This window comes from Bactrocera tryoni, chromosome 2 (genome assembly GCF_016617805.1).
Source record: "Bactrocera tryoni isolate S06 chromosome 2, CSIRO_BtryS06_freeze2, whole genome shotgun sequence".
Taxonomy (NCBI): Eukaryota; Metazoa; Arthropoda; class Insecta; order Diptera; family Tephritidae; genus Bactrocera; species Bactrocera tryoni.
The window spans coordinates 19,744,167-19,879,626 of record NC_052500.1 but is presented as its reverse complement, the minus strand read 5'-3'; the positions used below and the strand labels follow the sequence as shown (position 1 = coordinate 19,879,626).

The window sequence follows — 135,460 nt, the reverse complement described above, 5'->3', positions numbered from 1 at the left end:
TTGATGACTCATGCCCAGCTCTTGACCGATGCTACGGCTGCTACTATGCCGGTCTCTTTCGATCAATTCAGCGATTTTATCGCAATTTTTCGACGACAGGCCTTCCGGAGCGTGGCGCATCTTCGACCACCTCTACACCAGAACGAAAACGTTGAAACCATCATCGTGCGGTGGAAATGGAAACTGTATCGGGTCCATAAATTGCACAAATTTTATTGGCGGCTCGAGATGCATTTTTGCCTTTATCGTAGTAGTACTGTAAAATATGCCGTATTTTCTCTTTATTTTGCTCCATGTTTGCGACGCTATAACTCACGAACGACTTAAAAGAAACGACAATCAATCAAACACGTGTTAGCGCGTGAAATGAGCTTTCCAAAAAGGTATAGCATGACCCGATGCGACGAATAAAACTAGAACTACGCGCTTTCAATGCCAACTAGCGAAAATACCGCAAGACTTTTTTACAACCTAAAATTATAATAGCTATGCCCGTGACTTCAACCGGGTTTTACCAATTATTATAATAAATGGAAGTTCTAAAATTGGATGGATCACATGGTTTAAAAAAATCGATTTTTTTATTGTCTTATTAAATTTTACAACATCTCTAGAATATTGTTCAAAATGTCCGAGTAACAGTTTCGGAGATACAGCCTTAAGAACTAGGCTAAGTGCGCCGTCTTTAAACGTGATTTTTCAAAAAAAATTTGTTTTCAAAAAATTTCACGAAATTTTAATTTTTTTGTAAAAATATCTGTCAAAAATCCACTTTTCAGTTTTTTTCCTTCGTCCAAGTTCAGGTTTTAATTAAAACACGTATTTTTTCTCTTTAGATGATACTGTGAGGAGTTATCCTGCGAACGCGGGAGTTTCTTTTTTCCGAAGGGTCACCGGTAATGGCGTCGCCTTGGCCGTGTTTAAAATATATTTTTCCAAAAATTTCTGAATTTCTTTGTTTATAGTTTCTGTTTTTAATAATAAACAATTCTAAAAAAATGTCATTTTTTATATGAGAAATAGGAAAAATTTGGAAAAAATTATGTTTTTCACACGCGGAGGCTGATGTAACCCCTTAAAATCGGTGCAGCCGTTTTAGAAAAAAAACTGACCCTTCTCTCATGGATCTTTTTGCGTGCCCGTGACCTCTTCGCATCACTTCAGGGCAAGTTTTAGTTTCTATTCTGCATGCGTCCAATGAAGCCTACAAGTTTGTAGCCATCAACAAACTATTTAGCTCGCACTCTATTGACGCGAATTCCCCCGGCCGGAGAGTATGTATCCAAATATCTTTTTTAATGCGTGTTACATGTTCCACATATGAGGCGATTTACTGCCAGGTTTCGTCTCCGGTTATGATGTGCTGACTAAATTTTCCGCATTGAGTTGGTCAAGCCTGTTTTCTTAGGTTCTATGTTCGCCCTTCCATCTATGGCATTTAAAAAAGCTATAGTTTGCTTCGTTTAGTGGTTGATCTCTGTAAATACAAGCAGGATTTTCTTTTTTTCCTATATTGTGCAGATATTTTTGGAATTAAACGTTACCTTAGAGCATCTATGTTAAGTAGTAGTTCAAATCACATGTTTCATCATAGAAGTTGAATCTCTCAAGCATAGGAGCTAAGAAAGTTATAAAAACTTTCTGTGATTTTCCTTTAAAAAAGTAGATAACCTCGAATTTAACCACTTTTTGCTAAAAATTATATTTTAAGTTCCGGGAATACCAGACATCATCACATAGGCTGAATCTTTCTCTGAGCCTTTACAATTTCGAATATATCAATATTCTAAGCACAAATACTTTTTACACATTAAGGGACCAATAGTTTATAGATTTCTGATTAGAGTTATAATCTTACGCGATGAGTCACAGTTCAGCAATTTAAGAATTCAGTTAAAAATGGCAGAATATTGAGCAAATGTATTGACGCTTTAATCCTTACCGAAAAATTCGATCTGTATCAAAGCCATTTGTGAACTTTATGCACAGCTTTTTCATTATACAATGCAGTCAGAGCAGTGCTACATAGCAAGCCAAAGACCTATTAAAAGACGATTGAGGAAAATTGCATCTGTTTGTGAAGAAAAGCTGTCTACTTAGGGGGAAACTCAAATTGAATGCGTTTAATTGATACACTAATGTCTTCTCTCTTCTGCGATAATTGCACACGAATATGAGATATATGAGCCAAGGATGTATGACAATTGAATGACATTAAACAGAGACTAGTAATTTTAATTGAATATCCAAAAAACCCCTACTACATTTCATTTAGAGCAATACTTGGCTTTCTGTGGTAATGATACGACTCTTACCAGGCTATTATTCACCTATATCTATGGTTATTCCCCGGAATATTTGATAATTCCCATTACTAATGTACCTTTGTAGTACTCAAAAGGGTTATATAACTATTACAATAAATCAGATTTATTTCGAATTTATCTTAGGCGCCAAAACATATCATAAATCAACTTTACATCTAAACTGTGTGGGCAAAACAAAAGAAATATGAGAAGACCATTAATTTCATTCGCTAAGTAAACTTGCTCTAGATAAATTCGCACTGAGTTATATGTAAGTATGTGTTTGCATATGAAAATCGCTGCCACCCTCAGAGGGACTTTGTTGTTTAATTTTTTTTTTATTTTTATTTATTTTTTGTTATATTTTTCTGGTGTAGTATTTGGTTTCCGTAGTAAACACCTCTACATGTGCTTGACTCGGCCATTGTTGTTGTGGCTATTTCTATGACAATGGGTGTGTAAGCTTTAATGTTTATGAACACGCCGCTTTTACGCTCTAATTTAAATATGCCTTCGCCAATGAATAATTGCACCGTATCTCTAATGTGAACATTCGCACCTTATTTTCCGCCTTCTCCACCATATGCCATACACGTACACAGCGCTACATATTATTATTATTAAATTAAAAGTTATATTAGTTGCTGGCAGATTAGTTATTTCAATACATACATACATATTTCTGCACTGCAGTTTGAAGGTAACTGTAGCAGACGCCTGCTGACAGCATAAAGAATGTGCAATTCATTGAGGTTTGTCGCTTAAGTCTTTTGTACGCAGTGAATGCTTCATTTTATGCCGCAAAACACTGAAATTAACTGCATGTATGTGTGTGTGTGTGTAATATAACTGTTAAGCCACATATTTATTATTGAGTTTACAAAAATGCTTCACCTTGAATTAGGTACATCTCTTTTTGGGTTCACAAAAAGATATGCGCTTTAATCACATAATTTTTTGAAGCTCATCGCACAGCTCACATTTCATATCTCGGTATTATGCTTATTTATAATCAGCTGCTTATATTGTCAACTACAACAATACACACAATTAAATGCTGTCAACATAATTTTTTTCGACAATTTATTTAGTTTTTTTGGAATTTATTTTCATTTTTTTCTGACAATACCATCCCTAGCTAAGTAGACTACGGCCGCAAAAAATAAAATAAAGAAACAAATAAAAAATATTAAAACAAAAATTATTTATATATATAAGAAACTATATATATCGCCACGGCCTATCAATAAATTGCAATTAAGTAAATAAAAAGCAAAAGCGGTAGACGATCAGTCATTCTGTAAAGTAGCTGTGTCAAATTGAATGGAGCATAAATTCATAAATTTTCGCATTACTTGAAAAACACTGCGTACATATTAAAACATATATTTTCGTATACATATATGTATATGTATATATGAGAGATTTGCATAAACAAAACCATATATGTACTCTTGCCCAGCATTGCGCGCTCATATTTTGTCTCGGTAATCGCTTACCAGTTTCGGCACACTGTCACTCTGTCAATTTACACCGCAGTTTATGTGTTCACACAAATGTATGTATGTATGTATGAATGTATGTATGTACATATAAGTGTGCGCATGCGTATTTCATACATCAATTAATTGTTAATTATGCATGCTACCACATGCAGGCGTTTATTCGTTGAAGAACTGTGGCACAAATGTAAATATGCAAACAGACAAACAAACACTTACAGGAGTGAATTCTTAAGGCTGCAGAAACACATACTTATGTGTATATGTACTTAAATAAAATTATTTAAAATTCAGTTAAAGCCTTATCAGTAGTATATTGACAGCTTGATTAGACTGTGGCAGTGGATAGTTTAATATTATGTGTTAAAATAATTTTGCGCTTAATTATTATAGACCTAGTAAAATCTAACCTAGAAATATATTTTTTCTGTAATACTTATACCAAAAATATTTATATAGCCAGCTATGTTTAATACAAAAGGATTATTACAGATTATGATAAGCTAGAAATCTCTTCTTCAAATCCTAATTACAATACCAGAGGCAGCGCCCAAACCGAAAATCTGAAATTCTGTTTCTTAACATGAAATATCATTTATATACTTGCTACTAGCACCTTTTGGAGGATGAGTGTACCAGATTCACCAAGTCAGGAAAGTTCTTTGATCGCCATTCACTTGGGAGCGGCCAGAAACGGGCGTTGCTACTGGCTCAGCTCAATTTTTTGTTTTGTATCTCTGTAGCCTAAACATCCGTTCGAAGGCGAGCTAAATGAAGGGCGAACGTATGTGAAGGGTTGTGCGCTGGGTTTCGATCATGTCACGTAAAACATCTGAAGGAAACGTTAAGTAACGCGAGGGGCTAAGTTCAGGTTGTCGGACCGAGTAGGCATTTTAGCAACTCTCTCATGATAAAGTGACCAAACTCTATAAGTCACTTTCATTCCCGTCCAGCTGTATTTACATAGTCTTGGACGATGTCAACAACGGATGAGTCGACGTTGCGAGTTTTGTAAAGTTCTGCGAAAGATTTATGGTCCTTGCGCGTTATACATCATTGCATTCGATGGAACGATGATGCTGTACGAGATATATACATCGACATATTCAGCGAATTAAAGACAGAGTTACGCATCATGTTCTTCGGATGACGAAAACACTCAGCTCTGGAAAATATTCGACGCAGTACCGCCGGGAAAGCGAAGGTTGAAGAACCGATTTGGAGAAGGACCCATATTTCGATATACAATTGTCATCAGTAGCGTTAAGAAAATATTACTATACCGAATTTCATTAAAATCGGTCTTGTAGCTCCTGAGATATGGTTCTTGGTCCATAAGTGGGCGGCGCCACGCCCATTTTCAATTTTTAAAAAAAGCCTGGGTGCAGCTCCCTTCTGCAATTTCTTCCGTAAAATTTAGTGTTTCTGACGTTTTTTGTTATTGTTAGTCGGTTAACGCACTTTTAGTGATTTTCAACATAACCTTTGTATGGGAGGTGGGCGTGGTTATTATCCGATTTCTTCCATTTTTGAACTGTATATGGAAATGCCTGAAGGAAACGACTCTGTAGAGTTTGGTTGACATAGCTATAGTAGTTTCCGAGATATGTACAAAAAACTTAGTAGGGGGCGGGGCCACGCCCACTTTTCAAAAAAAGTTGCGTACAAATATGCCCCTCCCTAATGCGATCCTTTGTGCCAAGTTTCACTTTAATATCTTTATTTATGGCTTAGTTATGACATTTTATAAGTTTCCGATTTCCGCCATTTTTTGGGCGTGGCAGTGGGCCGATTTTGCCCATCTTCGAACTTAACCTTCTTATGGAGCCAAGGAAAACGTGTACCAAGTTTCATCATGATATCTCAATTTTTACTCAAGTTACAGCTTGCACGGACGGACAGACGGACAGACAGACATCCGGATTTCGACTCTACTCGTCACCCTGATCACTTTGGTATATATAACCCTATATCTGACTCTTTTAGTTTTAGGACTTACAAACAACCGTTATGTGAACAAAACTATAATACTCTCCTTAGCAACATTGTTGCGAGAGTATAAAAATTCGTCAAAAAGACCCGGTTTGCAGAAGAAAAAAACACTTTTTCATCAGGAAATTGCGCCGTGTCACAAGAGCATTTTGATATTGGCTATAATCCATGAATTAAAGTTCGAATTGTTGGAGCATCCATCGTATTCACTTCCTTTTGTTTACAGAACTTAAAAAAATGTATGCGTGACAAGTGTTTTTCATCAAATGAAGTGGTCATATCGGCTGTTGAAGCGCATTCTGCAGACCTTACGGATTCTCACTTCAGGGATGGGATCCACAGATTGGAGGATCGTTGGAACAAGCGTATTAATGTTCAGGGAGATTATACTGAATAATAAAGTGTATTTTGCATCATAAAATTGTGTTTTTCTTATCAAACGACAAAACTTATTGAACAACCTGGTATATATTTTACAAAGCAATCAAATATGTCGTATATCAATCTTCTTTTTATACTATTATATATAATACAGCCATCACTTTCTCCTTTAGTTTTTCTGCCGCAATATACTACATATCTTTTTCCACTTAGCCAGCGAATTCTTCATCACATGTTCTCTCTCACAAATAGATGTGTGAAAATTCATCATATGTTTTAAAATATTTGAATATGAGTTCGGCAGTTATGAGGCAGCAAAACAAAGTCTGTAGTATTCTTTTCCCTCTTGAGGAAACTTTTGGTCTTTCAAAGACTCGCACAAAAGAAATACAGTGTCAAAATATGCAAATAAGAATTGGTTATGCCTAAGTGCCACATTAAGAACAGGTTTCCTTCCCTTACCCTTTGATTCCAAATGAATTAAAAGCGAATTTTGAGGCTTTTAATGGTCAGTAGCCTTAAAACGGGGGTGTTGCTAAAGAACTGAGTTAAGGCACGGGAATATTTAAAGAATGAGTATATGATCAAGGCAAGGAAACAGGATCAAGGCTCAAGAAGAGTAGATTGGAAGTACATGTGTAGCTCAATACTTTAATTTCATATTTCTACTGAACAATTGGGAAAGAAGTTGGCTGTTGATGAGACCATTCCACATATATTGAGGTTTTCAAAAACACCTAAATGGGCTTCATTCACTTCTGTTGACTCTTATAGCCACCCAATATTTTAGAGTATATATATAAGTATAGAAAGACAATTTAAAGGCCTGTAATGGACAAATATGTGGACAATATTTGACTATCAACTGTTTCTGAACGGATCATTAAAAGTTTCCAAATTTGTTTAACGCAGAGATTCAAGGGGATGGAGTCATGTATAGAAGTTCAAGCAAATGAAGAAAGTTCTCTGAACGCCATTCACTTGGGAATAGCCAAAAACGATTCGAAAAAAGGCTTTTAGAAAAATACATAGAAAGCATGGCATGATTACTCATACGCATTGTTGTGCTAAGTGTCTGTTGCAAACAAAAATTGTACAAATTTGGCTAATAACATTTTCACGTGTCGTGTGGGACAACAAGTAATGCTACTAAGCTTCCCGCTTTTTGCGACAGAAAAACTACGAATCTAAAATATACAACAACATACATATGTATGTATGTACGTAAATATTAGTACAGTCATGTATGGTAATGAAGCTTATGGTTAAGAACTTTTAACACTATGCGCACAAATTATGCTTGGCAGCTGCCACAGCACTCGCAACAACAACAACAACAATGCATGCGATTACACAATCAACAAGGCTTATGGTGCTGCCATGCCACACATGGTGACAGGCCACAGCCGGTCACCACCGCCAACCACCCACACTTATCAGAACATGTCACAACGTCACTGCGCAGAGTAAATGTTAGCGTTGTTAGTGTTTTTATTTTTTATTTTTGTTTTTGTTAAAATCGACATCGTTTGTCACGTTTCATTTGGCGCGTCAAATACATTTTTGCTGCTGTCAAATTGTCAATTCAAATTCCATCTAAACGAAATAAATTTCAAGTGCTCGCTTGTGTGCCCGTGTGTGTGTGTATGTAAGTGTGTCTTGCAATTTATGAACATGCAAAATATACAAAAATGTAAAATTCAAATTTGAACAATTGAAATTGAAACTGTTATTGAAATGGCGCTATAACTGTAGCAAGCTGCCTTGTGGCCGTCACCACTGTCACTGCCATTGTCAGCGTTGGATACTGAGTAAGCGTTGGAGTTGCGAGCCAAAAACTATCGGAAACTAATTTACATATGCTGCGATTCTTGCGGGTGTGTATATTTAATGTACTTTTCATACTTTTTGTTTTCTGCATTGAAATCTACCAACAAACACACATACAACTGTGGGTGCCTTATGCGCTTGCCAACTATGGCATTGGCGCTCTAATTCACAGTTATTTAGTAGTTTTATTTGGTTTTTTAGATTTTTAGCTTAAGATTTAAGAAGTGTGTTTATCTGACTTGTAAGCATATGTACTTACATATACATACAAAGATATAGGTGTAATAAAAAACAATACAACCACAATGCAATTTCTGGCGCTTAGCGTCCAGCAGCAAACGCCGTTCTGCAAACCGTTTGCTCAATAATAAATTTTTGAGCAGCAGCTGTCATAAGCAGGCGATTTGTATGTACATATTTTTTTCTTAAATTTTGAATTATAGATTTCAATCAATATTCTAAGGGGTAAAGCTTGCTTTCAAAATCTAATAACTGGGTGTGGACTCATATTTATTATGTGATGTACACATACAAACAAACAAAATCAAACAATGAATATATTTGGTATATTATATACATACATATGTATAAGTAAGTATATATATGTATGCATATATGTATGTACATATATATCACCAGTAATATTTAATCACCTGAAAAATTCTCAAGCAGTAGCCACTCATGAGTCATATATCAAAATGTCAGCTGTTAATGCATTCAGTAGCACAAGTGGGCAGAACCGTAAAATTTGTAAAAAATAAAAAAAAAAAGTTACTGACAGAACTGCTTTGGTTCTTTCAATGAAGAAACAACAACAAATACAATAGAAGTTAACTTTGTCTCCAAACAGAAATTCCACTTTGGCTACTAAAATTGCACTAGATGATTCATTTGTATCGCATATCGGACACATTCAGCTGAAAATGCACAAAAAAATGTTGGCTTGTTTTGAGTGACTAAAGGAACACATGTGTTTAGCAAGTTTTCAATATTTTTACTTTTTCCGACTATATTATCGATTCCTGTTTATCAATTTTTTTTATTTGAATTTTCGATATCGATTTATTCTGATAATAAATGACAATTTTTTAATATATTTATATTTTTTCGATTATAATTATCGATTTAAGTTTATCGATATATATTTATTTTTATTTTTAATGTACATACTTGCATATACCGATTTATTCCAGGCATAAATGGTAAGTTTTTAATATTTTTTTCGACTATATTTATCGATATGTATTTTAAATTTTATTTACCGATATCGATTTACTCCGGATATAAATGATATATTTAATATTTTATTTTTTCCGACTACTTTATTTATTATATTTAACGATTAATATTTATCGATATTTTAGTAAATTTTAATTATCAACTTCGATAACGCTCTCGATTTATTTAGGGTATAAGTGGAGGATGAAGTTATATGTAGTAGTTCACGCAAGTGAGGAAAGTTCCACCGCAGTTCAAGAAATGCGATGGACGAGACAAGGACTGAGGCGAATAGGTCCTTGTGGCATTTACTACAATGGCCATATAAAGGAGCGAAAATTCGGTGTGGGATTCGTGGTGGGAGAGAGACTCCGTCGCCGAGTACTGTCATTCACCCCGGTGGATGAACGTCTAGCCACAATTCGCATCAAAGCGAAGTTCTTCAACGCTGATTTGCGTCCACGTCCCAACGGTCGGAGCGTTTGAAGCGCAAATATGAGAGCTACACTTGCTACGATGTCAAAATCGTGCTTGGTGACTTTAACGCTAGGGTGGGCAAAGAAGGCATAACAGTTGGTAAATTCAGCCTACATGATGATCGACTTCGTCGGGGCCCGAAATATGGTTATCCATAGTACTAGATTCCAGCATAGGAAAATTCATCAAGATACCTGGCTGTCTCCGTATCGAAAGGCCACCAACCAGACTATCATGTTGTGATAGACGAAAAACACGTTGTCAGTGTTTTAGATGTTCCTACGCTCAGAGGTCATAAAATTTACTCAGATCACTATCTTGTTACAGCCAAGATACGCACCCGTTTTACGCCAATAGAGAAGAAGGTAATTGAAAATTTTCATAAAGTAAATATAAGCTCTACGTTCGACTATATCCGCAATAATCTGGATACGTTTCGGGATAATTTAGGAAATTATAGTAAGAAACAGAGAGAAGGGTTCCACTAGATATAAAAGTGATGGGAGAAAGGTATGAAGAAATCATGGATCCCAAACACATTTGCCTTCTTTCATCCTTTCATACGCTGACCTAGTACCATTGCACATAACCAATAAATTTCTCAACCGGCCGTTTATCCATCCATCAAAATCATGTTTCTGCTACCGGACCTGCTACCGACAAAGCAAACGTTTCTGATTTTCCCCACTTCTTTGTCAATTGCTATTTTAGAGCTTAGAGCCAATAATCATGCATATGACACAACATACTTAGCCGAGCTCATGCCAGCTGAGTGGAGCTCAGCACAGCTCAGCTCGGCTTAGTGCAATATTGGCTAAATATGTACATTAATGTGGCTGGCGGAACCCTTTGCTTTGCCGCGATATGCCGATTAATTAAAAATCTTTATATTCCAATTAACAACGCATGCGGCCATAATTAATAAACATTCATAAGTGTCGCATTCATGCTTGAAGCATTAATCGCGAATATCACTCGTTCGAAGAACAACAAAGTATACAATGTGGCGACAATATGCAAATTAACGTGTGTGACCAAGCGGCTGAGCGATCGTCAAGTCAAATGAGCAAGCAGAACAAATGAACGCGAATTTTTAATTTCAACTTTAATTGTCAAGGTAAAAATCAAGCGTTTGAAATATATAGATCAAACCAGTTGATTAAAACCAAAATGACGATCAACAACGCCCACGAAAATAGTGCACAAAGAGGAAATAGCTAACTAGAATTTGTTGCGGTAGCGGGTTAGGGTTTTCCCTCACTAACGAGGCTAACGACGAATAAAGTAATGAATAATGTCGTTATAAGTTGTTGTGCTGTGGCAATTTGGTTGTGAACTGATAGTAAGAATATTTTTTTCGATTTCAAGCCACGCGGTTTATAATTTTGTGAAAAATTCAACCACCCTCAAAGCGCTTATAGCCTGTGAGGCTCCTCTATTAATAAGTTAAAATTATTTATTGGGTAGTGTTTTCGTATTTTGTCAACAGATGTCGTTGCAGTCGTATATCTTCAGTGCTACCAATCACATTGTGTCATAGCATATAGTGTTGGAAAGGTGAGATTTTAAGCTTCATTTAACCAAAAAATTAAATTCGGGGAAGTTAAAAAAAAGTTAAAGCTGTTCAAAAATGAGTGAAAATAATGAAGAAATTCGCTATATTTTGAAATTTTTGTATAAAAAGGGAAGAATACCACGCAAGCCACAAAGCTACAAAAATAAGCTCGATGTTTGTGTGCCACATGAATTGTCTGTGAATAATTTAATGGACCGAATAAACATCTGCGATTCTTTGCTGAAACGAAATGAAATCGAACCATTTCTGAAGCGAATGTGGATCAAATACGATAATTTGCGAAAAAGATCATGGCTTCACCATATAGCAAGTGGTGAAGCTCAACAGATGGTCGCAAAGCCAGGATTGACACCTCGAAAGGTTATGCTGAGAGTTTGGTGGGATTTGAAAGCAATCATCCACTATGAGCTGCTCCAGCATGGTCGAACGATTGATTCTACATTTTACTGTCAACAACTGATGAGATTGAAGAAAGCAATGGAAAAAAAAGAACAGATCAACAGAAAGGGCTTCGTCTTCCATCAGGACAACGTTAGACCACACACATCTTTGATGACTCGGTAGACGGATCCACCATATAGCAAGTCCAGGCACCATCAGACTACCATTTGTTTAGGTCAATGCAGAACTCCCTTAATGGTAAAAAGTTGGCTTCAAGAGAAGCCTGTGAATGCTGTTGACGCAGTTTTTCGCCGAGAAACCAGAACATTTTTATATTCATGGAATAATGTCTCTAGCGGAAAAAATGCCAAAAAGTGGTCGACCAAAATGGTACATATTTGGTTCATTAAGCTTCAAATAAGTTAAATACGAAAAGACTTTTTCGACCAATATATAGGGTAGTCGTATTCCTAATCAAACATCAACTTATTTTGTTTTGAAAAGTTTTTTTGAAGGTTATGGGCTGACTGAAAATCATATCGATTTAATACTGGCAGCGCCATATATGTATATCAAGCCGAGGTCATTTCAATTGAAACACAGTTTTTGATCATAATTTATATTAGGCACCACCTATCGGGATTTTATTTAAGCTACTCAAAAAATATTTATTAAATTGTAATCGAATTGCGATGAACGATATCTCAGTCTTATGGAGCAAATAAATTATAACCAATTTTAAAATCCTTAGTCAGATAAAATCTAGTTCCAATAAATATCAAAAGTAAATCGAATGGGAAGTTTAGAGCACTCAATTAAACTAACTACACTGCACCCAATGGATAAAGAAAAATGTCAAATCATTACAGCATAGAATAGACAAGAGACTAATTACATAAATGGGCGCTGTAGGAGTGTATCGAAGTGTTTACTTATATAATTGAATGTTGACTTATTGAAATCTAATTAAACTGTGAAATTCCAGTGAACGCCACAAGGTTGAATATTATTTTTCTGGACAGAAAGTTGCGTAAACCTTTGCGGCGATCGATACTATATACCAAGCACCAAACATAATAGCAAATTGCGATGAATAAAGGCGATCGAACTCGCACTTCGAACAATACACTTCACACAGCCAATTTGACTTCCTTAAAGTGTTTAGAACAGACACAACATTAAATTTTTCGTAAATGTAAGAAAATAGAGCAAAAAGCAGATAATGCTCATAAATAGTTTCTAATTGTTTGTTATCTTAGCAAATGGGCGTGACAGCGGCTTAGCGGCGATAAAAGCAAACAATTGGCGAAAAAGATCGTGCCAAATAATTTCCGAGTACTTTATGAGCAACAACATGACTATATTATATTCACATGCATATATAATTTCATAACATCTGAAGATAAATGATAAATAAAGAGTAGAATGGAGCGTGAATGAAAGCGTAAATGGTGTGAAACGAAATCAAGCAAAAGGGTTTGTTAATTAATTGAAATCAGCATCAGTTAAAAATATATCTATTATTTACGTAATAAAGTATGCATCTATGTATGTGTGTGCGTGCATGCTGGTTATTTTAGATTCGAATCCGCTTTGAATACAATTAAAACTAGTTCACTACTTATGCTTGGATTGTGGCGCGCAAGTTGACACTGCCGCAAACACAATGGCGCTCTTTTCATATGGGTGCTTTAAGACCATACTTATCGATGGACCATATATACATGAAATAATATACATAATCATACCATACATATGTACATACATGTGTTCTTATATAAAAGCAAAGGTGCATAGAATTTATGGTCATTGTTATTGAAATCATAATTGGAACTTAAATAAATACAGTAGGTCCTCCGTAATTTGAATATTTCTACGCTTGAACAATATGTGCTCGAATATGTATACTACCTATGTATATGTAACCGGTGGTCCAAGTAGAGTTACTTTTTCAATAGCTATTTTTGACAGATCACGCATGAGTCGTGTCAGCTGTCCTGAGTTTACAAATCGTTCAACTTTATTACGAAAATTCACGTTTTCGAGCAAAATTTTGTTCAGCGATGAGGTCCATTTCTGGCGCAATGCGAGTGTAAAGAAGCGAAATAACCGCATTTGGGACGAAGAGCAACCTGAAGAGATTCAAGAGCTGTCATTTCATCCATAAAAAGACGGTTTGGTGCGGTTGTGGGTTGTGGGTCGGTGGAATCATCAGTCCATATTTCTTCAAAAATGATGCCGGTGAGAACGTAACCGTCAATGACGACCGCCATCACGCCATGATAACCAACTATTTGAAGCCTTAAATTGAAGCTCGTGATCCCGGGCGACTCTTGGTTTCAACAAGACGCCGCCACTACCCACACATCGCATCAATTAATGGATTTATTGAGAGAACATTTCGGGGAGCGGATAATTTCATGTTTAAAGTCGGTCTATTGGCCACCAAGATCGTGTGATATCACACCGTTAGACTTTTTTCTGTACTGAAATATAAAGTCTACAGTCTATGCGGACAATTCCGCTTCGATTCAGTCTTGGAGTAAAACATTACGCGTGTCAAATCCCATTAAATTTGAAGTTTCTGCGTTTTTTCTTTAAAAAAGGTAGGGAACCTCGAAATGGGTCACCCTTTCTTTAGCTTTTTTGTGAAAAAGCAAAATAAAATGTATGACAAGATTCGCATTTGCGACCTCAGAATTAGAAAAGGTTATTTGTCAAATTTAGTCTATAGGATCTACTCAGAAAAGAACGTTGGCTTCCATGATATGTAATGACAGTGAGAGAAAACGTTCATCATCTCTCTTTCATAATAAAGGGAAATTTTGTGAACCCGTCAAATGATAAACATATCCAGAGTGAAACTTGAGGTAGAAAAGGATAGTAGAAGCAGATGAAAAGCTAAACTAAAAACGCAAATTTATTGTGTGGTGTAGAATGTGACAAGATATTTCCACCTCATTTCCGCATTGCAACTTTGAGAAGTTTTCCAAAATCTTAGCCTCACCGCATTAGTGTCAATGGGACAGAATCGCGTTTCATTCCAGCGATGTGAGCTTTGCTAAGCGGTAGCAGTTTCATGGATTTTTTATGCCCAGAAGCTTTCGCAAGCCCACAAGTGCTGGTTGAGGGCCAACGCTTGCTGAGCTCGCGCGAAGCCCATAAATCCAGTGACCGAATGCACGAAGATAGTCGAATCCCTACTCGTTCCCACATTGATGAATTTGTATAAGAGTGCTTTTACTTGCAAACTCATCGGCTTTACAATTCCGACGATTCCGCTGTGGTCGGGCACTAAGCCAAATTTAATATGGAAATAGCTTGCTGCTGGTGAGGTCATACACTTCTTGACTAGCTTTGAGCTCACTATAAGCGAGTAGATGTATGTATGTATACTTCCCTAAATGAAGGCATACATTGTGGAAATACATCTGCTGCTATCTTGATGACTGCCATTTCTGCTTGAACGACACTACAGTGTCGATTGAGTTGAGTAAGAGTTGAGCGTGAGCTCCCAACAGAAGACTCCTCCTCCAACCTTATCCTTAAGCTCGAGTCAGCCATGAAAAAGCTCACTGTGCCGCTTCTTCATCGACTTCGCACCACCTACATATATCTAGGATGTAAGTGTGTGGAGAAGATGCCGTTAGCAGTATATTCTGCGGTGCAGTCGTCCAAGTTCTCAGCGATGGAGTCGAAGTGAGAGAAGATTTCGGAATATCCGTCTCTGGGAATGTGTTCATTCCCCAGAGTCTAAGGCAACCTTCAAAACAATGAAAATTTTACTGACATTCATAATAACTCTATTACTTCTGCGTTGTGACTCATTTAGCAGCAGAAAAATGTTTCATTATGTAAAGTAGCTTGATAAATGAACACCATTTGCAGTTTACTCTCATTCAACTATCATGGCACAACTTCATTTTCTACTTGTTTTTTGTAGCAACCAATTCGAAATTGACCGCAAACTAAATTTGAAAAACCACTAAACAACTTCTCATTCTGAGCTCATTAATTATGCTAAATATTGTGCAAATGTTGGGCAGCGTTGGTGGTTTACAAATTAATTATTTTCCTAATTCTCAAATAAGTGGATTTTTATTGGTTTCAATTAAAAATTTAAGCGATCAAATGGATATACATACATATATGTACATGATTATATGTATGATACAATATACTGTTATTTAAATATAATTAAACAGTTGCAATTTCAGCAATTCATTTAAATATTTTTTGTTGTTTTTTTGCTTTTGTTCGCCAAACATACGCTGAACTTTGCGCTCCACACACTGATTCCTGCACCATGCAATATCCGTCACGACTATGTCTGGCTGCCCGAAGCGTGCTTAGCTATTAAGTATTCATGTTTGAACGCATATAAATTTTTTTATAAATATATGTATATATGAAAAAATAGGTATATGTACATAAGTATATATATAGTGCATATGTATGTGTGTGCCCCTTGCACGTGCTCTGATTTTGCCTCCTGCTTGTTTGTAAAAATGCCAAACGCTAATTTTGCCACACAATTCAGTTTGCGCTCCTCAGCTGGATACAGTAGTTAATATCTGTTTATACTATTTATATACATATCTATGCCATGTTTACTAGTAGCCAGCTCATAAAAGACAGCAGCTGTTCTCTGCCACTCGCAATTATGCTCCAGTTATACGAGTAATTATGTATTAGCTGTCAAAGCTGGTTAATGTGATGGTGAATAAAAATAATCGGCGAAATAGTCTTAAGACTCATTTTTTATGCAAAACATTCGCTAACTTATGTAGCGCATACCAGTAGTAAATCTTCAACCAGGATCTAAGACGCATTTCATAAAATAACTATAAAAAAATATTAAATGAATAGAATTGACCTTGATGTTATCTCACAAATGAAGGGATAGAAAAGAACACGGATTTTGCTGTTGCTACTTGAAAAAACATTATTGCGTTGATCTGAACAGAGGTCGTCCACTATCAAAGGATGAACCTCCGATTCTTTTTTGTATTAGAAACTTGCTTTTGTTGTGGCTCTTTTAGCTGGTATGACCTCCCCGAATAGTAGACTGGATCTTAACACCGATAATTACATTTTTATTCTCAAATCATCCTCAGCGATGCTATTTTTGGTTTAGCGATAAGTAAAAAAGCAAAATTGCCATAATTGAAATGTTAACAATCTTAAGGACTTCTTTTAGACCTTCTCTTACAAAAAAAAAAAAATGAAAATATTGAACTGGCAATTGGCCACCTAGGCCACGTTATACCATCTTTTGTAGGATTTATCAAATGTTGATAAATCAGATCCAGATTCCTCAGTGGCAAACCAACATAAGGTCCGTTGTTTTCAAAATAAAACCGGTCATGTTATACAAAGTTGTGCAAAATTAGATGATAATAAGGGACTTGATGCTATAAAATATGTGAATTACATCGTAATAAAGACAAGTTCTTTCATTAATCGGTGTTTCAAGTGATCAAAATGCCTCTAAAAAAGCACAGTTTATAAATATAAAACTACAAAAATTTAAATTGAAAAAATGTCTTACCAATTTAGACATTGCCGAAAAAATACCTGTACAAAATACTTATTTTTGAACCAATTAATCTGTGGTTTTTATTCTAGATTAAAAATCACCAATCATTCAATTATGAGTCAGAACTTGGTCACATCACTATTTAGCTTGGTAATTAAGCATTTAAAGAGGCCATTAAGCTTTTTAAAATTCAATTGTGTGGTCATTTGGATAAAGAAGACGTCATAGCTAAAAACTCAGCGTTTTTTCGTTGGAATAAAGATATAAACGTGAAGGACTTCCTGATTGTGTATGAGTAAGAGCATTTGCAGATATTAAAACTACAGAAAAAGTACTTTTGCAGTTCCCCATACACAAATATACCAACAAATATGCAAGTGTTGCAAATAAATGTGAACTGATTCAGTGATACATAAACTAGCCGTTAACATCTTTGCTCTTTGCTAGAAAACTCTGGCAAGAAAAAGAGCCAAGCCTCTTCGAAATGCTCCTAATTACTAATAGATTTTTTGATTAACTTTTGAAGATTCTAAAGTTTGTCATTGCCCGCCGAGTTCCGTATGGTTAGAACAAGAACTTTAATATTGGTCAGAACAAGGAAGTACATAGTTTAGTTCCGGCATGAATGACGAAATTGAAATTTTCACTATCTTGAAAAAGAAAACTTATAAAGACCTTATAATATTGTACTAATCAAATATAAGCTTTGAAAAAGATAAACTCACTATAAAAAATTTTTACAGAATTATTTAAAATTGAAGGAATTTTTCTAGTCAAGAATTTTCCATATTTTGCGTCATTTCATTATAGTGCTTTTCGAAAAGTAGTTACAAAAATAAGTATTTAATTCGATTTTTGTGTCCCTCTTTTTTCATTTTCTCTTCTCCTCGGTTATTAAAAGTCTTCGGTTAATTATCAGAAAATATTTTTAAGAAACTCCTGGTAAAATTTGAGACTAATTGGTTTAATACAAAAATATATATATTTTTTTGAAAATTCTAATTGTTTATAGCCATTAAGCGGTTACATAAGTAATCTCTCCAATGCTTAACTTCTGAAAATTAATCATTAGGACATTCTCAAGAGCTTCGGTGCTTTTCAGACGCCTATAGAATGAAATTAACTAACAAGGATACATCCAGGAAGAGCATCCCAATCGGTAGTCACTTCATTTTTTTTTTTTGCGCGCTAAGATTGTGACATCAATAGTTTAAATTTAATCAGGGCAATAATAAGGGCGATCCCTTGTACAAATGGCACTATGAATATATTATTTAAATCATTTTCCTATCAGTTTTACTTGAGAAAAAGAGTTAACCATCATAGGTTATACCAAATATGTTTGCTTCTTTTTAGCTACAATGCTGAACTCACCAACCCAGGAGGAGAATACATTGAGGGACAGTATCAGAATATATTTATATAGCGATTTTGACAGATAGAACCGATAAGACAGATGAAAGTGAACTCAATTATATCTAACAATATTCAAATATCAATTATTACCTGGTACATAGCTTTTTTTTTAATAACTTAGTCAAGGATTTTTCGAAACTGTATAGAAACTGGATGAATTTACAAGTTCGAATTTGCCACTGAACTATTTTTCATGACACTGAACACTGTGTGCGCTATTAGAAAGAAATTTTATAGAAATTATAGGCATATTATGTCTGAAACTACATATAATATATGGCACCCAAAATATTAATTGTTGCCTACATTTAGGATGATATTGAAATAGCAGCTAATCTACTATTTTTAGTTATTTCCATGGATTGGGACAAAAAAGCACCCGGAAATTGTAATTAAAATCCTCGGATAAATGATATTTCAAAAAAATGTATTTTTCTTAGTTGGTAGGAGTGTCCCTCATTACTATACCAAATATGAGTGCCAGTTTGTTTACCGCAGCTGCTTAAGTCGGTACACCTCAGTTGTGCTTTGCGACTTTTACAATGGATTAATATATCAAATTCTGCGAGTGGTAAAAAACTTATAAAGACGGTCGAGAGATCGTTGAAGAGATACCTCTATGTATGGTGCTTGAAAATAGGCAGAAAAGTATTAGAGAGACGACAAGAGAGATTTTGGTAAATATTTTGGGTATGAAACGCGTTCTTACTCGACTCGCCCTGATAAAGCTGAATTTTTTTTCAAAAAGAATACGATTGTGACTGAATTTATAGCCAAAAACACAATGAGTACTACCGGTCAACCACCGTATTCTACAGATTTGTCTCCGTGTGATTTTCTTTTGTTCCCCAAACTGAAATTGCCGTTTCGTTGAGACCGTTTTCAGTCGCTGAAGGAGCTGAAGGCAGTGCTTATGGAAAGTGTTTCGAGGGCTGATAAAATCGTTGGTATCGTGTATTGCATCTGGTGGGGATTTCTTTGAAGGCGACAAAATAAACATTTATGAATAATTAAATATTTTGCGTTTTATTTACAATTTCCGGGTACTCTTTTGTCACAATTTATTTAAATATCTAATCGTTTTGAACATATTTGTGCCACACTGTACTCATTTTGAAAGAAGTACCGTATTCACTCAAGCGATTTTGTATTGCGGTCCAACTCAGTGTGCATGCAGACAAATTCATTAAAAAATCAATTAACAAATTTTTCTTTGTATAAAAGCGAATCACATGAACTAAAAATTAAACAGCTGAATAGCTAAACCAAAAAATGCGGGTGTTGTACTATTAATAATTTGTGGCAAGCAGCTTAGCTTAAATGACTTCCATAAACCTGAATGGTTTGAAATCACAAAGTTGCTTTGTACACTAAGCTAGAATGGCATTTCCTTTCTTCTTAGCAGCATTTAGGGTTTGGGCACTCTAACTATTGAAATCTACGGATTTTAAAATAGCTTTTGCTTTTGTTACAGTTTTAAAATGTTTTTATTGTTTTTTTTTTTTTTGTATTTGTTACCGTCAGTTACCAAGAGCGCTGATAACCTTGTAAGCTAATTTTAATTTCAAACTAATAGTTTTATAGACACTTGCGGACACATCGGACTATAACATTATGATATATTATTTTTCTTGTTTCGTTTAGTGTTCAGTCGTAGTTATTTTATGTAGTTCATTTGCCTGTACGGCCCGTCCACCCGCTCAGCTCAGCACCTGCGCTACTTTGGGCCGCTGCCATTGCTGCTGTCAACGAACTGAACGCCATCCGCTTACCCTGCGCGTTCTGTGACATATCGATAATAGAGCTTTTGGCATTTGGAAATGTGTAATGGACTTGTCAATTCTTGTTGTGACTATTGTCACTGCCATTGACTTTTACTGCGAACCCCAACACGAAGTTGCTTGGTGTCAATTTGCTATGGCAATGAAAAGCCATTGCCTTAAAATACCGCCAATGAACGTTAATACCATTGCCGGTGTTAAAATATTTGTAGCATAAACAACAATAACAACGCCAATAGCAACAACAGAAACATGCACAAATAATATTTATTTGCTGGTGGGTATTGTAAACAAATTTGTCATAAAATCGCCTTACAATAGTTATATAAACAAATACAGAAGAAGCAATGTATGTTAAGGTGGTTCTAAAAAAATTAAATTAACGTTTTTTTAGTTCCATTGCTTAACATATGTATATGTATTGCACAATGGTCAAATTAAGCAAATATAAATTTTTATCGTCATATTAGGGTGGTTATTAACCAATGAAATTCATATTTTTTCAATTTCACTGCTTATATTGTTTATACAACGGCCAAATATAGCAAATGAATGTATATAAATTTTTTTCGTCATATTAGGGTGGTTCTTAATAAATTAGATGAATGGTTTTTTCCAGATTGGAAACCTTTAAAAATATATTCAGTGGTCAAAATCATTAACAATAAGTTTTTTTTATCATCTTATTAGGGTGATCCTTGAAAAATTATATATTATTATTTTTTTTTAATTTACTTCCCTAATTAATTATATAATGGTCAAATAAAACACATATAACGTTACCAATTGCGATCATTTATAACGTTTCAAAATGTGTTCAAAGTCCTAACATTATCTATGAAAATCCAAAATATATCTTTTGATTTCCCCTTATATAGAAATTTGATGATATTTTAAATATTTTCTAGAAACTTTTGTCTCGACTGTACATAAAGGGCTACTCTTTACTACTCTATAATCGAGTTTCGATATTAATTCCAAAGAGAGCCTACTTTATCCTTCTACTGATACCGCTTAACCATCATCAGTCGGGTTTAAAATTCGTTTATAATATTTCTGATTGTAATAGAAATTCCAGAGAAAATGTGTTCACAAATACAACTCTCTCTCTTACAGACCGCGCCAACTAAATTAGGGTGGCATTACTAAGAGCCAAAACTGATCCAGGGTGGCTCCCGGGCCTACCAGATTAACTTTACCTAACTCAGTATCAACTATAGTATTAGAAGTTTCAAAAAAATTAAACAAAAAAATTTTCAGTAATTTAAGTACAGCCCTAATGCCACATTAAATATCTATGAAAGTATATATAACATAACATACACACATGCAAATCGCCTGCAGCCATGAAATCGTTAGGCAAATGAACGCTTTAGTGGACAGCCAACACGAGTAGGGTCCAGCAGCAGTTGATTGGCCACTCAGCTTCGGTTGCTGGGCTAAATATTTTACACCGCTGTATGTACATATTAATATATTATTATAACAATTATGTATTTATCTTAAGAATGCTTGAGGTAAAACCAAACGCCATTGCTGCCTTCATTGAATCTTTCCCCTTTTTGCCACGCCACCTGCTCGACCATTGTTCTCTTTCTGCGACCGTGTTTGTAGGTGGGCATTTCCAGTGCGGATTGCAGCCACTCCCTGTCGTAAAATGGTCACTTTTTATGCGCATACTGTTATTATTACTATTTTAATTTGTTGTATTCTGACGATTGTTTTTATTGCTTACACATTTCGGCATGCAAACGCGTCACATATGTACACACTTTATTGCCATTCCAAAGGTGTAACATAAACATTGGCTACCGTTGGCGCGACTAACCAGTGGAATTTCATCTGACAGCCTCGTAAAAATGCTGCACAAATCGTGGCTTTACTATCGTTACTTCGGGTGTCCACTTAATTACTGGTTAATATTGCTCAAAGTCATGCAATTCTCTGCCGCACTTTGCTGCCGCCATGCCCACGGCAATAAATAGGTGTTTAATAACTTAATTTTTACTGTGAAAATGTTACAGAATGACGCATTTTATTTTAGTTAAAATTTATGGTTTTCTGAAACTAGACTTTCGGTTACTCATAGGCTGAAGTAGGAATAAGAAACGTAAATTATGAAAATCAAAAAAATAATAAAATGTTATGATATGATATGAGGTATGATATAATGTGCAATGTTGTAGCGAATTTTGGTGGGATGAACTTGGTTGGACTATAAATTCAATAGTTTTGATAGACTGCAAAACAGTTTTTATCTTAATTACAGATCACAACTTCCTGGCATCGCATGCGAGTCAGATGTGCATTAGTGACGATAACATATACAGGAAGTGTAGGATGGGAGACATGAGCGAAACACTGGAGTATCTCATCTCATCTCATACTTATAACTCGATTTCAAAGCTGTTTTCGACAGCACGAAAAGGAGCTGCCTTTATGCCGCGATATATGAGTTTGGTGTCCCCGCAAAACTAATACGGCTGTGTAAACTGACGTTGAGCAACACGAAAAGCTCCGTCAGGATCGGGAAGGACCTCTCCGAGCCGTTCGATACCAAACGAGGTGCAAGGCGACTCCATGTCGTGCGACTTCTTTAACCTGCTGCTGGAGAAATCAATTCGAGCTGCAGAACTTAATCGAGCAGGTACAATCTTTTATAAGAGTGTACAGCTGCTGGCGTATGCCGATGATATTGATATCATCGGCCTCAACACCCGGGCCGTTAGTTCTGCTTTCTCTAGACTGGAGAAGGAATCAAAGCATATGAGACTGGCAGTGAACGAGGGCAAGACGAAATATCTCCTGTCATTAAACAAACAGTCGTCGCACTCGCAACTTGGCTCTCATGTCACTGTTGACAGTCATAACTTCGAAGTTGTAGATAATTTCGTCTATTTAGGAACCAGCATTAACATCACTAATAATGTCAGCCTGGAAATCCAACGCAGGATTGCTCTTGCCAACAGGTGCTACTTCGGACTGAGTAGGCAATTGAAAAGTAAAGTCCTCTCTCGACGAACAAAAGCCAAACTCTATAAGTCGCTCATAATTCCCGTCCTATATGGTGCAGAGGCTTGGGCGATGTCAACAACGGATGAGTCGACGTTGCGAGTTTTCGAGAGAAAAGTTCTGCGAAAGATTTATGGTCCTTTGCGCGTCGGCCACGGCGAATACCGCATTCGATGGAACGATGAGCTGTACGAGATATACGACGAAATCGACATAGTTCAGCGAATTAAAAGACAGCGGCTACGCTGGCTGAGTCATGTTGTCCGAATGGACGGAAACACGTCAACTCTGAAAGTATTCGACGCTGTACCCGCCGGGGGAAGCAGAGGAAGAGGAAGACCTCCACTTCGTTGGAAGGACCAGGTGGAGAAGGACCTGGCTACGCTTGGAATATCCAATTGGCGCCACGTAGCGAAAAGAAGAAACGACTGGCGCGCTGTTGCTAACTCGACTATAATCGCGTAAGCGGTGTCTACGCCAATTAAGAAGAAAAAGTATAACAATATATTTGTATAACATTTAACAAACTAATTTTGAATAACTGAAGATTTTCATCCTTTTTTTAAATAAATGACTTGTTCTAAATTTTATATGAAACACCCATAAATCATTTCATGTCACTTAATTAAAATTTCTATGAAAACATTTTTAGTCACAAACTGGTATAATAGGAGCAAATCATAAATGATTTGAGCAGGATTTGGGTTTTTACTCTACTCTCTTTCTCTTAAAAACGATTATAGAGGAAAGAAAAAATATGATCCGTGATGCACCAAATCACTTTTAGCACAGATGACAAATTCCAAGTCTTCACTATGCATTGTATAAATATATTTAGCATGTGGGACACATATGAATTTCCCTATAATTTCCCCATCAAATTGTTATGATCAAGCACTTCAAGGGAAGTCCATGCGGAATTTAATGGATCACTAACAAACGAGAGCAAAACGACAACACAAAGCAATTAACACGTACAACAACAAATATTTACGGAATATAAATGCATATACAATATAATACTATAGGAATGAAAAATCATAACAATGTAATTAGCAATTCAAATGGGTACTGTTCAATAAATCAAATAATCAAGCAAGTGTAATGAAAGAAGACGGAAAAAAAATAAATAAGCGAAGAAAGCATTTATTTCTGGCTATGTGTAAGCTATTTATTTGCAAATTGCTCAAACTGGGGATTCCGATTAAACGACACACTCGAAAAACTGTGTTAAATAATCAAAGAACAACAACAATAACAACATTAGTAATGGCTCTGTGAAATTACTCAATCAAAATAGTGACGTATTTCCATACCAACACTGTGTAGTGTTGCCATAGTGACGCTTGTCACCTGAAGTAGGCACATGGTTGACGAACAACAGTTATATTTATTTGTTTAGCCGCTTGTGCAAATAGTGGCGCACAGATGCCTACAACATTGCCGCATTATCTAAAGATAGATGCGCTGACAAATATCGCACAATGTTGAGTGGTGAGGTGTGACGAGGTGAGATGAGCGCACCAATACAACAGCTAATGCAACAACACGCTTGGTATTAGTCAGACGGAGGGGAAATGCTAAAGACTGTCAGCTTGGTTGATGAGTTGGACTGGCTAGACTGAGAATCAGCTGTGCAAATGCCGGCAATGAAAGCAACAAAGTTGAGAGGGCACAATGCAATTTTATTATTTTTGTTGTAAATATTCGTTGTTATAATGTTGTTGTTGTTGTATAACTGTTGTTGCGCATATTTACTAGTAACTAGTTAGCATTTTGCCGCTGTTGACATCTCTTGACCACACAAGCGCGCCGCTTTTTTAGCTGCAAACCGTCGCTTGACATATTGCCGCGTCCCGCTGTTTCCTCGTAATGACAAATGTACTCTGTCTGTATTAAAGAGATAATTGTAAGTGGCTTGTTTTTCATATTGTTTACAATCAATTTCAACTTTTTTCGCTCGCAAATTGGTCTGGGACGTATTTGCAGACAGCTGTTTACGCACTCGTTGGCTGCTGTGAAGTTAAGCAAATTAAATTGTTGACAACAATTACAATCAATTCAAGTGGATATTACAATTTTTTGTTGTATTTGCAACAAGTTAGCTGGTGGGAAGCACTTGAATTCGTTAGTAATTGTTTAGTAGTGTCTCATAGTAATCATTGCTTAGTGCACACTGTGTGACTAGTGTCAAGTTTGTTGCTTAAGTCTTTTATAATTCGTCTCAAATCAAGATGGAAAGGAAATGGGCGCTTACTAATAAATGCATACATGTATTTTTATATTTAATTATATATTTATTATATTTTATTATACATGTAAATATAAATATTTGCCTCTCTGTGACTTCGAATTTCCGCTTGCGGCTTAAGCCTTTTCTATTTACTAATTGGTAGTGTAAATTCTTTGGAAATAAATATATTTTTTCACGCATAAATGGAACGAACCCGGAACCCTTTTTCACACGTAAGACTTAATTTAAAAATAATTGTGTAGTTCTAAGATTTCTATAAAATATTTTATATGACACTTCTGGAACGGAACTTAGCCAATGAAGTTGTTACCTGAGCTTTATTAAGGATAAGTACTATTATATAATACAAATTTATATTTCAAAAGAGAGAAAACATTTAATGCTGTTTATTAAACCTAAAGCTAACTGATATAATGGAAGATGGAGCCATGTGTGGAAGTTCACGTAAGTGAGGAAAGTTCTCTGAGTGCCATTTACTTGGGAATGGACAGAAACGATTATTTTACATATGCCTCAAGCAGCTCACGACTTTCGATCTTAGACCAAGTATCCTCTGGGCAGTCAAAGTAAGAAGGCGAAACATCCCATCCCATGGTTTGTGCGATGAGTTTGGTACCCGCCACGTAAAAAATAAAAAACTACCAAGAAAAAGAAGAAAACAGCTTTGGATGACAGATCCATCCCCTTTTAATGACGATCCCTGCAAACGTGTTAAGGATTACGATTTAAGCACATGCACCTGTAATGTCTATTCCCTTATTTGGGAAGGTGCGGCTGCCCAGCTGGTTGATGTCCTTGTTAGAGTAAAGGCTGACATCACCGCCGTCCAAGAAATGCGGTAGACGGGATAAGGACTGAGGCGAGTAGGTCCTTGCGAAATTTACTACAGTGATAAAGAAGCTCAAATTCGCTGTGGGATTCGTTGTGGGAGAAAAACTCCGTCGCCGAGTACTGGCATTCACCCCGGTGGATGTACGTCTAGCCACGATCTGCATCAAAGCGAAGTTCTTCAGCAAATCGCTGATTTGAGGCCACGCCCCGATGGAGGAGAAGGACTATGTGACCAAAGATGTCTTCTATGAGCGCTTGGAGCGTATCTATGAGAGGAGAACTCGTTTGAAAAGCGGCGTAATGTGTTTTTTCACGGATGAGTAAAAGCTAGTAGAGGAGGTTGAAAGGACCTCTACCTCAAGCATAGCATTAAGTTATCGGACTACTGTGGTGCTTTCAGGTAGAAGTGGCTGCATCTTTCGAGGTGGTGAGGTGCTACAGCAGAGCGACAATACTGCTCAAAGTGAGTCAAAGAGTGTCGGTCCCGACTATCAGTAGCATCAATATCATACTTGTTCGGGTACCTGGTCACAGCGGAATCGTTGGAAACTGCAATGCCGATAAGCTAATAAGTGGGGCAGCCTTATTCCACTTACATCAAATTAGGAACAAATTGGACCACCGTTGTTATCTTGTGTTCTAATACTTTCGCTTCAGCTAAACTGAATTTCATTCGTCGACGACTGCGAGATCCTTTTGACCTAGAAAAGCGATCCTTCTGGCCTCGAGTGAACTATTTTCCCTTAGTAAATACCATCTTTGCAGGAATTGTAGGATTTATTACTCGAAATACGTCTGTATGATAAGTTTTTTTGGAATTCTAGCTACCACAACGGACCGGCGTTATAAGCTGCCCACATGAGATCCTTATTCGATTTTCTTGCGGTTTAGCAACGATTTTTAAAAGGAAAAAATGATATTTTTTGCCTATAGGCTGCTGCCGCAAAGAAAGAAAAGACAAAAAGAAGGAGCCGGAGTCCGTGGACGACGACGATATGAATTTCAGTCTCTTCGATTGAACACCTCAACACTGCCTATCAAACTTGGTACCTACTAGAAAAGTATAGCATGCTTTCATATTGGTATATTTAAGTTTACGCGGTGAGGTCTGCCATCTAATTTAACTCACTGCTTTTATGGTACTATCGCCGCCATATTCATTTCTTTCCCTATTTAAGTCTCACCTACTGCCATAAATCAAGATCATCTTTTTAGATATTCAAAAAGTCAACATCCTCCTATTCGGATTCGAAAAAAGCAATAACACTTGCTCTATGACAATCCTTCTATACCATGGTCGACTTCATTTTTGACTGTTGTTGAGCGTACAAAGAGCTTTGAAAAGTAAACAAGCGGCCACTTGTCCGAAATCATTTTTAAAACATTATGGCAAGCCCTTATCTTTATAATAAAGCTAAAATCTTTGCTTTAACGTTGCCACCTAGACATACATTAAAAAAAACAAAAACAATTTTCCAAATTCGCAATAAACTAAGAGCACCTGCTGCATTAAAGAGCGTTTTACAAAGAGTAAGAAAACACAATAATATTATACACTCACAAAGACAAGCAGAAAATCACAGATCTTCAAGCGTGCAGTCGACCAACAGTCAAAGGCAGCAAATCGAAATTGAAATCAAAATCGAACTGTTGAAAAATCACTTTTGCTTTCAGTATGGCGTCTCCATGCTTGCTGTTGTTGTTGCATACGCTTGTAGTCTTTTTTCAATGTTAGTATTACGTGCGCTTGGCTTTGCTTGGCTTTGTGATTGTTTATTTGCAGAGATTGCTTTTTTATTGTTGTTATCGCATTGTTATGCGATTGGCTTGCGGGCGAAACGAGAGCGCGCTGATGGCGAGCGTCCCGCTATGTGAGCATGTGAGTGTCGCGCGCGCGCTTATGGAAATCGCTTTTCAGCTAAGCTGTAGCTTTGCTTTGACTCCGAAGTTGAGAGCATTACGCGCCTTATTATTCAGCTCAGTTAAATATTTTCCTCCTCACTGTTAAGTGATGTGTATATAAATATTTCTTGCAAGTATTCTTGTTCGTTTCATTACAGTTTTCTTGCAATGCCAATTGCTGTCGCTCGTGTGCGCCTTGAAGTTTTAACGGGTTGACGCAGTGGTGTCAGTCGCTTGCGATTACTCGCCGTGAACGGTCGGTCATTCGCTCGGTGCTAAACATAAGCAGTCGCTTCCACACAAACGATTCGGCATTGATTGATTTGCGTGCAGCTTAAAAATAAATTAACGAAAAATAAATTTCAAAAAAACAAAAACAACAAAAAACATATTCAAACACAATTTTTATTTCGCTGGAGCGCGTTTGTTTGTGCATATTTTTCCGTATTTTGCATAGCTTTGCGGTTCGAGGGCGCGCGAATTTTCGAATTTTGAGCGAGCGTGTGTGTGCTTAGCATTTATGTTATGTCGCGAATTGATTGTTTGTTAAAATAATTAGAATTTCTGTGTTCATGTGCGAATTGCCGAGAATACTGACTGGTTAGTCAATTTAATTGCGTATGTGAGAGAATGCAATAAAGAAGCAAATGATCGAAGTGAGTGGTGAATAAATGGAAATTGATGCTAAGATTTACAAAAACAATAAAAACAAATAATAATAATTAGTAAATGGTAGTACATATAATTTAATGCAAAAATGTTAACAGCAAGAGCAAGAGCGTCATAAATAATGAAATATAATTTATATAACGTAAAAAACGAATTGTCAAAAAAATCAATTAATAAACCAAATATCATAATTTCAAAGCAAAGACATACTAAATAATAAATAAATAAAAAAATATTTTTATAAAAAAAATTATAAAATATATATAATAAAAAAGTATTTAAAATATATATTATATATACATAATTAAAAAAATATTTAAAATACACATACATCCATATCTGAAAAAATATTTTTTAAAATAATTTTTGTTTTTTTTTTTGTATATAAATTTTTTTACCAAAACTAAATAAAATTTAGTGCACTAAACTTAATTGGTTTTAGTATAAATTTGCAAGTCTAAAAGTTTTGCGGGTTTTATTTTCAATAAATAAAAAACAAAAATTGTTTATGAGAAATAATTAAAATATTGTATATAATTAAAAAGTATTTAAAATATATGTAATATTAATGTTATAATTTAAAAAACATTTAGAGAATGCATTTTGAAAAATATATTTTTTAATTATTCTTTTATTTTTTGATTTAATTTATAATAAAATATATAAAATTTAAATACTACTAAATTTAAAAGTTAATTCGGTTTAATACAAACATGAATATCTAAAGACTTTTTTCGAGTTGTATTTTCAATAAATAGAAAAAAAGTATTATTTATGAAAATTTTTTTCATACAAACTATGCAAATTACACGCGCATTCATATTTTTAAAAGTAAAAAAGAATTACTTAATTATAATTTAAAAAATATTTAGAATATGCATATTTAAAAAAAAATATTTTTTAATTATATTTTTTTTATTTAATTTTTTTGTTACCAAAACTGAATGCACTGAATAAACTCCCGCTGTCAAATATAACCAATGTATAACCATTTTATAACCAAAACTCAAAAATTGTTTCAAATTTCTAAAAAAAATTGAATTTCCGTCGTAAAAATTTTGATGAGAAATTAGAAGCCTACATTTTCTGGTGCAAGTCTTTACAAAAAATATCAAACTAAAAGTTTTTAAATTAGAAAATAGAAAGAAATATTTAGTATGATAATGAAAAATATAAAAATATATACAAATTAAATCAAAAATTCAAAAGAAGTTTATTTTAGCTGAATGTTTTAGTGCGAATAAATGCACCTTTTTGTTGAAAAAACACACATTTTTATATAACTTCAATTTAATGGAAAATAAAAAAATAGCTCCAAAGATAAGTGAATGCAGGTTCGTTGCTTAAGTCTTTTGTACTGTGAAAAATTATTACCTTCAGATAAAATAAACTTCCTTAGAATTATTGATTTAGCTTTCAATTTATTATATAAATTTTTTTACAGAACCAAAATATATTTTTTTATAATTTTAAATTAAAAATTTTCATCTTCACATTTATTCTAAAGACTTACAACAGTAAATTAAAGGCTTCTAATTTTACATCAAAATTTTTAGGGGCAAATTCACTTATATTTTTTTTCGAAATTCGAAACACAGTGTACCTTAGCCGGAACACGCTGGGTAAATTGGACAAATGTAACTACATATATGCAATAATGATATTTTATAAAAAAGATTTGAAAACTTATTATGATGAAGTTATATCGAAAAATAAAATTGTTTTAATTCAGAAATAAACAAGAAAAAACCTTAACTTCACTTGCATCGAAGCTATAATACTCTTCACAAATACAAAACATTCCTCACCTAAATTTGATAGCACAGTTTGCATGGCGTCTTTATGCCACGCGAACAGAATTTTTTTCGCATATTGCACCACATCTTCACGCAACAACTCATGCCAAATTTTATTAACAGACAAACATGGTTAAATTGATTCTGATCATTAATATTTATATATTTTATAGGGTCTCCCTATCCCTGTTCAGGGTATAAAAATAGCAGAAGAGATAGGTAAATGCAAGTTTGTCGCTTAAGTCTTTTGCAAAAAGGAAAAATCATTAATACAAGGAAATAAACAAAAATTGAATTACTTTTATTTCTAAATAAATAAATTTATATTTAAACTCTAGCAAATGGTAAACAAATTAAAAATTTTTTGGTTACAATTATCACTAATATTTATTACTGAGCGGCTAAAAAAATTATTAAAAATAAATTTTTGATTGAAGCGAGTTTATAATTAAATACAAAAAAAGTATAAAATAATACAAAATATATATGTATTGATTGGAAATAAAAAAAAATGTTTTAATATAATTTACTAAACATTTTCTATTATTTGCGTTATATACATATAAAAGTGTATACGCACTGATTCGAAAAAAAAATTTAATACATTTTATTAAAAATAATTCATTTTTTACTTTTTATATATTTTTTATTAAAAACAATTCATTATTTACTTTTTATATATTTTTTAAAATAAATTATATTATTCCGGACAAATAATTTATTATTTTTGTTAAGATATTATAATATAATATATTACGATATCAAATTAAATATTTATCAAACAAATTTTTTTATAAATTTTTTTTAAGAATAGAGATAGCAAAAATTAACAATTAAAAAAGTACTTAAACTTCAAAATAATTCTCAAACAAAAAACCACATTCATATTAATGTTCCGAATTTTGAATTGGATGCAAAAATTTGTTATTTTCAGAAAAAAAAAGAAAATAAAATAAAAGAAAAAAAATCTTTTAAATAAAATGAACTAAAACGCTAATAAATAATTCAAAATTATGACAAATATGTGAGCACATTATTCTGCATAATAAAGAGTACGATTAAATAAAAAGTAAAAATTAGTGTGACACAGAATTATAAAAACATATAAAATATATCTTTATTATTAAAAATATAATATTTAAAGAAGAAAGAAAATAAACTAAAATTTAAAATTCTTTTTTCTTAAGACTAAAAGTTTTAAATAATAAAGACAATAAGAACTTAAGAAATAAGTAACTTTTTTAGTTTTATGTTTAATTTCTTCAAAAAAATTAAGCAAAAATAAAATTAAATAAACAAATAATATTTTAATTAAATGGTTGTGACCAGCTATTTAAAAAAATAACAAAATTACAATGAAGTAAATAAAAGTTAAACAAAATAAAATAAAATTCTCGTAAAATAATAAAAAAGGAAAAATTAAGGTGCTCAAAATTTTATTAAAATAAAATAGGCGCTAAAAAGACTTAATGTAAAAATAAAATTAAAACCATAATCTGGCTAAAATTGAAATAAGAAATAAAAATGTTCACAATTTTTTGCAGGTAATACAAAAAAGTAAATACAAACGCTGCCAAATTCATAACAAAGTTCGTTGCTTAAGTCTTTTATCTTGTGACAACCAATAATTACTAAACAAATACAGTAAAAGTGAACAAGATTGAAAATAATATTAAACGTGAATTAAATTGAAAATAATATTGATTGTGTGTGAAAATGTGCCGCCGCCAGCGTTGCTGACAAAGTCGACAAAACGAAAGCGCGCAAAAAATCCCGAGTGACTAACGAAACACAAAAATAAATGGCGCTGACAAATTTCTCGCTGCCCTTTGGCGCGCTGACGCAACAAGTGCCCACGTGGGGTGCAACCCTGCCGCCACTGCACCCTGCCCACCAGCTAGCTGCCAACACCAACAATTTACTCTACTCGCCGGCCGATCATCAGCAGCAGCAGGGCGACGACGCCGCACCGCCGCCGGAATCCGATTTCTACAAAAACAACCCGTATGCGCCGCCACAACTGCATCAGCAGCAACAACAACAACAGCAGCAGCCGATACGTCAATCATATCAATACAATAGCAACAACAACAATCACAATATACAAAATAATAATCGGCTGAAAAGCGGCAACACCTACTTGCCGCCCATACCGCCGCCCGGTGCGCGCAACACACAATTCAACAACCAAAAACAACAGCCGCAACAACAACAACAGCAGCCACAAAAGCCGCAACAACAGCACTATAGTCATTTCAGCATAAATCAGCAACAACAACAACAGCAACAACATCATCAATTACAACAACATCAGCAACAACAAATCAAGGGCAACAATGTCGCCTTCAAGGCCGCCACTTCCGTGTCCACCGTTGCTTCGGCCGCTGCAGCAGCCTCGGCTGGCGCCACTTCTACCAGAACCTACGGCGAAGGTTCGTACAATAATTTTGGCGCTGCAGCAACGCAACAGCTTCGCTCTCAGCCGCAACAACAACAGCAACAAAAGCAATTTTATAATTCCTATAGTCATAGCACTTCCTCATTTGTTGCACAATCACAGCAGAAGACTCAAACACAAACAAGCCAACAAAGCTATGGCACTGCGCCAGTGACCGAAGCACCACAACCGGCAGCGGTTTATGGTGCAGCACCAGTACCAACGTTGCGCACTGTAGATGACGTGAATGGTGGTGGCAATGATAGCGTCGGTGATATTGGTGGTGGTGATAACGGTGCCGGTGATGAGTCGTATCCACATCGCCCACCGGGTTTCACGCGTGTTCAAGCTGGCCAAGGCACACGCACACAGGTGCATGCTGTGCTCGATTACGATGTGGAGGAGGGCGAAGAGGAGGAATATTATGATGAGGGTGATAAAGGTAAGTGCTAGTTAATGTGATAATCTTAGAAATATTATATAAAATTGAGTGAGAAGATACTTTCGCTAGACTCTTTCGTTTTCTACGACTTTTCTACAATTGAGTCTTTCATGCAGAAATTTTTGATAAAACAGAAGGTGTTAAGTGGGCTTCTGCTCTAACCGACAAGTCCATTAACCTTCTATTAGGCAGGCAATAATATTCCCCTAAGCTGTGTCTTAAGTCTTGGAACACTGGCATCATTATTTTGTGGTAGTGTTGTTAGAAGATATACCAAAAATAATTTATACTTATTGGCAAAGGAACCTTAGTAATATTTTGAGAGTCAGCCCAGGGCATTTTTCATGGTAAAGATAAGAGACATTGGGTAGCTGGGGTGGAAAAAATTAGGTATATTACCAAATCTACAAAGTGGCTGGATATGTGTTTGGTTACCACGTGGGAGCACAATGGGCCTGATAGAGACTTCACTGCGAATTTACTAAGTCTAATGCTCTGTATTACTAAAAAGCGAATATATTCTGGACAATCCAAAAGGATTACACAATATATCATAATAACAGCCCTAAATTCTGATAGGTTTCGGCTTAGACTCATTTCTCCAACTTATCCTTATTACTAAACAATTATTATCCTTCACTTTTCAAACTGTTTTTTAACCAATTTGATGTCTTTTCTATTAGCTTCTCACATGATATGTATTTACTTTAGTTCTTAGCACATTAAATATATCTGAGAGATATAAAAGTTTATCTGCAGTCTCTGAAACTGAACTAAATAATTTAATATTTTATATTACAAGGTTTTATTAAAAAATTCTAGACCTATATAATTTCTACCATACATCACTTCAGCCATTTCATCGCCTAACTCTAATTATAACTATTAAATACCTGAAAAAATGCTAGTGTTCCACCAGTTCATATAAGAAATATTTACAAGGGTGAAATCAATACATATTCTTTCTGAAGGATAACTATTTTCTGTCAATAAGGTTGCTTTTAAAAGAGATATATTGATAAAGAAGGCAATTTTGAATAGAACATACTGGACTTACTTAAATCTATGGTATAAGTTAACCTGATACCACGAAAAAAAACAAAATTGGTTCAAAACTTCACCTGATAGAAGGAACTGTTTTCATATACAAAATTTATACCCTGAACTGGAAGGTATAAAGGAAGGTTATGAAGTTTGTACAAATGATCAGGGTGATGAACTGAGCCGTATTAGCCATGTCCGTCCATCCGTCTGTGTGCGTGAAGGAGCGACTGCAGGCAATCGTAGGCAAAAAGTGATTGTGGCCTCGATCGACGTTCTGTTCACACTTTATATTGGGGCTTGTGCCACTTAGGGAGTCGCAATATGGTGGAAAACAACGATGATAGGCTTGGATCGCAGCATTGCAGCGGAATTACTGCGTTTCCGATGATGATGTAGAGAGGACAGGATATCTAGGGGCGAAGAGGGTTCTAGATGATAGAAGTAAGTGACAAGAGTGTTGGACAATAGCCTACACGATCGGGTGACTTACGGGTACATCCAGGACGTTACGTTCTCTATGAGTCTGGTCATAGGCTTCTAAATGCATTCTTGCATCAGAGTCACCCATTTGTTAGGTAGAAGTGTATGTGTGTGGCGCGTGTTGAGCATTGGTTGCATGTGTGAATGTACTCGGACCTTAGGAATTTCAAAAGTATGGGGATTGGGCAGAACGGCGGTCGATTAGATGTTAACGATGTGATTTCCACTATGTCGAATAGTTAGGCTCGATTGGTATGTGGTGTTTAACTGGGAATTGCTTTCTGTGAGAATGGTGTGTGCAGATAATGAGCGTATGGCATTCAGTCTCTGATCACCAGTCCAGAGCAATATGGAAACTCAACTGATAGAAGTTTCGGCTATGAGGTCTGACCGAATACTTAATACTGGTACCACGGCAGCTGGAGCTCTTGAAGTTCGCTAACTTGGTTTAATAGTTTTAATGCTGAGGAAACTGAACTTTTGTCAGTTAAATATAGAGTTAAATAGCAACCGGATGCAGATCCAAAGTAAGGATCTCGAACCCTCACAAGCTGGTTAGAGTTTGCATTTCACACTACCAATTGGTACTGAAAAATACTTGGCATTTTCAGGGCACTGATCAATTGATTTTATCCGGAGTAAGGCTGTCGTCAGCAAGTACCCACGTTAAACACACCGGTTGTTGTCTTTCAGTATATAGTATATACGGGAACTAATCCCTAAGTTTTTGAGATATTGACTTAAAACTGGGCAATTGACTTTTTCTTTCCTATAAACTACTTCTTTGTCGGGAACGCCGATATCGGATCACTATACTCATCGGTCAAAATCAAACTTTGGTATTCAAACATATTTGATTTAACGAGATACTTTCACGAAATACTTTATAATGCTATTTTTTATTTGTGAAGCATATGCTAGCTTCGGTGCAACCCTATATACCGTTTTTTCTTATTTTTTTTATGAAAATATACGATTTAGTTCAAACAAATGTTCGGTATCCAATTTGTGGTTAGAACCGTACTTTGTTTTAATTTTCTTGTTACGAGTTATTGAACTACATAACCTCAAAAATTGTCACAAAAATCTTGGTAATTAATTAATATCTTAATACTTAATATATATAAACCATTATGCCATTATTTCTGGATTTTGTTATACATTTTATTATATTTGAAACATCTTAGTATTTATTCTTACGCTCTGAATGCCCATGAAGGTCAACGTTCCTTGGCTATTGAAAATCAAAACAAAAACAATATCACATTGTCAATTTTTAGTACAAAGCTTCCAGATGAATCTCATATCAAATACAAATTGAAGGCGCGCGACACATGGGAAGGCGTGATTCACGCCACAATACAAATTCACACAGCCATACATACATTTAAATAAATTAAATAAATTTGCCTAAAAACTCGGAAGTAAAGTCGTTTGACATCTAAACGAGTCGAACTTTGCATTCGCGACAAGCAAAAATATCCAACTTTTTAATGCTAAAATACTGCACAACCGATGGCAGACATCGGAATATTTATTGCCTTTGATTTTTGTTTCTTTCTTCTGCTTTTTTATTAATACTACTAAAAAAAGGCAACAAAAATGAAGACAAATATTTGTTGAAATGCGTGCTTTTGTTGGGTTTTGTTCAATATTTACTCCGAGGCGAGTGTTGAAGTTTGCTGAGCGTATTGAGTTACGCCGCTTTTGTTGTTGTGTTTGTTATTATTATTATTTTTAATTCAGTTTTGTTTTTGTTTTTACTTTTGTTGCTTTAATTTTTTTTCTTTGCTATTGCCTATGCTCATGCTATTGTTTTCTTATATACTTTAATACTTTGCCAATCGTGCGCTCTTTGTGATAAATGACAACGCGTAAACAGCTTTTGTTGTTATTTACTTGTCGAACTTAAGCGACTTAGATGAACAGCGCTGCATGAGCTGGTGGAAGTGATACTCGTTCTACACAAAAAAAAATAAAAGTGGTTTATGCTTAAGGTGGGAAAAAATACAACCCAGTAGGCAATTTTGGTAGTTAACAACGAATTGTAAGCCACCATGATCCTTTCACTACCCCGACAAAAAAAGGGGTTTTATAAAAGGGTCAGACTTCAGTAAAGCTTATTATATTTCATTATTAAAAACAAGCTTCTCAAAAGATCAATAAAATGTTTGGAGTCGCATAACCTTAAGAAGCACACCACAGATGCTCGGACAAGCACCAAAGCAAAGACGCAAACCTTCCATTATATAAGTATAGCGCATACAAATTAGATAGAAATCTTAACTTCGCTATTAGCTGGAACATCCTTCACAGATAAAAAAAATTCCATACTAGAATTTGATTCTGATCGATCAGCTCGTATGGCAGCTATATACTACTTATAATAACTCGATTTAAACGATTACTTTGGAGAATGAAAAGGACTTCCATTCAAGCACTTGATTTTAATGATTCAGTTTTGTCTTTTCTTGGGGAGAAAAAGACGTTTGCAAAATGTCTTGTCGATATCTCAAAAACTAAGAGACTAGCTCGCATATATACAGACGTTCAGACAGACAGACATGGCTAAATCGCCGCAGAACGACACGCTGATCATTTATGTATTATATAGTATATACTTTATAAACTCTCCAGTGTTTTCTTTTGGGTATCATAAAATATCGGGGCAAACTTAATATACCTTGTTCAGGGTATAAAAAAGAAATGGTATAATAGGACTGTTCTCAAATCCTGGCAAATAACTTCAAGCTTCAAAAGAAGTCAGGCGGGGCCAAATCTGGAGAGTAAAGTTTTTACTATAATTCATCCACTTTGGTCTTGGCGAAGGCGGCTGTGTGGGCCGATGCGGTTTATGGAAACAAACAAAGTTTTTCTTCGACAAATTGGCACATTTTTTGTGTAGTAGAACTTCGAACCGTTTTCTCATTCCCCAGCTAGTTTATGTAGGCCAAACCCAAAAGAACTGACAAGGTGGCTGAATCGAGAAGAACCTCTCCAAGTCGTTCGATACCAAAAGAGGTTTCAGACAAGGAGACTCTCTATCGTGTGACTTCTTCAATCTATTGCTGGAGAAAACAATAGGACCTGCAAAGCTAAATAGAGAAGCTACAATCTTATATAAGAGTTTACTGCTGCTGGCATTGGTACCAGTATAACACCAACAACAATTTCAGCATTGAAATCCAATGCAGAATTACTCTTGCCAACAGCTGCTACTTTGGACTGAATAAACAATGGAAAAGTAAAGTCCTCTCTCGACGAACAAAGCCTAAACTCCACAAGTCCCTCATCGTTCCCGTCCTGCTATATGGTGCAATGAGCTATACGAGATTTACGACGACATTGACATAGTTCAGCGAGTTAAAAGACATCGACTGCACTGGCTAGATCATATTATAGGACGGGAACAGTCCAGCTTTGAAGGTATTTGTTTCAGAACCCGTCGGTCCGTCGGTGTAAGCAGAGGAAGAGATTCATTTTCATTTCGTGAATGAGTCGCAAGTTCCTTTTAAATATACTACATATATGTATATTACTATGTAGTTGTATGTATATACACTTCTGTCATACAACCATTAGCGGCTGAAACTGTCAAACGACTTTATTCTTGCAGTCACAGTAGTGCTGGAGCATCACTCTTTTGGTATTTATATAATATGTTATAAATATCTTATATATGTATGCCGCTCACTCATACACGTACACGTACATATACATATCTACACACTTACATATATGTGGCTTGTTATTTAGTTTACCGCAAACGACCTTGCCATTTACTTTTATAGGCCTTTAACCTTGCACAGCTGTGTGGAAGATATCATCAACCTTTTGATTGGGAATGTTGATGTTATTGTTGTTATTGTGATCTTCTTCAGTTGCTTTTGTGAGCGATGCCGTTGGGATTTTTGTTGATGTTATTGCTGTTATTGGTATCGATTCGCATACTGCATTCTTCTGCCGTTTCAGCAGCTACATTGGTAGCTATTGTTGTTGTTTCTGTTGCTATCAGCCAGCTGCTTCTGACGTAATTAAATCTTCTTCCTATGCTATTTACAGACACGCGCTTACTTTTTTAAGCCATTTAAGTAGTCGCTTTGACTATGAGTTTTTTTGCTGTGGTTGCTAGGTTGATTAGTTGACTTTACCCTCTTTTTCGAGTCAAATTAAGTATTGGCAATATTGATTTTTTGAAGTATTTATATTTTCAATATCTCTTTATGAATTTTTATTGTTTTTTGTTACTTATTTTTTTATTATTTATTAATTTATTATTTTTATAATTATTATAATTTTTTTTTATTTTATAAAATTTCTGAAATAATTTTTAAAAATTCTCTTTTCAAGCTTGTCCATTAGTTTTCGAGCTATCGTTCTGAAAGTTTGCACACCTCCTTTTCTTGCCAAGGAACTACTCATTTGTCAGAATCGACGTTATCGGATCACTATAGCATATAGCTGCCATACAAACTGACCGATTTAAATCAGGATAAAGATTTTTTTACCCTTTCTGCTTAAGAAATGCACCTATGAAGGGTATTATTGCTTTAATGCAATCGAAGTTAGAAGTTACCTCTTTTTCTAATTTTTTTTTTCAACTTTTTTTTATTTTATTATATTTTTTATAACTAATTTATCGTTCGTTTTGTGCTAAACGTGCTCCACTTGTTCAACTCGCGTTATTTATTATAGTCTTTTGCAGATTTGTATATTTCAGACACGTGTATATATTATAAATATATATAAATATAATGGTATATATACCTACAAATAAATATCTGTTCATCTATATGTGTTTCCTATTCATTATGCTCACATGCATTGCATTAATTTTTGCTTTTAACATGTTTTAATTAAACCTGTGTGGCGGCGGCAAGTAGCAGCTCATGGCTACAAAGCGTAGTCTATATAATCACAGAATCTGTGAACTATTTTGAATTGGTTGCTATTTAAGTTTTCATAGATTTAAAACCGGTTTTTATGCTTCCCTATATTTCTAGGTGGGGTACCACTTATATACAAACTAAATATTATTGTATGTATAAAAACACCTAGCATTATTAAAAAAAAAACAGCATTTGCAGTTGTGTTTGTAGTATTACTGATCAATTTAGTATTTATTAGTAGTCGCAGCTACATACATTAGCAACTTATACTACTTGTATACGCAGAAGACAGATATGTCGATTAAGGCAACATGCCAGATTAGTTGAACTTTAAAAGCGAGATAGCAAAGCGTGAGTAAAAGATACAACAAAACAGTTTATAGCACGCTAGCGCAAGTAGTGTATGTGAATTATGGATTTTATTATTATAAATCGAAATTTCGGGATCGGTACCGAAAGTAAATATATTAAGTCACCGAAAATATAATATAGGATCGTTTTAATAGTAGAGGTATTTATTAAGAATAATACCAAAATTTCGGTTTTTGACCCGAAAATAAATGTTTTACTATAATTCAACGCAAATTTAATGAAGAAACAGTTCTTAATCAGAGGAGGGGAATTCGATTTTTTTAGAATACTAACGAACTTTTCTTTAAATTTTACTGAAAATTCAATGAGTAAAAAGTTTTTGGCATTTTCAGTTTTTTTTTTGATACCGAAAATTCGATATTGATCCCGAAATAACTCAAAAAGTTTTTAGCATTCTCATTTTTTTTTTTATGATACCGAAAATTCGGTATTGATCCCGAAATAACTCAAAAATTCACTGAAAATGGAAGAAGTGAAAATTTTTTAGAATTTTAAAGTATTTTAGAAACGATACCGAAATTTCGGAATTGAACCAAAAAAAAAAAAAACAAAATTGTTTAAATTAACCGTTAATGTAATAAATGCACAGTTTCTAGCATATAAAAATTCAAAAAGTGATACCGAAATTTCGGGATTGATGCCGAAAAACTTAAATAATTTTGTTTTTAGTTAGATTCAGTGGAAATTAAATGATTAAAAAGTTTTTTGCATTTTTAGTTTTTTATAAACAATACCAATTTCGGGATTAATTTCGAAATAATTCAAAAGTTTAGTGAAAATTGAAGAAGTGAACATAATGCTAAATATTTAAATATAATAAAGTTTTTAAAAATGCCATCAAAATTTCGGGACTGATCCCGAAAAATAAAATTATTTCAATTCACCGTAAATAAAATGAATACATGGTTTCAGATAAAGCTTTTTAAAATTGATATCGAAAATTCGGGATTGATCCCGAAAAACAAAGTTGTTTAAATTCATCGTGAATGGAATGAATACAAAGTTTCTAGCATTTAAAATATTTAAAATAGATACCGAAACTTCGGGATTGGAAGATTTAACTAAATTTATTAATCTTGAAAAAATTGTTTTTTGACAATACAACAATAGATTTATATATTTGATTTTCGGGATTAGTTATGTTAGTGTGACTGTAGATAAAAAATATTAAATACAAATAAAATCAATAACATTACATTGATTAATAAATGTAATCGAGTTAAAGAAAAATTATCCCTGAATTTCGGGACTGGTCACTAAATAAAATTTATAAGGTTTCAACACAAATTGAAAGCATAAAATATAGCAATCAGACGGGATAGTTATTCAAAGGTTTTTGAAATGTTTTCAGCATAATTATTCCATACTTTTCAAAACTGTTTTCGGCAATATTTTCGAGTTCATTCCAAGCTTGCGAACTCTTTTGAAATATCTGAGATCAAGAAAACTTTCCTTTAAACGATGAAATATATTATCCAGAAATGTGTTTTACACTTATATTAGTGGGTCGAGCTAATAATTGGAAGTAAGCTGAGTATTATATAAGCGACCATAAACTAGTTCTGACTATTTTATTGGCTTTCTAAAAGAGTCGTAGAAATGAAATACTCCAATTTCGAGGCAAAACAAATCTGAAAATATGAACGTAGTTGCAAAAATTTGTCAGTGATTTAAGAAGCATCATCCTTCAGCATTTGAAAAGTCATTGAAATATTTATAAAAAATATTTTTGTATTTTGTGAACATATTTTATTTACAATCTTTATCAAAAATAAATAACTATGAATTTTTTTGGAAAATCAAAACAATACCGGGCTTACCATATCTAACAAAAGCCATTAACTGTAATCCAATATATTTGCAATTTTTCACTTAACCTTTAGCTGTTTTTACTCAGCCCTCGGTGTCCCCTTACAGTTTATTGCTTTTTAAGATGAGATAAATTTCAATTAGTGAAATACACATATTTATATATACGTATATAGAAGATTTTTCAGAATTAGTGAGTTACTGTGTAAGTACACCACTTCATACCCAAATATGGCGCATTATTGTCGATTTTCGACATACCAATGCACATTTCAATTCATTCGAAATCTAAATGAATTTTATGCAAATTAAAGTAAAAATGGTATTTTGTGAGTTACTACTTTGTTATTTGTGGCTAGCCATGAAATAAAATGTTGTGTTTCAAATTTAAATTAATTGAATTAGCTAAAAAACATTTAACTTAACTTAAACGTTCAGTACCGAATAAACCGTGGAACTTAAGATTATTCGATTTACTATATGTGTTTAAAACACTTAATCGCCACTTAGCCTTGAAAATAATAAAATAAGAAAAGGAACAAAATGTTCCTATACGCTGCCGAAGATCGTTCAACTAAACCATGAAGTCATGGTAGGAGCCTTTGCCTTAGATTTTAACTTCAGATTCTTTATAAAATCGCTTGATTTGGAATCTTTGCCACTGTTTCCAATGTTCCAATTTGAAAGAGATTAGATTGCTGGATATAAACTGTCTACAATACTCATTTAGATTACTGGATAGAAAAAGCCTAGAATATTCATCAAATACAATAAATGGCGCTTGGCTGGATCTCACTTGGAAGCAGAATGCACCTAATGATGGCTTAAGCGGTTACATATATGTATACCTTTTTTAATTTCAAAAAATCGAAATTTTCATAGAGATCCGAGCAGTAAAAAAAAGTTACAGCACTTCTAACCGCGCGCCTTGTCTCGGCCACAAACCCGAGCGGCCAGCGTCACGTGCGAATTGTCACCGCAAGGCTCTGCCAAAAAAAGGCCTCTAAGGGAAACAGCCACCCCTTAAAAACTATTTGATATTTTTCCACCATAATTTCGCACAAACATTGTTAATAAAGTGTACTATCAAAAAATAGAAACATTCGTGTAATGAAATAATTGCTACATACCTAAAAAAAATCCAAACTTTCCTTTTTTCTTCGACAAAGAAGGTATATAACCCCATAAGTGTGGCTGCGTGCGGTCAGGCGACGGCAAAACTGTTTGCAATCAAACAATGTGGCATTCCTCAGAAGAAAAGTATCCAGATCTTTATATTGCTTTTTGTATACAAAACATTACGAAAAAGATGAAATGGTGAAGTTAGAAATGACTGACTTCTCCACCCGAAAGTTGAATTCTTTATGATGAATCGCCTCAAGTAGAGACCTTATAAGTCCTAATAGATTTCATTATATATCTTCTGATACACCGGAACAAGTTCATATCTAAACATCTCATATAATGATATTCGATTGAAGTGAAGAGAGGTTTTTTCTGATTCAGGTTATTTTAGGCACCCCTTTCTCTTTATTTTTGTCTGTTTTCGACAACATATTCATTAATATCTAGATAGTATCAGTAATAATGCGGTCGATGAATATTGGATCGAGCGTTCAGCTCCATTTATAAAGGATTTTCAAATATTTATATACCTCAACAGATCCCCAAAACTTCAGCTAGCGCCGCTTAAGCGCTGCTTCTACTTACAACAAATTTAATACGACTCTTCTACAACAAATTAATGACATGTGCGCTGCATTGCTTTGACTACACATTTAAGCCGGTTGTACAACAAAAACAAAGCCGTAATCACTCATATCGAAAGCGTTTGAAAGAAATACACCAAAAGTAATACATACGAACAAAATGAAAATCAAAAACAAAAAGCCATCAACAATTTGTACGAATATATGTATGTATGTATGTATGCGGATTGGAAATAGACTCGTAAATCGCCGATTTGGCAATAAGTGTTAAAAAATGGTGAAGTGTAAAAAGGTTACAAATTTCATAATTACAAACTGAAAACACTTGTCGGCACGTTTCTCGGAAATACGCAGACATCATGTATTTATAGGTCCATGCGTAGCGATGTCTGTATGTGTGTGTGCATAAAATGTAGAAAATGGTTTATGAGGTTAATTGCTTTGAAGAGCGTAAGCGCTCGAGACCCCTTGCAACAGCTTGTACACGCTTAACACACATACTCACATTTACATAGATGTGTAAGTACTTATAAATACCGCAAACCGACGTCAAAGGAACAATAAATTTCGAGTTAAGCAAAGATGAGGCCGCAACAATAACAATAGCAAAGGCGTTTGTTAATTTTTGTTGGCATTTGCTTATGGTTCGAGAGTTATGGACGCGTGTGCGTAGCATTAGCTGTTACATAACTGTTATTTAAGGACTTGGCCATAGCATTCAGTTTGCATATTATAAGATACATATGTACATAAATACACAAAAAAAAATTATATTTATATTTTTTTCTTTATTTTTGTTGTTTGTGGTTTTGACTTATCTTTAAATACGTTTTTCTCAAACGCGTGCAAACTTAGTCGTTTGTCATTAATATAAATCAGTTTTAATAGAACAAAAATATCTAAGTTATTCAAGTATTTGGGGGAAATCCCAGCCAGTTTGACCGAAAGGCATTTGAGTGGGCGTTGACTAATGCGAATTGGAGTAATTATTTTGCACTCTTCAAATGCGATTTCCGCATTTCGTTTACGTTGAAGTGGAGTGAGTATTTTATGTTGCACTTATTTAGATATTTATCTATGTAGATTGAAATATATTGCCTTAGCGATGTCAATGTCGAGCTTGGTTTTTTCTCAAGTTTGTCACAAGAAGTATTGCATATCTTAATTTATTGCTGTCTTACTTGATAGGCTTTAGGTATCATGATATTGTGCAATAATCTAGTGAATACTGTCTTATTAGGCTAAGGGATATATTATTTTGAAACGAATTTATTACAAAGCTGTCGCCATAAAGATACACTAAAGCCCTTAAAACATTAGTAAAAAAGAACTCATATCGGACTAGTCTCTTTAAACTGCATGCCTAAGGTCAGTAATCTTCTCGAAGAGTTTCTACTCCTTCAACATTTCCTTAAGTTTTCAGGTAGAAATGAAAGAGTTGTTTATTTGACAATAGATTTTTATTCAAAACTTTGCTCTGGAAAATTTGCTGGCTTTTATTTTTAATTTTATTAAAAATTTCATTGACTACGAGTTGCTGCGATAAGCCAAGTCGAAAGTTGTAAAAAATAATCGTGCGAAAATGATCGTGATTTATTTCAGTTCTTTTTTTTTTAGTGAAATGAACATTTGAAGTTACCGTACGTAACATAAATAGCGATTGTATGTCAAAATGGTATACACACTCCAACAAAAATGTCAAACTTTACGATGTGAGATTGCCAGATTGCAACATTAGGTTGCCAAATTCTGAAATATATATGGCAGCCTAGGTACAAATGAACCATATAAGTATGTACGTATAACAAACTACTTTAAATCTTTTAAACATTTTACTTAGGTAACGGTAAGGTCTGTAGTCGATAGCATGTCTGTTGTTTTTTTACTTTCAAGTTCTTGTTGTTTTCGATTTGTCTTGTACTTTGTGTTTTTTGCCCAGACTTCTTAGCGCAACTGTTTCCGTGGTGTAGTGGTTATCACATCCGCCTAACACGCGGAAGGCCCCCGGTTCGATCCCGGGCGGAAACAGATGTTAATTTTTTGGTGATAAAAATAAAAAAAGTTAGCTGAGAGAATAAAATACTAATAAAGAGATAATAAATATTCACTAAGAATCATTGTTGAATGGAAAAGACGAAAACTGCATATATCGATAGCTTGGCACAATCTTACTCTTAACTGTAGAAATCCTCTAAGTTTTTTTTTTAGAGATATCCAGCATAATTAAATGTATATGCTTTATAGTCAGACATAACTCTTAAATAAATATAAGCAATCACTAAATGGCACCTAATACCACATTCCGATCGACACTTAATCACTAGATTTAGGCTGTTGAGTGGATTATTACCGGTTTAGCAAGATTTCGCCTTACAAAAATCACACTTGTTAATCTCGTTACTGAAGAGATTTGATGCTAATCTACTTAAATTGTACTTTGGCGACTCTGATTTGATTTACCGCCATCTCTTTGTCAGTAGATAAGCTTATCACATTATCACAGCTGATTTAGACACTCTTGTCTCTTCTTACATAAACAACATATCTCTAACCACACTTTATATTCATGTTTTATATATATGTGTATATATTTAGCTATTCATATAAATATTTAAGTGACAGACACGCCATTTGTCGCACGTTTCAGTCGTTTTTAGTTCTTTCATCACCACACACATGCTTTTGTTATGACATTTATGCCCACAAGTCATTTGTTTTCTTTCTTGTTCGCGGTGTGCGCCTTGAAAAGTAGACAAACATAATTTTCCACAAATGTTTACAAAGTGTTAACAAAAGCGATTTGAACAAAAGTGAATTTAATATGCCTTTTTTTAAGAAAATATAATTTATGTCTAAGAAACCTGCGTGTGACAATTATGCAACATTATTGAAAAGTGAAAAAAATCGTTTGCTTTTAAAATTTTTGTGGTTTCTGATGGTTTAGGGGCATAATCAGCAATATATTTGCATAAATTATAAGTGAATACATATATAGAACATATATTAATTTAATTAAGAATTTTAAAGTACTTAAGCTCACACCACTTCATCTAGAAACCAGTGGGGTAGCAGTATGTGGCTTCAAACGAAAGCAGAAGGGTGTGGCAGAGGTAATGTACTCTCATTCCATGAATGCATCAAGTGGTGTAAAACCATTGCTCTTCTCCCAAAGGACAGCATTATTACAAAAAGGGTAAACTTCACCAAAAAATTGAAGGTTACCCTTAACAGAGAGGCTGAATGGAATGATTTCGAGCTACTGCTTAAGGATAGTACAATCAAATGATACACCGACGACAGGAAAACGTTGGAGGAAGTTAGTACAAGAGTCGCTGAACCACGCAACAAACTCTCCATATCTATGGGAAGTTTTCCGTGAATTTTTCAGGCAAAAATCTTTGCCATAAGTCGGCAAGTAGAGCTAAACTTCCAACGCAACCATCGCAAGACTAACGTATGTATAACCATACTTAGCGACAGTCAAGCGCCACTTAAAGTAATATCTGTCTATGAGATTAAATCGCTACTGGTGCAGGAGTGTAGAGACCAGTTGAATAGTCTAGCGGAACGTTACCAAGTACAACACATCTGGGTGCTCGGTCACAAAAGTATAGTCGGTAATGAACTGGCTGATGTGCTCGACCGCTCCGCAGCATCCACCAACATGGTGGGACCTGAACCCTTCATCGGTATTATCAACAACTGCAAGGCATGCGGCATGCCAACTTGCTAAAGTGGGTTATAACCTCAGCAGCCGCATTCTAGGCTGGCCACTGCAAGCTGAAGAAGCACTTATAGAGGATTTGTCCGGAAAGTAATAAGACTGATTTTCTTCCGCCGTGACTGTACTTCGAAGCGTGCACGCACCAGCTGGATTCGGTAGAGGGCGTTCCTATCTAACGAACGAGCGGCTGGAGAGTCAGGACAAATATTTTCCCGCGATGTGCTTCTGTAAGAGATACAAGCCGAAAATGCAGCGTTCGTTAGAGCTGAGGTACACGATTAAATTCTGTGCGAAACTGGGTGAATCTGCGACAGAGACATTTGATATGATCAAAGCAGGCCTGCCCAGATGTTGCTTTAGCAAGAAGTCGTGCGTTTCGGTGGCATCAGGCCCTTCTTGGAGAGCCGAGAGATTGCTAATGAATGAGTAAATTCAAAAGCATCGTCCACGATGAATTTGTTGCTCCTGGACAAACCGTCAACGCCAAGTTTTTCGTGGAAGTCCTCAAGAGACTCAAACAAAGGGTCAATCGGGTCCGACAAGACAACGCAGCCGATTGGAAGTTGCATCACGACAACGCCCCGGCTCACACCGCCTCTCTTGTGAAGAGCTACCTAACCAAAACCAGCATCCCAACACTTCCGCAGCCGCCCTACAGCCCAGATGTGGCCCTTCGGACGTTTTATGTTTTCATGCCTAAAAGGGCCGATCAGACGACAGAAGGGATCCAAGCAAGATTCACCTCGGCTCTCGAGGCTATTCAGGAGAATAGCACTGCATCTACGCAGAAGGAGCCTATTTTGACAGTTATTACTTTCCGGATATAACATGCGACTAGCTTCTTGCGCAAATTGATAATTCTGCGTCAGAGATTCTGAAACCCCAGAACATCTTCTAATTGACTACATAGTAGCAGACGCAGGATAAAGGCCCTGGTATTCATGTTTTCAAATATGGATCACATCGCCTTATTAGCACCTATCAGTTATCAAAAAGCTGTGACTAGGTGAGTCTTTGTGATTTAGGAGAAGGCACAATAGACCTAAAATCGCGTTGCAATCCTAGTCCTTTTATCTTATCTTATCTTACTTATGACCTCCAAAAGGTAACTGAGAAGACTTTTCTGCAGGCTTTAGACGTGTCGATGGGCGGGCTAAGCCTTAACACGAAACTAATTTGAAAAGCATTTAGTATATTGCTCTCGCATTCACTCATTAATTCAACTAGTCTCCCTCCAACTAAGGCAACATAGGCCGCAAAGCCTTAGCGCATCGAAAAAGCTGAAAAATATTACGACTTGTTCAATGGAATTATCGTCGTTTGCATTACAAATAAACATATTTTGTAATAGTGGCTCTTTGCTCAGGAGCTTGAGAAATCGATAACTGTCTCAAAATCCCTTCTTAATGACACTGTTATTGTTTGGCCTAGCAGAATAAATACCCGAAAACAATATAAATTTCAAAGATATAAAAAAATTTCGACAAGATAAATTACAAATATTATATAATATATAAGTATGTATGCACACATATTTTCGAAACTATATATAGATCACACTGTCTATACAATTTGGGGAATTCCCAAATGAAATCATTATTCCTGACGGAACTCTTTTATGTTACCTTTTACCAAAAATAAAAGATACAAAAAGTCATCCACCCGCAACACCATGTTACTACTCATTTGTATATATGAGCTACTATTTTTACCTTTACACAAATCCCACGATGCTTAAAGAAATACCGGAAAATCCCCACTGAGTCACGCTGGGTCTTTTAGCACTGCTGTTGAGCAAATTAAAGCAAGAAAGAAGTAATTTTCTCATTTCTATTTTAAAAGCATTTCATTTGCACCTAAAAGCGTGCGAGTTTGAGGGGTATAATTGATGGGAAGAGGTGCGCAGCTGTCAAGAAAGAAAAAATTGCTAAGAATATTGCGAGCACGCTCAGACAGACACTGTCAATAGTTCAATGATACAATGGACAGCTGGACGTTTGAGTGATTCGCCATTTAATCGCTTGCGAGTGCGGGCGGTTTGGGTTGCGTGGCGTTAAAAAACTGGACGCTGACAGATGTGGCGTCGGAACGCGTTGAGTGGTGCGAAGTGCTAAGTGGCGGCGCTCGCGAATGACTTTTTGATTTTAATTTAATTTTTTTTTGTGCTATTTGTGGTTAAAAACTAGAATATACGCAGCAAAGCGGGCGAGTACTTGACGCTTGTCGCTCAACAGTTTAAGTTCGAAATAAACAAGCTCATTACATATGCAGAAGAAGTGTAATTCTGACGAGTGAATTTTATATAGAAACTTGCCTGAAAGGTCTCTGATTGCCTATCGGTCCGCCGGTCCAACACTTGATTCAATTGCTGGCGCTGGATTCGCAAATGTCGATTATTGAAGTAATTGAATTTCGATTGATCTCAGTTGTGTATATAGTAGAGTATATTTTTGACTTTTTTATCCGAAATTAACATTTCGATGTTTCTAGCATTACTAATGAATCTGCTCACTTATTCCCACCTTTATGGCTTGAATTAATGATTCTTTGCAATGTTGTTGCTTTTTCGGTTTTCTTGATTTTTTGCAAAAACGTGATCGTTTGCTGTTGTGTTTAGTCAGCACTGGAGAAAATTATTGATGGTTGACAGTAGAAATGTTGGCATTAAACGATTTGAAATTAGTTGCTTATTAATGATTGATATAGTTATTTGCTTTCGAGTTATTCCTTTTTGGCTTAAATTGGCGGAATTTTGGCTATTTATTGAATATAATTTCTACACATTAACCTTAATTCCACTACAAACTGACAAAGTTAAACGTATTTAGAATATCTTCGCGAAGGTGGAACTTTTGAAAAGTTCCAAGAAGATCCGACGCTTTTTAGCCAAGAAGATCCGACGCTTTTTAGCCAAATTTTGGTCAGCGGTGAAGCCCATTTCTGGCTCAATGGATATGTAAACAAGCAAAATTGCCGCATTTGGGACGAAAAGACATCTGTAGGGTTTCAAGAGCTGCCATTTTATCCAAGAAAGCTACGGTTTGGTGTGGTTTGTGGGCCGGGTGGAAACATCGGTCCATATTTCCTTAAAAAATGATGCCAGTGAGAACGTAACCGTCAATGGCGAGCTTTTTAATGATTGAAATTGAAGCTCGCCTCTTCAGCTGCCGAAAAATGATGACCTTTTAGTTTTTTTCATGAACGAGAATAAAAAGAAGTTATTCGATGATTCATCACCTATCACGATGTCATAGACGTGTATCGAAACACTGTTAACCTATTTTTAAACGTTTCTATCGACCAATTGCTACGAGCCTTTTTTCAAGCGATTGACAAATTGTGTTGGATCCAATATGAAAGAATTCTTCTACAATCAAATGTTCATGCAATATTGAATAATACAATATATATTGGTCCCACTAAAGTCTGTAGTTATCTTAAACTCGGGATAGGTGGCATGACGATCTGGCAATGTCAGTTTGCGCACAGCATCAATATTTTCCGGAATATCAACGGATTTGGATCACCTTCATGAAATTCATCTTGGAGAGGTTTTGATGAAGCTTCATCGTCAAAAATTGAATTAAGTTCATCTATGCACCGTTGCTTAATTCAAGTCGATCGTTTTTCCCACGCAATCATATATGGACAGCTCCCTTAACCGGACAAAAACACTGCGACGATGGGTGTCCGGGTATGAAGAATTTCACTTATTTTACTTGACGCATTGAATAAAATATGTATAAAATGCGCCTAAAAGACAAGTTTATTTCAGAATTCAATCGTAACTATCAGATATCTGCGCATTATTTCCTCTTAAGTGAAAATCCTTCTTTTTCCTTTTTTAAACCAGCTTTTTATCTCACAACCCTAACTCCTAACCTGGGAAATCCGCCAACAAAGTTCTATGCTAGTCTTATCGTCCGATAGCTCTCCTCTCCTTCTGAGTGAAGACACTTGAGGCCTTGCTGTTCCCGACCTTTACGCACCACCTGATTCTAGCAAACCATCAGCATATCTTCCAAAAAGTGCACAGCACCACCATAGCGCTTGGCGTCATAATAGTTCATGGCCACAACCAAAAATCATTCAGCAAGAGGACGATCCTCGTAGCGTTGAACTTTTCAAAAGCTTTTGACACTATGCTACTTGAGGACATCGCAATAGCCACGCTCCCAGGGTTGAAGTGGTGGACTATGAACTACTTGAGCGGCCGACAATCATCCGTACTGTTTCGAGGTAAAAACTCTAAATTGAGAAGAACTATAAAACTGGAGATTCAACAGTGTGGTGTCCTCTCCCCGTCGCTGTTTAACTTCTACATCTCGTAACTCTCTAAACATCAAGAGGGAAGTTCTATCACCTCGTACACTGATGATTATACGATAATGACGGCGAGTAATGGAATCGATGGCATGTGTAAAGGGTTATCTCTTCGACATTTCTCGTTTGACAGAACCAAACACTGTCCCCACTAAATCCACAGCGACCATATTCACTAGCTGGACGCAGGAGTACAGACTTGATATTATTATTATATTAAATAGCAGTCGATGGTGTTTAAACTGCGACTGTCAATAACCCTTTTAGATGGGCCTCGAACCCGACCAAGGTGGTTAGTGTGTCCATTTCATACTGCCAATTGGTACTTAAAATACCTAGCATTTCCAGCGCACTGATCAACGCATTGATTTGATCCTCTATGCTTTTGAGCGCCGTGGGGTAAGTCTGTCGTCAGCAGGTACCCACGTTAAACACACCGGACGTTGTCAACAACCCTAAGATTTTAGGTGTGGCATTCGACAGCCTGTGCTCCTACACTCCTCACCAATACGGTCACCTGCACTCCGGACTGCAACGGGATGCCTCTTGATATCTCCGATCGAACATCTGCACAGTCAGGTCCGGATGCTTCCAGTTAGTAGCATAATGAACTCCTCTCCAAGCACTTTCCGCCGGGGTGCTTTTGTAGAAATAATCCCCTCAAGTCACTTACCACCTCTTTACATGTCCAGTTAACTCTACACTTCTGACACACCTTTCCCTGTGGTCCGATTCCATGCCTTCCTGGGCCTGAAGTTGGATGATCTCAATAACAACTTATCTGAATCTTATCATCCTAACAGTGACTAGATAACCGTTACAACAACAACAAAAGCTCATAACCGCTGAATATTACAGTAAAAAATATTAATGGAATTGTCATTGAAGGTGCTAAAAAATATTGCAAATGTCTACTACCATTTCACGAAACGTTTTATGGCGACAGTAGTGACGAAATTTACGATCAAAAGTAATTTTATTGAATGAAAAAAATGGAAACATTTAACGATTTTCACGTGCGACCCACTGCCTTTTCGGCGCCAAGCTGAAAATGGTAGTAGTTGGCAATAAAAACTCGCTAAAATGTCAATACCGGCGCGACAGCTGGCTGATTGGGCGTACGGCCGACTGGACGGGCGAGCGATTTGTGTTTCCGCTGTGATTTCAGTGCACCAATGCGGGAGCCGCAGCGACTTTTTAGGGCATAACAAGTGTTATGGGGGACGGTGAAAACCGTCAAAGCGCGAAGGGTAGTGAATGTGACGATGAAAATAATTAAAAGGAAAAAAAAAAACAATTAAAAAATAAAAAAAAAAACAAAAAAAGTTAAAAAAAAAAACTTAAGAAATAAAACAAGAACAACTACAACAACATCAATTAACACCACAGCGTAGCTTATTGTGTCAGCAACAACAACCCAGCGCTGAGCCAAGCAACACTGAAGCGCGTTTGAAAACTTTTGAGCGCATTTCGACGAAACTAGGCAAGCAAAAACAACAAAAACAGCAAAACGCCTACGTTGCGTGCGCGTTCGTGCTTAGCACGCCAGCCGCTGATGGCTCACTTGTATTGCGCACGCTCCTACTCTTCAACGCAGCCAAGAAGCCTCAACACTTCTAATGCCCACGGCTGCTTCTGCTTGTGGTTGTACAAGCTGGTACAAGCTTCATTGCGCTTTTGCGCGACGCGATTGATTCTATTTGCTCACTCGTGTTCATTATTTTCGTATTTTGTACTTAATTATGTTGAGCTTCAAACCAGTATTGGCGCATACCATTTCATTTAAGTATTCTTGCTATTATTATTGTTTTAATTTAAGCGTTGAGTGTTTGCCGATACGCCAGTCTATTGAGCGCTTTGACATTTTTCATTCATCAGTTGTGTGAGGCGCTCTTCAAATGTAGTCGGCGTTTAGTGGAAGCGAGCGTGTGAATTTTGCTAACGAAAAGCCGCGTGGCGAGTTCGATTAAATAATAGCGGGGACGTGTGTGGAAAGTGAGAGTGAAAATTGGATTAATATTAAAAAATAAAAATTTGAATTAATTAATTTTAATTAAAAATGTTAATTAATTTTTGAATTAAAAAAAATTTTAATTAACTTTTTTTAAATTAAATTTAATAAAATCTTTAATTAAATATGAAAAGTTGAAAAAATTAAAAATGTTAAAAATAAAAAAATTAAAAAAAAATATGTAAGCTGTATATAATCGCATAAAGTAAAAAAAAAAAAAATATTAGAAAAGAAAAATCTCATGTTTTCAAAATTATAAGAAATACACAAAAATTTAATGCATTTATTTATGCAAATATAAATCAAAGTGATTGCTGGCAATTTTTCAATGCTCCAACCAATATTTTGACGTGGATTTAGCCAACAATTTTCATTGCAAAGTCTATGTAAGTTCATTAATTCACCACTCAACTGCTAATTATTCAATTATCCAGCGCTTACATTAATTGTTTAATTGACAAACTAGCAGCGCAAACGCTTTGTCTTAAACTCAACACATATTTATTAAATGCTTGTGTTAATTTTTTGCCTGCAAAGTGCTTGTAAAATCATTGAGAGCGATTTTATTTATCGTACAATTAAACGCCCATCGCCGATTGATTCGATATAGTTTTTAAAATATGTGCTTTTCAACAAAACTTTGTGCTTATTAAGTGAGTGCTTACTCACTTATGCGCATTAGGGTGGTTCGACATTGTATTTGAGTTGGATTTTAAGGTATTAAGTGAAAATGAAGACTTCGAGCGGAAAAATATTTTTGTGTTCAAAATTTCTCACCCTCAAGGGGGGAGCCTGCTTTACAGGCTTCAAAAAATCAATTTTTTTCAGGATTTCTTTGGGAGGGAAAGAAATAATTGCTTAAAGCGAAATTTCTAGGGTTTATAGTTATATATTTAAACATCATTCACAAATTTTTTGGATACGAAATCTTTGATATTGTGCCTTTGGGAAGCAATTGCCCGAAACATCTCGCATGTGCATTTGTCGTACAGCGGGCAGGATGCAGGTCGCAATTTCTATCGGAAACAAAAAATTAAAAAAAAAATCATATTTTTCAGTAATTTGTCTTCTAGTGAAACTAAGAGAATTCCAAAAAAAATGTGTAAAATTTTACAAATTTTTAAAAAATCGTAAAAAAGTGGTTTTAGACCAAAAAAAATTTTACTTTATGTTGTTTAAAAATATGTTCACAGTTGACTTTTCATTGTTTTTTTTTTAGTTTAAATAAAATGTAATTTATTGCCAATGGTAATAAACTTATATATATGTATATATGTATATACATTTTCCGTAGTTCCTAGGTGGAACATACATGTTCACTACGAACGAGGCTCTGACGACCGAGTAAAGGCGGTATAACCTTAGCACCTGCGAGCAAGAAATTCCCACGCCATTGCCTGCCTAGAGGCGAAATCGACAGCCTCGGATGCAGAAGGCTAATCACCTACTCATCTTAAACCCTCTGATTACCAAAACCGAAATAAACAAAGCTAAGATTAAAAGATAATAAACTTTGCCCCAATTAAAAAAAATTGTAAAAATGAAAAATCGAGAAATCGCGCGTCAAAGTTTTCGCTTTCTGCCCAAGCGCTAATATATCTGCTAGACGCTCGGTCACTATTTCCCTTCTAGCTTCGAAAATACTTCGAGTTTCTATCTATAACTTTGTGGACAAATTCTTAGATAATTTTTAAAGAGATTTAAGTAAAAAAACCAAGTTTTTGAAGCTATTAAAGCAGGCTCCTCCTAAATTGCAATATTAGGGGTTATAAACCCCCGGGGTTTCAAAAAATCGATTTTTTTAATTGTCTTATTAAATTCTAAAACACCACTGAAATATTGTCCTAAATTTTCAAGTTAATCCGAGTAATCGTTTCGGAGATACAGCTTTGAGAACTTGTGCGCTCCAGGCTAGCTAGGCTAAATGCGCCGTCTTTAAACGCGTTTTCTCGAAACTGTGTTTTTGAAGTCGGTTGGCAAGATTTATCGAGAACTACCCAACCGATCTTCATGAAATTTTACACAGATCTGTGAGATACAATTCTTAAAGACTTGGACGAAGGATTGTTTTTCGATTACAAGTATTTGAAAAAAAAATGTTGCGAATTTTTCATTTCTTTGTGAAAATGTCTGCCAAAAATCCTATTTTCAGTTTTTTTTCTTCGTCGAAGATCTATGTTAAGGTTTTAACTAAAACACGTATTTTTTCACTTCAGATGATCCTCTAAGGTGTTATCCTGCCAATGCGGCGGCATATTTTTCCGCGTGGTTACCGGAAATGGCGTTGCAATGGCCGAATATTTTTTTACAGAAATTTCTGAATTTCTTTGCTAATAGTGTATGTTTATAACAATAAAAAAATTGTAATAAAATATTCCATTTTTATATTAGAAAAACGAAATTGTTGAAAAAAGGCTGTTTTTTACCCAAGGAAACCCATGTAACACGTTAAGAAATTACATCACTGAAGCCTTATAAAAGAGAAGTTATGCATCTAAAGGGTGTTAAATAGAGAGTAGTAGGGAGAGTCAAGTATCACATTAACGCCATCAACGCAGTATGCGACGGTGCATAATCTTGGTACAAAAACCAAGAGTTCTCTCCCATAATTCTGGCATATATTTACGAATAGCTTCGCGCAAACGACGCATAACACTCAAATAGTATTCCTCGTTGACAGTTTGGCCGATCGGAAGGAATTCGAGTGCACCATCCGATGATCGAAGAAAACTGTCAACATAACCTTGATTTTTGGTCTGTTTTGACGTCTTTCTTTCGGTTTCAGTTCATCTTTGCCACAATATTCGACCGATTGATGGTCTGTTTCCGGGTCGCAAGCATAGATCCAAAATTCATCGCCAGTAATAATAGATTTCAAGACATCCTGGTAGTCGGAAAGCATTATTTCATACATAGACGGTAATGCGACGCTATTTTTCACAAATTATCTTTCAAATCGGTTGTCATTGAACCTTCCAATATTTCAACGATCTCTAAGATCTCTAACTGTTCAACGTCGATTCTCAAGCACCGATTTCTTTATTTTATTGACGTGTTGATCATCACTTGATGTTGATGAGATCTCATATCTCAGCTACCATTCGACTTATTTGAATCAAGCTTATTTCGTAGTTTTAGTTTGATATCCCTATATTATCGACCAAAATAAGCGAATCGTACCACAATCGCGACCATTTCCGATATTAAACCATTTAAATTCCAACGAATCAAATATTTTTCCCACTGTTTTGACATTTCTCTTCAGTAAGGTTTGCCCTTTCATTATGAAAAGATATACGATCCAACAATGAGTCGAAATTATTAAAATTTCCTGCCGAAATTCGGAGTCAGTGGCCTCAACTTTAAGAGCACTACGTCCAATTTAAGGTCATCATAATCGTTCCGTCAAATCAACAATTGAGCGTTCAGTGAAAAAATTTGAATCCACAGGCACAGTGCAAAATGTTCACGTACCAGTGAGATAAAGAAATGCCCATAGTGTCGAGAATATTCCTGCCGCTAGCACATCAATTGAGGAAGACCCAAATCAGTCTCCCACGCGTCGTTCTCAAGCGTTGGTCAGCTCTGTGACGTCGTTGTGACGAACGAAAAGATCTTGGCCTACAACCTTACAAGATCAAATTGACGCAAGAACTCAAGCTTGACCACCACATCGTCGTTGGTTCGTGAATTGGGCTGAGCAACAACTTGAAAATGATATGGATTTTCATGAAAACATCATCTTCAACGATGAGGCTCATTTCTGGCTGAATGGCTTCGTCAATAAGCAAAATATGCGTTATTGGTCAGGCAGCAATACAGACGTATTACGTGAGTCACCATTGCACTCGAAAAAATTACGATTTGGTGCGGTTTATGGGCCGGCGGCGTTATTGGGCCGTATTTCTTACTTGATGATCAAGACCGGCATGTTACTGTGAATGGGATATGCTACCGCCCAATGATAATCGAATATTTTTGTCCCGTTTTGGATGATATGGACTTGGAAAATATGAACCAAACAGCGAATGTCACAATCGATTTATGAAAAACCAAGTTTAGTGAAAGTGTTATCTCAAGAAATGGCCCAGTCAATTGGCCGCCTCGGTCGTGCAATTTGAAGCCGTTAGACTATTTCCTGTGGGGCTACGTCAAGTCTATGCTTTATGCGAACATAAACTGAACTTTCACAGGACTTTTAAAGAGTTAAATTGATATCCCAAACCGTATTTAAAGCTTTTGTAGCACTCATATTGAAAACCCCTTTAGTTTACTGAACTTATTATCTTGCTTATACGAGGGTTGCCTTTTATTTGGCACGATTAGAGAACCCTGGAGTTGCAAACTATAACTTTTTGAAATCGATAAAAAATAGCAGTTTCATTTCTCATCAATATATACATAATTTCAGTAATAACTGTCTATTGTCGCACCCTGTATGCAAAAATTTACTGTTAATGAGAAAGAAGTGTGCTATTTGCACTTAACCGAAAGGTGCATGCAATTACACAACATGCAACACGCAATGAATTAAAATATAAAAATTAATAATAAATTAGCAAATAATACTAACTAACGACAATTATACAAATTAAATCGGCATAAAGTAAAACAACATCTTGTACTCACACTCCGCAACTACAAGTGCCCGCATTTCTGCAGCCGCCGTACATTGTAGACTCTCTCATTTACATATGCAAATGCAAGAAAATTTATGACTGCAGATTATATGCATATGTTGCCAAGTGCCAACGGTAGTACTTGAAAGCAACAACACTGGAGTTCAAAGCAACAACAATAATGTGGATAAGCAGATCGCGAGCCATATCGACACGGTGTCAAATGTCGGTGCTCTTCGCTGTCGCGCATGGAAACAGCAGGAGATTTATGATCGTGGTATTTAATAATACTGTTAGATATTTGTGGGAAAGTGCACTTCTACAAACAAATATAATATATGTACACACATATAACTATATAGTAAGGGTTCGGTACTGTCTAATGGTCAGTATAAAAATGTTATGCAAATTATTTGCCCATAAAACACTGAAGAAGTTGTGTGGTCTTGTTTTTAATTGGTTCTATAGTCGCCTATATGGTAGATAGTCGAGTTCACATCAAGTGTGCTCTATACGAATACAGATTTCTAATTTTCTTGAATGGTTTAAAATGCAATTAGATGCCGATAAAATTGCATAAATCAACTTGTGATTAAAAATTATCAACTTTTCGTTCTCATGCTTTGGCGATAAACTACATTTATCCCGTTATTAGAGGAGTAGAATGAACGTTAAATACGTTAAGTATTTTACTAGCTTACCACCAGACCCATTCTCCTTGCTTTTTATCTGTGCTTGGGAAAGCGGATATAAAAGTTAAAAAAAAATAAACTGAATTGTATCTGCAGTTATGTTATTGCTAAATATCGTTTCAAAAAATTATTTGTGATCTCTTTAGCAGCATCATCACTACTCTACAGGGATTATAAAATGTATAGACTATCTCCATTTTTGAATATAATAAATAATGCTAATATATTACTGAAGTGTAGCAATGTACGCAGATTAAATTGTTAATAAATCCAATCAGATCCGTAACTGAAAGTGCTAAATTTGAAGCAACGCGGCTTGATAGAGAACTTGAAATAGATACTGCATTCAGCTCCATCTGTGATATGTTCCTATTCCGATATTCCTCTGCTGGATACAATCAACGAAGATTTAAGAATGCGCTTTTCTAGACAAGTATTGGATGGATTTCAACTAAGTTTGTTGCTTCCAGAAAAAGTATGTGCTTTGAAAGCCATAGAAATGGAAAATTTTATTGACTGCTTGATAGATAGATTCAAAGGCCTTTTGGATAATGACAACGTCGTGTAATGTTCGAAGCTCAAAAGTGAACTTGAACACAGGTAGTGCCATGGGTGGGAAAGGCAAAAGTGAAAAGACAACAAGTTACCGACTACTGCATTGGAAACGTTGAAGAATTGCGATGTAGACCTATACACCATAATTCAGTTTTCTTTACATATTCTGCACACTTCCTGTGACGAATGCGAGCTCTGAACGCTCTTTTTGGACACTTTGACGCCTGAAAACGTGGCTGAAGACTAACATGCTTCAAGCTAAATTGATCGGCCTGGCATTGCTGCATACGCATCATGACATTGAAGTCACTGCTGAAATGATTTGATTTTCGATTTGATGCGCTTGGGTGGACAACGGTAACAAGAGCGTCCAACTGACGTGACTTCGTAAAGAATAGAGGCAATTTTTCGTTGTCGGCCCGGGCCGATCGATGATTGTGGTACCAAACAAGAAGAAGGAAAACTCAGCCAGAAAACCCCATCAATCACTTCGCTAGATTGTTGGAGAGTTTCGATGTCGTATTCATGAACTCGCATATCTCCATCAATCAGGGTACTCCGCATCTCTTTTGCGATCTCTACTCTACATGACTTTGGCATTATATTCAGGTCTTTTGGTGTGAGTCTAGCATTGGCATACTATTTACCATTGGTTACCACAATTGCGTTAAGCCGTTGCTTAATAGATGTTAAGATACTCTGCTATCTCTCTAAAGCCTATTCGATGATTTCCATTCGCTATTTCTTTAACTTTTTTGGTGTTATCGTCAGAAATACAGTTGCGTGAACGAGAAGCAAGTTTTCTATGACTTCACGACTTTCACTAAAGGCTTTGTGCTAATTAAATACTTGTGTTCTCGATAAAGAAGAATTTTCAAAACACTTTTGCAAATTTTTTTAACATAGCAATTGATCAAACTTCAATTCTCACGATCTAGCCAATCTTTTATCGATTCATTTAAGAAATTTTATCAGATCGTAAGTTGCCCTGTTCGGTTTGCCATTTCACTGCTCGCTAACTTAAAGCGCTGGTCTCTTCCACATGAAAGCAACAAAAAAGTTTGCAAATTGATTTCATAACTAGAGACTTTGTGGTTACCTCATTAAAATGATATAACAACTAGCTTCAGTTATGCCAAATTTTTTTATGCAGATTTAGGCAAGTTTTATTGTTTGACCAGAGCAGATAATTTATGAAAATCAAAAAAATCTCAAATCAATTTGAAAGTGTATTGTTTGTATGGATGGACATGTATATACATGCAAGTATTTGTAAGACTAACTTACCCTTTGCCATGTTGATTTTCCCATCATAATGAAGTTTTGACATTCGCCATTCCCACTGCCCTCCAACAGAAATATGATATTCCAACGCGCAGAAGCTTGAATTGAAACTAACACAACACTTTATTAGCAAACACTACAGAAATTAACTAATTTTAACACAACGCGCACTAACTAAGGACTTGGAATTTCACAAAAATATCCACTAAACACTTCAAAACACTTTACACAAACTTATTTTTCACTATAAAATAACGCGCACTGATTTCCACGTGGAATTATTCGTTCACTTCAATTCGTTGCACGTAAACTAAAGAGCTTATCCTTTATAGATGACACTAATGCTCATTTGCGTTATTCGAGAGCGCTTATCCTTCTCACCAGCGCTCAATCATAACTGACATTTCATGAGATAATTAAGTTGTGCTGTTGTTTGTGATAAATTATGAGAGTATGAACTCGCATGCGATATTTCTTATTATATATCAACAAACTCGCATGTCATAATCGCATAATCGTAGGTGAGGCAGGCAAAACTATCAAGTTGTATTTTCTTGCGACCCAATATTTGGAACCTAGAAGGATAAAAAGCAATTGCATTAAGCTTTTAATTTTAATTGTGACTAAAGTCAATTATTTTTAAGGTATGTGTGTGAATACTTCCTTTGTCCACTTTTCGCATGCAATAAAAGCGCTCTCAAAAAACTTATAAATAACTAGATATGCATTCACGCGTTAAAGTTTTTTTAACCATTTGAAATATGCAAATTATTGCAAAAATTTAAATTTGAATATAAAAATTTACCAAAGGTATTTAGCGAATGGAAAACAAAAGTAAATGTTTGTGTGAAAATAAATATTTTACTTCTGAAAAAGAATATAGAATAAGAAGAAGAAGAAGAAGAAGAAGAATAAAACTTCAACTTATTTTTTTATATTTATAAAGAACTTTAATGAACCAAATATGTATCATTTTGATCGATCACTTTTTGCCAATTTTCCGCTAGAGACATTATTCCATCAGTGTAAAACTTTTCTGGTTTCTCGGTGAAAAACTGCGACAAGTAATTTTCACAGGCTTCTCTTGAAGCCAACTTTACTTCATTAAGGGAGTTTTGCATTGACCGAAACAAATGGTAGTCCGATAGTGCATATGGTATATGGATGCATCAAAACTTCCCAGCCAAGCTCTCCCAGTTTTTGCCGAGGCATCAAAGTATGTGTGGTCTAGCGTTGTCCTGATGGAAGACGGAGCCCTTTCTGTTGATCAGTTCTGGCCGTTTTTTTCGATTGCTTGCTTCAATCTCATCAGTTGTTAACAGTAAAATGTAGAATCAATCGTTTAACCAGGCTGGTGCAGCTCACAGTGAATGATTCCTAACCAATCCCACCAAACACTCAGCATAACCTTTCGATACGTTAATCCTGGCTTTATGACCATCTGTTGAGCTTCACCACTCATGGACCATGATCTTTTTCGTACATTATTATCGTATTTGATCCACTTTTCGTCTCCTGTTACCATTCGTTTCAGAAATTGTTCGATTTCATTTCGTTTCAGCAAAGAATGGCAGATGTTAATTCATGTGGTACCCAAACATCGAGCTTCTTTTTGTAGACATCCTTTTTTAAATGGTTCAAAACCGTTTAATGATAAATATTAAGTTCCTTAGCAATGTCATGACTGCTTATGTGAAGGTCCTGGTCAATATTTCCATAATTTCATCGCCTTTTTCAACGAAAGGTCGACCAGAGCGAGTACATCTTTCACATCGAAATTTCCAGAACGGAAACGAGCGAATCATTGTTGTACTAAACAAACTGATACAGCATTGCCTCCGTAAACTTTACAAATGTCTTCGGTGGCTTGTGTGGCATTCTTCCCTTTTTTATAAAAAAAGTTTCTAAATATAGCGAATTTCTTCATTATTTTCACACATTTTTGAGCAGCTGTAACTTTTTTTCAACTTTCCCGGATTAAATTTTTTTTTGATTAAATGAACCTTAAAATCTCACCTTTCCAACGCTATATGGTAAGACACAATTTGATTGGTAGCACTGGAGATATACGACTGCAGCGACATCTATTGACAAAATACGAAAAGACTTTTTCGACTACCCAATATGTTAGTCATAGTTTGTTCGATTCGTTAAGTGAATTCCAATTTAGTAAATATCTGAATATATATACGTACAGTTATTTAATCAGGCACACTCTCGCGAGTAATTGCACTGAATATTTTTTATGGATCAGACATATTTTCAAATTTTAATCGCCTGGCAATAAATGTCATTGTAATTTGTTCAACGCCGTTGGCTTGGTATTAAATCAAAATAAAAGATTTCGAAAATAGCATAGCACCGTTGCATGTATAACAACTTACAACCATAGCATCGAAAGCACGAGTACGTGCGCCGGCGCAGCCATCATCATTTGGAACATTTCAAATTGCTAACTCGGGCGGCTAACTCTGTGTCAAAACTCTTTGCTATGAACAACCAGCATTTGATGGTGTCAAAAGCACGCAATCAATATGTATGTGTGCGTGACATATGAAACTGATCAGCTGCAGTTAGCGATATGTATAAACCTATAGTTTATATATCATATATATAGACGAGTGCTTAAAAGCCATTCAAATTGCAATTAACAACAAATGAGAACTGCAGCGAATGCGTTGCTCATAAAAATATATGTGCACATATACATATATGCATACATACTTTTATATATAGCATAAATGTGCCTTTGTACCGCCTGCCCGCTGCAACAATGTCTGTCTGCGCTTTGTTGCGAGACCGTTATTGACCACCATTGCTGCTGGCGCTTTGTTACATTATTTTTCCATTTACTTACAACAACAACAAGGGTTTGTTTACTGCACCATAGTTGCACATGACTGTTTGCTGGTGACTAAAGCTATTGATTGGTCCATTGGCAGCCGCTTTAACAGCGTCAGGCGATTTACTTGTTCTGATTGTTGCGGTTAGCTTATGGCAGCACTTTACTGCAGCGCACCACATTTCAAGGCAAGCGAGACATTTTGTATTTTTATAATTCTTATTTACTGTTATTGTTGTTGTTATTAGCGATTTGCCTTCATTTTAGAAAATCTATGCTTGTGGTTTTTCTTCATTAAAAGTGCATAAATTTATATTATATTTGTAGATATATTACATACTCAAGAGCTGATTGTCTTAGCCACATTTCTATGCTACTAATTTAGTATGTTGTTGTTGTATTTAGATTTTAAAATATTTTCCTATAATTTTTTTCAAACTGTTAGGTAGTCGAAAAAGTTTTTTCGTATTCCTAATCAAACTTTAACTAATTTTTTATATTTATTATGAAAAATAGTGAACAAAAAAGTAACATTTTGGTCAACCACTTTTTGCCATTTTTCCGCTAGAGACATGATGGCATTATGTAATTAGTAGCACTGGAGATATACGACTACAACGACATCTATAGACAAAATACGAAAAGACTTTTTCGACTAACCAATATTTTATGCTCGCTGCAAGTTATTTTCCCAAATAAAACTACACAAAAGCAATTTTAGTTTGTATTACATTATTTTAAAGAATAAAACAACCAATAAAAAGAAAAAAATCTATTAAGAACAGCATGTGTGGCTTCAAGTTGCGAAAAAGTAAACGGGTTGATCATTAAACTCAACTCGCCTTTATTGAGTAAAGAGAGGTTCTTTTGTTAAATAGATAGATTCATTAACGAAGAGTGTTTCAATTCATCACAAAGCACACTATCGGTTTCAGGGTGATGAGTGTCTCAATTTTTATACTGAAACTACTTCAATTACTGATCAATATACTCAAGCATGATACTTCAAACACTTGCAACATACGAGTAGTACATCTGTTGAATCGATTTTTGTAAACGAATATGATCTAGAAATACTTCATGATAATTAGTTCTATTGCTGGTGCAATTTTTGAGATGACAGTGTTACTTGCCGTGTCTTTCTTGGACAATAATTGAATGATTCGAGCTACAAGTAATATTATTACAAGCGTGTCACTCTCTGTTTCTTACAAAGAGCTGCATTTGAAATAAAGTATTATGGTATTTTAGTAGTTTTACCATACAAAGTTGGTGGTATAGATCTGAGGAAAAATTCTGAAGAGGTTAGACCAGTGTGAACAACTGATAATTTTCTCTGAAAATTTAAATAAGTTCATTGATGTCTTGTTGCTGAGTAAGTCCACGTAGAAAGTTCTAAAGATATTTGCACCAAAATGTTCACGATTTATTTCCCTTTTTTAGCGGAAATGAATATTTGAAGTTACTGTAAACAGTACAAATAGAATAATTGACAATTTTTTTTTAAATTGAATTAAGTTCATCGATGAATTAGTCCATGTCGATGGTAAGTAGCGATTTCATTCCATTTTTTAGCGGAAATGAATATTTGATGTTACTGTAAAAAGCACAAATAGGATAATTGACATTTTTTTTTTAACTGAATTAAGTTCATCGATGAGTTAGTCCAGGTCGACGGTTAGTACGAATTTCATTCCATTTTTTAGCGGAAGAGAATATTTGAAATTACTGTAAACAGCACAAATATGATAATTGACAATTTTTTTTGGAAAATTTAATTAAGTTCATCGATGAGTAAGTGCATGTCGATGGTTAGTACTGATTTCATTCCATTTTTTAGCGGAAGTGAATATTTGAAGTAACTGTAAATAGCACAAATAAGATAATTGACTTTTTTTGAAAATTGTTTTAAGTTCATCGATGTCCAGTCGCTGAGATAGTGTTAAAAAAAATAATCGCACGAAAATAGTTGCGATTTGATTCCATTTTGTAAACAAGATGAAGATTTTAAGTTACTGTAAACAGCAAAAATAGCGAGTACATGTCCAAATCTTCTGAGTATGTATAACATCAAATGTATAAAATATCAGACTTTACGATAATGTTGTGAGTTGCCAGATTGTAACAATAGGATTAGCAAACCTCGAAATATAAAAAGCAACCTACGCATTTGAGTATATAAAAAAATTGTATATTGATACAAAATAGTGGCTATTGAATTTCGGAATCACCCTTTTCAAGAGGATCGGTGAAAAAGAATATCTTAATTTAAGCCACATAACCTAATAATCTTACCAGTAAGTGGCAAGCTTGACGGTCTTGTAAAAAAGTTCAATTTAGACCGAAAAATTCATTAAAAAGTTTTCAACAATAACAAAAAAAATTGTACAACTGTAAAGCTTGCAAGGTTACAGTTAAAATTTCAAGTGATAACGTGCTATAGCCTCCAAGTACCATCGTCGCACGATATGACAAATACATTTAAAGTTTCAAGTTCTTCTGCTGACCAACCCGAACGCTTCGATACTAAAGCCGATTGAACAGCCACATTTTATCTCACTTTTCCACTAACTTAATAACTTTTTTGGGACGCTTCTGTGTACTTTAAGCAAAAAAACGAATAGTCGATTATACACTCAAAACACATAATTGCTTCGTATATCACTTAAAAATATATTTCAAACATTTTTCATATTCAAATATGATTTCCATTTCATTAAACTTTAACTACCAAAAAGCAGCATAACAGTAGTCTCCTTCCTTCGTCAATGTTCTAGGCAGCAAGTTCGTTGCTTAAGTCTTTTGTTTACACGCAATCTACGCTAACCAATTGCACAAACAAATTTCGGTTAAACAACTAGACGTGTTGGTTGTAGTAACATAATACAAATTTCTCACGCTAATAAATAAAAGTCAAGCCAAAGCAAATAAACAAGCGTTTGACTGCCACCGCCCGCCTTACAGCATAAACCACCTCTTCGCTGCCTTCACGCGCAGTTACAAGCGCACATTCATAATCAATGCTCTACATCTCGTTGCTCTCGAGACACACTTGAACTGTTGTCGCATGTGTATGTATGTGCAGCAGCAGCCTACCTGTTGAGGCTCTTGTGGCAAAATTAGTATGCAAGTTGATATGTATGTATGTATGTATGTGGCTCATTTGGAGAGTGTTTGTGTAAAAACTTTACACGCATTGCATATTTCCGACATTATGCAAGTTTTCATGATCAAGTCGTGTTGTAAAGGAACCATGTTTTTGGGACCACAAGCAGACATTAGCATATGTATATAGTTTGTAGTAGTGGGCCTAAGGCGGTGACAATAGTGTCTTTGTCTACTTTAGAATAACAACAAATGTGCTTTTTGAAATTAATATATATGTAAATTAGTAATGTTATAACAACAATAACAATTCTTTGTCGTGTTGAGATTTTTTCACTGCGCTTCGAACAACTGAGTGGTTTATTAGGAAAAATAGCGGTTTCAAAATTAAAAAATAAATGAAATTAATAATAAAATAAAAACAAAATTATACGAAAAAAATTTTAAAAAAATATAAAAAATTGTATTACTTTTTAATTATTTTATTATATATATTTTTTTATAAAAAAGAAGTTTTCAGAAGTTTCAAGATTAAAAAATCGAAATTAATAATAAAATAAAAACAAAATTGTGCAACAAAAATAAAAAAAAATTTAATTATTTTTTAATTTTTTATTTTTTTATTATATTTTTTTATAAATTTTTTTTTTATTTTAACATTAATTTCGATATTTTTTAAACAAGAGAGGTTTTAAAATTAAAAATTTCGAAATTATTAATAAATTAAAAAAAATGGCACGAAAAAAAATTTAAAAAAATATAAATAAAATATAAATAAAATGTAAATTATTTTATAATTTTTTTTATAAAAAAACGGGTTTTAGAGGTTTCAATATTAAAAAAAAAACGAAATTGTAAAAAATTTATAAAAATAAATCAAATTTAAATTATTTTCCAGTTATTATTTTTTGATTTAAAAAAAAACGCTTTTACAGATTTTAAGATTAAAAAAAAAAAACGAAATTAGTAATAAAATAAAAACAAAATAAAATTTATGCTATTTTTTTATATATTTTTTATAACAAATTTAAATTATATTTTTTTTTTATTCTTCATTATTTTTTAATTTCACATTAATTAATTTTCATTATTTTTTATTCTTTCATTATTTTTTTAATTATTTTATTATACTTTTTATGATTTTTCTATAAAAAAAAGGTTTTTAGAGGTTTCAATATTAAAAAAAAAACGAAATTATAAAAAAAAATATAAAATAAAAACAAAATTGTACGAAATAAATAAAATGTATACTATTTTTTTATTTATTTTGTTATATTTTTTTATAATTCTTTTATAACAAATTTAAATTATGCACATTTAATTTTAATTAAATATTTTTATTTACATTTTTTTTTTAATCTTTTATTACTTTTCTCAACCAAAATAGTATTTTTCTCTACTTCAACATTGAATACCCTCTTGCTCCACTTTTGAGTGTTGCCACACTTTATGCAGCATGAATTTGAAATTTGCCGGGGATTTCGTAACAGTTGCAATTAAAAAATATAAACAACAACATTTTCTGTCTGCACTCAAGCCCCGTTCGTGTTGGTTGAAGCAGCACTTGGATTAAAATGCAACCGAAATTCAAGTGCATTTTTGAAGTCACTGATAAGCTTAAGCAAGAAAAAAAAACGCAAAAAATATTTAAAATAAAACCAAATCCACACAGGGTCTCATAAATATACATAAGAGCGCATGAAAATGTAAAAGTGCACGCCACTTACTCGAAGAGAAAGTCGTTTTGAAAGTCCATCTTGACATGTAATGCACGAAATTGCAACCAAAAACTGCACCAGGCTGCATTTCAATTCATTTAACCTAATATCAGCGACAACAACAACAACAACAGCGCAAATCCGAGCAACAACGCTATTGAGCAATCTATATTTGCCAGCAGCTCTGTCCGTGGTCGCGATAACTCACTTGTCGGTCGGCTGATTTCTGCACGAATTATGACCGGATTTTCTGCTTCGCATGGTAGTTGTTGTTTTACGTACCGTAGGGATTTTTGAAACTAAAGGAAATTGAAGCGTAAAAATAAAATTCGTGGACATTTGCTGCATTCGCGTAGCTTTAATTGACCCACAAAACGTTGCGCCGTCCTTAAAACATTATTGCCTACATCACAGACACACATATATATTTACTACACATGTATTAACACGCCGACGAGGCACATAGGTACCAGTGTATGTATGTATTTGCAATCAGCGATTACACTTGTGCAGGCAAGTCGCATTCGTGCACTTTTACCGAGTGACACAATTAACGAAATGCAGATAAATATCGTGGCATTGCGAAATGGTGCAAAAATTAAGACAGAAAAAATAAATTAAATAAAATGAAAAGAAATAAAGTCAAATAATATAAGAAAAATTAAATAAAATTAAATGGAATAAAATGTAGTAAAATCAAAAAAAAAAAAGAAAAAATAAATTAAATTATATTAAATTAAATTACAAAAAAGCGTTATTTATTTAAATAATAAGGCAAATAAAATATAATAATAGGACGTTAAACAAAAAAAATCAAATTAAATGAATTAAATAAAATTAAATTAAATTTAAATATATTAATTTAATATATATGCTATAGTGTGTCGATCCTTTCTTCGGAGATTGCATCTTTGCCTGAGGCAATAACTTATGCCCATTTCGTGAAGATATCTCGTCAAACGAAAAAGTTGTCCATGCAAGATCTTAAGTCCGATCGTTCTGTTTCTATGACGGCTATATGCTATAGTAGTCCGATATCGGTCATTTTGGCAAAGGAGCCGCTTCTTGGTGAGGGAAAGCGAGTGCAATTTTTTTATACGGATGATAGATGGTACGTAATAAAAAATCTATGAAAATTCCATACAGCCTTACTTAAAAAGCTTAATATCTTGAGAATCATTAATGATAGCGATTTTGCGCTTGGACCCTTTTTGTAGCAAATAAAATTTCCTACAAGTTTGTCTCGAACATTTTTTATGTAGCTCTTGTTATTTACGAGATATATTAAAAAAAAAACGAATTTCGTGGAAAAATCATGTTTAGAGCCCCGTACTACCTCGCCGGTGTGAGTTACGACTTTGTTGCACTGGGCACTTTTGTAGAGTGAACAATTCTGAGAAATATGCGTCCAAAGTCAAAGCGATGCCATAAAACACCTCTGATCTGTAGGAATTTAAAGATACAAAATCACGATTGTAGTGAAAATACACGATTCATGGAAAATTTTTACATGACTTGGTCCAGTTCTTAATGTTAATATTAAGGGCTAAAGTTTTCAGGGAAATTTTTTTTGAGGATTTCCATGGAAATTTCGTGACGGGATTGAAAAAAATTAATAGCTAAAAAAACCACCCCAATATACATACTAATACTTATATTCATACTCGTACTCATTCATACAATAAACTATTTAAAACAGCGAAAATTTTATTTGCGAATAAAGGCGAATATTAGGTGTTCAAATATCTCTTCCCTTCTTTTTACTCTTTATTCAATGCTTTATAAAAAGTGTTACAATGATCGGAGTTAATTCAAATTTGCGCCGTTTCGTTCGATAATCTGTTTCCATCTAGACGGCAACTTCATAATACCCCCTCGTAGAAGCCCCCTCCTTATTTGCGAAGAACTCGGACAGCCACTTTTCACAAGCCTCTTTTGAGTTCAACTTTACACCAACAAGGGCGTTCACCATGGACAGGAACAGGTGGTAATCACTTGGCGGTATGTCCGGTCTATATGGTATATGCGATAAAAACTCCCATCCAAGCTCCTGTAGCTTCTGACGAGTCATCAACGAAGTGTGTGGTTTGACGTTGTCCTTGTGAAACACTACACCCTTCCTGTTGACCAATTCTGGACGCTACTGATCGATCGCCTGCTTCAAGCGGTCCAGTTGTTCGCAGTAGATGGTAGAATTAAGCATCTGGCCATATGGAAGCAGCTCATAGTGGATGATTCCCTTCCATTCCCGCCAAACACACAGCAAAACCTTCCTGGCCATCAATTCCGACTTGGCCACTGTTTGGGACGATTCAGCGGTCTTCGACCACGACCGTTTTCGCTTGATATTGTCCTATGTGATCCATTTTTCGTCGCCCAGTCACCATCCGTTTCCAAACTGGAACGAGTTCGTTTCGTTTCAACAGCATATTGCAAGCGTTGATTGGGTCCAGAAGGTTTTCTTTGCGTCAAATCATGCGACACCCAAACATCAAGCTTTTTTGTGTATCCAGCCTTCTGCACATGGTTTAAAATGGTTTGGTGACTAACTCCCATCTTCTGGCCGATGTCACGAGCTAACTCGGTGCTTTCCATGATTTGATCGGCTTTCGTCGACACAGGTCTTCCTCCGGCTGCCTTATCCATGGTGTCGTTTTCACGAGCTCTGAATCATCGAAACCATTTCTCCGCAGTTTGAAGTGATAGCGTACCATCCCCCAAAACACCATTAATCTCACGGAACTTTTCTCTACCGGATTTGCCTTTAACGAAGAAAAACTTAAAAAACACGGGAATTTCGGCATTATTGAACTTTATGTTTTCACGTCTATAACTATTGAACGCAATATCCAAACTAATCATGCACAGCGTCGTTTTGTAGGTTATGTCAATACCTTTCAAAGATGCATAGTATTGCCTGATACGAGCTCTGTAGCGAAACTCAAAAGACAAAAAGGCGGAAGGGAGATATTTTCCAACCAATATTATAACTCTTTATTTTAACATCCAAAATCACATCAGCACACAAGGCTAGCTCACTAATAAATAAGAAAAAACAAAGATGCTTATTTACATATTATTATTACGCCCTGCAGTTTAACATATTTGCAGATTGTAGAAATACTTCCAGCAGTTTTGTGAAACCGCATTCCTCTGCTACATTCTCACAGTTTGATTTTGTGGCAAAATTACGAGCGGAATTTAACGGTGAACGCTTTTCGCAAATAACTTGCATTTGTTTTGCACAATTATTATCGTTCATTACAAAGATATCATTGTGTAGTACGACTTGTACACAATCCTCCGCATCCCCCGCATTGTTAGGTTCGTTATGTCCAAAGAATGAATAAAGCATTGGACGTCCACTATTCAGCGACATGTATGTTCCTTCCACCGACAAATCGTTGCTACTTGTCCAAACATGTATATCACTAAACATCGACTTTAAGTACGCAAATAAAGCATTCTTTTCGGCCAACGATTCAATCGTTAGCAAATCACTGTCATAAGAACGACAAAAATGCGCGGCTCCGAACCAATCCAGCTACAATTGAAAGACAATGTGTTTTATGTAAATAAAATTGTTTATGTTTGAGTACCTTTAAGCCCTGAGTCACTAAATAATACTTGCTGCCAACTTTAATGAAGGGGTGTACAACCACATCTTCACCTGTGTATTAAGAAAAAATAATAATTAATAGTTAAATAAATTAATGAATAAAATTTGTATTACCTTCTTGTACCGATATGCTACTAGCAGCAAATAATGAAGCATTAATGAAAAGTAAAATAAACGGAATATATCGCACGTCTGCCATAATTCAAGTATATTTTTTAAGCGTTGCGCGTCCAGTTGGTGGTGATGTGAAACATCAAATGAATATTTTGCAAGTTTTATAGATTATGTTGCTAATAACAACAAGCTTTAAATATCATATGTTTATGCATAAGAGTGTTTACCAAGCAGTGAATTCAACCAATTACTTTACTCTCACTCACAACTCATATGAACCGTTAGCACAAGTCGTGTATTTTCTCTCAAGTGATAAGAATTTTTTGAAAGGCGGTGTCAATTTGGCAATTTATTTGTACATTATATAATATATGAATAAATATTTTATACTGCCTCAAAATAGACCAAATAATTTGATTCAAACCAAACATTTTTTTATGTTTTTTCTGAAGTTGTAAAAGTAGGGAATAGCAGCTAATTATGTTATAATCTAAAGTGAGAACAGTGTCTTTATTTTGTGTGTATTTTAAAATAAAAATTCTCGCTGCCAACTAGTATTTTACTAACCAGTTTTATTTTACTATCTTTGAGTCATACTGTGGACCAGTATTTTTGCTCACTCACATAATGCTACACTGAGTACTTGTGCCACATTCTCGTAAGGCACACTGATAAGACTTCATCGCTTATCGCAGTTCGTGACAGGATGAAGCAAAAACAAAATTATTTTAAATTTTGGTTTTTATAATGATGATTTAATATTAAGTCGTGCAGCAATTATTCTTATAGTGTATGTTTGCAATGCTCTGCGATATATGGGGGTTTTCCCACTGTTTATCAGCTATCGCTTCATACATAATAACACATAATTTTATATATAATAATTAATATAATAATTATTATATATATAATTATTGTATATATCACGTTGGAAAATAGATCCCTTCCGCCTTTTTGTCTTTTGAATTTCGCTACCGAGCTCGTATCTGGCAATGCTATAACATCTTTGAAAGGTCTTGACAGAACCTACAAAACGACGCTATGAGTGATTAGTTTGGATATTCAGTTCACTAACGCCGAAATTCGCGTTATTTTAAAGTTTTTCTTTCCGTGAGATTAATGGTGTTTTGGAAGATGGTACTCTATCACTTCGAACTACGGGGAAATGGTTTCGACGATTCAGAACCTGTGACGACGAAAGCCGATCAAATCATGGAAAACATCGAGTTAGACCGGCATGTGGCATCTCGTGACATCGCCCAGAAGATGGAAGTAAGTCACCAAACCATTTCAAACCATGTGTAGAAGGCTGGATACACAAAAAAGCTTGATGTTTGGGTGTCGCATGATTTGACGCAAAGAAAACCTTCTGAACCGAATCAAGGCGACAACGACTGCAATATGCTGCTGAAACCGAACGAACTCGACCCATTTTTGAAGCGGATGGTGACTGGCGACGTAAAATTGATCACATACGATAATATCAAGCGAAAACGGTCGTGGTCGAATGCCGGTGAATCGTCCCAAACAGTGGCCAAGCCGGTATTGACGGCCAGGAAGGTTTTGCTGTGTGTTTCGTGGGAATGAAAGGTATCATTCACTATGAACTGTTCCTATATGGCCAGACGCTTAATTCTACCATCTACTGCGAACAACTGGACCGCTTGAAGCAGGCGGTCGACCAGAAGCATTCAGAATTGGCCAACAGTAAGGGTGTAGTGTTCCACCAGGACAACGCTAGACCACACACTACGTTGATGACTCGTCAGAAGCTACGGGAGCTCGGATGGGAGGTTTTATCGCATCCACCATATAGCTCGAACCGAGCGCCAAGCGATTATCACCTGTTCCCTGGCGAAAGCCCTTGTTGGTGTAAAGTTGAACTCAAAAGAGGTTTGTGAAAAGTGACTGTCCGAGTTCTACGCAAATAAGGAGGGGGGTATTATGATGTTGCCGTCTAGATGGAAAAAGATTATCGAACGAAACGGCGCATATTTGAACCAAACCTACAGTGATCGGGTTTGGTTCAAATATGCACTTTTTATAAAGCATTGAATAAAGAGCAAAAAATCGGAAGGGAGATAGTTGACAATCTAATATTATTTGCTCACGGCTCATATCCTTCAACATGTTTTTTACAATTTCGTAATTTCACTGCAAAAATCCCCAAAAGGTCTTACGACATTGCAATGCACTTGATTGACATACTCCAATAAATAAACAGCCATATACATATGTATATATGCAACTGTGAAATATCAAAATATATATGTATATATGTACATGTATATAAGTATATATTTGTGTATAAGTATATGCAAAACACCATAAAAGCAATGTCAAATTAAAATTGCAATTGCAATTCTTGCTGCACTCGTTCTGCGTTTTTGATGAGCAAAACACCATTTCTGTGCACTTGCAACACACTGCGACAACTACTGCGCTGCGTTGTGCTCTGCATAATTTAACTGTGGCGAAGCGCAAAAATGCTGTAAATTGTGTGGATGAGGGAAATATGTCAGTGGCGCGCAAGCCCGAGAAGCGTCAATATGAAATGCAATGAGCCAATCAACAGGCGACTCATAAGGCGCCGATTGACAGTTTGAGAAATCAAGCGTTCGGTGCAACAGCAATGTGCAACGCAATAAAAATGACAATAATAATAAAAGCAGTAGCTTGCAAAGCTGTCAATTAAGCTGCGACAATGTTGCGTTTTTGTATGGCATTAATAATTTTTGTTGTTGTCATTGTTGCACTTATTATTATTGCTGCTATTGATGGTGATGACTCCGATTGCTGTGATTGCCACTGTGCGTGGAATGTTTGCCAAGTAGCCACAAAGCGGCAATTAAAGCATTGCAAAAACAAAAAGCAAACAACACAAACGAACAACAACAAGAAACACCGTCGGCAGCAGCAATACGCAGCGTCACGTATGCAAAACAACTTCCAGGCAGATTATGGCCGCTGATGATGTTGTTCAGATTGATGATGTTTGACTGATCGTAGGTGAGTTTGCGCCAAACAGGTTGCTGGTTGCTGCTGGCTGCCAGCTGTCTGTTGTTGTTGCAAATATAATTGTTGTTGCTGACGCGCTGTCAACGTTAGTCGAATGTGGGCGTGCTGTGTCAGCGTGGCAACACACTTGATTCAAGATAACAAAAAAAAAAAAAAAAAAAAACACAAACAAAGAGAAAAAAGAAATAATAAAAAGTCACTAAAAATATTAAAGAGCCATAAACACCTAGCAATTGTGGTAATTTAAAAATATTATTATAATATTTATTGCTACTTGCAAATATCACGACTTCCAAGTAGAGAGGAAGTATGGCATCTTCGCGATTGCGAACAATTGAAGTGTTTTTATATTTACTTATATAACTATGTCTTCCTGAAACGAAGAGCAGACATTGGTAGCTGTGAAATATTAGTAATGAGATTCGAAACAAGAACTAACAGTTGGTTAGCGAAAGCAACTAGAAAATTTTTACTTTTTAATAATGTTTTCTCGAAGTGTTTTTTCCTGAAACTGTGTGACGAATTGAACCAAAAAAGTGTTGTACATATGTTCAGACAACTTCAAAAACACTTCTGAAATGGTCTCTCGTTTTTTTTGGGATACCTACTGTCTCAGCTGTGTCGTAGGCGAAGTGAGGGAATCCATCCCAATAGTCGTCTGTAATAAGGGGCATTCCAAGATGATTTTGGGAAATCTTATAGAATTAAACTTAAATTCGGTACTCAATGCCTTCAGAGCTGAGTACAATAGGGTTGAATGGACAGCGATGCAGAGATAAGTAACTATACGAATGGCTCTAAACTAGATAATTAAATAAGAATAAGGGCAAATAGTGCGTTGACAACAAGTAATATATCCATATATACAGATAGTCAGGCGACTTTGAGATCACTAAAATCTCTTAGGTTTTCATCCAAGATAGTGAATGTAAGTATCGATCTCTTAGTGAATCTAACAACTGGCAATGACTTTCAGGAAATACTTATATACCTGGTAACTGTGAACTAGTCAAAGCAGGCACCACCCTTCAACCAGAATCCGAAAAAGAGGGTATTGAATTCATATGCCTTTGGCTGCTTGTAGATATTTAATCGAGAAATGTGTTATAGTTATAGCCTTGGTGTAATCAATCCCTGACATACTCTACAAGCAGATAAACGTGGCATAAATGGAATGACGACTATTAAAATTTGAAAGAAATGATATAAGAACTCTAGTGAGTGTCCTTACATTTCTATTTAGCCGACATGCCAGCATACTAGAAACACTATACAATGGCTATTTTAGAAGCTGTCAGAAGGCTTTGAATAGCAAACGACTTGCAACTATTGGCCGAGGATTTCTGGAAGATATGTCGAAGGTTGCGTAAATAAAAAATTCTGTATAAATGAACTTAATCAGGAACACAGGGTAGTTCAGAGATGAAGATATGTCGTAGGTCGCGCAAATAAAACTTTTTGTACAGATGAATCTAAGAGGGACCTAGGTTGGTTCAGAGCTGACATAAATAAATGAGTGGATTTCGGTCCTAGTTTTATAATGGGTCTTCTACTGGGTGCGTAGCCAGACAAACACTGTACCCACCCTACCAACTAACTTGTACACATTCGGGTTCGGGTTCTGATATGAGATCTTGGACTTTCCCAACGTTACTGTTATCCGTTCTATTATTTACGCAAGCTATACTGGAAAGTATGTATAATATAACAATATTTTTGGAGAAAATATAATTTCTATATATAAATTTCGAAATAAATTTCTCAATCTGTACAACCTGAGTATAATATTACCTCGAATTGAAATATTAGAAACAAAGAAAACAACTCTATTGGGCGCTTGAGAAGTACTACGAATATTTTGTGTATAAACAAGTAACCGCAGCCAACTTCATTCATAATTCCGATGTACTGAAACTTTGCAAAATCAACGCAGAACTACTTTCATACCTTCAATTGTCTACTGGGTGTTCTTTTTGCACTCATTTACCATACATATGATGTCAAGCTAAGAATTTTAACTACATCTAGAAATATTATTTTGAGTTGAAAAGTGCTACTTTCACAGCCATTATTATGGCATATTTCCGTAATATTTTACGATTTTATATTTACTCTGTATCTGTCCGGCATTATCTAGTACTTTGTTTATCTAGGAGCTTCGGAGTTCAGGGGACTGGATGAAATTGGTTATCAAGAGTTGCGGTTCCACATGACATTAACATTAGCTTATATTAAACTGAACTGTGAGTCATAACAGCCAGCCATTATAACATAACCTATAACTTGGCCTATAACCTAACCTATAATCTAACCTATAACCTAAGCTATAATCTAACCTATAACCTAACCTAATATTTTACAATTTTATATTTACAAATTTTAAATATTTTATATTTCCAACAAACAACTGATGAGTTTTCTTTCTAAATTTCCAGATGCTAATAAAAAATCACCAATGCCCACAGTGACGCCAATACAGGGGCCAATATTCTTGAAAAATGGTACGGCGCCAGTGGTGCCGTTATTTTCATATCCCACACTCAACAACGGATCTTTCGTACAAATACCGGTAAGTGCAGAAATTGTATAATGAAACATAGTTGTGAAATAAAGAAATTTCACAAAAATTTAATAGATGGAAAATAAAAATATCTGAATATATACAAATTAAATATAAAATTTGTATTTTGACTCCATGAAAATACCGTATTCACAAAACTCACGAGTGTAAGCACCTGTTTTCAACATAACACGACTAGTTTGTCCGGTACATGTGTATGTACATATGGTTTTATTATAAATGATATTTAAAAGGCGTTAGAGCAGTTCAATAGTCGCTATTCCGCATAATTTGCATAGATGATAAATGTGCAGATAATTGTCATTTGTTAATAGCCAATGAGGTGATCTATTTATACATATATGGTTCATAAAATACACTAGTCAACAACAATTTGCAGTATATACTTGAAAATACATTGATAATACATTGTGAAAAAATTCTGATTATCATTATAATATTTCTAAATTTATTTTTGAAAATTAAAAAAAAAAATATGTATTGATTTCTTCAACAAAAAACATAAATATAATGCAGCGCAAATATGAAATTTATAGTTGGATTTCATTTTGTATATTTTTAAATTTTTAAAAATTTTCTATGATTTCGAATACTAATGCAAAAAGTAGTGCTTTGTTTTCCTTTGCCATTATTTAGTATTTTCTTATAGAGGCACTAAATATATTATCGGATTTATATCAATATTTATACATATTCGGCAAAGTGTAATAAATAATCTAGTTTGACAGTTTTGAAGGCCGAAAATATTTACGTCTCTTCTCCAAATAGTTTCGCTTGCATTTTAAATTATTTGAATTTATTGTTTTTGATCAATATGCAGAATAACTTTTTATAACGTGTTAGAAAAACAATATATTTGAATTCTATTATTTAAATGTTGAAAAATGGAATTTATGCACGAAGCTAAAAAATCTTTGATAAGACATAAGTATAGCAGATATTTCGCAACTACAGCTTTTAGCCAAAAAAATCTTAATTTTTTTATTTCGACAAATTTTAATAATACCCAACAATTGCCCTCCTCCCGCCTTACCGACGCGAGGGGCGCAATCTGCAAATGAGCGGAATTAGCCGAGTCTTCAAAGGTGAGTTTTTAAGCTGCTCTATTCTAGAAATAAAATTGCTGTGTTTTAACTGAAGTGCGATTTCAATCGATTAAATATTGAAACATGTCTCTTTGCATCAAAGAATTCTCGGATATCTTTCATTTGATACCAATATTGCAATATTGATTTTTTTTCAAACAGGTGGCAACATTTCCCAATAATAGTTTAATAAAAATCCATCTCAGCTATATAGTTTGTTAAGCGTATTGTCATAAATGTAATTCAATTTTAAAATTTTCATTCAAGTGGCAACCCTTGTAAAACATATTTTTCACGTAAGCCTTTTTAATGCTCGTAAGCTTGATACTCATATTGTAATTAATATACTAATTTATTTTATTAATTGAATTGAATAGAAAGTTTAAACAGGTGGCAATACTTCATAAAAACTTTCATTGCTTTGAACTATCGTGTACTTCTACATTTTAATATGGTGTACATATTTCACTTTTTTTCAACTTTTAACTTTTTTATTTCTGAAAAATGTGGCAACCTTTTACCTTTCATTTGATTTTAAACCGAACGATAATTGAACCAAACAAACGTAACTAAATTTTTGAAATTTTATTTTCAACTTTATCAATTATTTGATATTGAAAACAGGTGGCAACCTTGTAATTTTTATTATTTTTTAAGTAATCCGAAAATTGAGCAATTCAAACTTACAACATCGCGTCACGGAAACTCGCAAAGATCAACGGGTAGAGTTAACAATTAAGGACCTACCAAGCACCTGGGGACCAGTCTCTGCATAGCGGTAGCACTATTCAACCTGCCACCAATCGAGATTGCAGTGGAGCTTGGCACCAAAATCAGAAGCAAGATTGGCAGAGTTAGATAAATTTTCCATTATAACCTTAGTGCATAGCACGACGACACATTCTCACGTTTTATCTGGGAAAGAAGGTTTCAAATTAACCTAAAAGATTATGCGGGGGCTCACAACCCACCAACGAAACTTTTAACATCTACACGGACGGATCAATAATGGTGGATGAAGTCGGCCCGGGATGTTTTGCGCGAAGCTAGATCTCAGGCGACCCTTCAAGAGACCAGAATATAGCGATCTAGTAACTCATGAGACGACATAAAGAAAATCAATAGAAAAGCGGCAATTTGAGCAATAGTTTCACATTGGCAGAGTTCTTAGAAGTAGAGAGGCGGTAGATATAGTCGCTGCCGGAAAGCGGCTACATCCGCTTAGCTTCCGAACTGGTTGAGGAAAGCAACTGAAAGAACTGACAGGACGTATCAGATAAAGATGAAGTACCTTAAAGACATTCAGGACCGCTAAGAAACAAGTATGCTTTTTATTTACACGGTCTCGAAAAGACTGCAAGAATGACGAAACTCTTGCCAACAAAAGCTACTTTGAGATTGAGACTCAGATCCTTCACTCGACGAACAAAAATTACGATCTATAAGTCCCTCATTGTTCCTGTCCTATATAATATACGGTATAGAAACAGGCATGTACGAGATGAGCTTTAGCAAAAAGTTCCTTCGATCCTAGACAAATGGATGGACAATGGAAACAAGGACGCCCACGTATCGTATGCAAGGATCATGTGTATCGCGATCAGTCTCTATTTGGAATGTATAACTATCGCGACCACGCAAAGAATAAAGTTAACTGGCGAAGTGTTATGTTCTCGGCTTAGACCGGCCCATGGTTTAAGTGCCAAAGCAGAAGAGAAATAAGCGTTGATTAAAATCGATATCGATAAAAGTTTATGATTAGTTTGATGATAAAATAGGGATAGCATTGACTAACTATACAGATCTCTCAGACCTAAATTAAATCAAACGTTTTTATTCCTTCAAAGTTTTTGAAGATTTTTATCTCATTATGAAAGATTGCTCACACTGTAACATATAAGCAAGTAGTGTTTTTTGATTCGCTTCGCGACTGACTGCTTTAGACTTGGATTTCATCAGGGATGATGACTAATGAGTCTTTACATGAACAAATATCTGCAAACTTGCAACAGTTGATGTATTTCTTTGTAATTAAAATTCTGTAGACAAAAACAGCCATAAGAAGGGGAAGCAATAATTTGTTTATAAATGTTTTAACAGAGAAACCAAAGACTGTCGCTTGGTCAATGACCACGCTTACGATGGCAGACATGTCTAGGCCAGAATAAGATGCGAACTGAATGCGAAAAGAGTCCGTATTTTTAACCCAGAAAGTGTGAACGCAAAAGTGGAAGATAAGGAAAGTAATTTTAAAAAAAGCAAGACAAATTTTTACTGAAAGAGATTTCTGAGATTATAAAAATAAATATAAATTATTAAAAAAAAATAAATAAATACATTATGTGTCATAAATTGATTGTAAAGTCGAAAAAACAACAACAACGAATAATTTTGGATTTCTTTGCTGACATATGGCACATAAATCAAACGGTGGAGCGCCAACAGGTGTTGAGCGTGAATCAATTGAAAAAGGGTATAAAGCAATATATCAAGGGAAGTTGCGAAAATGAGTAGGTAGTGATTGAGAAGGATTAAACGACGCACGCTGCCTTTCAACGGCACGCGCACAACAACAAAACTAACATGCAGGTGGTGCTGCGCATGCGCACGTCACACAGCTAAAAAAAAAGCGCATACACGTATATCTTATCAAATAACACGCTAAGCAGCCACAATAAAAGCTCGATTTGTGACGAAATTCGTTTCAATAATTTTTAAAATGAATACCAAATGCGTTGCACGAAGGTCAATAGCCAAATCAAAATGTGAATATTCTTCTTAAACGCAAATCGCGCGCTAAGCAGCAAACGCCACTTTTGCATTGTTGTCGTTGCTGTTTTTGTTATTTTTACGACGCTGACGCTTTTAAATTGTTCTCATTTTCATTTAAATATAAATTTTAAATTTCTAACAAATTTCATTGTTATTTAATGAATTCTTCTGCGCCGCGCTTGTCACACTGCCCTAACGCGCCACGCTCCTCTTAGCGCACTTCTTTTCTATTTTAAATTTTTAAAGTTTTTTTGCGAATGTCAACAAACGCGTTTCTTCAGCACATTGCTGCGTCTATGCGCGACCTTCAGTTATCAAAACGGCGAAATCATTTCCGCAAACGTTGAAATGTGTTCGATAAAAACAGAGGCTTGTTGTGTTGAGTGAGGAAGAGAAGGAATGTTCTGGCAGTGGGGCAAGCCCAATTCGCTATTAACTTCAGCATTTGCAAAACATGCGTGTTTTTTGATAAAAACGTGCGTGTTGAAAGTTGAAGTAGGCTGATTTTAATAATGTCTAAATGGCATTCGGATGCTTCTATAAATATGCGTGAAGTCTGAAAGGTGATATTGAACAAATATAAATTGTATAAAAAGTTATTTTACTTGATTTTGGTATGCCAGTTTGTATGGCAGCTTTATACTATAGTGATCCGATCTCAATTATTTTTTCGAAGATTGCACAATTGCCTTAGGCAACAGTCCATTCCAAATTTCGTGAAGATACCTCGTCAAATAAAAAAGTTTTCCATACAAGGTCAAGACTTTGATTGTTCAGTTTGTATGGCGGCCATAACCTATAGTTATCCGACATCGGCGATTCCAACTAATAAGCAGCTCCTTGAGTAAAAAAATACGTATGCAAAATTTCAGATCGATATCTCAAAAACGGAGGTACTAAATCGACTAAGCTCGTTACGTACATATGTACATATGTATATATTTTATAGGATCTCCAACGTTTCTTTCTGGGTATTATAAACTTTTTGTCAAACCAATTTAAGGGTAATAAGCTTACTTAAATGAGAGCTTAAGATACCAGTCGATAGGTAGGTTAGGTTGGGTTACAATGGCCGGCTGTCACGCCAAACATAGACCTACTGGTTTTTGATTCATCAACTAGTCACTTGAAGCGAAGCTTCTAGATATATGAGACGGGTTCTAGATAATGCTGAACAGAAGCTTTAAAGGTGCTTCAGCGTTTCTCGTATGCTTACTTTCCAACAATTTCTGTATGTGTCGTCGTTACTTAAGTATACCCATCCTGCGAGCTGCCAGCAGATTGTGAATTGTCATTAGACCAACAACCGTCCTTATAGAAGTAACCAGTTATTATTATGAAGAGTGTAAGTTTTCTAAATGAGATGATCAGAGAAAATAATGACTCTCTATTACAAGCACGTAATGAACGAGAGACTATACTAGAGAGAAGATTGAGTAGCTGTAGCTCATCTAAAACGTAACATAAAGATTTATCAAAAAAAAAGAAACAATTCGACAACCAAAGCCATTTAAAAGCTATTCTAACATATTTTATATTTAGTGTTAGTAACTTCAATGAAAATTGCACCAAAACGTCTATGAATTCCTAAGAGTTTTTATCCATACCTTTAGGAATAGTTCACTACCAATTTGATTTTTATCGAAATAAAATTGTAAGCCTCCAGATTCAAAATGTAAAATATTACTACAATGGTAACTCGAAAAGACTTTGAAAGCCAGAATAATCTATTACAAAGAACGATTCCTAAAAGAACATGTGTCGGAAAGCCTCATACACTTTGACTTCATACCGAATCACTTGGATCATGGATCAAAGCTTGGGGGGAAGGTTGGTGATGGGGTTTGCAGTCAAGAGCTCGCTATCAACTCCCGCTTCAGATTTTCTGACTATTACAGTGTTTTCCAAGCCGAAGTTGCAGCCATTAAGGTAGCAGTAGATTTACTGCTCCAGAGTGCAGCCGGCTTCAGAGAAGTAACCATCTACTCAGATAGCAAAGCGGCGTTACCAGCTTTGAACTCATTAACAGTGCGGGCTGATCAAGTAGTGCCTAACATCGCTATAAATAGCAACGAGAGTCTTTGTGATAAGACTATAATGGGTGCTAGGCCACAGCGGAATCACAGAAAATTGTAGAGCTGATAAGCTATCAAGAAAAGGTAACATAGAATGGGAGCGGATCAGTGCTCCTGCATCCGCGTTCTACTACTAGATAGTTGTACTTCACGGAAGCTTGGCAAGCGCTGAGCCAGCATGTTACATACGCATTTTGGCCCAAGATCGATAGCAAAAGATCGAGTGATCTTTTGACCCTCAAGTAATATCAGCATCTCCTTAGTTGTGGAGCCAATAACAGGCCTTGCCTCATTGGTGTCCACGCAGTAAGGCTGGGAATCCTACCAGACGCCATCTGCAAAAGCTGTATGTAAGAAGATGAGGCGAAAACAACTCAACACTTCCTTCTTAACTGTCCCGCGTTTGGGAGGTCAAGACTTTACCATTTGTGTTGGCTTCTAAGCTTTTTGCCAATTTATAAGACCGAATATAAAGTTCTTCTTTTCGATGGCTTCATGAAGGACCACATATACCAGTCCACGTGCGATCTTTGATCAGCCATCTGACCTACTAACCTATTATAAAGACAATTTATTTCTAAAATATCATAATGATTTTTTCACTGAACTCCCCGCTTAACTCAAAGATCTTATATCTTTTTCATATAATTATTTTGAAGTCAAGGGTTTTTTTGCAACCTTTCCAGCAGCCAATGCCTTCGCTTTTAGCAACTCCATACTAATTAAATTAGTTTAAGCAATTTGTTATAGACTTTCGAGACAAAAACACCTATAGCAAATGCAACAACTAGTTGTCTCGGGGGACTAAACTACATAACAATATAAAACAAAACAAAGAAGCAAACCTATTGATTTGTTTTACTTTGTTAACATCGTAAATTAATTTGACTTCATCACAGCTAAATAACTAAAAACAAAGAGTGCTCTTAGTTCACTAATTCAAGGTCCTTAACTAGTGGCTGTGAAAAGTGCTACGCTTTGTGGGGCTTACTTGTTTTATATTATGTATAGTATATATGTATTTATATTTTTATATATACATATATGTCTATGTGTGTTTTATATATTTTTGCTGCTCTGAGTCATATGACAATGTTACTAAATATTAGTTAATTGCTGGTTAATTAGTAAATTCCTGCAAAATTAGGTGAAGTGACTTTTGGTCTTGCAAAAAGTGGCCTGGGTGTGGTTGAAATATAGAAAATTTGATCACTTCGTTTAATTGACAAATGAAGGGAACAGCAATTTTAGTTTTTATAAAAAATCCACATTTAAATATAATTGATTTGTGGCTTTAAACTGTCAGGGTTTGTGTTTAATGGTCGATTAAAATTGTCTACTCAAATTTATCTGGTTCAACTGTTAACTAAACTAGCTGCTTAACTACTTTGGATATACTTGCGATTGGAATGCTTTCGTTTTTTGTTTAATTGTTAAAATTACTAAATAATTATCCATTTAAAGCAGTAATATTTGTTAATAACAGGTAATTGAATTTATAATAAATACTCACTCTGTGTAAATGTGCTTTTCAAACCATTTTGAGTGGCAAACAGTAATACAAAATATTTTATTATTTCAAAAAACAATATTTTTTTAAAAACGGAAAAACTTTTGTTTTGTGTTTTTTTTTGTTTTTTTTTTTATTTTTGTATTTCTTTAACACCATAGCGGTTGTCCAGAAGGCACACCGAAAAAATTACGATTTTTTTGCTTAAAATTATCTCAAATTCAAAAATCAAAAAAATATTACTTTAGATGAAGACAGGTAGTGATCGAAGCGACAGTTAAAATTTTGATTTTTGACAAAAATTTTTTTGAAAAAATGTACATTTCTGAATTTTTTAAACCATTGAAAATATATCTGAGAAGGTCGTGTGTAAATTACAAGTCGATCACTCAAGCCACTTTCGCAGAAATTTTTTTCCAGCGACTTTAAAACAAAAAATAAAAATCTTTCCTTGACAGTTAATTCGAAGTTTATAAAGATAGCAAAACCTGGGGATCTCTCTGTATCTCGTGCTCTGGGGGCTCTCTGCATCTCTCATGCACTGGTGCTACATACATATGTAGGTGTTGTGAGATCAATTCTGCTAAACTACCGGAAGCCAATGGAAATGGTTCAGAGGCTCGCTGCGCTGTGAATAACGGGAACTATAAGAACAATTCCAACGCCGGCTCTTGAACAGGTACTAAGCCTGCCATCTATAGCAAACTGCGCAGCAAAATCGGCGGGAGTATTACTGCCTGCAGCAGTTTTTTCATATACATAGAACCTTCGGGCATAGCTCGGTGGGTAATGGCGGTTTGGCAAACACCGACTACTTTTCAACTGGGCAAGAAGGTTCAAAGTAAACTTAGAAAAATATGGTTGGCGTAAAGGTATGTTAGTTACGCGCAACACTCTAAACATTTGTACGGATGGCTTGAAAATGGACGATAAAGTTGGTGCGGGTATATACAGTCCAGAGTTAGGCATAAGGCAGCCAATGATCAACATTGGGAAACCCATGTATTGTCTATCCGACGATCTGGACAGAAGCATGGTAAATAAAATCAAAATCCAATGGAACAAGCTACCTGGGAGCAAAACTGCAAAAGTTGTTTGGATAATTATACAGGGTTTGTCCGGAAGGTAATAAGATAATAGGACTGATTTTCTTCCGCCGCGACTCTACTTTGAGGACGCACCAACTGGAACCGGTAGAGGGCGTTCCTAGCTAACGAACGAACGGCTGGTCAGTTGTCTCCGAGTACCTGGAGATTCAGGACAAACATTTTCGTGCGACGTGTTTCTGTGAGTGGAGCAATGCTGCGTTCGTTAGAGCAGAGGTTGTCGCGAGTGGAAGGGTGCAAAGAAATTTTGAACATGTGTAAAAGTGATTTTTTAATAACGTAATCACAGGTGACGAGTCATGGATCTTTAAGTATACTCCCGAGACAAAGAGGCAATCTTCCGAGTGGTAACGCCGGCGTCTCTTCGTCCAAAAAAGAGAAGAATGAGCAAATCCAAAGTGAAAACGATGCTCATTGTTTTTTTTGGCATCAAAGGCATTGTACACCATGAATTTATTCCTCCTGCATAAACCGTCAACGCCAAGTTTTATGTAGAAGTCTTCAATAGACTCAAACGAAGGGTCAATCGGATATAATACATCGCAGCCGATTGGAAGTTGCACTACAGCCCAGATTTGGCTCTCCCAGACAGAGGGGATCCAAGCAGCATGCTCCTCGGCTTAAAGGCTATTCCGGAAAATGACTGCCGTGACGCCTCCAATGCTTGGAAATCGCGCTGGCAACGCTGCATCGACGCAGAAGGAGCCTATTTTGAAAGTTTTTAAAGAATTGTAACGATTGGTTCAATAAATTTTTTTAAATCGACTCAGTTCTCTTACTTTCCGGACTGAACTGTACTGAAAATATCCTCTCATAGCGATTTTTTAGGTGTCACCAATGGAGAAAGCCGCACTCAATGCAGGAGTGGAGTACCTTTTGCTTTATCGCTTCGATTGGGTTTAGCTAGAAAAATACTTAATACTTAAATGCTAAAGAACTAAAATATAGCAAGTCTAAATTGTCTCTGTAACGCCGCGAACATTTTTTTCGACGATGGTGCCGTTCTCATTGCTGAGGAAAACTTCGTATGTGTTTTAAGGCAATACTTTTCCTTCTTTGACAGCTATTAGCTAGTGTTAGTGCGTTAGTGCATTATTTACTACATATGATAAAGAATAATTCGACCATATTTTTTCAGGTAATGACAGTTAAAAAGAGGACAAAATATACATATTGGAATATTGTTTTTGGAATAAATACTGAAAGATGCCTAAAACAAATCCAGAAAAAAAACTGAAACTAAATTAATTTCATATTAGTAAAAATGTTAAGGTTTACTTTAAAAAAAATTTGCTATAATTTCGAATTATTCTTAGTCCTCAACCGAGTTGAATTCACCTCATTTAACCTTTGTGAACAAGTGCTTACCGGATGCCATCCAACCATCTGCAAATGTTGGCAAGAAATCGTGCCGGAGCATTTATGCTAGAACATTAAAGCGCATCACATGTTATGCTTTAGTTACATTAAAAATTATTGCAAATTGTTGGCGTTCTAATTCAAAAATCGTGCAGCAGATATACAAATTATACAAAATAAAACAAACGAAGTGCTAAAGACTTCAAATTGCATTTATGCTTTGCGTTTTGGCTAAGAAAATTGCCTGGAAACTAAGAAGACGGCTTCAAATTAAAATGTTAGATGGCATTGCAAGGTCTTTGCGACATAGCGGTAAACTGTAAGCAACTTGGTGAATAAATGACATACAACATGCTTAGAGGAATATACCCTTCACAATAACAAAAAAATTATTATAAGTATGTGTTCCACACTAAATTAGCCAGTGTTGCCGTACTTACAATATACTGGGTGTTTTTCTAGAAATTAATTTCGATATTACCTAGAGGAGAGTAGAAAGATAATCGCTTTTTATTTGTTAGAGCATTTTTTATTCCTTTTATCCACTTCTTTGTCTTGAATCAGTCGAAATTAACATTTTTGGACTTCAGTCGACATATAAAACATGCCAATCCGGAAACGAGCAGTATTGGCATAAATGAGTTGACATCCAACCTATAAACTCTAAATAAATATGGAAGTGATGATGACACCCGCGCCGTTAGTTCCGCTTTCTCCAGACTGAATAAGGAAGCAAAGCAAATGGGTCTGGCGGTGAACGAGGGTAAAACGAAATATCTCCTGTCATCAAACAAACAGTGGTCGTACTTGCGACTTGGCTCTCACGTCACTGTTGACAGTCACAACTTTGAAGTCGTAGAGAATTTCGTCTATCTTGGAACCAGTAGCAACACCACCAACAATGTCAGCCTGGAAATCCATCGCAGAATAACTCTTGCCAACTGTAGCTGCTACTTCGGACTAAGTAGGCAACTGAGAAGTAAAAGTCCTCTCTCGACGTACAAAGACCAAATTCTACAAGTCACTCATTACATCCGTCCTGCTATATGGTGCAGCGGCTTGGACGATGACATCAAATGATGAATCTACGTTACGAGTTTTCTAGAGAAAAGTTCTGCGAAAGATTTATGGTTCTTTACGCGTTAACCACGGCGTATATCGCATTCCATGGAACGATGAGCTGTATGAGATATACGACGAAGTTGACATAATTTATCGAATTAAGAGACAGCAGATAGATCATTCTGTTCGAATGGACGAAAACACTCCATCTCAGAAAGTAATCGACGCAGTAGCTGCCAGGGGAAGCAGAGGAAGAGAAAGACCTCCACTCCGTTGGAAAGACCAGGTGGAGAAGGACCTGGTGTAATATGACCACTTGTAATATGTGCCTAGCTTTAATCCTATACTTGTATTCATAAAATAAAAAAAAGATACTCGTATAATTTAAAAATCATAGATGGCGTAAAAACACATAAACAAATTTTCAAAACAAACCCACAAAACAAAAAATCCATAGACAAATTCTTTATGACACCGCTTTTTATCACCGTCAAATCGTATTAGCACGATTTTAGCAATTAAACGGCATACACCCCGCCAACAGCTTGAGCTGCTTCTTCCTTCTGCTTCATCAACTGTCAAAGGTTCTACTGCGACAGTGCAAACTTTTGCAATTCGGCACTTTGAAATTATGTTTTTTGTTGTTTTTTTGTATTTTTTTTTTTTGTAAATTTTTTGGTTTCATTCAAACTCTATGAATGCTTAGAGCAGGTGCATTCAACTTTTTTGGCATATCGGTTGCCTGCTGTTTAATGGTTGACTGCTTTTTGTTGTTGCCTTTCTAAAACTCCAACAAAAGCATGTTTGCCGCATTCGTTTGCCGACACGGTTTTTTGACAGCCACGCAATGAGGTCGAGCATTTGTACGACTGACAATTTTGATGCGACATTAAAAACTGTGGCAAGCGCAAACACCAAATGTAGCAACAACACACAAGAGGAATAATAAGGAAAACATGGAAAACTAGCAATGGAATTTAGGTGCATCCTCCACAATTTCATTATTGCGGGATTAAGAGATACTTATCTTTATTTACAAGTATATTGATAAATTGAAATGTCAACGAATTGTTAAAGACGAATTACAAAAATAATAAGGTTGGGTGTGCCTCCTAAATTTAGGTAAAATAATAGTTAGGCAAACAAGAAAATATATTGACTTCGGCTGCATTCCGTATAGCAAAAAATGGCAAAAGAGCATAAAACAGCTTTATCGGACAGTTTGTATGAAGCTATGTATATACTATAGTTGTTCCATCTTGAAAATATGTTCGAAGATTTTTTTGCCTTGATCAATAATCTGTGCCAAATTTTGTGAAATAAAAAAGTTTTCTATACAATGGTTTTATTTTCACCCATCAATTTCTAATATACATCAGCTATATCCTACAGTGGTTCGTCATCGGTTGTTCCGACAGCAGCTTATTGTGGAGAAAAGAACGTATGCAAAATTTCAGATCGATATCTCTAAAACTGAGACACTAGTTCGCTTATATACTCTACAGACGGACTGATGGACGGCAAACGGACATAACTAAATCGAGCTGAATCGAGCACGCTTCCTTCTGCGTGTTACAAATTTCGTTGTAAACTTATTATACCTTGTTCAAGGTATACAAATAAATCAAAGATCTTCATAAGGTGTATGAAATTCTTTTATAGTGGATATATTGGTAATAATTATGAGGAAAAATGTCTCAATCATATATTAGGAACTCAACTAAAGGCCCTCCATCACCCAACATCTTTAAGTAATATTCGAGAATGAAAGCTTTAACTCTTTCCAGGCGAACGATAAAAATGGTGAGAACAACAAACCTCATCTTGTCTCTCTTGTGTCAACATAAAAATTCCACTCTCTTAACAGTAAAACTTTGTTATTTATGTATTCACAATATGTACACTGTGCGGAAATTCTACCGAATAGCAGCTGAATACCTAGTACGAAGAAAAAGACATTATAAAACGCCACTGGCTACAAGTGCCTGGGCTTCGAGTCCGTTTGGATACAATACAAAAGGTTGAAGAAACTAATTAAGGCAGCTTGTTTGGATTTTATACAGGCCACTGCAGTCGACGGTCTTAACTACACAGATTAAGGTACCGTTCCATGGATCTGTGACGCTTCTGTGACCAGAGAATACAGATACCAATGCATTGATTGCGCCAAAATCGCAAGAAGTAGTGATCAAACAAATATATCCATGAAGAGAACACATTATACCCAGGGTATTTACTAAGCCTCTTTAATTTGATTAGGTTAAAAAAGTGTTGTGATAATAGAAGAGAGTATAACAGACCACAGGTCGAAGTACATTTCTCAAATTTCTATCTATTTAGTACGACACCGCAATAGTTGAAAACTTTATCTACTTAACAGCTTGTTCGACTAAATACTTAGTTAGAGTTGTTTTAACTTTACTCTCACAAAGGCAAGACATTTCTTAGGTAGGTAGATAGATAGAGGCTGACAAAGTACCCAGGCCTTTAGGAGGGCCATTATGATACTATCGGGACTAATATTTCTTCACTCTATTGGTTCCTCTCTGAACTACCCCGTGCTTCTGTGAAGTTCATCAGTACATGTAGTTTTATATTTGCAACCTCTGAAAGGTTATCTAGAAATCATCGGCTGATAGTTGAATTCTTTTTTTGTACCTGGCATGCGCATAGAGGAGGTTTTATAGTTTCCTTTTCTTCTACCTTCGGCTAAGTTACAGTTTCTACAAAAGTTATTGTTGGTGCACCTAGTCTATTGGCATGTCTGCCAATTAGACACTGACTTGTTAGCATCCCCACTAAAGTAAGAAAATTCATAAAAAATGTTGATATTATATACACATAGTCCTCAATTATCCAGTTAGAAACCATACTATTGGGCATAGGCTAGCTCTGTTGATAGTGAGAACTCACAGATCTTTTTTGCTATACCCTGGTTCAGAGGAAACTTAATTTCGATCAAATAAGAACACTTGACCAATTCTCTTCACGCTCATTGTAGACCGCTATGTCCAATGGTAAACCACATGATTTACTTCGGAGCACTCTGTCAAAAAAGTGGTACGAAGGAATGCAAAGTCTCATCCCTTATGTGTAGGGCATCTAAGCTTCGCAGCAACCGAAACATTTTCGTTTTCAGTCACACGTGTTTAATAATTTTGGTCAACTGACAGTTTGATTAATTATTGTTTGGTGGCTTTCGCAAGTCATAACTATTTACCTAATGCATACAAACACAATCAAACATATATTTAGTTTATCAGTGATAAGAAGTGGTTTGTCTATAATATATTATATTATACTGTTGTAAAGTGGTAGCGCGAAGTAGTATTGACTACTACAATATGTTAGCCTTTATATATGTACATATATAAATATATGGAAGTATCTTTGCAACATCTTCAGCAGCATGATTGTACGTATATTTGTGGAGCCGGCAACAGCCAAATCCAGTTTTTCAAGCTCATCTCAAGCGCAGCTGATAATGTTATTGGAGAAGATGCGCTTAGAAATGCTGCACGGACTAAAGTAGGGAGAATATATAGACATCAAGCATCGGTGGTTCAGTGGTAGAATGCTCGCCTGCCACGCGGGCGGCCCGGGTTCGATTCCCGGCCGATGCATAAGTACATTTTTTTGTTTTTTTTTGGTAAATTACGTGTATAAATACATATAGTATATAGTTAGTGGTATAACAAAATCTTTCTAAAATTATTATAAGATGAATTTCTGCCCGCATGCCTCTTTACAAAGAGCTACTAGTTTACAATTAATTTAATTAGGATAAGCTGGGAAATTTGAACTTTTGGCAAAAACGACACATTTTTTGGTAGCTCGTTACTTCAAAATGATAATTTCAGCAGTTTTTATTTACATTTTCGGCATATTTTTGAAATAATCTTACATTCTGAAACATTTATATTACTAATAAAGGGTGATCAATTTCGAGGTTACCTACTTTTTTTTAAAGAAAAAACACAGAAACTTCAAATTTATTGGGGTTTATTCATTATTCGAAAACACATTTTTTGGCCTTTATTTTTTGAAGATTATCGCTTTCAAATGTTGTCCGCGACTATGTCTTAGATGGTCCATCCGTTGAGTCAAATTTTCGACGATTCGTTCGAGCATTTCGACTTGTAAATGGCAAGTGGCATGCCTGCTGTTTTGCTCCAAGTTCCGATTCGAAACGGAATTGTCGGCTTAGACTTTAGATTTTACGTATCCCTACAGGAAAAGGCCTAACGGTGTGATATTACACGATCATGGTGACCAATCAACCGGCTTAAAGCTTGAAATTACCTGCTCACCGAAGTGTTCTCTCACTAAATCCATTGATTGATTCGATGTGTGGGAAGTGAAGCCAAACTTAGCCAATATAACGAGTTTCAATTTCAAGCATCAAATAGTCGGTTATCAATGACGGCATAATGGTCGCCATTGTCGGTTACGTTCAGTCCAGAAATATGTACCGAAGATTCCCCCGGTCCACAAACCACAACAAACCGTTGTTTTTCTGAATGAAATATCAGCTCTTTAATATCTTCAGGTTTGTCTTCGTTCCAAATTCGACATTTTGCTTGTTTACATACCTATTGAGTCAGAAATGGTCCTTATCGCTAAGCAAAATTTGGCTTGAAAACGTGGGATCTTCTTGCAACTTTGCATTTTTTTATATTTGTAAGCTTTCAATTTAAGAAAGTTGAACCATTTGTAAACGTTGTTCTTTCCATGATGAAATGCCAAACAATACTAAAGAGAGAGAACATGACAGCTTGATCTGTCAAAAAAATGGTATCGAAAAAAGTCTCCCAACTTGGATCACCTGTTTTATATTATTAAAAAAAGTAATTTGCATCGGCCGGGAATCGAACCCGGGCCGCCCGCGTGGCAGGCGAGCATTCTACCACTGAACCACCGATGCTCTCGTCTAAGTTGTGGCCAGAAACTCTTACATATGTTAGTGTAGTGCGAAAAGAAGTCATAAAAATTAAAAATATACTTAATTAGCAAAAAATAACAAAATATATGGCAAAACATATTTATAAATATTTATTTTTAAATAAACGTATAAAGCCAAAACAAATACTGATAAAGCGTATTAATAAGCTTAAATATATATTACGTATATATGTATGTGTGTATAAAAATATATAATGATATATAATATGTCATATTATCAATAACAGGCAACGATACTCCGCTATTTTGGTGTACAAAAATAATCCGAATTTAAATTTAGAAACTTAACTTTTATTTATATGTATGTATATACAAAAGTGATCAAGAAGTCGAGATGAGTAAGATATCTTGATGGAACTTCCTTGGCGTCCAAGGCAATTAGTAAACTAGTAGTAGTATTAGGGTGATCCATTTCGAGGTTCTCTACTTTTATAAAGAAAAAACACAGAAACTTCAAATTTATTTGAGAATGTTCACTATCATTCCAAAGAACACTCTTTAGAATTTATTTTTTGAAGATTATCTCTTTCAACTATTGGACGCGGCTATGTTTCAGATGGTCCATCCGTACTGCAGAGGGCATACAGATATTCCCAGTCCTTCAGTATGGCCGCTAATAGGGCATGGGCTATTAAAAGCTCTACAACTAGGGAGAAGCTAGCCTTACTGTGGGCAAAGAGATCACTAGATCTCTTGCGATCGATCTTGGGCAACCTCGGCTTGGAAAACACTTCAATAGTCAGAAAGCCAGAAGCTGGCGTTGATAGAGATCTTCTGACAGTAACCCTATCACCAACCTTCCGACCAAGCTTTGACCCATCTATAAAGAAGCCTGCTGCACCTTTCCTCCAACGCCTTTTTCCCACCCATAACTCCCTCGCCGGTATAAGGGCAGAGAAAGAACCGCCAGAGTTCGATTTGGCGACTCCATGATCTAAGTGATTCGGTATGAAGTAAAAGTATGTGAGGATTTCCGAGTGTTTAGACAAGTGTTCTTTTGGGAACCCAGTTTTCTGAGTCCGTTAGCAACTTTCGCAGCCATATACCATCCGACGATGTCTACGGGCACTATGTACAAGATGGCGTTATGTGCCATAGTGAAGTGGAACTTAGCCCTAGATATTTTACTGTATTCGCCGGTTGTAGGCGGATGTATTTCCTTTGCGACAGCTTTTTATTTATTTCACATTTTTAGATTTTTTAATTTTTTATTTTCAATTTCGAAATTTTTAAATTTTTAAATTTTATTATTATGATATACATATATGTTTATGTTTTTAAATCAATTTTTAGATTTTCCAAAAAATTGCCACATTTTTATTATATCATTCTTTCACTCTGCGCTTTTTTCAGATCTGGTGGACTGCATTGTCTGTTGCCTTGGGTCTAGATGTGCGCGGTGATATAATCAAAGGTGTGCCATGCATCAAACGTTACCATCAATTATTCTGTCCGACGGCGGGCAACAGCTATCCAATGTAAGTAGCAAAATGCTTTTATGTAAATGTGTGTGTATGAGAGTGATTGTACGCGTTTGTAAACCGTTTACGCTTATCGCCATTTAAGGCGGCAAACAACTAATCACTTGGCGTTTGAGCTCATTTGCGTTGATTATCGCAAATTAGCGCGACGGCAGATTTTTCAACAATATTTTTTTTTTCATACATATAGACAATTTTGATTTTTTCTTTCTTCTCTTCGATTTTTACCTTAACCCTAACCTTAAAATTTGATCATTAACCTGTTGGCTGTAATTATGAGAAAATTAAAATTTCGTATTTGATGGTGGACAATCAAAAATTTGCATGCAAGACAAAACTATTTATAATTTTATTTGTATGTGTGTATGTGTGGGCTGAGAGTATTCTGTTAGATCTTGTTATAAACTCATTTGCTTCAAGCTAAATAAATGCATAGTTCAAATTTTTCATTAAAAAATAAATAAATAAAATAAATATATAGAAGAAAAAAATGTATAAGAAATAAATAAAGCAAGATGTGAACAAATTCCTAAAGAAAAAAATAAAAATATACAATTTAGTCACACTCAATTTAAGCCAGTAAAGTATAAGTAAAAATGTAACCTACTTCTCTCGAAATTTTCCAAAAATAAATTCATTAAACGTAATTATTGTTTAATAAGAAGTCATTAACACCGTAATTAATTTTTTTTTTGCTTGCGTTTTATAATTGATTTATAAATTAATTATATTTATGTATTGAATTTTGATTTGAGTAGTTTTAGGTTGACGACGTCTTGTTTATTTGCTTGACCAAAGATAATCACAAATCAATTTATCTCATAACCAGAAAAGGGTATTTTAAGTTTGCCACATGGACCTCGGAAAAGTTGGCGGCCCTATAAAATATGTATATACTATATATACTATATATGTATATGCATTATCAGCGTGACGAGCTGAGTCGATTTAATCATTTTGGTCCGTCAGTCTATATGCAAACAATTCCCTCAGCTTTTAAGATAACCTTTCCGTTTTTCTCAAAGATGCTGCTAATTTTTCGGAACCATACAAACTGATCGATCAAAATCAGGATAAAGAACTTTTTATATCCTTTTGAGCTATGAGAAATGCACCTGTTAAGTGTGTATAATTTCAATCAGTATTTTTAAAATCAAATTTGTGTTGTTGTATTCTCTTTTTACTTTGCTCAGATATTAATATTACGGCTGATCTATGTAGGGGTACTTTTTTCAATAACATTTTTTTGACAGATCATGCGTGAGTCGTGTCAAGCTGTCATGTTATTTTTGTTCAGTATTGTTTGGCATTTATTCATAGAAAATCCGCCTAAACAACGTTTACAAATCGTTCAACTTTTTTATGAAATTTCACGTTTCGTAAAGAATGTGTTTCGCACGCTTCGCTCAACATATGGTCAACATAATCGGCCTATTGAGCACTACTATTCCCAAACCATCAACCATCCTGAGACCCATCATTCATTTTTCAATAATATTCTATCGAATTGACCATGTCCAGCACGCAGTAAAGAAAATATAGCAGCTGTAGCTGAGAGTGTACACAAAGACCGTCGAGAGTCGATTCATCGCCGTTTGCAGCAGCTAGGACTGACGTATGGAACGACTTGGCGCATTTTATGTCGAGATCTTAAATTGAAAGCGTATAAAATACGGTTCGTGCAAGAACTAAAGCAGCTCGATCTTCCCAAGCGACATCGCTTCGCTCTTAGGGCTCTTTAAAAAGTTTCAAGAAGATGCTACGATTCATTTCTGGCTCAATGGGTATGTAAACAAACAAAATTGCCACATTTAGGATGAAGAGCCACCTGAAGACATTTAAGAGCTGCCATTTTATCCAGAAAACCAACGGTTTGGTGTGGCTTATGACCCGGTGGAATCATCCGTCAATATTTCTTCAAAAAAGGTGGCAATAAGAACGTAACTGTTAATGTGACTATGTGATACCTGAAATTGAAGCTGTGATCTCGGCGACATTTGGTTTCAACAAAACGGCGCCATTTTTCACTCGTCGCATAAATTAATGGAATTATTAAGAGAACACTTCGGTGTGCAGATAATTTCACGTTATGGGCATATCGATTGGCCACCAAAACCGTATGATATAACACCGTTAGACATTTTCTTGTAGGGATATGTAAAATCTAAGGTCTATGCGGACAATCCCGCTTCAATACAGGTCTTGGAACAACACATCACACGTGTCATTCGCCAGTTACCAGCCGAAATGTTCGAACGAGTAATCGAAAATTGGACTCAACGGATGGACTATCTGAAGCGTAGACACGGCCAACATTTGAAAAAATAATTTTCAAAAAATAAACGCCAAAGAATTTTCTTTCTTGTGTTAATAAACATTCCCCAATAAATTAAAAGTTTCTATGGTTTTTTTTTTCAAAAGAGTAGGGAATCTCGAAATGATCACCTTTCATAACAAAGTCTCTCTAAGTTGACTCCTACCATAACACCTAATTCTTTGTTTCCTAAAAATATTGGAGTTGTGACCAAAATCACTATCCTAAAGGTTTGTGGTGGCAGGTCCTACATAAGTCATGCTTCAAGGCTTAAGATGTTAATCCATTATCAAGAAATAACACACAAGTTTTTGAAGCTGCCTCGTAAGGTTTGAGATAGAAAGAATTCTCGCCACACGGTTTGACTCATCTGTGACTATTACTGATGGCCTGCGGTTAATTTTTCTTTCAGAATGACCAACTTCTTCGAAGTCTCAGTTTTCGGTTACATGGTATGATGCCATGTTCGTGTCCAACAATCTGACACTTCGGGTTCGACTTTGATCGATGATTTATTAACTTGCTACCCCTATAAAAATCCTGCAGAGGGATTAATCGAACCATATTCCATATGCAAGAATAACTTCAAGTTGGTTTCAAATCCTCAGCGAGTTTATGACTGGGTGCAAGGTCACACGCGAATGCTCATAAAACCGTTATTTGACAATAAAAAAAAATTATAATAAAGCAAATAGCTAAGCTCTTAACGAAATTTACCATACACATAAATAAGTTATGCAATTATTGGTTTAATTTATGAGCTGTGTATGGATAAATTGGTATAAATATTAAAAAACCAGAAATTCCAATTCATCTCTTTCGCGTTAAAATTTATTTGCTAATGCAGTTCCAAAAAGGAGATTCTACAGTTATTTTAATTTTATTATTTTTTCGTGATTAGTATTTATACATACATATATCAACAGTATCTTTTCACTTCTCAATAAATTGAAAAAAGAAAAAAGCGAATTCCCATCACAGCTCTCGATCATAACTCGTTTTGAGACTGCTTTGAATCTTTTTCGCAAGCCACAACAAATCGAAAGGCATACATATAAGTATTATAAATAAATATAAAACACATTTGTAATATTTAAGTGCGACAGATTAACATTTTGTTTTTGTTTTGAGTTTTACTTTCGCTTCCGCTGAAATTCCGTTTAATGAGTGCTACGACCTTAAAAGGCACAAGCGCCACCCAGAATGATTCAGTGGATCCGTAGTTTTTTTCTTAATATAAGATAATCTTATTAAATGTACCTTAACCTACAAAGAGGTTTATCTATCTATTACTTATATAGAGAAGAACACGTAGATCTACCTTAACACGTGTTATGGTTTTAGCATCCAAATTTATTAGACGAACATACTCTTGTACTTCCCAAAGTGGTGATCTAGTCACTGATGTCCAATGCATACTGAAGTTATGGAAGGAACACTTCTCCAGCCTGCTGAATGGCAGTGAAAGTGTAACATCTGGCGAGAACGAACCCAATTACCCAATCGAAGAAGATGGTATAGATGTTCCATTGCCCTAATACGATGAGGTCCGAATAGTAATTACTTGCCTGAATAGGAACAAAGCGGCAGGGCCCATGGATTACCGGCCGAGCTATTCAAATACGGAGAAGAACTGACAAGGTGCATGCATCAGCTTCTTTGTAAGAGTAAGTTTTTTTTTTTAAGGATGACCTCAAAACCTGCGCCAATTTACGAGGGTAAGCCTCCTTAATATCGCACCTGAGGTCTTATGGAGCGTAGTGTGTGAAAGACTGAACCTCATTAAAATACTTGCACCAGCCAGTGTGGCTTTAGACCTCGAAAATCTACTATCGATCAGATTTTCACCATGCGTTAAATTTTGGAAAAGACCCGTGAAAGGAAGATAGACACATACCACCTCTTCGTCGATTTTAAAGCCGCCGTCGACAGCACGAAAAGGAACTACCTCTATGACAGAACTTTGTATTTCAGCAAAGCTAAAACGGCTGTGTAAACTAACTTTCAGCAACACCAAAAGCTCCGTCAGGATCGGAAAGGACCTCTTCGGGCTGTTCGATACGAGGTTTCAGACAGGGAGACACCATATCGGGTGACTTCTTCAATCTATTGCTGGAGAAAAAAACACGAGGTGCAGAGCTAAATAGAGAACAATCTGTACGTTCTCACGACTGTCAGGTCGATGTAATCAGAACATACTTTGATATTTGTTCGGTTAAAGGTTGACAACACGGCAGTACTTATGAAAATGATTTGGAAATCGAATTTCGACACTAAAACAATAGTCGAATACGATCATTGAAGCAACAAACTTTAGTCACATAAAACCGGAAATATCAAGGAACCATTTACGGAAAATTTAGTTAGTCTGAAGTCTTACATATATGCACATACCACAGATGCCTTTCAAATTCATAAGAGTCAAAGAAAGTTGGCTTCAAAATCAATTTTTTGGAAGTGGTCTCCTAGGTTCTCTCGATTTTCATCAGCCCCAGGTGAACACAACTACATTAAATTCTAATAATGAGCCCACTTAGAGTAACTCCATTGATTTCTCATAACAAAATTTACGGTACAAAATATTCAATCACACCCATCTATCACTTAATGATTTTCGGAAGTGTCTGAGAAGTGAAAAGCCATGCATGTCTACATACATATGTAAATCTCTGACGCCTTCTTGGAAAAGAACATTCGTATGAGACATGATATAAAAACATACCAATAGCAGTCAAGTTCACTGCGGGGGCACAAACGTCGAAAAAGACGTGGCAAATAATTAGAAAAAAATGTTCTTTTCATTTACTACTTGAGACGAGTACATGTACAACTTGTAAACCCGCGCAAAAAGATTTGCAATGTAAACAATTAATGAATGAATGAGTAATAGCATATTTATAATATATGCATCAATAGTAAGAAATGTGTTTCGTCAATGAGATTCCATTGCGATTGAGGTAGATACATGCATTTACGAGATTATTATGACAGATGAGTGAATCGAGAGGTGTGAGCACACGCCCACTCAAGCTGTTATTACTGTTATACATAGTCGTAGCATTTGACAGTTGTAACTGTAGTTTTGGTTACTACTATTACTAGACATAACAGGAAAATTATTTAATACGTGTCTTCATTAGTTCAATTGATATTTCATATGTGTATATGTATCATAAAGGTATCAGGCTTTGTACCTTATCGGCGGCAGACTAAAATTATCCAAAGCACTTAGCACTTAGACTGTTAGCTCATAGATAGAGATCCTCTCTGTAGTTTCCTTTTTGCTTTGATGCTATGACTACCTACATATGTTAGGTTAAAAATGAGGATGGTGACGGGACTTCGAGCAGCGAATAATATTCAAATTTTTCCAAGGAATTCATCCACTGAAGCAGTGCCCCTCGGAGGGCTTCACGAAGGTAGTACAGCCTTCTTAGACCTTCTAAACGAGCGCCACTTCACATAGGCCTTAAATCCGTTCAAACCATTCAAGTGCCCGGGACCTGATGTATCATATATGCGTAACTTTAGCTGACGTTAAGGGTGTCATGAAGTTGATTGGTCCCAATCGACGCAAACTGTAGGCAGATAAAGGTGGCGTTCATTTCGACGGCCGAAAAAGCTCTCATCTCCATGCAAAAAGTTTCAGATCTAATGGACTCTCGTCGTTTTTGATAAAGAGGCTGAAGCGGCTGAAGAGGCTTATAGACCCGAACATCAGGGAAGTATACAAAGAGATAAGATATCGAAGGCTCAGTATGCCTACATCAAAGGCAGGTAGATAGATACTGCTTTACACGCCGTTGTGTCATGGTTGGAGGCATAAGAGCTATCTAAGAAATATGTGTAGGAAAAATTGTCGAGATTAAGGAATCATTTAACGGTGTGCAAATGGAAGAGTTTATTGGTGCCGTGCCGTGGACAGTTTTTGAGGTCGAATCGAATATCAATCATCTCATATTATGTCTTCTCTGTGACAGAACTGTCAGTAGAGCAGAGAGCGAGCACTGCGAAAGATGAATAGAGACACCCCGTTGCTGCATGACCCATTGAAAGAACTCGAGGGACAAAGCTTTCGGGTGATAGAGTATATAAATGATGTTGCTTTTATTATTAAAAAAAAAAACTCATAGATACCATTAACGAGTTAAGACAAGGGTACTTGAATGTCATATCGAGCTTGCCAGAAGGAAACGGAAACCAAAAAACACTAAATTAGTTTTATTTGCCAGGATGTAGTACTTGGGCCTCATCCTTAATCATCATGGAATCTCAATATTGAGAAGATGGTGAGAAAAGCATTGGTTGTCTTATATTGTTGTAAAGAAGCTATTGGGAAGCGACTCTACTGTTCCCACAAATAGTTGGCCTTACGAAACCGTGGCTAAGGCAATACTGTCCTATGATATATTTGTCTGGAGGAGGGCGTTCGTTAAAATCGCACTCGCTAAACAGGGTATTAAGGGTCTCAGAGAAAGAAATTCCGAATTCCTCGTGGACAGTGAGCTCAAACCTGGTGAAGAAGTGCATGACCTCATAGCAGTCGCACCAGCCGCTTTCATATTAAGCTTCGCGGGATGCCGGGCCACAGTAGAGTCGTCCTATATAGTAAAGCCGATGAGAACAGAAAAGCGAGGAAAGGGCACCCTTACCCAAATCTTGTCAGGATGGGAAAGAACAGGGGTTTCTCTCTTCGTGCATTAGGTCTCTCTTTCACTGTTCAACTTTCGCCAGACTAAGTTTGAAGCATACGGTTGCTATGCTTTCTACGAACGAGGCGAATTAGCTGGAACTGATGTTGGCCGTCTCAGTAAATTTGTGTTTTTAATCCATACCTTGGAGATTTGAGCATCACAATGAACAGACATCGCTAGCTGTCCAAATGGGCTTATTCTTGGTCTATTTATCTAACATAACCTAAGATGATCTAACACTTTGTGAAATTAAATTTTAATATCCCATACTGAAATCACTTTTGTGTTAACCACATTTCCGACACTCTTCTCGTTGCAGTGATAAAATAGAACGCTTCATCGATGACAACAAGGCACTAATGCGACGAATGTATGGTGACTTCGAGATGAATCTCGAGCCTGGCGGACCACAATCACAAACAAAGAAACGCAAGCGCAGATTCATTGATGATCCCGACATCTTCATACCACCAGGCGCATTTCCGGCCGTGGTACCAGATGACGAGGGCAGCACAGAACCACATGCTGAGGAAGCTGGCGAAAGTTATTTCGGCAAGTTGCGCAACAAGCGACAGGCGAATCGGAATGCGAATAAAGCAAGTACGAATACGTTTGCGAATGCTGGGCAGAATACGGGAAGGTAAGCAAGGCAATGAAGATTTCTTAAAAAATAATGAACAATAACTTTCAACAACTTTTAAAGAGTGGACGCTTGCGAGTCTAAGGTGGAGATCGTCACGCCATATTGGGCCTCCAATTCGGCGGGTAAAATACGCGCCATTGTCAATACACAGCACTTCGAGCAGGCCATACATCAGGAGGTTTGCACGTGAGTTTTTGATTTTTCTAACGCTAACTTTTTTCTCAACTCGTAGTTAGTTAGAAAGCTAATTTTGATTTTCCATTTAGCACGCCAGCAACATCGCGCTGTGATCGCGACTGTGGTTGTGAGCAAAAGTATAAATGGCATCGCCTTCTAGCCTATGATCCGGACAATGATTGCAAGGGCATCTTCATGGACTGGTTTCTCTTTCCATCGTGTTGCGTCTGCCGGTGTAAGCCATAAGCATTTTAGGAGGAGCTCATGTGACAACGAATCCAACATTAGCCCTTAAAACCCTTAACATTTCATTAGACTTAAGTCAAATAAGTAATCTTAGACTCGCAAGTGGCTAAGTTAAGCAAAAACTCTACACTTTTTTTTTAAATCGAATTAGTTAATCATTTTCAAATTTTAATTCTACTCAATTCGCGCACATTTTTAGATTAGGTTTATGCGTATAAGTGAATTTTAGTTTTAACCGAAAAGTGTTGCAAGTTAAAATTACATTATTAAGACATGGCAACTCTGCCAACATGTTTAAGTACCAGCTATAGTTCTGTACTCATAAGTTACTTGCTTAATTAGTAGCTAAAAAATATTAGTTGTTTTGAAAATTACCTTACCATCAATATTATTAACTAACTTTTAAGTATGGATAATTAAATAATTTGTTTCCAAATATTTTTCGAGGTGTTCATTTTGCTATTAGCACTTAAATTTTCATAATATTATTAGATCTTTCTTGAATTGACAATTTTGATTTTTATAAACTCTTGAGTTCTAGCAATCATTTGCATATTAAAAATTATAATTGTTTGAAAATTTTTATTAAAAAATATAGGAATGCTAATATTAAATACAAATGTTCTTTATACTAGATATGTATATACTATACATAGGTCTGTATTTGTATATGTGGCATCAAATTATATCAAGAATTTTTCGAGCATAAAAATCAATGAATTCTAATAAAGTTAACGATTAGTAAAAATACATCATTATTTTTTATTTACATACCAGATATTAGGGTGAGTATAGACTATAAGAAGAAGATATTTAGTATCCTGAAAAGTCTTTAAATTAATATAGCACCACAAACCATAAACTATAAAACTCTGTTTGGTTAAATGAGATAAGCCTCCCCCTAAAACCACCACATCCAAGCAGCTGTACGCAAAGTCACAACACTGTCACACTTCAATACACCACACCAACAGAACCCACATACGAGAACACCCCCCGTTCGTACCATATCAATACAACCCTCACGCGGGACCAACCTACATCCGCACATGCAAACATCTTTCGCAGACTCAAAAAGTGGTTAACTGCAAATAGTTCTGCCTTATATGAGGAGACCACGTTAGAAAGGATAGACAAATTTTTATGGCCTCAAATTTTGATGGACGCTCTGAAGAGGTTGTTGCCGACGAAAACATCAAAAAAAAATTAAAAAAATGTATTTGGATGACCATAAAGTGAAGTTGTTCGAGATAGCGGACACTCTAAAGATAACAACTGAACGTGTATATCATATAACTCACGAATATTTGGGTTTAGACAGCTCTTTGCAAAGTGGGCGCCACGCTAGCTCACTTTTGACCAAAAACAACGACGAGTTGATGATTCGGAGTAGTATTTGAAGATGTGAAATCTTCACAAAACCAAATTTTTGCATCGATGTGTGACAATATATGTAACATGTCTCCATCATTATACTCCGAAGCCCAATTGACAGTCATCCGAGTGGAGTGCACACGATGAACCCACTCCAAACCGTGGAAAACCGCAACAGTCGGCTAGCAAGGTTATGGCGTCTGTATTTTGGGATGCTTTTCAGATCATTTTTGTTTACTACCTTGAAAAAGGAAGGGCCATCAACAGCGACTATTACATAGCATAATTAGAGCGTTTTGAGGACAAAATCTCCGAAAAACGACCACATTTGAACAAACGGAAAGCGCTACTTCACCAAGTCAATGCGCCGTGTCCTAAATCAGTGAAAACGACATCAAAAATCCATAAATTTGGCTTCCAATTGCTTCCGCATCCATCGTATTCTCCAGTTCTGACCCCCAGCTACTATTTTCTGTTCTCAGATCTCAAAAGAATACTCGATGGAGGAATTATTTGTCGATTGAAGAGATGATCGTTGAAAGAATGGTCGATGGGAAGAAGTTTTCGTCGAATGCAGAGGTGATCGCCAAAACTGAGACTTATTTTGAAGCCATACTAATTTTTTCTATAGCTCCTGTCATTTACGAGATACATACATATATACAAAGAATGCGAAATTCTTGGAAAAATCGGGTTTAGAGCCCCGTACTATCTCGCCGGTGTGAGTTACGACTTTGTTGCACTGGGCACTTTTGTAAAGTGAACAATTCTGAAAAATATGCGTCTAAAGTCAAAGCGATGCCATAAAATACCTCTGATCTGTAGGAATTTAAAGATAAAAACTCACGATTGTAGTGTATTTTCTATGGAAAATTTTTACAGGCCTTGGTCCAGTTCTTAATGTTAATATTAAGAGCTAAAATTTTCAGGGAATTTTTTTAGGGTATTTCCAAGGAAATTTCGTGACGGGACTGAAAAAGATTAGTAGTTCAAAAAAAAAACACCCTATATATAATATATATAAAAAAACAAGTTCTTTCATAGTTACGTTAACCGCCTTTTAGTCCTTGGAATATTAGTGAACATTAGGAACGTTAATACGGAAAAGATGCGAAAATGTTTGCCGGAGGCGGGCAAATTCGCTGAAGATCCTGTGAGTTGACTTTAACATATTGACAATTCTAAACTACGCCAGAGAGCAACAAGTAAAGGGTGTAATGAACAGTAAATGAAAATCGAAGTCAATACGTGCGAAAGTCAAGATAAATATTCAAATTTCCAAACGTATTAACAGATTTTAGGAGAAAATTTGAAGTATAGCTCGAGTTAGAAATAATATTCATCCGTATGAAAGTGTTTACTAAAGCGACAAAGATTAACCAACGAACCAATTAATTAATCAGCTGAGACATCATCCTAAACCTTTGAGCTTCACGCCCCGATTGGATCATCAAATCGTTTGATTATATTCCTGGTAAATACACTGATCACTCACAAAAAGAAAAAAACTTGCATGAGGAAATATCATTGATAAAGAGAACAAATAGAAAAAGGGTTGGGACACTACCTCAGAGAACAGCTACGCAGACTTTAAAGGGATAAGACGATATAATGATGACAATCCATTAAACTGATCTCATAGATTTCAGTTTTACTTGAGCTTGTTTCGCATTGAAAGCTAATAAATTAGTCACCATTGATCCATATGATCTATCATTATATGTCATTATTGATCTATATAAATCAAATTAATGTTCATATGGCCAAACAGGCCCATAACCTATATTATTTCCTTCTTAACAATCTATTCGTACATTTTCGACGGCATGGACAGCTTGAAAATTAAGACAGAGTGATTTGATATATTGAGGAATTCCCTTTCCAAAATGTATGGGAATAACTTAAATTTATTTGAAACAAATGTATTCGAAAATACTTCTGTGCTTCTTCAATTTTAGTTGAATACCTCGGAAAAATATATTCCTTCATGACGTCATCAGCGAAAGAGGTTAAGACTATCGTTAAAAAAAATTGACAGTTTATGATATTGCACCATCCACAATCAGGTTAGTAGAGCACATAATAACTAGATGTCTGAGCAAGTTTAATATAATAACCCCAAATGGTTAAATACAAAAATATATATAATATTGGTAGTCAAAATAGTATCAAATAGATAAATATAAAGTGACGTTTTTACTTACCAAAGACCTTGCAGTTCACCGTGTCGAAGACACTGAAATAAAAAAAATTATTATTTGAGTATGCGGTGAAAAAGAACAACATTTGAATAAATAGTAGCTAAATTTAATCAAAAAGTCCATAAAACTATCGCTGACTTTCTGAAATAATAATTGAATTGTATTATGTTATATAATATGTAACGAAAATATATTTAAAATATCTGTTTACTATTCTTAAGTACAAAATGCATACTACTTAGGTTAGCCGAGAAACTATTTTATAGTTATGAATTAAAAATATATATATGTATATATTTTTTTTATTTTTTGAAGTTGAAATGAAAAAATCTCGAAAAATACAAAAAAGTAGATTGCATCGGCCGGGAATCGAACCCGGGCCGCCCGCGTGGCAGGCGAGCATTCTACCACTGAACCACCGATGCTTATAACGGTACTTCACAACACTTGCTTTTTGAACAGAAGCTAGTTAGAGGCAGTAGAATTATAACACAGACTGCAACAAATATCTAAAAATACACAAACTTTACCTATAATTCTAGTTTTGTAATTTAGACACAGCCAAATTAATTATGATGTGGTGAAATAAGCCAAGGAAAGGTGGATGTTTGTGCTAAATACAGTGGCGCTGAAACTGTGAAGTGAATTTTTGACACCGTTTTATACACTAATTGCTAACAATTAGATCATTTAAATTGTTAAATAAATTATTCAAAATTCATTTTAAAATTATTAAGTATAAATAATATTGATTTAACGATTTAGCAATACAAATTATCTGACTGAGAACCCAAATTATGGATAAGTAGAGTGTTGAGCTGACAGGAAGCTTAATGCAATACCGCCTGGCTATTCATTTATATACATAGATGCTTTCTGTATCCTTCTGTAGTTATTCAATAGAACCCCAATTCCTAATAAAGTAGTGTTTCTAATAATATACATACATATGTAGTTCATATACAGTAGAGGCCCGCTAATCCGGATCAATTAAAATCGGCCTCTATCCGGAATATAAGGAAATTACCAAAGACATATCAGAACTATGTATTATGAAAAAATATTTATAAATTTCTGTTTGTTTATTTAACAAATAATACACATGTTTCAAAAAAAAAAACAAAAAAAAAAACTTTAACCAATAAAGCATAAAAGCGAATGTAGTGAAAAATAAACATGTGATCCGGATTAGAGAATACGGATAGAAAATGTCGGTCCGGATTACAAAGGACATAATAGAAATTTTGAGTTTTTTAAACCTGTCCGGATTACAGTGGAATCCGAATTAGGCCATGTCCGGATTAGCGGGCCTCTACTGTATTGTGCTATTATTTTTAGTTTTTTAAACATTTTTGCTTCGATTTTTGAAAATTTTTGATTCTTGCGTGCTGAAGCGATTTTCAGTGAGTTCATAAGTTCCAAATGAAAAGATTGAGGTAACACCCCATTCGTTAATTCATTCATTAGATAATTATTATTTTTTTATTCAAAAAAATGTCGCTTTAGAAGTTATTTACCATTAACAAGGAAGCTGTATGGCATACACTTAGCAAAAATAAATAATTATTCAAGCTAAAAATGTATTAGAAATTTAGAAAAGAAGCACTTTTCTATATTAATTTTCGCGCAAATGAGTACCATTTAGATGTTCAGCGCGAATAATATGTACATAGGACACATCAATATGCGGAATATATACACACATAAATGTCTAACCATTCATAATTTTTGCAATTTATTTCCTCTGACAATTTTAATGAGATTAATTTGAAAAAGAAAGTTAAAAAACTGGAGCGGGAACGCAAAGAGTCATAAGTAATACATCCATACATATGTATGTACATACTTCTGCGCTCAGTTTGGATTGTTCAAATAAAATTTGAAAAGGGGCAACATGTATCATATATGATAATCTAAAGCTTAAGGAATGTATACAAATTCATCGAAACAATAACTATACGTACTAGTTTCCAGTCTCTTATGATTTTCTGCTGCCCAAAGTAACCATTATTAGGTTAAGTACGTTAAAATATTTATTTCAAAAATAAATCGAGTTTTTATAACTGCATATTTCCCATTATAGTTAAAGTTAATGATTAATTTTTCATAATTGTTCATCATTTCAACTTAGTTTTATGGTGCTTAGTAGTGATTATTCAGTATATACTGTACAATAAATACAATTCCCTGCGAAGAAAACAAAAAAAATGTAGCGTACTTTTAGGCTTTCATATAAAGTTTGTGAGCAAATATGATTCTAAATAAATAATATGAATACCGAAATAAACAATATTAATAATAAATCAGTTGAAACCATTATTTAAAATAAAAGACAGGAAGTGATAAATAAAGAGTTTAACTTAAAGAATTTTTGCAATATAATTAATTAATTATATTTAATTAACATGCAAATAAAATTTAATAATACATAAATAATAATACAAAAAAGTTATAACTGTTTCCGCCCGGGATCGAACCGGGGGCCTTCCGCGTGTTAGGCGGATGTGATAACCACTACACCACGGAAACAGATTACACTCACGCCAGAGAATAAATGTTTTCTCAGAAGTGTGGGCATTGTGGTGAATAGTTTTTAAACAATTATACTCTTATACGTATGTATGTATGTATATTTACATTCAGTGAACTAAAATACCGTTAAGTCTTGTAAATATGTATGTACATTAGAGCAGGCTGATTTACAAGGAACCCGAAAGGAAAATTCGCGTTTGAGAGATACATATGTTCCACAGATCATTCTGAACAACTTTTCCTGAGCAACTATGGGTCTAAAACCGCTTTCGGGTGATTTTTAAGGGGAAGTTTTTTAGGGACCATAAAAATTTGTTCATTGAATAAAAATTACGAAAACAGGAATTCTAATTCTGAAACGTTCATCCGAGACACAACCTCTAATATTTTGTAGATAAAAATCTATGGAATTTTTTTCAACTTTCGAACTTAATACAAGAATATGAAGATATTGCTGGGTCTCTCCCCGTGTAACTCATAACTTAAAACCCAAAAAGGGGAAATCGCTTATGCGTGAAATGTTCTACGGATCATACTGAACAGACTATGAGCTGGCTCTCTCCTTTTGTCACTCATTCTTTTACAATGTAAATTTTGCTCATACTTGAAATGAGTCGAAATAAATGGACTCAGGTTTGAATCGAACTGATCCCCCATAAGCCTGCAGTGAGTAACTTTCTTCTCAAAATGAAACCTCGAATTCATCACCTGCACTTTTTCCGAACTATATTCGAGAAATTTGTACGAAATTTCGAAACTCATAGATTTCTTATAAGAAAAGTTGATTGAAGCATCCTTAAAAAAAATTAATGTGCACATTTGGTGTCTTAATAGTACCTATTTGAAGCATATCCCAACCGAATACGTTAATTGCATTTGCATCACTTTCACTGTCGAGCTTGAAATATGAGAAAGAAAATTTTTTTAAAGACAAGAAAGCTACAAAGTAATTTCGAAAAATGACCCAGTCAAATGGCCGCCAAGATCATGCGAGTTAATGCCTATAGATTATTTTCTCTGAGAGTATGTTAAATTAAATGTTTACTTCAATCCACCAGCAATGTTCAAGGAGCTTCAAGACAACATTCAGGGCAATATAGACGAAATTCCAGCAGAAATGCTGCGCCGGGTCATCGAAAATTGGCATAAACGGGTGGGGATACAGGTATGCAAATGGAGCCGTGGTGGTCACATTGCCATCATTTTGTTAATTTTTATACTCTCGCAACAAGTTGCTAAGGAAAGTATTATAGTTTTATTCACATAACGGTTGTTTGTAAGTCCTAAAACTAAAAGAGTCAGATATAGGGTTATATATACCAAAGTGATCAGGGTGACGAGTAGAGTTGAAATCCGGATGTCTGTCTGTCCGTCCGTCCGTCTGTCCGTCCGTCCGTGCAAGCTGTAACTGGCAGGTAAAAGGTGAGATATCATGATGAAACTTGGTACACGTATTCCTTGGCTCCATAAGAAGGCCTAAGTTCGAAGATAGGCAAAATCGGCCTACTGCCACGCCCACAAAATAGCGGAAACCGAAAACCTATAAAGTGTCATAACTAAGCCATAAATAAAGATATTAAAGTGAAATTTGGCACAAAGGATCGCATTTGGGAGGGGCATATTTGGACGTAATTTTTTTGGAAAAGTGGGCGTGGCCCCGCCCCCTACTAAGTTTTTTGTACATATCTCGGAAACTACTACAGCTATGTCAACCAAATTCTATAGAGTCTTTTCCTTCAAGCATTTCCATATACAGTTCAAAAATGGAAGAAATCGGATAATAACCTCGCCCACCTCCCATACAAAGGTTATGTTGAAAATCACTAAAAGCGCGTTAACCGACTAACAAAAAACGTCAGAAACACTAAATTTTGCGGAAGAAATGGCAGAAGGAAGTTGCACTCAGGCTTTTTTTAAAAATTGAAAATGGGTGTGGCGTCGCCCACTTATGGACCAAAAACCATATCTCGGGAACTACTCAACCGATTTCAATTAAATTCGGTATGTTATAGTTTCTTAACACTCTGATGAAATGTGCAAAATATGGGTGAAATCGGTTCACAACCACGCCTTCTTCCAATATAACGCTATTTTGAATTCCATCTGATGCCTTCTCTATATAATACGAGTATATACATTAGGAACCAATGATGATAGCGGAAGAAAACTTTACACAAATACGGTATTTGAAAAATATGTAAATGACGGATAATGAAATCTCGATTATCACTTTATCATGCGAGAGTATAAAATGTTCGGTGACACCCGAACTTAGCCCTTCCTTACTTGTTTTATTTCATTTTAACATCACGTCGTTCTTGTTGGTAGACTCTAGACGTACTTCAGGATATCTATCTTCAGTATACTCATTATATATGGTACTTCCCTGCGGTTTCTCGTCCAAGCTTTTTAGTAAAGCTTAATGAGCGTTTCAGACTGCCCCTTAATTAACTCAATTAGCTAATTGTCTACATTAAGGGCGTAACTAAAAGTTCTATTAGTAGTCAGAGTTGAATTATATTTTGTCAAGTCTCAAGATATGAAGCAAGAGACAACAAATACTTTTTAAATTTTATTTATTTTCCAACATCACTGAAAGAAAGTGCAATGCTTTCTGCTAACTAAGCACTACTACTTTTAAACCACTACCCAAAACTGAAAACTTACGCAAATTGAGATGTTTATCGTGCGATCATCGCTTTAATTGACCTCGGTCACCAGTTTGTGGCACTAAGTATTTGTATTGGCGAGATTGTGGCAGCTCCCTCTCCTACTGCCATTGCCACACAAACAATAATCATTAAATTTTACGACTGTCCATTCTGTAAAATAACTCAATTCAATAGACGGCGCAGATATAAGTGAGAACACTTCAAAGTTGTTCAAAGAGCCAGCGCCAAACCCACAACCTTGGCTTCTTATGCAATTTACCCTCCAATTGCATTGTATATATGTATATGTATGCGACAGCCTATCATCATATCAGCACGACTTTTTGCAACTGCATTTAATCGCCTGTGGTGGACAAAGTTGCTGGGTTTAGCTGGGAGTGGTCGCGGTTAGGGTGCAAGATTGTCACCACAACGAGGTGGTGGGTGCGAAAGTCGAGCATGTCATCAGCACTGAATTATGAATAGATTGCATTGGGTGATGGCATTAATGGATAATTCCATACTAGTGGCAATGAATGGTCATTTGAGGGTGTATTGGTGCAGTTGTTGTAAACATTGGAAACGTGCTAAAGCGGATTGTTGGAGAGCGTTCTCGACTCAGTAGGAAAGTGATGATTGCCCGGCGACCGTTATCTTGATAAGACAACCGACTATTTGACACCTGAAATTCAAGCTAGTGATCTCGGCAACATTTAGTTTCAACAAGACGGCACCATTTACCACACATCGCATCAATCAATGGGTTTATTGACTTCGCATTCCCACCTTAATAGTATTTTAAATATTCTCATTATAGTGAAAACATAGTAACAAACCATAATTCATGGAACTAGAAAGTGTATAATTGGCAGTACTTGGCGTCTAGTAAAGCGTTTCTTGAAAGATGAAAATCAAAATCTCCTTTAAGATCAACTCTTATATTTAGAAATTACTCTCAGCTCCACTGTCAGTTCAATTAAGATTTCCTACAGGTAAGGGATCTCATTGTCTTTCCCCGTATTAGTGTAAGAATTGATGGCTGGTTTACTTGCGACGAAGGACTGGGCGATTTTTTCAGTTTTATACTACTTTATAGTGCACATTTTAATTGCATTTTACGCTATTTTCGATGGTAACCAGTGTAGCTGCTGTAGTCTATAGAAACAGGTCTCAAACTGTTGGGTTTTTAAAAACTACACGTGGGTACTAAATCTTTTACGACAGTACGTGTTGGTATGCGATTATTTTGTGGTGGTTTCGGAAACAAAGTTTGGACTTCTCATACTTTCGCAAGCAAGTTGATGGCTTCTTTAATTTAATTAAAATAATGGATGCATTTTTGAGTTTTACAAACGTTTTTAATAATGACGAGTAGAGAAAGTGTACTTCTAAAGAAAGAGCTTTTAAGGTCAAGGTCTTCTTTTATAATACATATTGTATCACATGACTGAGTAGCACTCAAAATTTTCAAACTCCCAATTTCATCTCTACATATTCGGATTATAATATCATCTAAATTCAACCAAATCCAAGGCAACAACCCCTGAGACTCATTTTTTACAGTTTCAAAATCCCTCATAATTACTTTCGGATGGGTTATACCTAAAAAGCGGTTTTACCTGTTTTCGCCCGGGATCGAACCGGGGGCCTTCCGCGTGTTAGGCGGATGTGATAACCACTACACCACGGAAACAGTCACGTCTTCAAAATTAATTACATTTAAAGCTGTTAATATCGATTTAAAATTTAAAACACATTGTGACAAAAAAGCAACCGGAAACTGTAATTAAATACCCTGGTAAATGATATTTCAAAAAAGTGTTTTTGCGAAGTTGGTCCTTAATTACTATGCCAAATATGAGAGCGATCCGTTATTCAGTCTGTTTACAGCAGCTGCTTAAGTCGGTGCACCTCAATAGTGCTTTGTGATTTTTATACAAGTCAGCAATAATCGGAATGGATGAAAAACACGAGCCGAAACAAAAAAACTACGCCAAAGCCACTCAAAAATCAAGGTGTAAGGTTGAAAACGGCCGGAATTGTGGAAGAACAATTCATGGATTTTACACGAAGATGATGCACCATCGCACAGAGCCACGATTGTGATCGAATTTAAGGTCAAAAACGCTATGAATACCATCAATCAACCACCGTATTCACCAGATTTGGTTTCGGGTGATTTTTACTTCTTCCGCAAACTCAAATTTCCGCTCCGTGGTACCCGTTTTTAGTTGAACAAAATTCGCTAAAGGAGCTGAAGACCATCACAAAAAGTGCTTATAAAAAGTGTTGGCGAGTACTGAAAAAGTCGTTGGCATAAGTGTATTGCATCTGGTAGGGATTACTTTGAAGGCGACAAAATAAATATCAATGAAAAATCAGTTAAATTTTCGGGTACATTTTTGTCAGAATGTAGCTTAACGAAGGTTGATTTACCTAAAATAGTAAATCTGTTTCCGCCCGGGATCGAACCGGGGGCCTTCCGCGTGTTAGGCGGATGTGATAACCACTACACCACGGAAACAGTTATTTTTGGTTCGAACTGTTAGATAACGGTTATTGAATTCTTAGTAATTGAAAGTTTATAAAACTATTTTCTTTATTCCGGAATTATTTCGAAATTATATCTAGTGATAAAACAATCGAAGACAACGACTAAAACCAGCTTTCAACAGAGCCAGTCCATCCAATTGCTTAATGAAACCGGTCTCTAGGTAAAGGCCATAATTTATGTTATGAATCCCTTTCTAGATATCATCAAAAATACTTTCCGTACGAATAAACGTCTCCATGCATTTTAGAAAGTTATTTATTAGAAATTTTCAAATCAGTTGCAATTACTTGATTACAACATATTGAGCATTGCCAACATTTAAGAGATAATATCAGTAAAAATTTTATATATTTTCTTCACTTGAATAAGAGTTGTCTATTGGTTTAATATTTAAACAGCCAAGATTACTGGTTATCAGTTATTTTTTTGTATTAACATAGCATACTTTTAGGATCTACGATTTCGTAATTTTGAGGTTTACTTCGTTTAATATTCGCGTCGCCAATAATTATATTATGTGAGGCGAACCACCACAATTACTGCAAAAAGCGCAGATCAACCAGAGAACATAAAATATCTTCCCTATGTTTTATGTTCTCTAGATCAACAATTTGATTACATCTATTACAATGCCTTAACTTCTACTATATGTACTGCTGTTTGGAGTATTGATTATAAAGCAAAAAGTATGCTACGGCAATTAGCTTTTACGGTTTTTATTTTTTTATATGAAATCATAAAAGTCGATCTCCCGATTCTCATAGACTGACGAAGTATTTTGAGCCCACCGCAAATTTATTAGCCTATAAATGTCAATTGGAACCATTTAGCTGGGGTTTGCAAAGATGTTTCTACCGAAATATTTCAATCTCAGTGTGACGAAAGCCGGGCAATTGTGGAAAGAACGACAAGATGAGTACAGATCGCCTTCGTCTGACAAAATATTTAATCGCGCCGCTTATGTCCCTATTGGACAATGTCCAGTCTGAAAACCTACATTTACAGCGAAACTGACTTTGCTAAGTAGTTTGAAGGACCTATTACGATTCACTCGGAGCCAGAAGGATCTAGAACTGTGACCGGATATCCATATAAGTCTAATGTGGAAGAAGCTTTTAAAGCTATTGCTAATGAGGTCAAGAACTCCCTTAGCAGTTTTGAGCGCACAGTCAACGACCTCACTGCTAAAATAACTGCTGGTCAATCGCAATGAATGCACATCTCTGAAGGAGACAACAATTCGCAGCTGTTCCAATTCTCACATGCCTCTTTTGATTTTAAAGTTGACAGTTCTGAGTTTCAGTATCAACTTTAACCAAGCAACGTGCCAACTCTTTAAATCCGTTACAATCCGTTGCAGATCTCTGCAAGTGAATCGCACACGAAGCTGTACAACCTCGCTCGCAATTGGTCGCTGACACTAACCGGCAACAGTTTCATCAACATCGTGGTATCGCTTTCTTTAGAGAATCGCTGTTTATAGCATACATCCTTCTTTAGATTTGAAGAGCAAGCGGTTTTCGCAAATTTAAATATTCTCTCACAATTACAACATATAACGTGAGGTATACCGCTTTTAAGCGCCAATTCGGTGGTTTGGGAATCACCACTTTTAATCTTTTGTAAAACTTCTTTTGAAAGTTAAATGCAAACCCAACATTTCTTTGGCTTTCCTCCATGAGCTGCTTGGTATTGATTTGAGGATTTTGTTGCTGCTGTGTACCTTGGCAGTAATTGCGGTCGTAGGAACACTAACTGTGAAATGCGACGCCTGAGATCTTAAGGTTCTTAAGATCTTAGGGTAATGCCATCGAGTGTGATACAGTCTGAACTCCTGAGTCCAATTCGTGAATGTGGTCGTTGTGGTTTTAGTTGGGGCGAGTGTCAGGCTCCATGCAGAGAAGAAGCGAGAAAGATCAGTAAGATATTGTTTAATTTCGAACACAGGTCTCCGAATAAATTGTCTGAAGTCAATATCCTACAATCATCTGCATATGAGATGCCAGAAATTCCCTATGATGGTTAAAGGATTTCGAAATATGTACATATACTACACAAAACTGTTTAATAATTTGGATAAATTTCTCTATAAAATGTTTATTGACAGCCCGGGGTCTAATCGAACTAAGTACAAACCCTGTTTTTGGAAGTTTGCAAAATCTAGAAATCTAGGCCTATTTCGGTCACTCCTTCTGCTTTAGGATGGGGTGAAAGGTCGGCATGCACTCTTGGTGAAATTTTCAACTTGTTTGCTTAATTCTTAAAATCAAATTATGTACACGATGAGCCCGAAGCTACTTCTACTTTTTCTGCTAATAAACTTCCATCCATAAGTTTTGGCACACTGTGTCTTTCGCAGGATGATATTGCCAGGGCTATTTGTGACATTAAGCCTTCCTTCAAATTGGATCTGGCTGGGCTGCCGTCTGTAAAATTGTCCTGCCTTAGTATATCCCTCATGCTTCTCTTCAATAAATCTCTGTCTTTTGGTAATTTTATTTCAGACTCGAAATTGGCATTCATCGCCCCTATTCTTAAAGGTGGTGGAAAGGATGTAGTCCACAATTACGGAGCTATTTCTAAACTTTCTCGGCCTCGCAACAGTGCGAATGACTGGCGATCGCTCAGAGAGTTCTGGACAACTTGGCAATCTTATATAGAGATGAGTGATGAATGCTCGCCTAATCATCAAATCGAAAGTTTCCTAGAGAGTGGTAAAAAACAAGCGATTGGCTTGAAGAAAAGGAAGGTTGTGCGTGTTTAGCTTAACTTAGTTTTCCTGTAAAACTTATTTGTATTTGTATATTTTCCAAATGTGATCGGAAAACCCAATCTGAAAACCTATGGAGTACTGCAGAGTTCTGTAGAAGGTCAAGGAGAAGGAAAGTAATATCATTGATTAAGTGATATAATTTTGATAAAAAGTACAGACTGAAGACTTTTGATTTATAATTTTAGTGAGCATGTACACGGCTCTAGTAGTCATCTAGAGTCCACCAATCGGTGCTGCGACACACTGCTTACTAAATCATCCTCGAATAAGACTGAACATTGAAACTCTATTGTTTTAATATAAAAATAAAAAAATAATATAATACACAAAATAGTTTGAGGAACTTGGCTAGTATACTTTTAGGGCTATATATGTACATATGAAAGTAGAATACGTTCTAAAATATAAATAATAAAAAATAGAAATAATCTGACATACATAAATATGTACATATGTATTTATGTATATGAACAAATAATTTATTTGTATTTTTTTAATTCAGTAATAATCAGATATTATGAAAAATTTTCGAATTTTGCATTATATGAAATATGAAAATATGCAAAAATATAGCCACCTCTGTCTATAAATTAGGTATAAATTGAGTTCTGCATTGCAAGCTGTGGTCATTTCTCTCCTCATCATTCAGAAGTATGTAAGTGTGATTACATATGTAAATTTGCAAAAAAAAAAAAAAATTGATTGGAAATGCAGAAGTTTCGTGACCATATCTATGATTTAACTAATCAAATGTTATCATATAAAAAAATATAAAAAAATGTAATAAATGTGTGTAAAATCTAGGCATTTGGCACTAACGGAATAAAAAAAAAACAATGAGTTGGAATATGCTTTCATACACATGTTATGTATACGGATGACCCTAACAAGAATAAATATTGATAAATAATAGTTAACAGTTTTACTTAAGTGACAAAAAAATCCTCTACCTTAGTAGGTAACAGCGGAAAAGGTCTTGAATTCACCGACGGCAACCTATGAAACGAAATTTTGTCTACACTTCAGGACTGCTGCCTCTTTTTAAATTACCTCCTCATAAAGCAGAGTATGTATTCCGCTCTTTTATATATCGGTGGTACCATTCTGGCATTGTTGACAGTTCCTCCAACGATCTTAACGAAGTAAGCACTGCTTTCTGTTGTTGTTATAACAGCAGAATTCTGTCGGGTTGATAGCCCTTGGCTGGATAAAAAATCCGTGTCCGTTCGAGTTATGTGGACCCGACTAACGTGGGAACGACACTGCTTTCTATACCGGTTCATCGTTCCGCTCTTTTATATACCGGTGGCACCATTATATCATTTTTGGCAGTTCCTCCAACAATCTTAATAAAGTTAGCACTGATTGTTGGCAGTTTTTGACCGGATAAGATGTTTTATGTTCTCTGCACAGTCGCAGTTTCTCTCATGCCGACCACTGATATATAGTGCAGGTAGTGCAGAGAGAGAGAGAGAGAGAGATAGATGGGTGGTGGTCAATGTAGACTGCTAAAAATAGTCGTAACGTGACGGCATTGCAATGATTAGGTGTGGAAAAATTATCGTCTTCTGATGTACATTGCTACAAGTAGTCGTAACATACATATCTTTGTGGAAACTAATAACTTGTCGATACTCCCAATCGTCATCCTCTCAAAAATAGTTTCGATGAACGAAGTCGAAACACTTGTGCTCTTCTTCGACACTATGTGAGCTATTGCGATTAGTTGTTTCAAGTCTATTGTTTTCTCCTACTTTTTTTTATTGTTTCCTTGCAGAAAACAATTCTGTCACTCTTCTTTAACGTTGTATATTAGCTAATTTCAATGATTTAGCAACGAAATGTTTTCTTGCATTAAGTGAGGCATTGCAATGATTGGGTGTAGAAAAATTATCGTCGTATTAATTTTTTTTTCAAATTTCATATTTATTTTGCAGAATTCTATACTTCTATATAAGTATATAATTTCTATTGAATTTTAGACAATTAATTACGACTTGCATTTTCCCCTACCTTAGCTTTTCTTTGACATAAGAGCAATGAATGAGGAATAATGAGCCTATACGTTTCTGCTTCTCCGCTTCCGTTGCTGTAAGCAATTCAATTGCTTCCATGAAGTGTTGCCAGAAAAATTTCGTGAAAAATCTGTCATCTGAAGATTAAATCATCAATTTTTTTTAAGTTTAAAGCAATAGCCTAAAACTTCTCCATTTGTGAGCTAAGGCAATGTTTATAAAAAAAAAAAATTTGCCATAATTCCTTCCAAAAATAAATCCATCACTTCAATATTTACATACCAAAGAGTAGGAAAATATTTAAAAATTTTATCAATTTATGCTTTTCTCCTTTTTATTTTTTTCAATGACATGTTTTGTTGCTTTGAGAAAGCTTACATAGCAATATTGAAATCATCGAAACTTTTGGTTATTAGGGAAACCAAGTGATCCATTGTAATATCCATATAAAGAAACGTTGTGTTCTGTACAAGAAGCGGCTAAAGGTAGTTCAGCTAAAGTTGCATCTTTCGCAATGCCTGTTATTATGTTCTTGCTGCCTCTGTGGGTTTCAATTGCCCTAGAATGCTCTAAGTGTTTTGGGTGTTTACAAGATGCTCCAATATTTTCTCCTCTAAAATATAGTATATGTATGTACATATTTTTCACTGGCAACACTGCTTCGAGGGACTGTCCTCATCTTTTCTAGTTTGTATTTTCCCAGAAATTACTCCTATTGGGGAGTGTCAGACATTTTAAGACCTATTCCGTTTCAGCAACGATGCATTTGTAGCCTTTCTTTAAAAGCAATTTAACATTACAATTTCGAGGGGCTGCCCTCATCTTTTCCAGTTAGTATCCTCCCAGAAATGGCTTATTTTCGCGAATTTCAGACATTTGAAAAACTTTTCAGGAATGAAATTCCCGTAGCTGTTCCTTTAAGGCAATTTAATGTTGCAACTTTGAGAGACTGCTCTTGTTTTTTCAGTATTTGCTTCCCAGGACCGGTATTGGTGAATGCCACACATTTCAAGACCTTTTCTATTTTCAGGAACGAGATTTCCGTAACTGTTCCTCTAAGGCAACTTAATATTGCCACTTTGAGAGACTGCTCTTGTTTTTTCAGTATTTGCTTCCCAGGACCGGTATTGGTGAATGTAACACATTTCAAAACCTTTTCCATTTTCAGGAACGAGATTTCCGTAACTGTTCCTCTAAGGTAACTTAATATTGCCACTTTGAAAGACTGCTTTTGTTTTTTCAGTATTTGCTTCACAGGACCGATATTGGTGAATGCCACACATTTCAAAACCTTTTCCATTTTCAGGAACGAGATTTCCGTAACTGTTCCTCTAAGGCAATTTAATGTTGCAACTTTGAGAGACTGCCTTTGTTTTTTCAGTATTTGCTTCCCAGGACCGGAATTGGTGAATTTCAGACAATTGTAGATCCTTTGCCGCTTTTAATAACTAGGCTTTCGTAACGCGTAAAAATTTCAAGCAGAAATTGTATTTTAGAAAATAAATATTAGAGAAATCTTTAAAAAAATTGGCATCTGTTTCCGCCCGGGATCGAACCGGGGGCCTTCCGCGTGTTAGGCGGATGTGATAACCACTACACCACGGAAACAGCTATTTCTACAAATTAATAGATTTTATGAGAATTTAAAAATCAAAATGGACTGCGTAAAAAATTCGAATTTTTAGGGCAAATTTACTGTTATAGACTTTAAATTTTTTATTTCTAAATCCAATTTCCAGTTTTTGTTTTGTTAAATCATAGTCAAAAATAATACCATAAAACTCATTTCTATTAAAAAACACAATTTTTTAATTTTTATTTACGCAATTTCTGTATACCCCAATGAGCCAGCAAAAAGTGTCTGCACAATAACCAATCGCAACAATGACCAAGTAAAAATGAAATAAATTTGTTTTGGAAAATAAAATAAAGCGATGTACAAAAGCCAGAAACACAGAGCGCAGAGATCAACGAAGGTAGAAAAAGAAATATTGGCGAATTCTGTGAAAATGTTAATGACCTTCAACGTGACGGTGGCTTTTGTTGCTGTTCGCCGACACTTTTTTGTGGAGTTGCCATTGCACATAACCTAAAAAAAATACATTTTCATTGTTGCAATTTATTTGTGTGTATGTAGCTTTGTTGTATTTACAGTTGGATATTTTTTCCACTTATTTCACTCATTTTTGCTTCACTGCTGTTGTTTTGTACTCCGTTTTATTGTTAGCCTCCCGGCAACTTTAGCAACAAGAATAACAAAGGGTCCAGCTATTCGAAGTGACAGTTTGTAAGCGCCCGTTTTTGTTGCTTTTTGTTGTTGCATTGCAGTGAAATTGTATGGTTTGCCGTAGTTGACGTTGCTAATGATCGCGTTGGAGTTGGTGTCAACGGGCTGCACTTGCGCGAAGAAAGAACGAAGCTTTGCCAGTAAAGTGTGGAAAGGAAAATTTGAAAAGAAACTGTCTATACTTCACCGCTAGACTAAACGGACTGCTTTTGTTTCACTCATTTACCTTTCGGCTTGTGTCTAGTAGTACATACATATGTGCTGACAGTGCTGGCTCATAGCGTGTAGGAATCCTTTCAGTGAGTTTTGAGTGGTTCTGTAAAGTGCACTTAGCTTACATACGACCTTTTTCCACTGTCAAGTAGATTTTAATTAGAGTCGACGCCTCAAATTGTAGACAATTATTCGGGAGCAATTGAAATACTTAACCAAATACTAAGTAAACTCCCAGAACCAGGGATTATTCTTCTTCTTTACTGGCGTAGATACAGCTTCTATGGTTATAGACAACATGACCTAGCTAGCACAGCGGCTGCCTCTTAATTCGCTGAACTATGTAAATTTCGCCATATCCATATCTCGTGCAGCTTATCGTTCCATCGACTGCGGTATTTGTTTTTGTCAATGCGCAAAATAACATGAGCCTCCGCAAAACCTTTGTTGTTCAAACACTCATATGCTGAAATAATGAGGGACTTATAGAGTTTGGTCGTTGTTCGTCGAGAGGGTTTTACTTTTCAATTGCTTACTCAGTCCAAAGTAGCAGCGGTTGGCAACTCGAGGTCCTGCCCGATCCTTGCGGTGCTTTTAGTGTTGCTAGTGGTATTTTTCAAGATTTAGCACGTAGTGAAATTCTGGTCCATAGTTGATTTCGTTGTCAAAAACCACAGTGATAAAGTCCAACCAGTTTGTTGACGGTGCGTTTCAGTCCTCTTTTGTTGATTGGGCAGAGAAAATTTGGATTCCAATCGTCGTGAATGCTATCATTCGACCATATCTTGACCACCTTGACAGTTCTACGCTTGTTCCTTCCATAACTACGTTAGGCTCTGAACATCAGCAATCCAGCTTAACATTACTCTTAAAAATATTTTTCTATCGACAAAAAGACTTGTGCAAATCTATCTCGCTCTCATGCTCTCACTTTATTTGCAGGCACATAGTTTCATTCCTTTTTGCCTTCAGTGAAAAGTTTCAGCTTCCCTTCCCCCAAACCCTCGCAACCACTTTGAGTGCAATTTGCGAAAATTAACACACCAAATGCGCCACGTGACCACAATGCACTTCGCCAGTATTGTCAGCTTAAGCTGATGGTCTTTTATTGTTGTTAAATAAATAATTTGTAAGCAATGTCACTGAAGAGAGAGTCTTTTTTTCCCTATGCAATTCAGCTACAAACAATAGCGGTACATTTTTAACGGTTTCGGTGATTTGGGTTAGTCGCTTGCGGTTCTTAACACTCGAATCTGTTATGGTTCCTGTCAGATGCGCGACACGTGCGGGTAAAGAAAATATTTACTTAAGAAATTGCATTTAAGAAAGTTCTTTTGTATTGTGGGCTGACTGAAAAAATGTTTACTCTTTCAATGACTGATTGAATATAACATTTTATTTTTTTTATTTAAAGAAAAATTGCAGATCTTTAGTCAGTCTTTGGAGTAAGGGTAAAATAACTATTCCTTATTGTGTTGCCTTTTTGAAGTCTTCAAACACTTTTACGTATGTATTTCAACAGTTATTTTCCTCATATGAAAGTAATAATTAAAGCGACTGCTTACAAACGGTCCGACCTGATTATATTGAATTTTAACTGCACTGCTGAAGCTAAAAATTAGTACCCCTGTATTCGGTTTGGCTTATCGGCAATTTTAGGTCATTTTGGATAGTTACAAAGTAGAATATCTAATGGGATTAAATAGTTCTTAGTAATGTCATTAAAAGCCCGTCCTTAATCTATTTTTGATTCCAAATAAAGAAACTAAGTGTCAAGTATCTTAGTATTCACTAAGTATTTTTGAAGTATTCTCTTTGGAGGGGGAAGTGATCAGCTTCGTAAAGAATTACATCTCTTTTTGAATATTACTTTTCAGAATTTGTGTATGTATGTATATAGAGGTTCGGAGCTTATACCACTTAGACAGGTTAGGTTAGGTTAGGTTATGATGCTAATCTTAACAAGAACAAGGAACTTGGACAGCTCACAACGACGGTCCGTTTTGTTACCTTAAACTCTTATAAAATATGTAGGTCATAAGATCCATACAAATCGGCAAAGGGCTTTGAGCCCATCACAAATTCGTTGAAACGACTAATGTCAGTTTCTGCTATGTACCCTAGTTCTGCCGCGATGTTTCAGCCTCAGTTTTGCAAATACTGGATAATGGAGGAGAAAGTGAATAGATGTCTCCCTCTCACTCTCCTCCACTCAACTTTGGCAACTTGCGTTCGTTAAGATTTTTAACCTTACCGCATGGATACCTATTGAACAATGTCCCTTCCATTATGGGAAGATGAACATAATTATTTGCAAAAGGCAAGTAGTTGAAAAGACCTCCTGCGTTTTTCTCTAGGCCAAATGGATCTTGCAGTCGCATAAGAGTCAGCACTCTTCTCAGCAGATCTGGAGGTAGCTCCACTTGGTTGCATTCGGCATATAAGCTTAGACAAGCTAGAGTTTGTTGAAATTGGGGAAAAGTAATATATTAAGATCGTTTCTGGGCAACAAACAAGCCCTGGTTAGGCAACTTGAATACATTTTTGTAGAATTTTGGAAATTATGTAAAGTATTAGAAGTCTCCATAGCTGAAAACAGGAACTCTAAGTTAAATTATGGCCATCGAAATATGGAATTCAGAACAATATTTCAGCTAGAACCAGTAGGTTAGTCCTTGCAGTTAATGCTTACTTATGGTCAATCTCTTCATTGGGAACCCACTGCAGAGCCGACGTGTGATAGAGGGAAGGGCACAATAGACCTAAGGATACAGTGAACCCCCGAAATTATTTTCTAAATTTTATTCTTTTCTATAGGAAGTCTAAAATTTCTTGTTTCTAATGATTGCGGCATCTCTTTGTTTCCCCTTTCCAACACTTCAGCTTAAAGTTTTCAGTTAAGTAGGTTTCCTCTTCTCTCCTTTATTTAAATACGAGTATGACCTAATGCTACTTTCTAGCCTAGGCAGGACTTGTGGAATTGTCCGTCTCAGACTCTCTATACACAACCATAACGCTTAACGGTAAAAATAAAATCCCTAAAGAGCTATTCGTATTCCATATATTATTGCCGACATATTTCCTTTCGCTCGCTTTTATTTTTTCTTAATTTAGAACATTAGTTCCCATTGGTGATTAAAAAGTTGGCATCGGCAGAATTGAAATAGCTTCAGTTGCCAGTGATCGTTTTACTTGAAGCACAACTCGTTGGCTTAATAAGAGTCTTTCGTTAATTTGGTATTACTCTTTCAAAGAAACAATTTTTATGGAATTTTAAGGCGACGAGGTGTAATTTTTTTGTATCTGCCACCACAAAGGAATGAGTTTTATGTAACATCAAGGTAAAAATAATGAAATTTTTTTCTAAAAGGAGTGATTTTTATGAAATTTCGACATGATCAGTTTCAATTTTTTTGGGTTCCCCCAAAGGAAGCTTTCAAGGTGACGAGGCTTAAATTTTGATAAGCTTCTACCTCAAAGGATTATATTCAATGTAAATTTCAAAGTGGCCAGGATTAGTTTTTTGTAAGCTTTCCTTCAATTGAATCACTTCTATGGAATTTCAAGGCAACCAAATTGAAATATTTTTAGTTTCACACTGAAAGGAATGAATGCTATGAAATTTCAAGCTGAGCAGGTTTAATTATTTTCGCGTTCTTCCTCAAATGATTGAGTTCTATAGAATTTTAAGGTAACCAGCTTTGTAATTTTCTTTTTTTTTGTCATTTCGATTACCAAACGGTAATTTAACATTAGCAAAGCATTAAATTTAAATATAACTTTTATTTCAAAATCCGTAACACTTTTCTTTAAAAAAAACCAGGTCTCCAAAATCTCCCCCAAAAAATGCAAGACTAGTAGATTGTGTAAATATTTCTGCAGAAGACAAATAAAGTTGAAAATTTTAATTAAGCGCAGCTGCAGTTCACAATTGCCATTGGCAAATAGCAAACTTGAAGGAGCAGGGGAAGATAATAAGAGCGAGTGGAGTGAAATTAAAGATATAAAATGTATGTATGTGTGTGTTAACGACTCGAACTGCTGTCAAAATGTTGAAATAACTATTTATATGAGTACAATAACAAAAGCGCTGAAGACATTTGAAGACCTCCCCTAGACAGATATTTCATTTGCAGTGTCAATGTGTGCGTATTTAAATATTATTTCAAGCATTTTACAACATGCGTGCTTCAGCCGTGAGGTTACACCAATTTGGTGCAGCAACTTCAATGTCATAGGGTGTTTGTATGCCAACGAGTTAGTGTGTGTATGCAAGAAGAATGTGTGTATATGGCTTTCTAAGCCAAGCAAACTCATCGGCATTTCATACTTGTCATCAGCTGGTTTATGAAGTATTTAATGCTAGTAAGGGTGTTAACTCCTTCACCGCGGAAGTAACACCCACACAGACACATACACATACATACAAATATGGTCATCTCTGTATCACGTTTTTACGTGCTCATTATACCCTAAATATGATTTATTAGCTTTTGAAATATCTAGAACTCTTGGAAAGAAAATGGCGTGGGAAAAAATCCAGATCGATACTCAGTGACAGATCAAAATCAGTATCTAGTATGGAAAACTTTTTTATTTGACTAGATAACTTTACAAAATTTGGTTGAGCATATTGACCAAGTTAAGGCTACAATCTCCTCAAAAATTGTTCAGATCGGACTACTATAGCATATAGCTGTCATACAAACTAAACGATCAATATCAGTTTCTAGTATGGAAAACTTTTTTATTTGATACAAGATAGTTTTATGAAATTCGGCGTAGGATTTTGACTAAGAGAAGGCTATAATCTCCGAACTTTTTTTTTAGATCGGACCTCTATAGCATATAGCTGTCATACAAACTGAACGATCAAAATCACGTTCTTGTGAGGAAAACTTTTTTGTTTGGCAAATTATCTTCATGAAATTTAGCATAGAATATTGCCCAAGGCAAGGCTACAATCTCTGCAAAAATTGTTCAGATCGTCCAACTATAAAATATACCCTTATACTATAAGAAATGCACCTGTGAGGGGTATTCTAACTTCAATGCAGCCAAAGCAAAATTTTCTTTCTCCTTGTCACTTCAAATGCGGCGCTTGTTTACCTATGGCTTGTTACGCAAATCCTGCTACAAGTAGCGCTGGGTTGCAACACACCCACAATACATCAACACACCCACACACACACTTATGTTGGCGTTAAGTCACTTTGTTTACTTCGAAATTTAAATAGTCATGACAAAGTTGGCTTTGAAGTTTTTATTGTGCAGCGAAATTTTCCACTCACTTACACGCACACATACTTATACACACTCACATACTTATACACACACATAAACATACTTTCATGCATATACACACACATCTATAAATCCAACACCTTATTTGCTCATATGACTTCAGTTCACGGTATTTGTCTTTCAGCGCTCGCGTCAACAAGTTTAAGTAGATTCTTTGAATTAAACTCTCCTTTTCGGCTGCCTCAGCTTGTTTTTCCGTCCAATTTATTATCCTTTCGATTTTTCATTTTATTCATTTCGAATGGATTAGCGCAAATTAGAAAGGCATAGCATATGGTGCTGACAGAGTCGCCCTTGTGACATCACACGCAGCGTCGCCTCAAGTCATAGCTACCAGTCAATAATGCACCGCTGTGAGGGTGACTTAACGGTAAATTCACGCACGTTCGCAATTTTGAGCAAGAAAGTGGAGATCGACGCTCAGCTGCAAACGTTTTGAAGTTTAATTGTAATTGTTGTTAAGTAGTTTTTACGTGCGTGAATTGAAAATGACGGTGATGGGCGGGAAGGAGGACATTGTGGGGGTTGATTACGTGTAAAGAACGCCGGAGGTTTAAGAGTCTTTACCAAACTGATTTTTCAGACTCGGGGTAAACTTCCATATAAATTGATACGCGCTCAGAAAAATATTCTTGCTCGGGAAACGTAATTTTTAGAACCTGAAAGAGACCGTTTGTGCCAATTTTTGGCAAACTTTTTTTAATTGTACCTTGTTTCAAAAATACCGGTCGCCCTGTTATATGGAGAATCTTCCTCTTGAATATACGATGCTAGAGAGAAAAAATATTCAGTCTTTACTGACTTTGACACTGTTTTGGGGAGTTATTTCAAACACAAGACCTACGATAGCGGTCTACAAATCACTGCTGAACTCACAACGAATATTCGTAAACATCATTTTATCAGTCACAATGCTCGAAAAGACCTCTCTTGAATCTCTCTCTCGTTTCTAAAAGATGGTTGTTGTTTTTAAAGTATGATGTTGAATTTATTTTTGATTAGTAGAAGGAATATCTTGCTTTTAAGGCTGACTCTCGAGAGCGATGCATCTAACGATCTAATTCTACCTCGTAGTACAGTCAAATATCGCATATTGGAAAAGTGGAGCATTTTCCATAAAGAAAAAATGTAAACAATATGCAATATTTGACTGTTGCTTGTTTCGTTCTGAAGTGATCCAAGTAGGATTCAGACATTGTTCTAACAAAAACAATCGAAAGTACTTTGTCTTGGCCCTCAACTAATTTATCTTGCTTGTTCAAACGCTAACATGGTTCTTAAAGGGTTACATACAGTTAGAATTAAAAAAAAATTACTTTTTTTATTTTATTTTCTTAATATACATACAATATGTAAGAAAACACACAGAAAATTGTATATTGTACTGGTGAATATTTTCGAAGTAACACGCGAATTTAAAAAGGCGTTCCAGAGTGCATGGAAGTACAAGTACAAGGTCAAATATTAAAGGCGTTGTTTTTCTCAAAATACTGTCTTCAAAGTCGGTGACCAACTTTATTCTAAAACGGCTAAGCCGATTATTCTTAAATTTAAACACCAGCTTAAAAAAAAAATTTTTAGTAATTAAACGAAGATTTTTTTCCAATAAATATTTCTTTTAACAATATAAAGCCAAAATTTTGGTAAAAAATCGATTTTATTTTTGAGAAACCGCCACTTTGACAAAAAATTTGATTTTGCTTATCCCTTTGATGAATTATTAGAATTAACATTACATTAACGAAATCTGTTTGGTTTTTTAATATCAGAAGAACCAGTTCACCGATATAGTGGTCACCGAAAAACGTCATATTTCAAAATAAATATTTTTACTAAAACTAAGTCTTAAAATACAGTTAAAAGACACCAAATTTTTCGATCAATAAACCTAAATGTTTTCTCAGAAAAAATTCTGGAAAATTCGCTTTCTTTCGGCCCTCAAACAATATATAACCCCTTAAACAGTTTAACCACATTTCTAGAATATGGAATCAAGTTCAGAAAGTTGTTCATTAAAATTGAAATATTTTCTTACCAAAAATTTTCAAAAATATAAATAAACAGCAATTTTGCCAATAATTGTTTATCAAAGTTGTTTTAATAAAATAGTGTATAATATGTAAATTGCCATATCAGGCATCTTTATTCACATAGCATATTGCTCACTATTGAGTTTTCGAAATTGAACACATACTCCACCACGTGGTGAAATAATTTGACTCACTCTCCCTTACTACACATATTACCACCCACTCAAGTAAGTACTTTGGCAAACAACACTCAGCTGTTTCCGTGGTGTAGTGGTTATCACATCCGCCTAACACGCGGAAGGCCCCCGGTTCGATCCCGGGCGGAAACAGATATAATTTTTTTTCTTCTAAATAATTTTTTAAATTCATTTTCCAAAGTTCATAATGTAAAATTTGTTTTAAATGATTAGGTATGCAAGTAAGTATATATTTTAGCATAATAGTACTTAAGTAAATATGGATTGAACCATTGAATGATGAATTTCCAAGCATATTAAATTACTTTTTCATATTTAATAAAAACCATATACACATATGTATATTTAGTACGTTGACTGTCAGTGTATTACCTAAGCCAAAACGCAATATGTACTTTTTAGTTGGCACCTGGAAGATTTTTGTTGTGATCACCAGTGATACACTGGCAGCCAACGTGCTAAAAATGGTAATGCAGTTGAAGTTCCCTGACTCGAACTTCTATAACTTGAAGTTCTCCATAACTCCCACCCTTGAATTCGCAATAGATATCAAATTTCATACAACTTTCCTTCTTTAACTCAAAGTCTTTCAAACTCCTAATTTTTTTTTAGGATTATGATAATTCGAGTAAAGAAAATTCAACTTTACATACTACATATATTGGTTAAAAATAAAAATAAATTATAATTGATGTACAGGATTTAGGGCAGAGTTGCCAACTGTTTCCGTGGTGTAGTGGTTATCACATCCGCCTAACACGCGGAAGGCCCCCGGTTCGATCCCGGGCGGAAACAGATCTTAATTTTTTGGTGATAATAGTAAAAATATAATCCGACAGTGTTAAATTTTAATAAAAAAATAATAATTTCTTATATATTGTTAAGAATTGTTATATATATAATAAAAATAAATATTTGATTAACTATACGTATGTAAAATTGCCGATATCTTCAGTGCGGCTCATAAATCCCCCACAGAGCCCAACAAGCGCCTAACTAGAGTCTACTGTAAAAATTACCAAATGTTTATATCCATAGTGCACATGTAATAATATAATGCTAATAGCAGCTTCAAATACTAGTATATTCATTACTGAATTGAATTTCCACCAACAGCAAAACTTTCAAAACTCCAACTTCCGTAAAAGAAATTATAATAAGACTGCAAATGCCATTAAACATCTTTATGTTATATTAACTGAATAATTTGGCATTTTATTTGTTTATTTTTAGCGTTTTTATTGAAAATATATTACATCTCATGTATCACGCTTTTAATCTTTGAACTGGAAGCAAATTTAACGGTGCATTTTTCACGGTTGATTGGTTTGAAAGAAATACAGCTGCAGTGAGTAATTTCCTTTTCTGACATACAGTTTGTGAATTTGGGTTGTTCACTAAGTAATTTCGTTTTTTAGTGTAATTCAAAAACGTTTTTTTATTGTAGAAAATATTTTACGATATTATATATTCTCCATTTTGATACAATACATTTTGCCATCTTTCGTGCAAAAAATTGATTCCACGCTCATAAAATTTTTGATCCTTGCAGGCAGAGACCGGAACAAGTAATGGTCCGAAGGTGCCAAGTTTTGAGAATTTACGAATAGCTTGGAAAATTATTAGAAACCAGGAGTTTGATTTTTGCATTCTTGAATCAACCATATTTTCAGATTACTTCAGAACGAACATATTCAGACAAAAGCTTGTTCTCGTACGCCGACTACGTAGTTTGAGAATTTTCTAAAGCTACTTGGACTACAGATCCAAAAACTATACCATATGTATTGTATATACGAGTTCGGTACACCGAATGAAATTACAGCACTTTGTTGAGTGTTTTTCTACATTATATTGGTTTCAAAATCAACCACCTTTTGGATCTAATGTGTCTAGTCAGTTATACAAATAGATACTTAATATATCACGCGAAAATAAATACTGAGTAAAATGATACTGATACTGATACTGAGAAAAATGTCATTTTCAAGTTTGCTGGAGTATCGAAGACAAGAAGCACGACCTAATGAAGAACCGATTCCTATTCCATACACATAAGAATGTTTGTGAATTAGCACTTGGCCAGATGACGGGTTTTACTACAGTTTATAGTGCGATAGGCCAAGATGTCCTGCAGATTTTCAGAAAGGAGTCTATTAGCCTTAACTTATTACTTATTCTTAAACATATACAAGTTAACATGCTTCTGTTTGCAATAGTAAAAATCCACAAAGCTAAAAGTGCTGGTGCATAAAATTAAAAGCTAATACAGTTCTGAAGTTACTTTTATTGAATAGATTTGCTAAGTTTATACTTTAGCATGAGCAAAGCCGCATAAATAGTTTATAGAACCTTCTCGTAATAATCATCAAGAAAAGTGAGCCAAATTTTGTATTATCTGACTATTTTAGATCAACTTGTATTGCCATATGTCATTAGTTTGACTAAGGCTGTCGTCAAATTTGACGCACTATCAACTCATTGACATTTATTAATATTTTATAGTATAAAGGAATGGTACCTAAGAAAAGCAGACTTTTAAGGAGTTATTCCTGAGTCGAAATATAAAATTATATACATATGTATTTTTGGAAGGAAATACAGACAGTATTATTAAAAATAGCCGTTTTTTCTGAAAGAATCGCCGCTTTACTTATTGTTAATATCATATACGTAAATTTGATTCTTGGTGGGACTTATGGCCTTGTTACACGTAACGAGTACAGTGGCGAGACATTGACTCGGCCGAGTGCTCGTTTCGTTTAAACAGTAAGGCGAGTAACGAACCGAGTCAGTGGGCGAGTATAGTGGCGAGAGAGTCACTAGAATCACATTTTGTTTACTAGGCCGAGTGCTTCTTTTTTCTTCACTCGTTTGACCCTTCTGAGCTAATCACTGACTCGCTCGTTGCATGTGAACACGCGTTCGGTCTTCACTCGCCACTCGGTCGATTTTTATGTTGTTTATTTAATTTCAATTGCATTTTGCATTGTGAAAGAATTGAAAATCCCACAACTCTTTTATGAGATGCAGTAGAACTTCATTAAAAACTCTTTTAAAATGTCTTTTTCTACCAAACATTGTAAATAAAACTTTGAAAAACTTCACTGTCTAACTAGATGAACAAAATACGTGTAAACCTCTACTCGCCAATGCAACTCTCTCGACCGAGTATCATACTCGGCCAGAATACTGTCTCGCCACTGTACTCGGTACGTGTAACAAGGCCATTAGACTTTGGAATTTTGGGTTAATAATTAAATGAATGAAATTGTGAGACTTCTAGCTATCTGCGTAATCTAAAGAGAAATCTATCGATACTGATGTTTGTCATTTATCGCTACATCGTTTATCTACAGCTTTTTTTCAACGGAAATTTCACAAGATTTTTACATTAAATGACGGGTAATATTAAAAAAAAATACTTTTATGTCTGAAAAACTTCTCAAAATGCAGCAATATTCGTATTGAAACTCAATAAATTTTTAATTATACTACTAAAAAGTTTAAAACCTTTTTGCAATCAAAACTACAAATCTGATTAATCCCGATTTCTGTTCCCATTTCTTCTTTGAAGCAATTTGTCGTTTATATTAGTTCAAACTAATTCTGTTTTTGCTATCTTATTGTTATCTGTTTTGATTTATACGAGCTATTCGCATTTGTTTATATAAAACTTTTGCCTGAAAACTATTTACATACACACATATTACAGAATTCATTCACAGTATTGACTACTAATGACTTTTATGCGAACTCATTGGATATAAAGGAGCAAGTAGGCAAAACTATTGAAACAAACAAATATAAAATACTCCAAAGAGAAGTTGTGCAACTCGTACGAAGTGGCGAAAGTTTCGTATGAATATTTGGACCAGATTGAAAATATTTTTATACAAACTTCTCGAGTGTATAAATAGGCAGTACAAATTGAGAAAGAAAGAAAATGAACTAAAATGGACAAATAAAATATGACAAAAGAGAATAGCAGAAATGACACATGGTGGTCTTAAAACATACAGGTCATCTGTAACTGCGAGGAGGAAGCTAAAGGAGGTACTGAGGGTAATGCACAAAGCCCAAATTTTTAGTCTATTAAGCAAGTTAATGGACGCTTCTACATTGAATGATATGCCTAGTTAACAAATTTTGAAGATTCTAGGTATTTATGGTAAAATTTGGTAAAAAGTCGTGCAGCTTGTAAAATAGCTTGACTGACCTTTACTATAGTTCTGTTATACATTATATAGATTAATTTAAAATCTTGAACTATCTGATCTTTTCAGATGTGATATCACTGAAAAGACGTATGCCAAGAGAAAGGGATTGATATTTTGTGACTCTTCCTTTACTGTATACTATAATAATGTTCAAGTTCATTGCCATTTCTTTTAAGATATTTCTTCACAAATTTGAAGGTTATTCAGAGAACTCATGCATATCTTTCGATTTCAAATCTACGAAAGCTTATCGCATTCAGTACAATCAATACCAACAGCTGCCGATTTATTACATTTACATTTACGATTACAATTTAGGGTGCGGCGCTCAACATCGTAGTGATCGTCACACTGATCGATTTACTTAGGTATACAGTGTGAGAGTAAGTACTCCCAAAAATATGTATGTTACATAGTAAATATCTATGATACATGAGAATCGAAACATAATACAATTTTTATGCTGATTTTCGATGGTAATTTGTAAGGAATTGGTAATAGCAGAGCAATAGTTTGGGATTGAGAATATCGATAAAAACAGAAAATGGGCAATTAGGTACAATTGATTGATTTATGAGAGTGAGAAATCAATAAATGTGTGAAATCTGAATACGGAATGTAGAAGACTAAACGAGTCAAACATTTTAAGGCAAGTTCAGTTTTGAACTAACTTTTGATTGTAGGGTCGACCTGCTGAATATAAAAAATGTTTATTTTAGGCTGCCAGACTATCTCGATTAGGTTAAGAAAAATAGGATAAGATTATAATTATGAAATATAGAAACAGCAGAAAAATATTCAAATAGTTTAAAGTATAAACTTTATAATTAAAATACCGAAGAGCTCTAGTACTGCCTTCGACCTTAATAGTTTTACATGGCAAAGTTTTATAGCTCCTCAAGTTGAACTTAGTTGATAGTGTTATTATTTTTTATAAAATACGGGCATGAACAAGGAACATTGTTATCAACAAGGTACTTTATATTCTTCTTAATAAGACGCCTTTATTTCTTTTTCATTGCTGGCGTAGACACCGCTTATGCGGTATAAGCCTAAACTAGAACTTCCAAAATGCTATCGGTTTCTATAATGCCGATTTCTGAATCTACAGAACGATTTCCGAATTGTTAAGAAATCTTTTTTGAGTATTATATACCATTGATTTGTTTGGGTCAAGTAACTAACTGTGCTCTTTCAGCAATGTTAAGAGTTATTCAAATTTCTCTCGGTTTCTTAAGATGGTTTTTCTGTGACGCTGCTGAGGGAGTTCTGGAGTTTAATTCATTTATTTTTACCAAGGTTTTTTAAACGATAGAGAGAATACCATCCCTAAATATCTTCCACCTCACAAACTCACACTGTATTTTACTCTG

General features: G+C 35.3%; 2 protein-coding genes and 10 non-coding genes across 12 annotated transcripts; 5 read left to right on the top strand and 7 right to left on the bottom strand.

The window, feature by feature from the left end:
- Positions 1-28,673: 28,673 nt before the first annotated feature.
- Positions 28,674-104,239, top strand: LOC120769499 (protein spaetzle 3). The gene is made up of 7 exons (XM_040096530.1): positions 28,674-29,054; positions 32,408-33,742; positions 78,105-78,238; positions 95,535-95,659; positions 102,990-103,310; positions 103,374-103,499; positions 103,580-104,239. Exons 2-7 carry the CDS (start codon positions 32,665-32,667, stop codon positions 103,734-103,736), a joined length of 1,941 nt encoding a protein of 646 aa, XP_039952464.1. The 5' UTR covers positions 28,674-29,054; positions 32,408-32,664; the 3' UTR covers positions 103,737-104,239.
- Positions 46,001-46,073, top strand: Trnav-aac. The gene has a single exon. It is a non-coding gene; the product is annotated as a tRNA-Val (tRNA).
- On the bottom strand, positions 71,887-72,776 carry LOC120769500 (C-type lectin 37Da-like). Its single transcript, XM_040096531.1, has 3 exons — positions 72,652-72,776; positions 72,518-72,588; positions 71,887-72,462 (listed from the first exon to the last, which is right to left on the bottom strand). The coding sequence occupies exons 1-3, from the start codon at positions 72,734-72,736 to the stop codon at positions 72,001-72,003; spliced, it is 618 nt and encodes a 205-aa protein (XP_039952465.1). The 5' UTR covers positions 72,737-72,776; the 3' UTR covers positions 71,887-72,000.
- Trnag-gcc lies at positions 92,772-92,842 on the top strand. Its single transcript has one exon. It is a non-coding gene; the product is annotated as a tRNA-Gly (tRNA).
- On the bottom strand, positions 94,073-94,143 carry Trnag-gcc. Its single transcript has one exon. It is a non-coding gene; the product is annotated as a tRNA-Gly (tRNA).
- Positions 104,240-107,665: 3,426 nt separating the features above from the next.
- On the bottom strand, positions 107,666-107,736 carry Trnag-gcc. The gene has a single exon. It is a non-coding gene; the product is annotated as a tRNA-Gly (tRNA).
- Positions 107,737-109,767: 2,031 nt separating this feature from the next.
- Positions 109,768-109,840, bottom strand: Trnav-aac. The gene has a single exon. It is a non-coding gene; the product is annotated as a tRNA-Val (tRNA).
- A 4,274-nt stretch (positions 109,841-114,114) lies between these two features.
- Trnav-aac lies at positions 114,115-114,187 on the bottom strand. Its single transcript has one exon. It is a non-coding gene; the product is annotated as a tRNA-Val (tRNA).
- A 758-nt stretch (positions 114,188-114,945) lies between these two features.
- On the bottom strand, positions 114,946-115,018 carry Trnav-aac. Its single transcript has one exon. It is a non-coding gene; the product is annotated as a tRNA-Val (tRNA).
- A 6,353-nt stretch (positions 115,019-121,371) lies between these two features.
- Positions 121,372-121,444, bottom strand: Trnav-aac. The gene has a single exon. It is a non-coding gene; the product is annotated as a tRNA-Val (tRNA).
- An 8,482-nt stretch (positions 121,445-129,926) lies between these two features.
- On the top strand, positions 129,927-129,999 carry Trnav-aac. The gene has a single exon. It is a non-coding gene; the product is annotated as a tRNA-Val (tRNA).
- A 590-nt stretch (positions 130,000-130,589) lies between these two features.
- Trnav-aac lies at positions 130,590-130,662 on the top strand. Its single transcript has one exon. It is a non-coding gene; the product is annotated as a tRNA-Val (tRNA).
- Positions 130,663-135,460: the final 4,798 nt, after the last annotated feature.

Coding starts and splice junctions, on each gene's coding strand:
- LOC120769499 (XM_040096530.1), top strand. CDS start 32,665: ATGGCGCTGACAAATTTCTCGCTGCCCTTTGGCGCGCTGACGCAACAA. Junction 78,239..95,534: donor GATCTTTCGTACAAATACCG/GTAAGTGCAGAA, acceptor CGCTTTTTTCAG/ATCTGGTGGACTGCATTGTC. Junction 103,311..103,373: donor GCTGGGCAGAATACGGGAAG/GTAAGCAAGGCA, acceptor CAACTTTTAAAG/AGTGGACGCTTGCGAGTCTA.
- LOC120769500 (XM_040096531.1), bottom strand. CDS start 72,736: ATGGCAGACGTGCGATATATTCCGTTTATTTTACTTTTCATTAATGCT. Junction 72,589..72,651: donor TAGCATATCGGTACAAGAAG/GTAATACAAATT, acceptor CTTAATACACAG/GTGAAGATGTGGTTGTACAC. Junction 72,463..72,517: donor TAGTGACTCAGGGCTTAAAG/GTACTCAAACAT, acceptor TTTCAATTGTAG/CTGGATTGGTTCGGAGCCGC.